Genomic DNA, 127,559 nt, shown 5'->3' on the forward strand with positions numbered 1-127,559 from the left:
CCTGTACCATAGAGAGGGAAGGTTAGAGGCCTTCATTGGGTTTTGAGGCTATTAGGCGGCGGGTCGAAAGGGATTTCGGTCCCGGTGTAAAAGGAGAAACGATTTACAGCTATTAGGCGGCTGATTGAAAGGGATTTCGGTCCCGGTGTAAAAGGAGAAACGATTTACAGCTATTAGGCGGTTGGTAAGATAAGAACAAAAGATGGGGAATAACTCTGCAAAGAACATAGAGTTACCCAAAGGAACAACACTTAAAGTTATCGGTGAAAGTGGAAAACACTGGAGAGCGTTTGCAGCGTGGCTAACGGAGTCACAAAGTGAGACAGGACGTAAGCGATTCAATTCAGAGGGAATCTTGAACCAACGGGGAAAAAAACACAAGATTAATGAGCCAGGAGAAGGGCTGTTTGTAGAGTTACCTATTTGGATGTATTTGTGAATACAATGTGGTGGGGAAGGTTGAGTTTTGTGTTAGACGTAAGTTGAGTTTTCCAACCTGGAACTTGTATGTGTGGAACAACTTGTATGTTTGTATGGAGATAATGATTGGTCGTCATCGTTAATGTGAAGACTTTGGACGAGGTGAATTGCGCACACCAAATCCGGAGGAAGGACGATGATGACCGATTCTGCACGTGTTGTTAATTCAGTGATGGGCAAATGTCATTTTGAGAGAGAGAGAGTGTGTGTGTGTGTGTGTGTGTGTGTGTGTGTGTGTGTGTGTGTGTGTGTGTGTGTGTGTGTGTGTGTGTGTGTGTGTGTGTGTGTGTGTGTGTGTGTGTGTGTGTGTGTGTGTGTGTGTGAACTCGATGGGGAATTGAATAATTAAAACCACTTCAGCAGACAGTTTGGGGATTATGTGTGAGAATTCCCTACAGTACTCGTGCTGTGTGTGGGATGTCAAATGGACCAACGTTCGGGTTTTCTCATGGTCCGATAAACTCTGTATGCTGTTTTGGCTTTGAACACTGTACGTGATACGTGATAAATGGATGGTCTCCACGGAGCATCATTTTGATTTCAAATTCAAATTCAGTTCTGTTTCCACTTTGCATGTTTCGTAAGGCTGATCGACGTTACGGGTTCGTTTTAACGTCAGTTTCAATTCTGGTTTCATTGTTGGGGTCAGTAAGCATGTTTTATACTTGATTTTCGTAAATCTGGGGGAAAAAACTGTTATTTTATGGGGTTTTGCGAGTCACGTGACGTGCCGTCGGATTTAACAGGCGCGCCGAAAGCACGAAATCGTCCCGTCGAAGGACAGCTTATCGTGAGGGTTTACGAGATGGATTAGCACATTTTACAAAGTTTGGGGACGCCCTTCATAGGATTCTGTAAAAATTCTGATTTAAAACGAACGTATTTGAGATGTCGTCAAATATTTGTTACGTGAGTTTGATCGTAAAAACCAACGCGCTGATAAGACGCATTGTTCATGCGAGTGCGTGATGACGTAATCACGCATGGGCCCAGCACGCTTTGATAAGCTTGAAAGTGCAATTAACACCCTGCTGTGAACGTGCCTGTGTGTCGAGCAATGTACGAGAATTTCTCGAGGCGGCTGATCTTGAAAATGGTGGACAAACTAGATTTTAAAGAGATAGCTTTGTGGTAAAATTAATTAATAAGGACATTAACGTTGACGTTTCAAAGGATCGCTCGATTTTTTGTTTCGAGGCGAGTGCACGCGCTATCGGAACAGGGAAGCGACAATGCTTTGAAACAAGGCTGTAATATATATGTTTGTTCCGGTTGTTGTTGTTGTTGATTGGGCTTCGTGACCGGAAGAGGAAAAGAGAAAAAAAAAAATAGAGACGCGGAAGAGGCGCAGGACCGAGGGATTTAGGATGGATGGAAAGGGGGATTTAAATGCTTTGAACAAGGAAGGGATTTTATTTAATGTGGGTTTATCTTTTAGCCGCGTCTCGCGTAGTGAACGCCGGCTCTAAGAGAGCTCCGCGTTGTTCTTATTATTCTTCTTCTTCTGGTGAAGACAAAACCTTTAGGACGTGGCTCTTGGACACATTTGTCCTTGTTTACATGTCAGACATCCAAGAACAAGGACGTTTGGTAGGCTACGCACTGATGAGGATAGCGGAGTTTTTGGGAAAAATTACGGGCGGAGCTCGTGCTGTTTGAACACGCAGCCATCGTGGGCCTTGACGAGGGAGCGTTTCGATTCTCTGCCTGTCGGGGTCGAGCTGTTTGTCTGGAAGCGGACAGAAAAGCATGTCTGTTGTCTTTATATGAGCCTCTATCTGTCAGGATAAATTCATTGGATTTGGGAAGCATAAGCGGAATTAAAGGGATGTTGAGGAACGGTTGCTTAGCAACGACATCGATCTGGAAGGAATGGAATTGGCTTTGCACTGCACTCACTGTCGACTACGATGAAACAGGGCAGGATTATGAATACGTGGCCAAAGCACATAGAGATTACACCGTCAAACGCTCTCTGATGACAACCAACCGATGGATCGGGAAGGAAGGAGCGGCGGTGGAGGTGAAACAAGCCGCCAGAGAGCGCGAACTAATGAAGCACAGAGAAGGACTAACACTGCACATCTCAATGGCAGTTAGTAACAGACAGAGTGCAGGGGAGTTAGGAAGAATGGTGAACAGATTGAGATGCGCCCCAGAACCACAAGATGGGGCAACGAACACCAGAACACTTTATAGGCCGTCAGACAAGGAGATGGATGGAAGGTATGCTTGCCTGATCAAAATCTACAGTAGTGTACAGTAAGGTCTTCGGCCTTCACATCCACTCACCACGCACCCAGAGCAACTTCCAGTCCTGCAAGCTCTAGTCATGGTGGGAGCCTCGTACGGAGGTATCATTTAAAAATAATCTTTTACACAAATACTTGTCATTATGTTGCAGTTGACTGCAGTGTTCAGTGCAGTGGCATGCTGTAAACCTTGTAGTAACGGAGACAGTGACAGAACCTTTGACGACACAACATGCAACTCCTGGTACTGACACTACTCCTTTGTGGGGGGGACCTATCACTAGGCAACACACAAACACACTCAAGCCAAAGAAACCGTATACACCTCCGTGGCAAAGGGGGACACGGAAATGAACCAGTACCAACCCCACGGCGACATAGGAGGGGGGAGCGGCTGGAGAAAGAATGGAAGCAGGTGAATACGCAAGGTTGGGGAAAACATACAACCAAGAACTAGATAAGGTAAAGATATTTTCAAAGGAACCTGGCAAGACCGCACCACTCATTTCCAGAGGGCTGACAACCATCCAGCCACAGCAGCTCATAGAACTGTCTTGCGTCCAAGCCGAGGAAACTTATGATTTGATAGAACGAAACGAGGAAATAAAATTGATTCGATGGTCTTCTGCTATGACAAAACCTGTTGGGGGGCGACGTCAGAAAATGCAGAAAAGACAGAAGTGGCTTGGCAGAACAAAACGCAAGACAAAACCCAGCGGGGTACTTTGCACAAATAGGATTCATATGGGGTCAACACGCATCTCCAATTATCCAAGTTCCATGGGCCCCTAAAGAACCCTTTTGGAGTATAGTTGTGAAATCTTGTGAAAATACAGTAATCTCCCGGAGAAGAACACATTTCACTTATAGGTGTTTTCACCTATAAGGCTTGAAGCTCTCACGAGCGATCGAGTGGAACGCAAGGAGGGTTACGCAGGGTGGAGATCTATATTTCATGACTGGGGAGACTGGTTACTGTGCCTGGTAGGGGCAGCAATCCTAATCATCATGGGAATCATTTTTAGAGTATTTCTGATCAAACGTCTCATTTCCATTTGTCTAAAGAAATGCTGTGAAGCCTCACCCCTCACCCAGGCCATCATAATAATTAACAGCGAACTCATGGAGGAAGACCCCGAGGACCTCTGTATGGGGCCACAACCAGACCCGACCCCCACCAGCTGAGGAGCCAACAAGGTGTTCTGGCGGAGGGGCGCCCTGGGGAAGACTCTTCCAGGTATTACTGATTACTCAACGAACTTTCAAGTGAAAAGGTAAGCCAAACATGGACTCACGCATCTCACTACACACGAAGATACAGGAAGTTGTAACAAGAAAGAAAGGAAATCTACAAGTAAAATGCTGATGGAGGTTTATGATAGATGTGGCAGTGTTTTGACTAGCATATGCATAATCGTGGAAAATGGACAATACCAGATAGTGAAGGCATGTATGGAAAATACTTGTATGACCCTTATATGTAAATATGCATCTCATGAGACTCTTTTGTCTTCTAGCGCAAGTTGAGAAAGGAGCTTACACCATGCCTTGAGCGCTCACAGAGCTGCTCACCCATTATTACATTTGCATATTGAAAATATTATTGTTGTAATTAGTGTCGAGTATAATTGCCCAAATAATAATGTTGCTGTTAATATTGTATAGACTTGTAGTGCCTTTAATATTGTGTGGACTTAACATCAAATTTGTATATGACAACTTAATGGGAGACTTGTGGCAGTGGGCAAGACAAAAGGCAACAGAAGCTAACCTGAACCACCGGCAGTTGGGGACTTCTCATTTGGGGAATGTTGATGGCTATCCACGGCATTCGCAAATCCCGTTTGGCAGGCACGGGGGGCTAGGGGTAGCTGCTACAGGAACCAAATAGGGATCCACTCGGTTGGTGAGTATCAGGTATGGCTGGGTATGGTCAAATATGACCAAGGAGGGAACTGTTATGATGATGATATGCTAGGTGGTCATATTTGAGCCATAGTTGAATAATCAATAGTCAATAGTTGTATATTAATCAGCTGTCAGGATTCAAACCTTGCTTTAAAATGTTGCTTTAAATGTATCATGCTGTTTTCACTATGTCTTTGATAACCCTTTATGGCTCTGCAGCTGCACAACAGCATGTCCTTGGGAAAACTGTGTATGCTGATATCCCACACATTCCTGTTCTTAGTCATCACCAGAGTTTCGCCTTTGCTATCAGCAGGTGCCAGTGTAGGGGTGTAGGAGTCTTAGAAAGTTATTAGTTTGCAAGATGAACTGTTGGGTTGCGAATCTGAGGATTGACTGATTCAACTTCCCTGAGGGCCCCTAGGGAGGGGGGAAATAAGCCCACTGCCGCATTTATTTCTTTATTTCTTTATCCCTTAGCACACACCTATAGTCCACACCCAGTTTTGCTTTTGTGTGATTATATATACAACTGTTTTGAAGTAAAAATCTCAATGTGGTCCGGGGGCACCTGACTGAAGGGCCTTTGGGCTGCATTCCGCATGCGTAGTGCCATCTTCTGAAATAAATCGTATCATTCGAGAACCCTCATTCGACTCTGTCATTACTCGGCCGGGTGAAGAGTCATAACATCCGTAGCCCCTGAAAGTCGGGGGAGGGGGGTTCATGACATTATAGATATGTGGTTTGTGTCATAAGACCATTCATATGAAACCAATTCCCCACACTCATACCAAGAACAAAAAAAAGTAGTGGCGGCGAAGGTATGCGCTCTATGAGTGCCCGTTCTAGTTTCCCAAAATTGATGTCCAGGATAGACCCATCTCCATGTCTGGTGGGATTCTAACTTTGATGCATTGGAGAAGGGTATAGAAGAGATCCCCTTTCTTATGGGATGGCCTTTTTCTCTTTACGACACAACATTCATGCACGCCAGTTAGCCGTTAGCCCAACGGAGGCTCCTCTACCCCTTTCCATCAGAACACATTGGCTTGGAGGTGGATGATTTATTTACACTTTGGACTTACAGGACATTTGATTAAGCACACCGCAGGCTTTTCCAGAGCTGTTATTCTAACAGTCAAATACAGCTATGGATTTACCTCACCCACCTATCTTTCATTGACATTCAACACCCACCTCTTTACTGATGTTGACGTCCACCTTTTTCCATCAACATTTGACGCCCTGTTTGGTCGCTTTGGGTGCTGGCTGGCTCTTGTTCGTGTCCGGCTGAACGAGGAAGGAATGATCAGTGACGAGCCGTGACGCGGCGGGTGAAATATTTTTTATACAATCTTAAAACGTCTCCAAAACATCCGATTTTTACCAGAATTTCGACAACCGAGTTTTAAGCGTCCGAAGCGATCGCAAAAACCGAAGACAAAATTAAAATTGAAGTTAAAATGAACTCGTAACATCGACCGAAGCAAAAATACTCCATTTCTCCACAGGAATTTACGGAATTATTTAATATTATTTTATAACAATGAAATTTTTAAAACAGCCGTAACTCGACGAATTGACACAAATTCCGCCGAACTTACCTCGATCTTCCAAACTCACGCTCCGTCAACAATACCTGTGGTAACTTTTCTCGAGTTATCGTGTTTTTGATGTTTGACCGATTTTGACCAAAATCGAATCAGCACTAGCCATCACCCTCCTGAATCACGTGGTGTAATTTGACATTGGTAGCTTCTTCCGTTCTCGAGTTATAACTTTTTTTTGGATGTATGACCTCACTGTGACCTTGATGTTTGACCGATTTTGACCAAAATCTAATCAGCACTAGCCATCACCCTCCTGAATCACGTGGTGTAATTTGACATTGGTAGCTTCTTCCGTTCTCGAGTTATCGTGCCGACAAACAAACAAACAAACACACAAACGGATGACGGAAGTCATCAATATACTTACGAAATCTAAAGATTTCGTAAGTAACAAGACAGACTGACACATGATAAAAAACAACAAACCCAAATGTAATACCTTCTCCTCTGGTGAGGGTACCTAGGTGCTATTCATCGACCATTTACTCCACGCAGTGTTGAGAAGGACTTGGTGTGAGCCAACTATTCTGGCGGCACATTTGTAATTGCATCTATCTACACTTCTGAGATAAATGTGTACAAATTATACTTTAAAAAGTCTGCTATCGAGTACGTCAATAAGCCTTTACAAAGTAGCTTTTATTCTCGTTCTCGAATGTCTTCATAACTCTCAAGGCTGATAGACGACTAGATTGCTGAGGTATAAATCGGGAGATCATTAAAACACCAGATGGTGGTTCTTCTTCCTTTTCTTCTTTTCTTCTTTTCTTCTTCTTCTCTTTTCTTCACCAGCTGAGCACAATAAAAGCTGAAGCGATTACAATGATTCTAATTTCTAACACGAGGAGTGATATTGTCTCTGGGCATTGGGCTTTGTTTAACTCACCATGTAAGTTTTGAGGGAGTGTGCATCATCCAAGTAATATGCGCGATATCAAATGGTCATGAAACGTGGTAAACTTTAAATTTCCTCCGTCGAACGGTTTTCCAATGTATGCTCTTCACAAATTGCAGACACGTACATGCAAAGACATAAAAATAAGACAAAAATCATGCATGCTACCACATCCCATATGTCTGGTCTCGAAAGAAAACTCATACAAGACCATACATATATAGTCAAGGCAAGACAAATATCCAATATCTTGGACCACTCTGAGGACAATGAGGAAGAGGAAGATGCCTCCCCCCCTACCCACCTACACCCCCAATCGACTCTTCACGTGACCATGACAAGCCATCCACCCTTGCGTATAGAATTCAGGTATGCCAGTCACCTTACTTGGAAACATTTTACAGTCACCACACTATCCGCACCATAATTGACAGTGGAACCACCAGAAACATGATACGCCTATCAACTGCCAAACGCTTGGAACTCCCTATGGAGAAGAGTTCCCAATCAGCACACCAGGCTGACTGCTCCTCTCCACTCACAGTACTCGGTGAAGTCACATTTGTCATGACCCGTGATGATCAGCTATTTACCTTCAAAGATTACGTCGGTGAGAACCGAGATGTTGATATCATGGCAGGAACGCCTTTCATGGAGCTGAATGACATTTCGGTTTGTCCAGATAAATGCCACATTATCCTCAAAGATGGATCTATTTACCAATACGGTTCAGCTGGCAGCTCTCTCACTCAACATACCATTTTCTGTGCCTATCTGCCATGTGCCTTTCCCCAAACCACAACTGTATGGCCCGGTGAATACATTGAACTGGAGCTCCCTGATAATTATGTCTGACTCCACATATGCCCCTGAACCTCGCCGTGACAATCGGCTTACCCTTCTCCAACCAAAATATGGCATTGCAACTCGATCAATGACCCTCAGATCGTTAGGTCCCATGAAAAGTTTTCCCAAATTCGTCCTGTCTTCGTTCCTTCAGACATCACTGTTGAGACACCTAACATTACACAACCCAACTCCAAGAAAGCAGCTCCAAACACATACTCTGCCAGTGTCTGCCTCGACGTCTTCTTCTTCTCCTCCTCTTTTATAAGGGGTGAGGTTCGATGGCACCACGCGTCTGCCCTGCCTTGACCATGATACTTCTCCACCTCCCTCTGTCCTCGGCCAACTCTCTCCACTCTCCAACCACTCCTGCCTTACGGATATCACTCCTCACAAATCCTCCCATCTCAACCATGGTCGACCTCTTTTCCTCCTTTCTTGCTCCCTCAATCTATCTGCTCTCTTTGCCATTCTCTTACTACATCCGCACCACGTGTCCAGCACATTTCAGCCAGAATTTCACCATTCTCCCTGTCAAACTCATCTGCACACCAATCTCTTCCCTCAGTTTATCCCACCCTCCTTCACTCCCACAATCATCCTGACCCAGTTGTTTTCGCAAACCTGCAGCCTCTGTTGTTGTCTCCATCGGTGCCACCGTCTCTAGACCGTAAACGTAAAGGACATCTGAACCTTCCCTTTCAATTTTCTTGATGTCTTTGTCTGTCATTACTCTCTCCACCTGACTCCACCCATTCTCATGCAGCTCAATCCTCCTCCGCACCTCTGCCTCGGACTTACCATCTCTGGTCACTGATCCAGATACTCAAACCTATTTCCCTACAGATATTAGACACACCATTCAGGCTCTTCTCTAAGTATGATAACATCCTTGACCCAAGGCCCAAAGCCCAAAAGTTATAATGGTGCTTCCGGTCCATTCCAATCTGTGGTTAACATGGGACCCATCCACTCCCCTCAACAAAAGGGTCGCCTGCCTTTATACTCGTGCAACAACCTCATAGAACTACAACATAAATTTTACAAGTTGGAGGACATGGGTATCTTCATTAAACAGGAAGACGTAAGAGTTAACGTCGAGTACCTCAATCCATCTTTCCTCATCAAGATGTCCTGTGGCGAATTCTGACTAGTCACAGCATTTGCCGATGTCAGTCATTATAGCAAACCACAGCCTTCCTTGATGCTTGATGTTGACTTGACTCTTCGACAAATTGGGAGGTGGAAGCACGTTATCACTACTGACCTGACAAATGCCTTTTGTCAAATTCCCGTCTCAAGAGTCAATGAAGTATTGTGGTGCTGCGACTCCTTTCTGTGGTGTTAGGGTCTTTGCTCAATTGGCCATGGGTACGCCGGGCTCTGAAACCGCACGATAAGAACTTGCACGTCACATACTTGGATACCTATTGTAGGAGGGTGTTGTAGCTAAACTTGTTGATGATCTCTACTGAGGTGGAGCAAGCCTAGAAGAGCCACTGGTCAACTAGAAATGACTGCTGGATGCGCTCTGAGCCAGCCGCTTAAATCTGTCAGCATCCAAGACTCATTGGCCCATATTCCATCACTATCCTAGGGTGGGTCTGGTGTCAAGGCACTTTTGCTGCCTGCCCCCCCCCCAATCGCATCCTTCGTTATCTCTGTGCGCCACTCCAGAAAGGTCTTCTGCCTTCGATCCTTTGTTGACGCTTACGAAGTCCGAGCTTGTATGATCTCAGGATGTTCAAGCTTACTGTCTCCACTAGATGATGCTGTTGCTGGCCACCCATCCCAAGAGAAAATTACTTGGACCTCCGACCTCATTGAAGCGTTCCACGCCACCCTGAAAGCCTTCTCTTCGAACCGAACCATTGCCCTTCCACACCCTGAAGACCGATTGTGAATTATCACTAACAGGTCTGTAAAGAAAAATGGAATAGGGGCCACCCCACCCTTTATGTTACTCATAGTGGGATCCAACGGCTTGTGGGCTTGGTCAGCACCACATTGAGGGGCCGCCAAATCACCTGGCTTCCCTGTGAAATTGAAGCACTCTCGATCGCCATTGCTACGAAGCACTTTGGACCATTCATCATCCAGTCCCTCCATAAAACTTGTACACATGGTCAGTACGCAAGTTTTTGAAAAGCTATGCCAAGGAGAGGTCTCCTGACTGATGATATGCTGAGGAGGTAACGACTGATTTATGATAAGAAGGTAGACACCTAGTCCTGGTGTCTCCACCTTCTTATCATCAGTCAGTCATTACCAGGCATCTGTCCGCCACTTGCATGCTCTGCTAATGTACTCATATATTTCGCCAACTGGAATGGCTCCATTGTGACAATCCCCACTGTCAAGTTTGTTCATTTGTTGAGCAGATGGAAAACTGTGTTGTCCGTCATTCCTCCATTCAAGACATCTTCACCGGTAAAAACAAGTTGCCTTTCACAAACCTTTCAGCCCAGTTAGCTCTGCAGTCTGAGTGCCCAGATTTACGCCAAATGCATGCCCATTTCAAACAAGATACCCGACCATCAAAGAATCTGACCAATATCAAATATATAAAAAGGTACTTTAATTCAGCCACCATATCAAAATATGAAATGATGGTTGTCCGATATCACGACCCCTTCCAACCTATCCATGAATGCATTGTTATTCCACGTCTGATCCGGGATGGCCTTATAACGGCTCTCCACATCAAGCTTGATGACCCATCTTGCCATAAGTTCAAACAAGAAATGCATCGCCATTTCTTTGCCCTCAATATGGATAAGTCCATCAACCATGTAATCACTAGTTGCCAACACTGTGCATCCCTGCTTCATGTACCCTCCCTCACTCGACTGATGATCCTCCTGAGGCAATTGGTGTGACTTTTGCAGATGTTTTAAAGCGTGAGCATCAGCTGATCCTTGTTTTGTGAGAGTGTGACCTCATACACCCGTAACTCCCTCTCGTTAACAACGAACTTCGTGACACCCTGCTTGATGCCGCACTCTGTCTTATCGCTGAACAAAAGCATGGATGGAATGCCGGCTTTCATCAAGATTGATCCCGCTCCCACATTCAAGTCTCTCACTGATGATAAGCTCCTGCAAGATCATCACATCTCCCTACAACTTGGTCTCACCAAAAATATCAACAAGAATCCTGTCGCCAAAAAAGCTGCACTGGAATTGGAAACTGGACTACTCCACCAAGACTCATTAAAAGATAGTCTCATCTCTCCAGCTTTCCATAGCTACTGCCCGATTAAACTCACACATCAGATCCTACGGTTTGTGTTCGGGGGAAAGGTGGACTCAATGTGACCAATTTACAAACCACTAGATCCCAATCCTGGAACAGAACCATATTAGAGAGCAGCATGCCCAACACACCAAGAATCTTCCTCATAGCGAAAAGTCTAAGTTACCATCAGGTACCCATCCTGCCATACTGACACTTGATGATGGAGACCTCGTATGTACTTACACTAGGATGGATCTAAATCTCGAGCATGCGATCATTTCCTGGTCGTGTCTGTGGATGAGAACTGGCGTGACAACCGAAAGTTTGCTGACTCAATTGACGTTCATATTACCATGTATGACAATCCGAGCGTTGCAAGGTACCAGTATGGGCTACACGTGTTAGCGTGCATCCACATAAAGGCTCCTGGAGGGATTATTCCTGCAATGAAGTTCTCCCTTCTCAGCCAAGGACCTCTGTGGTTCTGTTAGAGTGGTCATTGTGTTCTTGGTCAACTCCCTGACCAAGGTCCTTTTTGCCCAGGTGCATAGATGGCAAGTTTGAGGTGATGAAAAACGGGTTGGTAGGAATCAAAAGCAGGTTATTTTATTTTATTTTTACCAAACGTGGTAAAAACACTGTTTGAGATGTTGTCAGTGACACAAAATATACCAGAGTACCGAGATGGTCGTTTATTGACGAGGTGGTCTTGCAGAATTTGAGAACTCATCTCAAATGTTTACTCACCATTATAGTCAAAGTATAGACTCGTCTCAATGATCGTTGAGCATCAACGAGCACCAAACGAGCAGAGATTAATCAAACTGACATGGCCAGGACCTGATGGACGAGTGACTGTGCTCATGTGACTGTGCTCATGTGACTGTGCTCAGTATTGGATTCAGCACAGGCTTTCTTTACCTTTCTGACAAGATCTCTCGGTGGATCAAACTTATGACCTGGGATTTTGCAGGAGTTGGTTTTTCATGCGAGTTGAGCAGGTGACCGCATTTGACAAGCGCCCTCGGTAATCGATCTTGTTCTCGTGAACTTGAGAAGATACTTTCCTCTTCGGCATTACTGTGAGGCAGGACAAGTATGTTCTGAACTACTGCAAACAGAAGGAAAAATCGTAGCTCCCCGTCTGCCCTTATCAACGATGGTGTTGGCTTAACAGCGAAGGTGGCTTGCTTAAAATCTTTAAGTCTGGAGTTTGAACCCCTGTCATGCATTTAAATAACACCAAGTGGGTTTACTCAGCCTGTCATCCTTCCAAGGTCAGCAAAATAAGTACAACCTTGCTGGTAACAGGGGCACTGCATCAGCAGCACTATTGCGTTTCCAGAAATATGATGCAACCAGCAGGCACAGGATGAACACGAAATAACAACATAAACAATGTCATGCCACCAATTAACATTCCAAATTCAAAATGGAATAAAATGAAATGGGATACTGCACTCCAGCCAATGGAATAGGATTGGATACTGCACTGCACTCAAGCATGCAGGTCTGTAGGTCTTTGTTATAAGATCATATAATGTATCGTATTTAATTTTTTTATTACAGTTTGAATTTGGAAATTTATGGACACCTTGTATGAATGAAAACAATCTGTATTGAATCAAATCTTGCCATTTTAAATACTCGAAGTATACTGATAAATATCACCAAGAAGTGGAAGAGCGAATTGGAAAGCACAGATCCATTGATTCGTGGTGATGGCAATATGGTCGATGTAATCGGAAGTGAAGCGATACTGCATGCGGAATCCTGGAGGACGTCGACGTGGCCTTCAGCGAGCCGTTCGACTAGACACTAGAGTGAACCCTTGCATATTGACTACAGGTCGCTGCAGGTCTATCAGTCTGTGTGTCAATCCTTGCAAGTGGAATGGAAGTGAAACATTGCGTTGATCGTACTTTCCATCCAATACGGGTTTTGATCACATGAACACGGGTCTGCAGGTTTTCAGAAACAAAGCGGATCAAACCCGTAAAATGCGGGTCACTTGCCATCGATGCAGTTTCTGTTTGGTCAGACGGCCAGCTCGAGGAAGAGTCTGGGTAGTTCCATGTTCTTTCCCTTTCCTAATGATGGAGCTCACTGTGCTCTTGGGAACTTTCAACACTAGAAATTGTTTTATAACCTTCCCCAGATCTATGCTTCCTCACAATTCTATATCGGAGTTCTACAGACAATTCCTTGGACTTCATGGAAGAGTTTCTGCTCTGACATACACTGCAACTGTGGGACCTCGTATAGAAAGGTGTGTTTCTTTCAAAATTATGTCCAATCAATTGAATTGGCCACAGGTAGACTCCAATCAAGTTGTAGACACACCAAGGATGATCAAAGGAAATTGGATAACCTGAGCTCAATTTGGAGTGTCATAGCAAAGGGGTTGAATACTTAGACACAAGACATTTCAGCTTTTCTTTTAAAATTATTTTTGTAAAATTTCTCAAAAAAAAATCCACTGACATTATGGGGTATCGTGTATATCAGCGACAAAAAAAATCTCCATACAATTCATTTTAAATTTAGGCTGTAACACAACAAAGTGTGAAAACGTTGAGGCATGTGAACACTTTGTGAAAGCACTGTAACCTAGTTTGTGAGTTTAAATTAGGAAGATTCAGCATTCATTAGTTGTGAAGTTGTAACTAATGAACCATGGCAAATTATCCTGCAAAAACTTGATATCTACCATAATGGAATGGCCACTACATTCCACGAGGTAGCATTCAAATTGGTTCCAGCACATCTCTTATGACTGAATTACAGGTTCTTGCTCCCATTGTCTAAAACAGTTGATGGGTGTCAAAATGGTTTAGGTACCAAATGTGCCACGGGTTGTGGATCCAACAACTTATATGGCACTGCATTTGGATAGGGCAGTGCCGTAGAAGTTGGTACTAGAGAGTGGGGAAGGTGGAGCAAACATATTTTGTGCCATTGGTAATAATCCTCCGGTCTGCAGCAGGGATTGGTAAACCTCGTGCACTGTGGCATGTGTAATGGCAAAAATCGTAAGTTGTCTCCCCCTCCCTCTCGCAGGGTGGGTTTGGATCAATCACTGGACCCTGGGTACTACCGACACATATGCAAAATTTGCAGATCAGCCCAGCCCTATTTTTTTCCATGATTTTCAGATGTATACACATACAGAGAATTACTTTTTAATACAGTGGGATCTCATGTAGTACAAATATGCAAGAAAGTCAATTCTACAAGGTATTCTGAAACAATAGCACAAGTCATTGATATTGTTGTTGCAGACGCTGGTCTGTTCAGCTCATTGGGTTCAAGTCCAGCAGGTTGTGTAAAAACGACCACTGCTGCCAGCTAAGTCCACAGCCCTAAGCAAGTTCTCGGGCCTGTTTGGCACGTTACAATACTTGCCGGGACCACGGAATTAACCCAAGGAAGCACCTGCCGAGGCCGCTACGAAATGGCTTTCCAAACTTCAACTTACCTAAACCATCAAACGAGGCAGCCAGAACAAGGAGAATCCAAACCCGAGACAGGTATATTTATGAACAGAGCAAATATTTTGGGGAGGGGTTACATGAAGCAAAAACAATAAGAATGAATATTATAAATATAATGAATACAAATAAATAAACAAGAAAGCATCTGAAAATGCAAAGCCCATCCACATCCGCTTTGTACTCAAATTAAACTAGACAAAAACTAGTCAAAAAAAAATGTAACAAGGACAATAAGGAAATCCAACACAGGTGGAGGCCATTCAGCCATCATGCCTGTGCGAACACCACACCAACCCAAGATCATTTTAATTAATGAAAGGAAAAAAGAATTTGTATATATATATATATATATATATATATATATATATATATATATATATTTATATTTTTTATATATGAGATGTGCCAAGTTTCAAATATTTCCGATCAGCGGTTTCAGAGATATAATGTTTTAATTTATCGCGTTTAATCCAAGGTAGCTGCCCTACCACGTGACCTATGTCACAATTATCATTAAAATATCCTCCACCGGGGTTCGCTTTTACCCTGAAAATTTTGTCAATCAGTCAAAAGTGGTTGCCAAGAAAAAAAGGCTTAAAAAAGTAGAGCAAAAAAAAAAGCCCAAAAAGGGTCAAATAGTAATACAAAATAATAATAATAAGAAGAAAACGAAGAAGAAGAAGAAGAAGAAGAAGAACAACAACAACAACAACAACAATAATAATGATAATGAAAATTATTTTAACAAGTTAATTTGTCTTCTCTATATTCTCATTATAAAGCTTTGTTGAAATTTGATGACAAAAGCTGAAATGGTAAAAAAAAAGTTATGGTCTGGACAAACACACAAAAGTAATTGCAAAACCCCATCTTTCACTGTGTGGTGGGGGGGAGGAGGGGGCTAAAATAAAACCTGTTCACCCTTATTGAACCATGCCATCCTCAAAACTAAACCAGGTTGTTTTTTGTTTTAAGTGTCGTGTTTATCTCATATTGAGGTTGACAGCTTTGGTGTGCGTGTGTGGTTTATTATTGTGAACTAGCAAATACCACCCGTCGCTTCGCTAACGGGAATACTGAGAGGGGAGAAAAAAGTGGGGGGGGGGAGAGAGACAGGAGGAGAATGAGGATGGAGGGAGAGGGAGGAGGGGGTGGGGGAGCGAAGAGGGAGGGACAGTGAGGAGAGGTGGGGGAAGGGTAGACAGTGAGAGGTAGGAAAGGCAAATATGCGGTTGAGCGTTAATTATGATTCATACTGTCTCATCAAAATGCTTCTGCATAGAATAACAGTGAAGATGGAAACAAAACAATGTCTGAAATCCATTTTCTACCGGACATACTATAAATACGCCTGGACATGTCCGGAGACAAACTCCGTCTGGACACGCCCGGAGACAAACTCCATTCAGATATAAACACTGCCGGACACGTCCACACACACAGACAGAGAGAGAAAGATAGATAGATTGTGTGTGTAGGGGGGGGGGAGTTATCAAAGAGAAAATGTTATACTTTCAACACACACAAGTAGAGATAATTGTTATTTCGTAAGCCTGCCTTCTTGCTCTGTCTTGGAGGGAAATGCAGTGTATAGAACCGTTGGTGTACGGGCACATGCGTGTGACCGTTCGCACGCTTTATGGAAAATCAATCAGATTGCTCAGTGGGATACCTGAGGTAACTTTGCCTGGCATGACTATGGTCAACAAAGACCCAGATACGTTAAAATATCAATGATAATGATGAACCTTACACTTAACTTCAACCATCTCTCCCAAATGATTTGTAGGCCGAGGAAATATGGCGAGGAAGCGTTATCATGAGAGAGCTTGGGTGGTAGATGGTGCAACAAGGATAACCACCCCAAATGCTAGAGACCTTCCGAAATGTGAAGGTAACCTCAAGAGCAGCCACAGCTGTTGAAGAAAACCATGTGGCTTCACCAGAGAGAAAAATCTTGTTCAAGAGGTTTATGAATAAGATGAAGGGGTTGTGTGAAAATCGCAATCCCACAACAGACAAGTGTGGATGCAAATAAAATAAAGAAGAAGAAGAAGACCCTTTTTTGGCAGAAGGTAAATCCCTATAACCACCAATTGTGCAAACCTGAAGGGGATTGTCATTTTGGGGAAGCCCTCGTAGAGGGTTATTTAACATGTTAATTTGATGAAAGGTCACAAGTTTGGTTTGTAAGAGTTGGTTCAATCGCTTGATTTCTGCTAATCACAGAGCAAACTGTGCACAACAATGTTAACTTTAAAAAGCTTCCCTCTGTGTAACAGTGCTGATATTTGTTGTCATACGTTTCAGCGACGACAGCACAAAATGCAAATGCCCTAGAAAATTGAGCAGCTTCAGGAGCTTCAGCTTCAGAATGAAAAGCTCGTAAAGGACCTTAAAACAACCAGTGGAGCGGTGTTCTTAACAGAGCAGGACGTTGAGCAATATGGAAAGCATCGCCAGGAGCAGTGCAATGTGGTCCAGCAGGTGAGTATTTTGCAGCACTCTGATAAGACCTGAGTGATCTGAAAAGACTTTCCTTTTGCTCAGTATTCCGTGCCATATATGTGCATTACCAATTGATCATGCATGTCCTGTGTGTCAAGTGATTTTGACAGCTCCTGAGGAAGAATCAAAATGAGGAAGAGGTTTGTTATGAGAACGATTGCCTGCAGCAAAATGCAACTGAGGAAGACATAAAGCAGCACAATGAAAAGCTTGTGGCAATAAGGGGAATGGTTGACTGGCTGAAAAGGGGGCAACACAGAATCACTGAGGCAATCCAGCAGGTTAGTCCCTAATGACGATTTAAATCTGAATCAAATTGAAGATGTCCTTGTATACCAAGTTGAGATGCTTTATGATACAATATGGTAGTGGGAAATAATATAGCCTGTTAGTTTCTGTGGTCTCCTTTTTATTCCGTCTATTCCATCAATTCATTTTCAGGTCAAAGACTTCAAGAAGCTGTACCAAAAGCAGATTTCACGTGTTGAGCTCGAACTACATTTGAAGCAGGCTCTGCAGGCAAGCGAGGACGAGGGTGAGCTCGGAGAACCTTCTGATGAACATGATCGAGCCTGCAGGAAAACAGGATTGTCTGACTTCAGCAAGTGAATGAATGTTTTTACGATCTCGGGGGCGAGCAAACGTTCCGAGTGCAATCTCAATAATTTATAGAGTCCCCCGGACTCTGTATAGAATTGATTGATGAATTTTGTGTGGACAGTGGCGTGAAAACGGGAAAGCAGGGGGGGGGCGAAAAACACCTCAATGGATAGGTAATGAGCTGTAGTTGTGCATCTTGACACTGGTTTTTTGACAGACATGAAGATGCGAGGAAAAAACGGTATTTTTAATCACGCAAATATATTATATTGCAAGACGCCAACCATGATGACGCTGCTAAACATACCCTTATTTCTGTGTTCCCATAACGGCCTTTAACAACAAGAACGATAGCTTCATGGTCCAAGGGGACTCATATGTTCAAAAGAACATACCCTTATATTTTTGTACTTAGAATTAGCTTCATCTGTTTGTTGGATGTGATCACAGCACAGTTGTTTTATACTTCATTATTTTTGCAAACACGATTGCTCAGTAGATTTGCCTCATTGTGATTCTATCTCCTTAGAAAGTCTTTTGGACCATTGGCATGACAGTACATCATTCCCTTGGAAAGTTTATTGGGCATCTGTCATGACGCCGAGATCCCAGCTCGCGACTATCTTCTTTGCTGAGAGTTTCACCTCAACACGATGAAGCTTTTCAATAACAGTAGAAACTTAACACAATTTAACATTAGTAGGTTCAGTACTGGTCTCAGACGGTAGGTAAAATAACAAATACTTGTTCTACTAATGTGTTGCGTACTCAGGATGTGTTTTGTAGGTGATGCACCTAAAGAAAATTGGGCACTTGAAAGACAGGCAACACAATCATCTTAGGATGGAGGCTGAGAGGAGAGAATAACACAAGCTCTCATAAAGAGCAGGAGGAGAGTTACAGAGCACAAAGGCCCAAAAGGATGTTTGAAGTAGCAGGGCCTGCGGAGGAGACTGCAGCCACAAAAGAGCATAAAAAGACTCCCCACAACAAAAGAGAGAACGAAGTGCCACTCTTGAAAATTATTCTACTGCATCAGCAGACATTATCCTGGGCAAAGATGAATAATTAAAATAATCTGAGAATACGGTAAGTTACATATTCCTGCAATAACTGCATGGAGTGAGTATCCTGGTGCATCTCTTGAGACTCGGTTACAATGTGTGCTTTCTCTGACTGTGGTTGTCTACATACAGTTTCTACACGAAATAAACTCAAGCACCTGGGTTATTCACTACTTCTGTGAACAGCTGGCTTCAGTTACGAAGGATAAGAATGGAGCGGCACGTCAAAGAAAAAGTAAAAATGACCAATTGAAGCATATCTTGTGGTCCAGCAGGTGAGCACTTTTTTTAAGTCCCATTTTCGTTGGACCTGAATGATCAGAAAAGACACTCTCCTTTTGCCTTTTACTTCTGTGCTTTATATGTGCTGCACTCATGATCAAGTCCTGTTATTTGATTTTGACAGGGAGAGTACCTTCTGAAGAAGCAAGCTGAGTGAAAAAGTTTGTTACAACTCGAGCAAGATGCAACTCAGGAGGACCTGAGAAAGTACACCGAAGAGGTTTTGACATTGAGGGAGAAAACATGGAGAACATAAAAGACTAGCAAGATGACTCAGGCATTTCCCATTCCAGCAGATTCATTATTGATAGTATTTTGATTCAAAATCAGAATAAAACAAAACTTTCTTATATCCCAGGAGATTATGGTTTATGGTACTTGAAATGGGAGATAATGTGACATGTTCGCTTAGACTTTAGGGGAAATACACTGTCTCCTTTATTCTCTCTATTCCTTTGGTTAATTTTCAGATCATTGATGACGAGACAACTATGATAATCTCTGCTGTTAGAGATAATTGTTATCAGCTAACCCTAACAGCTGCGATGACCCCCGATGACATCTAATAGTATTGGAGAATGTTTTTAAAGGTTTGAGGGTAAATCCAATATGTTTGCAAAACCATGTGACCTGTGATGTCATAGGTGGGAATGTTTTGTTCCTCATGAATAGGCAGTCATCTGTAAGGTTTCATCTTGATCTGTTCAGCCGTTTCAGAGAAGATTTTAGAAGATTTTTTTTTAAATATGGCTGCCGAACCACGTGACCAATGACATGATCAATGTTTTTTTTTGTTGACAAATTTATCCCAAGATGACCCTGAAAAATTTTCATACTTATCAGATCTAGCATTCTACATGTGCAATCATGACGTCATAACAAAGGCACCTATGATATACAATAATCACATTTATTCCCCATCAGGAGTACTTGCCGCATGTCAAGTTTTAATTTTTTCCTTGGTGCGATTTCGAGATACAGAGATCCAAAGTTTTTCCTTTTTTCCCCAACATGGCTGCCACACCATGTGACCCATGACGTCATAATTATCATTAAAACATTCTGCATGAGTAGTCGCACCTGTGATGGAAATTTCGTATCAATTGGATGAGCGGTTGCAGAGAAAACCGAAAATTAGCATGGACAGATGTACGAACGGACGGACAACCCGAAAACATAATACCACCGGCGACTTCGTCATCTTCATAAAAAGATGGATATTGCAAATGGCTGGTTCACAAATTCCTGCTTTTAATCTGTTGATACAGTATATTTGATGTGATCACATTGGTTGTTGTATGGCACTTATTTTCTGTGAATAAATTAATGGACCAAATGGAAATTGTTGCTCATACTGGAGTAAATCATCTCATAAACATAAAAACAATTTTGTCTTCGTTGTGTTGTGAAACCTTGTGAAAAATCCCTTGGGAGCTATATACTGTAGTTATGATGTAATAGGAGGGTCGGGGGAGGAGGTGAGGGAGAGCTATGTTGAGAAATGGAAAATTAGGTTGAGGTCCAGAGAAAAGAGGGGAGTGTATGAGTGAAGAGAGAGTGAAAAAAATGTCGAGAGGAAGTAACATGTACAGATGTCGTCAAGAGAAAAGACCGGCGGAATTCAAGTATCCTGCAGCGTTCACCAGACACTCCCAGAGATCATGATGAAGAGGTGTCTTCGTTGGACCAGGGAGTGGCAGAGAGTCACAATGTGTGGTGGTTTGTGGGGCAGATAGAGGGGACATGTTGGTTGTGGTGGGATGGAGCAGATGTTGAAATTGCATAAGGGAGGGGGTGGTGTTGCCTCTCAATTCAGGGATGGGTACACTTCACAGATGCCAACCCTCCCGATTTCATCGGGAGGCTTCCGAAAATTCACCCAAACTCCCGCCCTTACGATCACTATCCTTATCCTCCCGAAATTTTGATATTTTTGCACTGTTACCTAATCAGAATGTACTAGTATGAGAATTGAATGAAAAGCATCGTCTGCTACGTATAGCATGTGGTAACTCCATAACGTTCGCTGCTACCAAATTGTACGTAAAAAATTGCAAATTCAAATGAGGAGCAGCGAAACATTGGGTCTGGATCTCGCTTATGCGATCATGCACTGAGATTTAGTGCATGCGGTATGTGTGCAATACAGTGCATGCGGTATGTATGCACAGTGTATATGCATGCGATACGCTCACTGCATGCAGCTGGGCCCCGTACCAGCCCGGCGGTCGCGACCACCGTGCGGTGTTTAACAGCCGCTAGAGTTCTACGAGTCGCGCTGCAGCTGTGGAACATCGACTTCGAAGTTACCGATGCTTCAAGCCCTCGATGTTGATTACGAAATGGCAGAAAAGAAGCTTACGAAGACCAAGAAATGGTCTCAGAAGTACAAGACCGAATACAGTCTCCAATACCCGTGTATTCGAAAGTCTGAAAGAGGAATTCATCATGCGTATTGTACAGTATGTAGCGTTGATATTTCAGTTGAGCACGGAGGTCGCGATGATATTCGGAAGCACGTTGGAAGCAAACGGCACACAGACATTGCAAAGGAGAGATCTTCGAGCACGAGTACCGGTACACTTCTGAATTATTTCACCAAACAAGGGACAAGCGAGGAAGAGGATGTTACCCGAGCGGAACTTCTCTTTAGTGGATTTATTGTGGAACATAACTTGCCCATATCAGTCTCAGATCATGCTGGACCTCTATTTCAAAAGATGTTTCCAGATTCAAAAGTTGCTTCAAAGTATGGATGTGCAAGAACAAAAACTTCAGCAATAATTGGTGAGTTGTCAAATGTTACTGCTTCATCTATTGCCGATATTGCTAGACTAGCTCCATTTAGCCTAGCTACAGACAGTAGCAATGACAGTGGTGAGGCCCAGCTATATCCTGTCCTGATTTCGTACTATGACAACAGTGCTGGGATTGTGAAGCAAGGTTTGCTAAGTTTGCCTGCGTGCAAACAAGATTCCACTGGAGAAAACATTTTCAAACTGCTTGATCATGAGTTCAGTGACAGGAAAATTCCGTGGGGAAATTGTGTTTCCTTTTGTGCTGATAATGCCTCTGTCATGGTGGGCAAGCACAAAGGAGTCGCTGCTTATATCCACAAACAAAATCCAGAGTGCTACATCATGGGATGCCCTTGCCATATGATGCACAATACGGCCAAGAAGGCGGCTCAGGCCTTACCCATTGAATTAGATGACTTTCTCATCGATATTTACTACTACTTGGACAAAAGTAGTAAACGCGTCAAAGGAGTGAAAGCACTGCAAGAACTCTGTGATGCCCCGACACACAAGATTCTGAAGCATGTCGCAACAAGGTGGCTGTCCCTTGGTCAGTGCCTAGACAGGCTGATTGAACAGTGGGAGCCACTTCGCTTCTTCTTCAAAGAAGAAGTACGAAGAAAAATGCAACCAACTGTAGCCAAGACTCTAACAACGAGCAAGAAGGACGGCACTGTATCTACTGCCAGTACTGGCACTGCAGGATCAAGCACTAGTGGAGCAGCATTCACCACTACCACTGCAGTATCTGCTGCGAAGAAGACAGCAGGGACAGCACCAAAACCAATGCTGAGAGCAGGTAGCATCACCGGCCCTTCATCACGTTCATCTACAAAGCAGATCCCTTCAGAGTCGAGAAAGACTGTGATAGTCCCATCTACAGGCAAAGAAGGACCCAAGTTAAGTTCTGCTTTTGCCAAATCACTTGATAGAAGCTCAGCAAAACCTTCGAATCAGAGGTCTTCTTCCTTGGCTGCACCTACCTCAAGCTCTCTCCTCAAACGTAAAATTGGATCTGGTACTACGAGTCTGACCTCTTCTGCTGGCAGTAAACGCAAGTGTGATCGCCCTGCGGCGAAGTGTACTACGAGTTCTACAACTAAAAGCGCATCTTCCTCAAACACTGTGCAGGAATCTAGAGAAAAACGTGTCAACAGGATGTTCTTGTCTCCACAAACAAAACTCTATTGTTTCTTCCTTCAATATGCTAACAAGCTTTTTGAGAAGGGGAATCTTCTGCTCCAAAGAGACGAACCCTGTATTCATCTCCTGCACGGAGAATTGAATGGTCTTCTGAAAGATATCTTCGTACGGTTTTTGAAACCATCGGTGTCATCGGTTGTTCTGGTAAATGTACCTTTCTCTGACAGAAATCATCGGAAGAATGATGAGGACCTCATGATTGGGAACGATGCCAAACTGTATATAAGGGAACAAAGGAGTCTCAAGAAATCCACCTTCACTCTGAGTGAGTCAGACATCCAAGGTTTCTTCAGTGCAGTTCGCTCATATTATGTGAAAGCCTGCAATTACATCTTCAAAACCTGGCCGCTAGATGATGAATTAGCCAAGCATGCTCAGGTGCTGGATGTTAAGCTACACCAAGAAGTGGGGTTTGACTGTGTGGAGTTTTTCATCAAGAAATTCCCCTGTCTGTTCAGTGCCGGTGATAGTGACATAGACAGTCTTGAGAGTGAATTCGCTCACTCGTGAAGTGAGAGTGAAAAACTAGCTCATAGCACCCCTTGCTACCAGAGAGAATACAGCAAAGACATAATCAGAAGGGCTAAAAGAGCCACACAGCTGTCACTCAGCAAAGCTGCCATGGAAAAAGCAAGCAGCAGTAGTACCAGCCAGTAAGGTAAGAAAAATATTGCTTCTTTTGTGCTTTTTGTTAATCTTTGATTGTCCCCTAACTTACTAATATTAACATACATGTAACATTAAAAAGTGCACAATTTTCCCCTTTTTTTGTTCAAAAAGTGGGAATTCTTAACATGTTAAATGCTCCAAAATAGGGCTCAGAGGGCACGAGAGAGCGTCTTGAACCCCAGAGCTTCCAGGGCCCTAAGGCGGGCCCTGGACCCCGCCGCAAGGGTCGAGCGCTCCGCGCTCGAGATGTGCGCTTCGCGCACATTATTTGGTGTCGGTTGCAAATCCTCCCTAATTCTGATTTCCAAAAGTTGGCATCTCTGACACTTCTACCTATTCTAAGGTAATATCCTCCCCCCCCCCCGCCCTACATACTTAACAATATTAAGGATATGAGCGTAATGATGAGCAGTTAGTTGTACGTTTCAAATGTCATCGGGGTGGAGGATTGGGTGGTCATCGTAACATGGGTGAGAAGGATGTTGAGCTGCAGAGGTGATGAATTGAGTGCCTTTCATATTTAGGTGGATTGTATGTTTGTGATGAGGGAGAAAGAAAGGGTGAGGGTGGGGTTGTTGAATTCTGCCATACATTACAAGGTGACCACTTTTTAAGAACAGATGGAATTCCAAGGACTCGTAGAGTCTAATTAGCACAGCAATGAACTTGAGAAGGATTCATCTGCAAGCATTAGCTGGTAGATGTTAACTATCCCATGGTGTCTTTCATAAAGAGTAGGTGAGTTATCGCTAGCACCATGGCCTTATTTCAAATTCTGGTACCTTCAGTCAAACGTTGGGCCTGGCCAGGCAATTCGTGAAAGACTAACAAAATCATTCTTCTGCCGAACCCACACGGTCGGAATAATTGTGGCAATCACATTACAGTATTAGTAATAGGAGCAATATAATGTGGAGCTGGCAAGATGACCGAGAGGTACACACACTCACCTCTGAGTTGTCTAGCCTGGGTTTGAATCTCAGTCCAGCGATATAAATGTTATCCAGTCCCTACGATGGACATTGAATTGAGTGTGCCATCTGCCGGCATTAATTGGTGGACGTGAAAGATCTCACGGTGTCCTTCGCAAACAGTTGGCGAGCTATCACTGGCACCCTGGCCAACTTACAAATTCCAATCCTGACTTCCTGAGCCAGAGTGGCGACCCAACCAGGGTTGGAGCCGAGTAACTGCGTTTGCAACACCAACCCTCTGCATAGAGTTTGGTACATGATGATTAATATAGTTTGAAACAAACATCCAAACGCTAATTCCAAAACATGTCTCCCATATTTACACACTGCCTTGTTAAAGATCACAAACATAGAAGGAACATTTATGAGGTGCTTAGTTACACAAAACTACTAAGTCTCCAGGATTTTAGCATATGAGGTTGATGAAATGCTTGTGTACCCAAAGATAGAATTACCATGGAAGGCCAGGCCAATCAGGTGCAGCCCAATCTGGTGGTTCTGTTTCAAACTGCCAGTCTGGGCCACGGTAGCACAGGGCATGTAGATACATCATGAGCTGCCGAGGGCTAGGATCTGGCCTGTGAATATGACACTCTGTACATAACGGATCAAGCTTCTTCCCCAGCTCAGCAGAAATGGTGCACGATTCCCTGGATTGTGAGAGGTCTGCTTCAATAACGGCATTCTTTTTGCATTTTATGATGGAAGGTGTCGTTATACCACCACCCTCCCCAAAGCTCTTTTCCTCTAAACCCTTAGCCCATTTTGTATTGCTTTGACGACCATGCAGCTTAAGATTCCCTTCTTGAAACAGGATTCTTGCTGGAGGATCAGGCATCGTCTCTGAAAGCTCCTGCAAGATCTTCTGAAGGGAAGGAACTGGCACTCGGTGCCAAATATTTGAGCTATACAGTTCGTCACCAAGGATTGGATATCCCAGGTGCAATAGGTGCACACGGAGCTGATGGGTTCGTCCAGTGATGGGCCGGCACAAAAGCAGACTCGAATCGCTGATCGAATCATAGCGGAGGCTCCGGAACACTGAAGAACAAGGTTTGCCATGTGCCACGTCCACATGGCATACGCCGAGCCGGCACACGGCCTTGGAGATGGGCACGTCACATTCCACATCTCCCTTCGGAAACTGGCCAGACACGCGACACAGGTACTCCTTCTGCACCTGATGCAGGGTGTAGAAAATTTGTCAGACACTAAATAAGGCTATATGTTTGCAAAAATCGACAATTTTCTAAAACATCATTGCAGTCTCCTGTAGTTATTCTCCAACATGATCTATCTTCCCATTAATAGCAAAAAACTAGTGGCTGCGACACTTAATCATTGCATAAAGATGCTTACCTCAGTTTTATCAAACCCTGGAAGATGTATACTTTTGGGTGAATTCATCAAATTATCAGTGATAACAGCCATATGTAGTTATTGTAATTTAACAGCCTTTATAAATGTGCATGAAACAGACTACTGAAGTAAATTATAACAACAGTGTCAATTTAAAGTATGTCAACACTTTGTGTGTCCATCCTTTGCCTTCTTGATTGCCATCACTCTTTTACCTATGCTTCCTGTATACAACTGAAGCACTCTCACTGGAACATTATGCAAAATATCCTGCAATGTATTCCACAGTTCTAGTTCTGTAAGGTTAGTTGGGTTCCTCATGTTCTTCTCTATTTCCAGGTAATCAAATATGGCCTTGAAGGGACTCATGCCTAGACTCTGGGGTGGCCATTCTAACAATTGGAGCACAATAGCTGTAACCTTGTTGCCAGCTTCAACTTTTTCAGCAAGTTCAGAAAGTTCTCGTACTCTTTTGTTGTGTCGCGGCACACTCCTTTCTCCCTGGTACGTTTCCAAGTATTTTCCCTTCTTTTCGAAGCCTTGGGAGTCATTTCAGGAAACGATCCTTATCTTGCACACACGATACATGTTTGGCTTCCCCGATGACCCCCTGTTTTAGGGGTTTCTGTGCATGCACACCGATATTCTGGGGTAAATTACATCATTTTGAAAGTCGAGTATGAGAGTGGCACCAATCAACGTAACACTTGGCTGATTTGACGGTCCCACCGGCACAGTATTGGAGTGGAAAGACTCATTTGACCCAGGATTGCAGACCCAGCTGGACGTAATGCTCGCGTTGGTGATCCACCAGGATTGCTCAAAGCGACTAGAACGAACCCTCGAGGCTACAATATTCGTTTCGACATTCTAATAATAATCAGTGTGCGCCTCACTGCAGAGGAATAGGCATCTTTGACCATGTCTGCTTTCTTCAGGAGTGAGGACGGTGGGGAATGTTGGGTGATGTTGCATTAGGGGTTGTGGGAGGATGGGTGAATGGTGGAGGGGGGATGGGTGGGTAGTGCTGGTGTGGATGGTGGGGGAGGTCAGCCAAATTTTTCCGCGTTGTTGTTCTTCTTCTTCTGGTGAAGACAAAACCTTTAGGACTCGGCTCTTTTATACAGAGGATCCGGATCTCCTTAAATACTAAACACCTGTACACATCCTCGCATTGAGGGTGCCTTTTGAGAGCGTCTATCATCAACTTTTAAATATATTCGGACATTTGCTTTTAAGTTTCGAAAAGTTCACGTTACTATTTAAAGATTATTCCATTTAATGTTTTGTAATTTCGTAAATACACGATTTTCTCGTCATGAACGAGGAGCCGCCATGACGGGTCTCGCTATTGGCTCCATCAAGGCACGTGACGAAATATCGGAAGTTGTTGTTGTTATTGCCTTTATGACGCAGCTCTTGGACACATTTGTCCTTGTATTTTTTCATTCTCATGAGTGTCTCCCTCTCTCTCTCTCATTGGTCCGCGACGTCACTTGTGGAAAATGCTAAGTCATTCTGAAGGAACTTTCAACGCAGCCCCCCCCCTCGCTCCTCCTTTCACACACCCAAGGGCACGACGAGTCTTCAGCCCCTCGCTGCGTACGCCAAACGCCCACTGTACAGTTCTGCACTGTACCACGCCGACGAGAAGTGCCGTCCCACAGGCCACGAACACCAAGCGTCATGAACATACATGTGAGAATGGACATAGTTCCATGCAGTGAGGGTAATCTGATCGGCCCGATGGATTAATGACCGAACGGCCACGGGGTTAAAGGTCAGGCTGATGGGGGTGAAGGATGGATCGTCAAAAGGAACGGATGAGGAGGAGGAGGAACAACAACAACACAGCTGAGCAACGCATGACTCCCCAACCCCGACCAACCTTTTGACGAGGGACCAAGGACTATCTCTACGAAGACTATTGAAATGACTGATCCTCGGGTCACCTACCTGTCCATGTATGCTCTCCACCTGGGGTAAGTATTCCAAAACCATAACAATATGTACAGGTATTCAGTTAAAATATATATCGTGTAATACTACCTTAGCACCAGGTGTTGTTACCATACAAAGACCCAATTGCAATACTGTACCGCACCCAGTCCTCTGGCGAGGGAAAACAAACAGTGACATAAAATTTGCTCAACAAAGTGTTTAAAGTGTCCGAACGTCCACCTGAGGTTACCTGTCTTTGCCCAAAGTGTCTTGCGAGTCGATTTGCCTCGTGCTTACTCCCGGTCATCACCACAAGACCAGAGGCAAGGCGGTCGATCCTGTGGCAACAAAGGAGACCGGGCAACCCCAACTCACTGGCGCTCAGCAGCAGCAGCGTGTTGTGGTAGTAGCGTCCGACCGGGTGCACCGGAATCGACGCTGGCTTGTCCAAGGCGACCAAGTCTCCAACTTGAGACACCAGTCTCGGGGACCGCGTCAAGACCGGTGGTTCATGGAAATGAGCCACAAAAGAAATGGTGTCGCCGAGATGCAGAGGCGTTGTTAGTTTTGCGTCTCGACGACGCATCCTCCCGTCAGACACGACCAGCCGACCATCTGCGAGCGACGACTCGTAGGTCTCCATGGTTTCACCGTAAAATTCCTCCCTGAGAATGTCCCCGAGTGAGCGGCCGACCCAACGCTCGCGACACTTTTTCGAAAGCTCTTTGTAATAAGGGTCCAGTTTGCGAAGACCATCGTGGAGTCGATAGCGAGCCTCGGTGATGCGTGGCGGCCCGTGGTCGTGATCATGGTCGTCGGCCACGGACTCGGACACCTCAGCACTCGACGTTTGTCTCTCCCGCCTTTTCCGAGCACACAACCTCCTCCTGGTCGGTGAAATCACAGAGGTCTTTGTCACCGGCACCGTCGGTTCAAGGTCCTCATGGACGTCCATTCCCGCTCTCGCGGAACACGACGCGCACGTGGCCGATGAGTCGTGAGTCATTCGTGACCATGTGAGTCATTCGTGACCAGGTGAGTCGTTCGTAACTAGGTGAGCAAGAAATGATATTAACGAACTCCGTGTTGAAGGTGCGTCGCTCAACATGGTCTTGATAGTTGTTCTCAACAATTAAATAATGCTATGTTAAAAACTGTTCTCTGTTTACAAATCTATTTTTTGTTACCGGTTAGTTTAGATCAGGAGTAATACAAACGCAACACTTGTCAGTTTGTAAAAAAAAAAAAAAAAAAAATTGAAAAAAAAAAATTGAAAAAAAAAAAATTGAAAAAAAAAAAACGACTTCCGGTGTCGGAGCTGTTTTGTTTGTGAAGGAATGAATATTTATTTAATACTACGATTTTGAACTGTTTTACATTTTGTAATCATCTAATTACCTAAAAAAAAATGTTTTGATTTATCAACACAAAACGACCTTTCGGTCCCCAAAACGACGGGTGGACGCAACTTTGGGTTACTTCCGGATAGCGACGATCGCCGCCATTTTTGCGCGGTGAAAATCCCCAGCAACAATTTGAACGCCGTTGCTTTTTTTTAAGAAGAAGAAGAAGAAGATGAAGATGAAGAAGAAGAAGAAGAAGAAGAAGGAAAATATCGTTTATTGTCATATGACGACAACGTACGGTAAAATTTGACGTAGCACGTGGCACGGTGTGTACAACGGGCTTGAGAGTCACGTGTCCAAACAACACTGGAATACTGCAATATAGCTTGGTCGCCTTTTTACAAGAAAGATGAAGATTGCCTCGAGAAGGTACAAGCAAACTTTGAGAATAAATGAGCATGTGAGGTGAAAGTAAACCTGAAGAGTTTCTCAAGTTGTGTAAGAAACCAGACAAAAACAAAGAGGGGAATTTATCATTTATGGCAGCAGGATGGTCTCCTTCACAGAGAGTCATCAACACAAAGCACAGACACTCAATATTTTTTTTGCTAGTGTGTTTACAGTTGAGCACTTGTCGTCCAGGACCATACGTGGAAAATAGGGACCATACGTGTGTACTAAATGAAATGGAGTTTACGGAGGAGAAAATAGGGAAATACTTGTTGAAATTAGACATCAATACATCACCTGGCCCTGATGGATTGCATTTACGAGTATTCAGAGACATATCAGGAAATATGTAAACCTCTTAGAATCATCTTTGGTAAGCTTTTGAAAGAGGGAGAGGTACTAGAGTGCTGGAAGCAAGTCAATGTGGTGCCCATCCAGAAAACTATCATCCAGTAAGTTTGATGTCTTTGGAAGGCAAACTGATGGAGAAGATCATCAGAGTTGCACTTGTGAGCCATCGAGATCGAAGTGATCTTCCAAGTGATGAACAGCATGGATTCAGGAGTGGTCGGTCAGTGGTCAGCTCCTTAAATTGATTAAATCATGTTTGTCAGGGCACTCACACAGGGTTGTAGTAAATGGAATTGCAGCGACTTCTGTTCCAGTGACAAGTGGTATACCACAGGGCAGCGTACTAGGTCCGACACTGTTCATCATCTTCATAAATTGTCTTCCTGAATCGGTTCAGTCCAGCTTAATGTTGTTCGCAGACAATATTAAATTGTATAGAGTGGTGCATAGAGATGCAGATGCAGTTACACTACAGAATGATATTGATGAGGCCATGAACAGGTCAAGATGCTGGAAGCTTCCCTTTAATGAAGCAAAATGTAAAGTTATTAGCCTCCATTGGACTTAGTCCGAAACGGGAGCTGATGGATTTAGTATTGATTTTCGTGTCCGTGCGTCCGCAACCATATCTCTGGAAGGTATGGACCGATTTTATTCATACTTGGCAAAAATATAACACATGATGGTGTACATATGCACGTCATTTCACTCCCCCCCCCCCCGAGTTCGGATCCAAGATGGCGAACTGGCGGCCATTTTAGTTACAAAAAAACCCCAATGTTAAACACGTCCTCAAAGATTTCTCGGACATGTATTTACCGATGTTGTTAAAACTAGGCATACAGATAAAGAATAATGGCTTGCATAAACACGTCATTTTTTTTTTTGAGATCAGTTCTAAAATGGCCGACGGGCGGATATTTTTGGTTCACAAAAAAATATAAGTGACCACTATATTCGTTATTGTTGTGTGTCTGTCTGTCTGTCTGTCTGTCTGTCTGTCTGTCCCAAGCATAGCTCCGTGGGTTTTGATCCGATCCTGATGAAATTTTGGTGGGAGGTTTATATCATGATCTCGTTGTGTTTTCCTGAAAATGGGCATGGTGCGCCCATTATGGGCAGAGCCACGCCCAAAAAATATGTTTTTGGGGGTAGCCGGTTTCAATTTGCATCTTCTCCTAGTGGTTTTGTCAAATCTGACAGGGGTTTCGTTATTTGGTTAGCCCAATGGCACCTGCATAGCCCCACAGAGCTCGATTTTTCATTTTCGTCCCAAGGTCAAGGTCACAAGGTCACGAACTTAGAAAATTGCGATTTTGACGTAAAAAAAAAAGTTCTTCTCAGAGGGGTTTGTCGAATCAGGCAGGGGTTTCAGTATTTGGTTAGCCCAGTGGCACCTGCATAGCCCCACAGAGCTTGATTTTTCATTTTCGTCCCAAGGTCAAGGCCACAAGGTCACGAACTTAGAAAATTGCGAATTGTGTTTTTAGGGGGTAGCCGATTTCAATTTGCATCTTCTCCAAGGGGTTTTTTTTCGAATCTGGCCGGGGTTTCGGTATTAGGTTAGCCCAATGGCACCTGCATAGCCCCACGCAGCTCGATTTTTTTTCATTTTCGTCCCAAGGTCAAGGTCACAAGGTCACGAACTTAGAAAATTGCGATTTTGACATAAAAATCCATCTTCTCCGAGGGGGTTGTCGAATCTGGCAGGGGTTTCAGTATTTGGTTAGCCCAATGGCACCTGCATAGCCCCACGGAGCTTGATTTTTCATTTTAGCCCCAAGGTCAAGGTCACAAGGTCACGAAGTTAGAAAATTGCGATTTTGACATAAAAATCCATCTTCTCCGAGGGGGTTGTCGAATCTGGCCGGGGTTTCGGTATTAGGTTAGCCCAATGGCACCTGCATAGCCCCACGGAGCTCGATTTTTCATTTTAGTCCCAAGGTCAAGTTCACAAGGTCATGTACTGTACTTAGAAAATTTCGAATTTTGACAAAAATCAGACGACCGCCCAAACTTTGAGGGCTAGGATGACAATATTTTTTATGCATAATCTTGAGGTCATTCCCCACCTAAAGTCTTAAAACCATTTTGCTCTATCTTGAACACCTCGCCCGTGGCGATCCTTCAAGTTTGTTTTTACGCTGATTTCATCAAAGTATAGATAATCCGAGGAGTGTGAAATGCCATATAGCCTATATGACGTTATATTGTTCCTGGAATGTTCCAGAGGAAGTTTTGCACCAAAGGTCATAATCCTTGACCTTTGACCTTTAAAGTTCACAAAGGTCAAATTTTCAAAGTTGTGGGAATCGAACCGGGTTTTTCGACCTTCTTCGACGAACTAACTCCATTAAGCTATAGCACGTATCCTGTTTCCTTATTTTAATGTCCAAAACATTGTTTTGGGACCTTTCAAGGTTATATGCAAAGGTCAAATTTTGAAAGTTGTTGAACGAAACCAGGTTTTCGACATTTTGCAGCTAATAACCTGTCACTCGTACCACATCATGTTGATCATCTATCGATAATTCCAGCAATGTGTGTGTGTGTGTGTGTGTGTGTGTGTGTGTGTGTGTGTGTGTGTGTGTGTGTGTGTGTGTGTGTGTGTGTGTGTGTGTGTGTGTGTGTGTGTGTGTGTGTGTGTGTGTGTGTGACCGCTGTTTCTCGATAACCACTGGTCCGATCTAATTGAAACTTGCCAGATATATTGCTGGGGACCTGAGTATGTGCCTTATAAAGGATTGATATTAATCGGACAAGTGCTTCCCAAGTTATGGCCATTTATTTACCAACCGATGACAAGAACCGTTGCTGCGGCCATTTTTTATCAACCAGTGACAGGAAGCGTTGCTGCGTAGCCGTGGTCGATAGGGAGGAGAAACTCAGCAGCGTTCGCCATTACGGGTTTTTTCTCTTCTCTTCTCTTCTCTTCTCTTCTCTTCTCTTCTCTTCTCTTCTCTTCTCTTCTCTTCTCTTCTCTTCTCTTCTCTTCTCTTCGTGTTTTTCCTTGTGAAAAGGCAAAATACATTGGCACTAATTGAATAATTGGCCATTAAAAGCCTCTGTATTTTTGCCCTGGACGAGGAAACAAAGAAGAAGCGCCGTTTCCTCAGCGATGTTGTTTATGAAGAGGTGCTAACGAGATAAAGCTGTGTACAATGTACATGGAGATGATTTTTATTATTATTTATTTATTGAAGAAAAATTGTTCCAAAAATAATTTATCAAAAAAAGTGCACAACTTCTTTTTGTTTCCAATTGTCAAAACGCTGTGGCCTTTGGAAGTGTTCAGGAATTCAGCTCCACTCAACATGCTTGCCAACGAAATACATCTCAATTTGGTGGTAAAAACGATTCACAACGACGGGTTTCCTTACTCATTGCTCTGCAGTCTGCATTCAACCCCTTCATTTGTCATCTCATTGACCTCATTTCATCTATCTTTTATTCCAGCAATCTGTGTGTGTGTGTGTGTGTGTGTGTGTGTGTGTGTGTGTGTGTGTGTGTGTGTGTGTGTGTGTGTGTGTGTGTGTCTGTGACCGCTGTTTCCTGACAACCACTAGTCCGTTCTAATTAAAACTTGCCAGCTATATTGCTGGGGACCTGAGGATGTGCCTTTTCAAGATTTGATATTAATCGGACAAGTGCTTCCTAAGTTATGGCCATTTATTTACCAACCAATGACAGGACACGTGCTGCGTAGGTGTGGCCGATGCGCCATTTAGTTACCAATCACAGGACACGTTGCTGCGTGGGCGTGGCTGCGTAGGCCGGTGCACGGCCGGCCGACGATGACGTCACGTGCCGTGCTGGTTACGATGGGGATCGATCGGTGCCTTAGTTTCCGTGGGGTAGGAGTGCCAATGGTAAATGGCAGCGAATGTCATGGCAAGCAAAGACAGGGTGGTAAACTTGATTTTAATTAACTCTGTGTGTGTAAGTATCACAGCAGTTGTTACTCCAATGCAAGCGATAATTCGTGGAATGATGTGAACATTCCGTACGGGCACGCACTACTTTTGGATAGTGATGACATACTGTATTCTAAGAATTTCTCGATTTCTTATCCGCATTTATAGATAAACACAATGCCCCAATCCTGTCGTCGTTTATGAGAGCAAAGGAATGGCCTGTGTGGTTGTTTGAAAGTTTTTTTTTTTTTTGCATGTACGGCCACGCACATATGGGCACGCGAGAGCGAAGGAATGGCCTGTGTGGTTGTTGTTTCTGGCACGCGGTTTGAAAGTTTTTTTAATTTTTTTGTATGTATGGCCACGCACGTATGGGCACACACGTATGGCCATGCACGTACGGACACGCACGTACGGCCACGCACGTACGGCCACGCACGTACGGCCACGCACATACGGCCACGCACATACGGCCACGCGAGAGCGAAGGAACGGCCTGTGTGGTTGTTTCTGGCAAGCGGTTTTAAAGTATATATATATATATATATATATATATATATATATATATATATATATATATATATATATATATATTTTGCACATACAGCCATGCACGTATGGGCACGTGAAAGTGGAGGATCGGCTTGTGTGGTTGTTGTTTCTGGCACGCGGTTTGAGGTTTTTTTTGCGGGGGGGGGGGGGAGGGTTTGCACGTACGGCCACGCATCTCCAGGCATGCACTAGTTTTCATAACTTGGTCAAACATTATCACATTGTCTCATCCTTGACTTCTGAAACAATCTACATCATCAAATACCGTTCGTGAACCATTGTCGTCTTCAGAATTTGTCTTACTTAAATGTGTACCCAACCATTTCTCAGACATGTATGGTCCGATTTTGTTCAAACTTGGCACAAGCACAGTACATGATGGCATACACGTGTGCCTCACTTAATTTTGTAACCTGATCAAAGATGGCCAACTGGTAGACTGGCGGCCATTTTAGATGTAAAAAAACCTGGTATCGAACATGTCCTCAACAATTTCTCAGACATGCATTTACCAATCTTGTTCAATCTTGGCACACAGATAATGAATGATGACTTACATATGCACGTCATCTTCTTTTTTTGATATCAGATCCAAGATGGCGAATTGGCGGCCATTTTAGTTTTTTAAAACCCCGATGTTGAACATGTCCTCAACCGTTTCTCGGACATGCATTTACCGATGTTGTTCAAACTTGGCACACATAAAAAGAATGATGGCTTACATATGCACGTCATTTTTATTTTTCAAGATCAGATCCAAGATGGCCGACTGGTGGCCATTTGCTTACTTCAATGTTTCCCCAATCATTTCTCAGGCATGCATGGTCTGATTTTGTTCAAGCTTCGCACAAGCACAGTATATGATGGCATACAAGTACACCTCACTTTATTTTGTGATCTGATCAATGATGGTCGACTGGTAGACTGGCGGCCATTTTAGTTATACATAATTATGGGCTTGCCCTTTATATCCATATAGCAAAATTACTAAAACAACAGGGGCTATGACATTTTATGTCTTTTTAACTTGGTCATTATGGAAGAAGGAATTAGGAGTTTGCATACACCATGGGTAAGGGGAGTGAAAGCAGAGAAATCAAGTCAGTAAGGGAGAAGGACTTAGGGGTGCTCTTTGATTCAAGTTATCTTTGAGTTGCCATTTTGCAGATGCTGCTTGGAAAGCCAGACTGGAGGCTAGGAATCATCAGGAGATCTTTTTTGTCATTGTATTTAAAAAGGGCTTGTGTTATGAAACAAATCCATTGTGCAACTAACACTGCAGTACTGCAACATAGTTTACTCACGCTTTTACATGAAAGATGATGATTGCCTTGAGAATGTCCAACAAAGAGCTATTAGACTGTTACCAGAACTTCACAAACTACAATATCTAGAATCTAGATAGATTGAAGGTAGTCGGTCTCACCATTCTTGCATATAGGCGAAGTAGAACATAAAGGTGATTCAAATTGGTAAACTTTTCAGAGGATTGGATAATGTGGACGATAATATGTTTTTCACACTAGAGGAGTCGACCAGGACAAGAGCGTATTCACTCAAGCTGAAGAAGTTTCCTTTTAAGACGAAAATCACAGATTGTGCCTTTTCTGTCCATTGTATAAATAATTGCAATTCGCTTCCTCATCATGTGATTGAGTCTGGCACAATAAATCGGTTTATATCTGCGCTTGAGAAGCAATGGTTCGACCACCCCTTGAGGTTTAACCCCTATATTAGAGTTTAAGAAAGTGTTAAGAGGGGCACTTAAGCTACGCTTTACGTCTCAAAATGTAATAAACCCAGTAAATGTGATAATTGAAGGTTTTTGTATGTCATTTCAGTCTTAGCTCGAGTTGTGAAGGTTGACGAGTGTGAAAATATGGAAGGGTCACCAAACATTCGTCATCGTCAATGAGGATTAGGTCCATTTCCGTGACATCAGGATGACGTATAATATATTTTTTGCTTTTCATCACGGTTAGTTTGAAATCTCAGATTCACCACAATATGCTTGAAATCCTCCGTGGCCACAAGGCGGCATCCATGAACCACGCTCAGTTTATGCACCACTTTTACAGACAGAATCAGCTACAAATGGTGTCCACGTGAGGGGGTATTTTTTGTTACCTTGGCAGAAGCATTCTCATTTAGGGAGTCTTTTAGGCAGTTTGGGGTTGGAGAATGGGAGCAATTACCATGGATCATCACCAAAAAGGAACTGGTATTTCACATATTAGGTTTTCACGGGAGAGGGGTGGTTGGTCATGGGACTATGGGAGTGATCTGAAATCCATGTGACCCCTGTGGTGTGCAGTGGTCACATTGATTTCACCAAGTTCACGTTTTCCAGTCTTGCACAGCACTCTTTGTACCTTGATGACTTCATCAGCAGAACAAAACGGTTTTGAGCGTACTGATGTAAATAGCTATCTATTTATTATGTACGCAAATATGACAGGAATATTTCCAGACACACCTTCACTCGCACCCTGTCCCCAAAATCTACCACCAAATCTATACTATAAAGAGAGCCCTGTGTATCTATGTCTGTGTGTCACCGTTTTTCTCATCGCTAAACGGATCTTCATCAAACTTCCAGAGGTTTATCAGTGAATGCCAGGGAGTGTTTTACGCAAAAAAAAAATTGAAAAATCGTCAAAAAAAGTTCGATTTTTAAACATTTTTTTGGAGGGGGAGGAGGGGGGGTGGTGTTCATTGCTTTATGGTGTCAAAACCTTTTTGATTAACGACAGTTCTATTCAAGTACACATACGTATAAATAAATACAAAACAATCACCAGACATTTAAATACGAATAAACGTCTTCTGGAACGGGTCGAAGATGGCAGGTATATCTTCGTTTTCATCCTTAACGGCACCATATTCATAGATCGGGGGCAAACTTAAACCAGAAACATCAAATACACTTTCACGATCAATACCCCCTCTGCAGAACCTGATAAATTAATATAATGAACACACAAGAGGTATAAGTGTAAACGATGAATACACAAAACTTTGTCATAAAAAACCCCAAATATTAACATTAACATGAATATATATAAACAAGAAAATAAACATCAAGTAACAATGTAAAAACATAGAGGGATAAGATCTCAAAAAAACAACCAAATAAGGTAGGAGTGACACCACATTAAGATTCCACAATACGACACAACAATCCTCCTCTGGTTTAGCATCACGATATCCTTTGACATTTTTTTCTCGCCTGTTCGAAGAACAGAGAGCTATAGCGATACCCCCGGCGTGAGCGTCAGCGTGAGCGTGAAAATGTTAAAGTTTTTGGTGCAAGTTATTTCCTTTCTAATATTTTTATCTGCCACACTATTTTTTACTGATTACAATATACAAATACAGATATTGCTTTAAAATTATTTGGATCAGACTTCATTGCATTGCTTTATAAAAAAATATTATTAGACTTGTCTTTTAGCCAGAGTTATTGTCAAAGCCACACAATACTCACCTATTTATACATTTATCGTTTTTAAAAGACTCGTCTAATAATTAATATTTTTTATAAAGCATTGCAGTGAAGTCTGACACAAATAATTTTAAAGCAATATATGTATTTGTATTTTGTAATCAGTAACAAGAGTGCAAGTGAGCACAATATATGCCCAAACAAGAAGGTATATACAGAATTGTGCTACTACATGGAAAACACATGGCAACCACTTTAGATGACAAATGTATGTTGCGACACACTGTCTCCACAGTCTGGGGTTGCTACAGCTACAAATGCTGTAACACTGCAGTAACACTATAGGAATATGCTATTCCTTTGAATTCTAATGTGATTATATGACAGGATTATATGATTATATGACAATGGCAACATTGTGTATTTTCATATCGTATCTATGTACCAGATATGAAACGTGAAAGTTGAAAACTTTGGGAGTTAGAGTGTGGACAGGAACGGATGGAAAACAGCATCCTGGTTGCCATGGCAACCACTTTAGATGACGAACGTATGCCGTGACACACTGTCTCCACAGTCTGTACCTATGTACCAAATATAAGGGTATGTTCTTTTGAACATACGAGTCCCCTAAGACCATGAAGCTATCGTTCTTGTTGTTAAAGGCCGTTATGGGAACACAGAAAAAAGGGGCGAAAGGTTTAAACGTGTATTAAACAAGCAGCGTCATCATGGTTGGTGTCTCGCAATATAATATATTAGCGCGATTAAAAATACCGTTTTTTTCCTCGCATCTTCATGTCTCAAAAAACCAGTGTCAAGGTGCACAACTACAGCTCATAACCTATCCATTGAGGTGTTTTTCGCCCCCCCCCCTGCTTTCCCGTTTTCACGCCACTGTCCACACAAAATTCATCAATCAATTGTATACAGAGTCCGGGGGACTCAAATATGAAACGTGAAAGTTGAAAACTTTGGGAGTTAGAGTGCGGACAGGAACGGATGGACGGACGGACAGACGGACGGCCGGTATCACATAATACGCCCCGATATATCTATCAGGCGTATAAAAAATAGTGTGGTAGATAAAAACATTAGAAAGGAAAAAATAACTTGCACCAAAAACTTTAACATTTTCACGCTGACACTGACGCCGGGGGTATCGCTATAGCTCTCTGTTCTTTGAACAGGCGAGCTAAAAACGATAAATGTATAAACAGGCGAGCATTGGGTGGCTTTGACACCAAATCTCTGGTTACTTTTGTTGTGGGATTGTGATGGATGAAGAATAACAACGAAGATGGATTGTGATGGATGTCATTCTTCATTGTTATTCCTCTTATTCATTCTTCTTAATTTGTTCTTCCTCACCCATCGCAATCCCACAACAAAAGTAAAATGTCAAAATATATCGTGAGGCTAAACCAGAAGAGGATTATTGTGTCGTATTGTGGCATCATCATGCGATGTCCTTCTTCTTCTTCTTAATCTTCATCCATCACAATCCCACAACAAAAGTAGAATGTCGAAAGATGTCTGATGGTAATCCATGCGAGGAATGTGGTATCATATTGTAGTGTCATAATGTTGTGTCATTCCTACCTTGTTTGGTTGTTGTTTTTTTTGAGATTTCATCCATGATTTTGCAATTTTTTTTGTCTTTTTTTCTCGTTTCTGCAATTTTTTAAAGTAATAAAATGCTTCATGTTTTCTATATTTTGGTGTGGATTACATCCATGGATGTTATTAAATTTGGCTTTTAGTACATTCTACCTCCCACCCCCCTCTCCCATCCCTCACCCTCCTCAATCATGGCTTTTGGTTCAGTCCATTATATGGATTACCATGAATGCGAAATGATGTGATTATCATTTTAAAAATACTAATAATAAAATGCTTCATGTTTTAAGTATTTTGTTGTTTTGTTATGGATTAAATCCATCTATTCTGAAATTGTTTTAATATTTGTTTCAGTTGATTTGGGGCTTGGTTTGGATATGTATCGCTTTTGGAATGGTACTGTTCATCATCCTCCGTCCCACGATCCTGGCCTGGTTTGGTTGAGTTCACATTTACCTTCGATTTATTGTAGTAATAAAACAATTAATGTTGTGTATTTTTAAATTTTGGGTTCCATGCACTAGCCCAGAGACAAAGCAACTTCCTCATTGTGGAATCACCATCATAGGTTCAACAGTTATTGAGGTCGGTTGGGCTACAGTTTTATATTGTTTTGAGAGGGGAAGAAGTACATATTGACGTTTTAGCGATCTCCTGATGTGGTCCTTTAGCGATGTATTCTGGCATCTTTTAAGTCTTGGTAATTCAGAAAATGCTCGAGAATAAAAGGTATGGCTTTTAAATGCTTATGACTTCACTCTATAGTCGTTTATAAGCATATCATTGTGTACACATTTGAATGGGTGGCCATTTTTCCCCATATCATCAGTCTATACAGAGTATGATCGTACTCCATGATATACAAAATGTACCAGGTTAGATGATGATGATTGGGGGGGGGGTGGGTAACGGGACTCTGTGACCACCCTGGAGAGTGCAGTACATTTCTCTATGTGCGAAGTTGATTTTGCAATCTCTTGGTTTCTGGTGTCATGGTCATGGCCACAATTGACAGTTGCAATTCCACAGGGTTTCCACAAATCTCATGGGATTGTGAGTTGGACAGGTGACCGTGACGGGCCATTTTTAGCTCGCCTGTTCGAAGAACAGAGAGCTATAGCGATACCCCCGGCGTGAGCGTCAGCGTCAGCGTGAGCATGAAAATGTTAAAGTTTTTGTGCAAGTTATTTCCTTTCTAATGTTTTTATCTACCACACTGTTTTTTACTGATTACAATATACAAATACATATATTGCTTTAAAATTATTTGGATCAGACTTCACTGCAATGCTTTATTAATAATATTATTAGACTTGTCTTTTGAAAACGATAAATGTATAAACAGGCGAGCATTGGGTGGCTTTGACTCCACTCTGGTTAAATCGCTCTATAGCACCAAAGTCTGTGTATCTATGTGAAAGGTAATACAAAATAACACCTGACCCCATTCCTTAGTGGGTGTCGGGAAGTGTTTTAGGTCCCCACATTAAAAAAAAATAGACCTGGCAACGTCGGGTACCCCAGGTTGTGCTCCATAAATTATAATCAAATAAACCCACCTTTTCTCTTTATTAACTAACTTGTAATGAATAATTTCAGATCAATCCCCCATGCCACCTCCCCATTCTGCCTCCCATAGTTTCATGACCAACCACCCCCCTTCCATGACAAACTTAGGCTAATATATGAAATACCAGTTCCAGTTGGGAATGTTTTTGCTCTTCGTGCAAAGAGCAATAAGTCACATTCATGTCTCATTTCGTACACCATGTGGTCGACCGGGGCGGGGGGGCGGGGGAGGAGGTGTGGGGGAGGACATCCACAACTGATCAGCACTTTGGCTCTGGCTCCATCTATTACGTTGCTACTCGTTCTGTTTGAAGGAAGCAGCCAGAGTAAAAGGACATCTCGGGTTTATAAATGTGATACATGAGAAAGCAAAAAGCCTCTTGGCCCAGAGCGCCTGTGTTGTACTCGTGCGTCCAAAATTATTTGATATTACCAATTAACATCTACACGAATTCCCGGAGCTACAGATTTTTTTCCAGGTCAAGAAGGAAGTTCGGGGTTAAACCCCACAAGGCACGACCTTCTCACGGCCACACACCAAGAGTTTGATCCTCCATCGCTGATGTTTCCCCGGGGTAATGCCGACCTGACACGCAGTTTGGCCCTGGGATAATAAAATAGAACTTAAACTGCACATGTACGAGCAACAATCGCTTTCTTAGTGCCATTAAACAAACATCATTTGTGTAAAGGGTCTAAGGTTTCCCTTCCTGTTGTTACAAAATGGAATTGTATTTTAAGTGCTGCGGTTTCTCCCAAATGACTTGCTTGAAACGCGTCTCCATGTAGTACAGCACACATGCACCAAATTAAGGGCGTAAAGTAAGTGATCACAGATAGATCGCAGTCGATCATGAGAAACTCCACCAAACAACAACGACGACAACATCGTGAAATCATGTGGGTGCCTCGTGGACCAATTAAATCCCGCTGGTTGCATCATCACCGAGGGCAGGAATTTGTTCAGGATCCCGACCACATTGACCTACTCTTTACGAATGTTCCCCCCCTTTGACGATATTATGTCATTTGTGAATGCGCAGTTTACGGGCAGCCGGCTTAATGTGTCCAGCAACGACCCAACCAACTCCATGACGCGACGACGTGCCTGCAAAGCACGAAGATGAGTCTCGCTCATGACAAAATGACGATTCAGGCTCCACGAACTCGAGTGCAAAGAGATAGCGCTTCCATGTACGAAACCCTCTCACGTGGCGTGCCGCACTCCGTTCAACATCTGCTTGCAATTTCGCTCCCGATACACATCTCTCACTAATGGCAGGCGAGTCTGACCGTTGGGTTTGTCGATTCTTATCAGTGGACCCTGAAGGCCACGGAGGCTCTGAACCTGCTGTTTGTATGGCCCTCCGGGATGCTATCATAGTATCATGTCTGGTGTGGCCAACGTGCATGGGATTTCCGATGATGGTCATTCCAAGCTAAGATCGGTGTTGGAATGGTCACAAACTTCTGGTACCTGGGAATTTGTAAAAAAAATTCCTATAGTCTTATTGTTCTTTAACGGCCACAATTATTTGCATGTCCTTGTGGGGTTCACCAGAGGAAGCTTGGCCCAAGTTTTTCACGAACCGGCTGGCCAGGCCTGTCGTTCGACTGTGGTTATGGCAGGAATTTGGAATTTGTTTATGGTGTGGGCGATAGCTCGCCTACTCTTCACAAAGGGAATCGTGGGAGCTTTAACATCCACCAACTAAAATCAAGCCTGGTGTTCTCTTAACAGGGTGGCTGGCTTAAGATCTTAGATCAAGACCTGAGGGTCTTGAGTTCGATCCCCTGCCTGTTGTTGAATTAACACTAGGTGGGTTGACTTCCCCTGTCATCCTTCCGAAATCGGCGAAATGAGGACCCGCTTACTGGTAATAGGGGAACTGCATCAGCGACACAGCTGCACCCCCTCCCCAGAAAATTATGCAACCAGCAGCGAGAGACTTCACACGATAGCTCCCAACGAAAACCAACAGAGGAGAACACATTGTTTAACGTCCATGCGAGGGATGGCACACACATTGATAAATCAACCTGCAAAACACCAGGATGACAGTTTATAGCTGGGTCGGGATTCGAACCCAGGCTAGACAGCTTACAGGCGAGTGTGCGTACCTCAATACGAGACCATCCCACCGTTTAATGACGGTATTGTGAAGGATTCTCCCTTTCTCGAACTACAGACGTCAATGATTACACGCCCTGCTTTTCATGATCTAATACAGTAGGTACTCAAACGTAACATAAAACGATTCTCCTTTCTAAACCCTCCCCACCCCTCTCCACCCACCTCCACCCCTCCACCCCCTGTACCCCTCCACCCCCTGTACCACCCACCACGTATGCACAGCCAAATCGCCTTCATCCGTGTGTACATAATAGATAGACGGTACCTCTCAGAGTGTATATTTAATAAGGACAGGAGAAGAGAGTGGGGAATTGTGGTGCTGAAAACCAGCAGAAAGGGTGAGACCTTTGATGGTTGCACCGAGGTCGACATTATTCATTGCACGAGAGGAGACGAAAATGGGAGACTGATGTAAGTACGCGACGGAGTCGTGAGAAACGCAACAATGGAAACGGGAAGGGAAAGGGCGAGAATAACGTCGTTTGGATTATTATTTAACAAACTCCAGGAAAGGTGTGATGACACATTCCTCCTGAAATACACTCCACGCTACTCATCCACCATGTTATAAATCTCTGTTGAGAGCTGCTCAAACATCCACCCCAGCAGGTGAGAAAGCAAAAGTTTCACAGAATGGATTGGTGAGCATATCTGCACCTGCTCCCTCTGTTTTCCCCACTCTTTTGCTTCAGCAGGAGTTAGATGTGGACTGTGGTGGCCTCTCAGCTGTTGGAACCCCCCCCCTCCTTCCTCCCTCGCCCTCATGGAGAGCCGGCTGGCTGGCTTCCTCCCAAGAGGTAATGCATAAATAAAGTCGGCGAGCTGCGCTTGAACTTGTAAGCAGTTCATATCATCCTGCTGGTCCTCGTGGATGTCGAGTTAGTAGTTTGTCCCTAAATTGGTTATTAATTCGAGAGGGTGGGTCCATTCGGGATTGACAATGGAGTTGAGATGAAGACCACCATGCATATACAACCTACTCGAGAGCTCGCGTTGAATGATAGGATAACAATGAGTTTGAATCACAATGGATGTTTATAAAGGTTCCTTCATTGCACCCTTTTCGAATGGCCTTTGGAGTTCGCTCATGGTGTCTCTTCTGAAAAAACTGGACAACCGGGAAATGTTATTATTATTATTATTATTATGATATATTATTCCTTGGTATGTAGCACAATGTTGTGGGGAAGCACAACAACAAGCACAACAATCCAATTGGCTGGCTGGGGGCGTGGCTGTGCCACTGATGCAGTATCTGCTGTAGGTTAACGCAGGAATTTGTAATTTGTTCATGGTGCCAGAGATAACTTGCCTACTCTTCACAAAAGACTCCGTGGGGTCATGAACGTCCACCAATGAATGCTGACATCTATCTTGGTCAGGATTCGAACCCAAGGTAGACAGCTTGGAGATCCTGGCAGCCCGAGGAAATGTTGGCACCCCGAGACATTTGCCTGGCTACGTCACAATGCTTCGCAGCATTGTCATAATTCTGTCTGTGTAAGATGAGTGACAGATAATGCTTGTCCTGTTTGTGAGATAATTAAATCCCGTGCCTTCGTAATGTACGCACTGAACTCCAACTGTCGTCATGTTGCTGTACATAGGCAGAGTTCAGAAAGTACGTTTTGAAAGCTGTCTTATCTTGTGTAATTAATCACTGCACATGAAAGATGTTTTGCATAGTTATCCACGAAGATTGCTCCTTCTCCAGTCACGTTTTCCAAGTCTGTGAGGCCGCTCTGAAATCACCCTGGCTCAAAAGATCTGTGATCGCTCTCTCCCCCCCCCCCAATTTTTTGGGCTCTTCCTGTGGGCTTTCAAGGGGATTAAACCAAATGGAACGAGATGCAAATGTTTTGCAGAATCCACCAAAACAGTGTGCTTCTTCTTGTGCTGTTGATGCACAGTTCTTCCTGCAATCATGCTTCAGTCGAGTCACATGACCCAAGTACTCAGTCCAAACCCGGAGAATCAGACCCAGTGACCCAGGGACAGGTCTTTGTACCTGAATAGTTGTGTTAAGGGTGGATTACAGTTTGAGTTCTGAAGGTTGGCTTAAGATCGCAGGGTCTTAACTTTGAGCCCCTGTCAGCCGTTGAGTTAACACAAGGTGTTGAACAATTAACATCTATCCACCTGTTTTGGGGGGAGACTCAGCCTGTCGTCCTTCTGAGCTTGGTGAAATGAGTACCAATATCTTGGTGATCGAGGGCACTGCATCAGCAGCAGAGCTGTGCCTCCAGAAAATGAAGCAACCAGCAAGATGCAGGTTTGAATAGAGGCATCAAAATCTGTCAAGGCAAACAAGCTTGGAATAGGCCTTCTTGTGCTAATCTTCGCGGCAATTTTGAAATCGCTTTCTCTGCAACACAAAAGCGTTTTTTTTTTTTCTCCACCGAAAGAATCGATGAACAAAATTAGGAGCTGAACATACAGGATTTAGATTAGAGGGATTTGAATGAGACTGGCTGAAGGGGGGGGGAAAGGCAATGATTCATGGCTTGTCATTTGTCAAGCAAAAAGAACAGTTTGTGCTTTGGAAGGTCACTATGCAAAGTTTGGCTTGAGAACAGTGTGTTCTGTCACAGTACAGCCTCGCCTGTGATGGTCTTTCTGGAGTGGACAAAGAATTTTGGCGTTTGTGTCGAAGGTGCTTCAAAATAAGTGACCGTTCTTCCATGCGGTGAATTCGTTCAGCCAGAGACAATGCTGTACATTCTTAATTTGTTGTGAGAATTCCAAGAAAGAACTTGAATCTTGTGCTAATTTTCCAATAAATCGTTTTGTTTCATCTCAAACAGAATCATAATCCAAAATCATTTTTTCCACTTCCAAGAAAGGTAATGAATCTTTAAGCAGACTCGGTGGTTTTCTTGATTGCGGCGTTCGTTATTTAGACCACAACTACTGGGTCCTGAAACCTCAATTAGCAATGGCTTCTTTGTACCCTCGCCGAAAGGGGAGGGCATTGCATTTAGGTCCGTTTGTCTGTCTGTCTGTTTGTTTGTCCGCACAGTACTTTAATGTTTTTCTCAGCAACCGCTTGTCGGATTGAGACGAAATTTTCAACATCGGAGCGACTACTCATGTAGAATGTTTTATTCATAATTATAATGTCATAGGTCACGTGGTGTGGAAGTCTTATTGGAAAAACGGGAAAACTTTCGACCTCCGTATCTCTGAAACCGCACCAAGGACAAAAATTGATGACGTCATCGGTCACGTTTCGACATGAAACTTCACAATTATGATCGAGTGACGATGGTAAATACATGTTTTCAATTTCAACCTGGTCTCGCACATGGTCGGACACATGGTCTCACAGCCAGAATGATTTAATTTTTTGATCTGGGTTATTTTTTAATCTTTTTTTTTTTGTTTGAATAAGGCTCACTTGGCTATGCCTGGATGGGTTTGAGGGTAGAGGAGTAGCAGCTGAAACAGAAATCCTCTCCAGGTTCCTCCTGATGACTCCATCTTTGCTTTTTGCTTGTTAATTTTGGAACACACCAAGCCACAAATGCCACACAAAGGTCCTGGTGAGGGTCTGTCTGCAATCTCTGATTGCTATTTTTATTGTTTCGTTTGTGTATCTCAGTGCTATGTCCGATTGCAGTGCTTTATTTTCTGTGTTAAGGCTGGATGGGATCATCAGGTCGTATGTGAACATTACGTCCTTGTTTGAAATTTTTGATTTTGGTTCATGTTTCCATGAGTTTTCTGGGACTGGGATATTGAAATTTCTGCAGATGTGCCAGTGGATTTACTCTTTATATCTTGTTGTGCCGTTGTGTGTACAGCTGTTCTGACATGAGTATTTTTTACATCCCGATAGGAGGTGGCTGGTGCTTTCTATTTCTATCTTGCAGAATCTACACTTGTCCGAATGACTCAGTCGCACCATTTTCTTAAAGCCGTTGGTACAGTATCCTTTATCTTGGGCATTTAATTATTGTGGTTCGTTCCCCATCCAAATTGAGCTGACCTCTTCTTAGCTATTCCAGTGAACCTTCTTTATCTACCCTCAACCTGTCCAACTCTAATTTGAATTTTCCTGCTCTTTTGTCTTTCTCCAAATTGTCGCTATATATTGTGTATTTGGAAAGACCCCGGGAGCTACATCCAACACATAAAAGAACCCTGGAGTTTAGATATTTCCAGAGTAATTCTGTGCCATTAAGTTACCCATCCCCTAATATCAGGGACAGGGAGATACATTGTGATTGTAGTTAGAACCTTCATCATTGTTCTCTTCCTTATTCCCAAACCTTCATTCTCCAACTCCGTATTCAAACCTCATTCTCAAATGCTCATTTATCGACACCCTTACTCGAACCTCCATTCTCATGTGTCATTCTCAAACAGAATTCTCAAACGACTTCACCTCACCAGTATGTCAGCCAAATAATCGCCATTCCGGAACTGCAATTGTCATAACTTTCACCGTTCCGACATCACAGTCATCGCAGATCAAGCATAGCGCTTCCGAAAGCGCCCCGACCCTGCACTCCAGTAACAAATCTGAGTGGTTGTATCGTGGCATGCCTCAGCCAATCAGTGTCGGTTGCCAAAAGCGGACGTGATTGGAGACACCGTGCAGGGACAATAAAAACCCTTGACAGAGTAGTTTACAGGAGTTTATGTGCAGATTGGGTGCAGTTCAGTTCAGGAGAAGAAAGCGGTCCAAGTACTACAGTGCAGAGAAGGGCTGCACTGAGTGCTGAGTCAGATCCTGAGGGAGTTCGCATCCTGAGGGGAGGAGACCTGACCAGGTTAACTGGGCTTCCGGAGCGCCGGGCGGAAAGAGTGGGCGCCAAGCAGAGAACAAAACTCTTCCAAGTAGAATGCAAAAGGTGCAAGGCAGTACACTTCCCAAAGTGCCAAGCAGGATAGGAGCTCCTATCAGAAAGCAAAGTACTCCAAGCAGAAGGCAAGGCACGAAACGAGGGGTGAGGCACTTCCAAGCAGAGGAACCAAGCCGGGTACTTCCCAAAGCACCAAGCAGAATGGGCGCTGACCAAGCTGTAGTAGAACTGACTTCTCACATGTCTTTCTCACACGTCTTTCTCGCATGTACACACACACACACACACACACACACACACACACACACACACACACACACACACACACACACACACACACACACACACACCATATACCCTTGCATCTACGAGCACATACACCCCATTGGCTCACACTGTTGTGGAGTATCAATGGTCAACTCGAGTCGAAATAGTTATTTTCAGAGCTAAGCATGGCACGATACCACATGATAGCATACCTACCACCTACATCTCTCACTCACCTGAATCGCCACCTCGTTGGGACCCATGTGGGCCAAGCCTGCTCACGTACAGTTGAGGAAGGGTCGCCAACACGCCCCGACTTCTTTCTCTTTCTGCCCCCTTTTCTGTTTAATTCCCCTGGATGAATGTGGTGCCTGTCTGTCTTTCATTTCAAGGCTGATTGTAGAAGGGGCTTGTGTGATCAGGGGCTAAGACTGTTTCTTATGTGACACTGCAATCGCTTGTAAATACATGCCTTTCGTTAATGCAAGATTTGTTGTTTCCAAACCTGCTCGGTGTCTATTTTCCTCCATTGGTTAGATGCAGTATGTCAAAAGTAGATGGGAGGTTTATCCCACTGATTTGCTGCACTGGTCTAGCCGACGTCCCACCTATGGTTGTGCTTCACCATACGTAATTAATAGACAAAGGTGGGGCATCACAAAGGTGGGGGATAGCGAGCATGGTTCACTATCTGGGATAATTAAATTACCAGTAAGGTAACCCGAGATTTGGTGTGGGGACCCTTCCAGATTTCATCACCTCAGATAGCGTCCGTGGTTGTTTAGCAACCCGTCGGATCCCGTAGTTATCTGTGGCTCATTGGCTTCAGGGTCAAAGTTCCGAGAGAGGGCACTCTTGATCCGGTGACATACCCGTAACAATATATCTGTGGATATTTTCCTTTATCATCTTTTTTATCATCATCAAGTACCTCGCCCCATGTCTTTATTTTTTTCATCTTTTTTTTCAATCGATGTGGCTATATTTACCTTTGCCACCGAAGATGGATGGAGGTTATGTTTTCATTCATGTTTGTCTGTCTGTCTGTTTGTTATGACTAAATTTTAACATTTTCATCACATGTCAGTCTGTCTCATTTGCTATGACAAAAAATATCATTTGCTTAACGGCGAAGCGGAACCTGTGAGCACACGGCCACGGTCTTGTTATGGGCACTGGTCACCCATGTCGAATTAGTCCTTCAACAGACATGCCAATTCCAACAGCGATCACGACCACTTGAACTCACCCCAAAACCAAGTCGATTTAATCATGAATTGTACGTGGGGGCAGGAATACAAGTAAGCAATAATACAATGAATGGCAATAAATGGTAATTATAACCCCTTACCCTCGACCGAATACACGCGCACGATAAATCAATGAACATGCGGAGAGTCGATAAATTATGATGTCTTAACTTTCCTAGTTATATCACGTGAGAAAGACATGAACGAGAGAGAGAGAAGACGATAAAATACCTGGCTGTGCCTGGTAAGACACAGTAGGAACCGCTGAGGAGCAACCCAATCACGTTCTTGCTGCAGGCAAACGATCTCTGAGCCGCATGCCGGCGCGAAAGGAGAAGAGTGGGCATCGTTGGAAGAGTGGGTCATGGCATAGTACGGCAGCCAGTACAGACTCCAAGCGGCAACTCCAGAGATCGGCTTCGGACATCTGCTCTGTGCCCTTCTCTGTGTGCACTCATTCGCCTACACTCACCACCATGACATACTTCATCCCTCCCCTCTCAGCCGCTATTGGCCCAAGAGCCCCGTTTGATGGGCCAGAGGACTCCTCACCCCCACCCACCGACCTGTCACACGGACCTTTCCTTGGGCAGAATGTATCACGACTTTGCTGCCTGAACTGACTGTTAAAGGCCTGGCGTTATCCCCAAAAAGAGCGTAAAAGGCAGATTACAAAGGTAAGAATATTAAATAGGTGTTTGAAGGGATGGCGGTTTTTAGACACATATTAGGAAGGGTGAACGGTGTCTCTTTATACATAAAATGACGCATATTTGATATCATGACTACACCTCACATTTAGCCTGGTGTTGGCTTCGTGGTTAGGGTGGCGGCTTGGGATCCCAGGGTCCTGAGTTCAAGCCCCGTCGGCCACTGAATTAATACACCAGGGGGTTGACTCAGCCTGTCATCCTTCCGAGGTCGGCCAAATGAGTACCAGTTCCAGTGTGTGTACTGGTAGAGGGGCACTGCATCAGCGACACAGTCGCGCTTCAAGAAATGATAGCTACCCCGGAAGCTAAGCTGCCATATGACCACCACCACCACCACCACCACCTCACATTTATTCCATTACGTTCACTATAGGAAATAACTGAACTATTCCATGCTATATTAACCCCGAGAAGTTATTTCCACAATAATATGTTTGTGAAGTACATTTTCTTTTGATTAAACCCGTCAGCGAAGCAATGGGAGGCACGTGTAGTAGAGATAAATTACATGAACATCATAATTAACCTCCCCTCTAATTGATGTCACACGTCGATATAAACATAACAACATTTGTCATTCCAGAGGTCACCAGCCAGAATCATTTTTATTACCTCCACCACCGAGGATGAAGGACGTTATGTTTTCACCCCTTTATCTGTTTGTCTATTTGTTTGTTTAGGCCCTGTCACACCTTGACGATTTAGCCAGCGTATGCCGACGTATGAAAAATTTGTCTAAAACGCTGGCACACGTCGAATACGTTATGTGTAAGTTTTGTATACGTTAAGAGCACGCTGGCATACGTCGTAGTACGCTGGCACACGTCGTAGTTCGCCGAGCTCGTCGACAAATTTTAACATGCTGAAAATTTTTCGACGTATGCCAGCGTATGACTTACACATTCCACATACGCTGGCCATAAGTTGTAGGCACGTTACGCGATCGTTGACACACGTCGACACACGTTACTTGTAAGTTACTCATAAGTCGAAACACGTCGAGGTAATGTTTAGCGTCAGTGTTCCAGACTCCATGGTTTTTTTTTTCTTCTTCTTTTTCGGCATGACGGTGATGTTGACACTTCGATTTCTAGTGCGGTTATAATATAATATAATTAATAGGCTGCCGCTCAACGATTTAAATCATAACCGCACTAGAAATCGAAGTGTCAACATCACCGTCATACCGAAGAAAAAAACCCCAAAAAAAACCATGGAGTCTGGAATACTGACGGGTTCCTCCTGTGTGAACCCCATTTTTATATACCAATTCCCCTAAACGCTGCCAATACGCCATTATACGGTAGCTGTAAGTTAGTAACACGTTCAGTAAGTTCTGTGGTCGTCCGGAAGACGTCAAATACATCTACATACGTCAATATACGTTGGAGATACGTTACACATTGGTTCAAAGCACGTTACTCATAGGTTAGAAATAAGTTTCGGGTACGGTAAACATTACCTCGACGTGTTTCGACTTATGAGTAACTTACAAGTAACGTGTGTCAACGATCGCATAACGTGCCTACAACTTATGGCCAGCGTATGCAGAACGTGTGTGTCATACGCTGCCATACGTCAAAAAATTTTCAGCATGCTTAAAATTTGTCGACGTACTCTGCGTACTACGATGTATGCCAGCGTGCTTCAGCATGCTCTTAACGTATACAAAACTTACCCATAACGTATTCGACGTGTGCCAGCGTATTCGGCAATTTTTTCATACGTCGGCATACGCTGGCTAAAACGTCAAGGTGTGACAGCGGCTTGACACTTCGATGTCTCGTGCGGTTATGACGAATCGTCAAGCCGCAGCCTTTTAATAGGCTACGCCACATGATTGTCGGCGATACGCTGCCGCGCTATGCATAAGTTAGACTATCGTTGGGCATAGGCTGTGAACGCCGACAACACGCTAAGCATTCGTTGGTATAAGTTATCTATGTTATCGAAACGTTCTGTGTACGTTACTAATACGTTATGCATACGTCCAACTCGTTATGAATATGCCCAAAACTGGAAAAAAATATCAATAGTTCAGCGTACGCCAACGTTTTACATACATTTTGATACGTTGCCATACGCTGGCTAAAACGTCAAGGTGTAACAGGGCCTTTAATTGCCGGAATCCTTCGGATTTTGGCAATTATGTTGGTCGGTTGTGTGTGTCATTCTGTGTGTCTGTCTGTTTGTGTGTTTGTTTACCCTGTAGCAGCCACACCGTTTCAGCGATCATGACCAAACTGGGTACAGACGTCGGCCATGGTCCAACTTAGACACTTGTCGTTTTTGGTGAATCTAGGTCAAAGGTCAAGGTCAAGGTCACCGAAAAACCGAAATTCTTATTTTCGCAATAACGTCCGCTAAAATGGTCGTATCGACTTTAAACCAAATACAAAATGTGCATCTTCCAATTCTGCATCCAAACATATGTCTCATTGGGGTGTCACACCAACACCCTTCTTCGCGGTCGGGGGTCGAATGTCGGGGGGAGGGGGGTCAGGTCAAAACTTTCAAATTGTGATAAAAACGCCATTTCAAGTCCGATTGACTTCCAAGTTATGATCATGACCAAACTAAGTGCTATAACTCATTAAACAGAAGCACTATCGACTTATAAGAACCGAATTGATTTCCAGGTTTTTGTTTTTTCAGAGATCATGAAGATATGACAAAGTTATTCCGGCAATTCCTTGCTCAACGAGTAATTTCATTTGTTTGTTTGTGTGCAGGATATCTCAAAAAGTTGTGGACGGATCCGAATGAAACTTGGTGGATCCGTTGGGTGTGTCGCAAGGACGAATCGATTCGATTTTGGTGAATATGGATCTGAATACAAGAGTTATTTAATTTTTAAAGTGATTCTTCACCATTGAGAGATCGGGCCAAAAATAATATAGCATGATATTTCAAAAATGTATTTGGCCCGATATGTTCTTGTGGATCAGGCATTGCGTGGCGGAGGTATGCGCTCTACCGAGCACCCTTCCAGTTCATGGCTGTTTTGTCAGACGGCCTTGTGGTCAAGGAGAACGGGAGTTGGTTATGAATCGTTACAAAAGACACATGGACAGCAACGAAGAAGGCTCGAGTCAAACAGTTTATGGAACAAAAGGACGAGGAGGGAATGGCAGGAAACTTCATGGAAGTGATGATGGGAAAACACCTGGCTGCCTTATGCACCTGTTCAGACGTGAATCATAAGGCAACAGGAAGCTGACTGCCTGCATTGTTCACTTTTGAAGGGCAAGGGCTGCGTATAGCCGAAGTGAGAATGCCACGTGCAAAGACCAACAGGAAGTTCGTCTCGACTGTCGTCGGGACCTTGTGGCAGGTGGATTTCATTGGCAGGCCTTCATTGAAATGCCAGGCCTGGTTTTATGCAGCCTTGGCCTACTCGTAGCTGCAACGGCTCTCAAACATGGCTTTCACGTCTACAAGTTGAGGGAAAATAATTTTACAACAAATTGCAATTAACGGCTTAGGCGGGAATCTATTTATTACGTACGCACGTGGTGGGGCACCACATTCTGGAAACTGGGAATGAGAAATCAAATGAAAGGGGGACAGCAACAGAGCAAAAGGGGGGGGGAGGTGTGGAAGTTGTGGGGAGAAAGATAAAAGGGATTGGGATAAATGGGAGTAAAGTGAAAGGAAAGGACCGTGTTGGAGGGGCCCATTCTCGATTTCCTCGATTTATCTGCTTGTTGTACAAGTTTATCTCAACCTTGATTGTGTCAGGTTCTCGTTTGCTTCGGTGTTGATAAAATAATTAATGTGAACGCACACATAAAAATGCTTGGAGGGCTGTTTCTCCACAACAAAAAAATATAAAACACCCGATGGTATTCATGGGACACTTACCCCAAGCGGGGTTGAGAACTATTCTGGCGGCAAATTTGTAATTGCATCGATCTCGGCTTCTGAGGTAAATGTGTACAAATTATACTTTAAAAATTCTGCTATGGAGTACGTCCATAAGCCTTTACAAAGTCGCTTTTATTCTCGTCCTCGAGTGTTTTCATAACTCTCAAGGGTGTTTAAGACGCCAGAATAGATCGCTGAGGTATAAATCAAGATAATTAATTAAAACGCCAAACTGTACTTCTTCTTATTCTTATTCTTCTTCTTCTTCTTCTACTTCTTCTACTTCTTCAACTACTTCTTCCTCTACTTCTTCTGCTTCTTCTTATACTTCTTCTTCTTCGTTTTTTCACCAGCTGAGCACAATGTCGGCTGAAGCGATTTCAACGATTCTAATTTCGAGCGGTTTTTGATGTCCATTCAATATGTGTGGTGAAGTTTAAATTTCCTCCGTTGAACGGTTTCCAATGTACACTCTGAACAAAATGTGGACACGTACGTACATGACCAATTACTTAACCGCGCTTTTCGCTTCACGAGTGCGGCCTAATAAAGGGGTGGGGGGGTTGCAATGACAAGCTCATGCTACAATTGTGTCATTAATTAACACTCTAAACATCTTATGGGGAATATATTTGGGGGTCGGACGGCAAGAGAACATTTTGGGTGGAAATTTTACACAAACCAGGTCTCCAGGCCTGAAATTTGGCTAGAGGTTCCCTTCCCTTCGTGTGCTGCCTTTTTGGCTGCTGGTTGCGTCATCGGTTAGGGGCGCGGCTATGCCGCTGATGCAGTGCCCCTATTACCAGTAAGTACACGGGTACTCATTTCGCCGACCACGGAAGGATGACAGGCTGAGTCAACCCCGCGGTGTTAATTCATCGGTTACCAGAACTCTGGGATCCCAAGCCACCACCCGAACCGCCAAGCTGACTGAAGGTGATTTGAGAAGGTTTTAAAATCGGTCAGAGTGCCGGCGATAACTCGCCTACTCTTCACTAAAAACCACCGCAGGATCTTTTTAAAGTCCACAAGCCAATGCTAGCAGACGGGACGCCCGGCTTAATGTCGAGCTGAAGCACGTGCACCTTCTTGAGAAGCACCAACCGACTGTTTATAAAAGTCGGGTCGGGAATCGAATCGAGCTAACAAATCTCAGGAATAAGGGTTTACGGCTGCAACATACCGTCAGGTTTTGCACAGAGTAAACGAAGCAGAATTATATTACGTATACACCTCCCAAAATCCTTCCTCTATTTCCTCATTTTGTTATTTCATTTTTTTTTTTTGTGAGGTAGAAGGGATATATCAAGAGTAAGAGAAGCACGTGGTCACGTCAGGCAGACAAATGAACACGGGAGAGTCGAATCGAGCACCCTGAGGGTTTGTTTTTGGAAAGCTGGGCAACATAGCGGGTGGGCGGTTCGAACCCCATATTGTTTGGACTTTGGAGGGATCAGTGGGGATGAAACTTGCGTTGGGATAAAGACGGGCTCCTTGCTCGTTTAGCAAAGCGGTAGATAATGTTCTAATGAGGCGGCTGGAGAGCGGCGTGTGTGGCAATTTCTGGCCCTGAGGACCGGACTTTTCACTTTTACGTGACGGGTCACTTTGGTCCTGCCCCGTTGACCCGGATCTCTGCACTTTGCGGAGTTTAGAGAGCAGCAGATCCGCAAAATGTTGCAGATAAGCTTCCACCGCCGAGCATCAGTCGTTCCACGTCCACCAACAGGCAGTGTTTATGCGACAGAGCTGGTTATTAACACACACACACACACACACACACACACACACACACACACACACACACACACACACACACACACACACACACACACACACACACACACACACACACACATATATATATATATATATATATATATATATATATATATATATATATATACATACATACAGGGGCTGCAAAAGTAGGTATACAGTAATGATATACTGGTATACTCCTGACTGTATACCTACTTTTGCAGCCCCCTGTATGTATGTATGTATGTATATATATATATATATATATATATATATATATATATATATATATATATATATATATATGCACTTGAATGATAAATGCCAATGAAAGAGCTGTTGTGTGTAACATGGTGCTCACTTCTCGTGAATCCGTTTTGGAAGGTTATTCACTTCAAACTGAGAAGCTGACGACGGTCAGAGAGGGAGGCGAGGGGGTGCCGGGGTCGATGCCCTTCGATTCCAGGCAAAAGATCAATGGGAAGAGGAGGAGGAGGGCAAGGGTTCAAAGGTGAACAGGCACAACGCTGACCCCCGTGCAGAAGGCAATCCCCATCGCGGTGCCCGGCTAACCCCCTCCGTTACCCCCTCCTCTCCCCCATCCCACAGCAGGAACATGGGACAGGCAGCTGAGTCAATACGTAAGCAAAGAGTTCCATTCCCGCGAGTCCTTTTCACCCACAGTTGTTCCATGCCACCCATTGTTTGCTCCCTCTGCATTGCCATTCATCCGCGGTACGTGTCCATTCACCATCGCCTCAAATCCTTTCGTTTTAATCGGAAACTTTATCCCTCTGTCTCCATCTTCATTCCCTCGATATTGCTCTCAAATCACCTTCACTCGACGCCATCAATGCCCCGTTCTCACGATCCATGATGCAGTATGGTCAGGGCCGGATTTTCCAATAGACAACATAGGCCATTGGCCTCGGGCTCCCCAGTAACTGGGGGCCCATCGGGACTTGTGAGTTCTCTGATCGGCCAAGGAGTAGGCTAGTAGGCCCTATAATAAAATGTTCCTCACCATCCCCATCACAAACTGTCAATGAGAGAGGTCTTTCTCTACTCTATCTCGGGTGAAGAATCACCTGAGATCAACTTTGGGACAAACCACATTAAACTCGCTTTCATTACTATACATTGAATCTGACCTCCTACAATCCCTTGACACAAACAGTATCATTGACAAATTTGCCATCGAAAAAGCAGGAAAATGTCATTTTGAATTACACATAGTTGTGCTTGCAAAAATTCTTATGCTTCAGTTTCATTGTATTTTTCCATTATTCCGATGTGTAAGATGTACATGATATGGAACTTCATTTACTTTGATGTACTTTGATGTACTTGATATGGAACTAATTTGATAAAAAATTATTGATGTGTTAAATTATGTTGTAATTCCTTTTTTTAACATTAGAATATTACGAGATTTATATATATATATATATATATATATATATATATATATATATATATATATATATATATATATATATATATATATATATATATATATATATATATATATATATATATATATATATATATATATATCCTGGTGTGTTGGCGCAGTGGTTAGGGCAGTAGCTTGGGATCCAAAATGTCCTGAGTTCAAGCCCCGTTGGGCCACTGAATTAATACACCAAGAGGTTGACTCAGCCTGTCATCCTTCCGAGGTCGGCGAAATGAGTACCAGTGTACTGGGCCGGTGTATACCCCGGTTAAAATAGGTGTACCATATCCCTGTGTCGTAAGAGGCGACCAGGGTTGCGTCAGGATGGGCATCCGGCGTAAAACATGTGCCAAATCACTATGCGGATCATACGGATGATCCGCTGTGGCGACCCCTAACGGGAGCAGCCGAAAGAAGAAGAATATATATATATATATATATATATATATATATATATATATATATATATATATATATATATATATATATATATATAATATTTGGGGGGGGGTCACTGATAAGGTTTGGCCTAGGGCCCACAAGCAAGTAAATCCATCCCTGAGTATGGTACCTTCCACCTCCCATTCCCATCATCCTCTCCTTCGCCCTTAATATCACCTTTCATTCCTTCAATCCATATTCATCAGAGAGACCCCAAGCCTCATCTTACATCGTGTGGCTTCGGCAACGAGACGAGCTCAAATTATGTGTCGAGATTCCAGACCATTCGTCGTTCTCCTCGAACACCATACTGCAACAGCGTGTTTTACCGCGTGGTCGAAGGACATCTGTGATCTATGTATTCCATACGCATAGACACTGGGGAGGTGGGGGAATGGGGGGGGGGTACATACAGCACGTGCCAATCCCAATTAATACTTAACGCTGTATTTTCTCAAATCATTTGGGAACCTTCATTTCGACATATTTAAGTTGTCTTTATTTAAATACACGAGAAGCCCCCGCTCCCTCGGGAAGCTGCAAGGGGAATCGTGTTATTTGTCCCCTCCTGGTTTAACTGGAGACTATCGAGGTTTTCTTTCTGTCTGTCTGTCCGTCCGTCTGTCAATCTCACCTGCGGTTTTTCCCCTTTTTCCCCCCATACATTTTGAACATATTCAACTGAAACTTGGTACATTAGTGGGGCAACTTAGCTAAATATAGCATAACAATTGTGCATTTTGTGAGGAAAGCACCATATTTGGCAGACGAGTAGCCCAACATATAATGAACAGATTTGGATATTGGGCCATCTCAAATTCAGCCGCTGATGGCTGTGGCAGCCATTTTCCACTGCTATCAAAAATTTGAGATGGCCCAATATTCAAATCTGTTCATAATATGATAGGCTACTAGTGTGCCAAATTTGGTGCTTTCCTCAAAAAAATGCACAATTGTTATGCTAAGTTGCCCCACGACATGGCTTTATTATGATAAGTTACAGCGCAAGTTCAAGTTTCAGGGCCTTTCGTCAATTTTTCACAGTTATGTCCTTTCTGGACTGAGAAAATATCACATCGGTTGGGGACATGAATTGCAAAGCAATTCTTGCTCTTGTTAGCTTTATGATTATTAATACCACAGCAAAGTACCCATTCTACGGGCGATCTTGTTCCCAACGTGACGCATCCCTTTATTTGGGTGGTGTAAAGGCAACAGATCGCTGCCTTGATCGCTCCCAAAAATATAATTTACCCGGGTTACGTATATGAAGCGAAAACACACGTACTGCTTATATGCATATATTATAATTGTGGTTATATCGTTCAGATAATTCCCATTGCACCCAACCTCCCCCCAAAATAATAACATGGCAAGATGAGGAAAAAAAAAAAAGAATTTTGCCAAACTTGATGGAATCAAACGAAACTTGCACATGCACAACTTCAGGTTACCCTCATTAATTCTTGAAAGTTTCAGCTTCCTCGGTCAAATCCTCTCAGAGTAGATCATACATACATAGACTTGCTCCATCATCTATCTGTAATTCCAGCAGTCTGTGTGTGTGTGTGTGTGTGTGTGTGTGTGTGTGTGTGTGTGTGTGTGTGTGTGTGTGTGTGTGTGTGTGTGTGTGTGTGTGTGTGTGTGTGTGTGTGTGTGTGTGTGTGTGTGTGTGTGAGACCGCTGTTTCTCGACAACCACTGGTCCGATCTAATTGAAACTTGCCAGGTATATTGCTGGGGACCTGAGGATGTGCCTTTTCAAGGTTTGATATTAATCGGACAAGTGCTTCCCAAGTTATGGCCATTTATTTACCAAACCAATGACAAGACACGTTGTTGCGTGGGCGTGGCCGATGGGGAAGGGAAGCTCAGCCGCGTTCCCCATTACTGGTTACAACGTACGGGCTTCCGGAGAGTGATGACTTCGTGTATTCTAATAATTTCTCGATTTATTATGCGCATTTATAGATAAACACAATGCCACAAGTTATGATCGTTTTCATATGAGACGGTGCATAAATTTCGGTAACATCAGAGTGCTGGTATGCTCCAAACCAGGAAGTAATTTTTTTTTCTCTCTTCTCTTCTCTTTTTGTTTTTCCTTGCAATGACATTGCGAAAAGGCAAAATACGTTGGCGCTAATTGAATAATTGGCCATTAAAACCTAAATTGCGAATCATCGTAACTGTGATATGCGAACTTCCGCGCCACGCACGTACGGGCACGCGAGAGCGAAGAAAAGGCCTGTGTGGTTGTTGTTTGTTGCTCGTGGTTGGAATATTTATTTATTTATTTATTTTTTTACAGCCACGTACTAGTCTATCTATAATTCCAGCAATCTGTGTGTGTGTGTGTGTGTCTGTCTGTTTGTGACATCATATAAAATGGAGAAGAATTGTGACGCCCCCTCTCTGTCTGTCTGTCTGTCTGCCTGTCTGTCTGCGACCGCCATTTTTCTATGACCGCCGGTCCGATCTCATTGAAACTTGCCAGGAATATTGCCGGGGACCCGCGGATGTGCCTTTTCGAGGTTTGATATCGATCGAACGAGCGGTTCCCAAGTTGCGGCCATTTTACTGCTTTTTCAGTGTTGAAAAGGTGTATACATGGCAGTTGAAGGTGTCGTTCCACCTTCTCACCTTATCATGCCAATTTTTTCCCAAATTATTAATAACCGGACAATCAGCGGTCCGATCGGATTGAAATTTGCCAGGAATATTGCCGGGGACCCGCGGATGTGCCTTTTCGAGGTTTGATATCGATCGGACGAGCGATTCCCAAGTTACGGCCATTTATCTGTCGACCAATGACAAGACATGGTGCTATGTCATCACGAATGACGTCACAATTCATGTTTATTCATTTATTTATTATTTATTTACTTTTTTTGCACGATTGATGGTCCGGTCTGATTGAAACTTGCCAGGAATATTGCTGGGGACCTGAGGATGTGCCTTTTCAAGGTTTGATATTAATCGGATAAGCAATTCCCAAGTTACGGCCATTTATCTGTCGACCAATGACAAGACATGGTGCTATGTCATCACGAATGACGTCACAATTAATGTTTATTTATGTATTTATTTTTGCACGAATGACAGTCCGATCTGATTGAAACTTGCCAGGAATATTGCTGGGGACCCGCGGATGTGCCTTTTCGAGGTTTGATATTAATCGGACGAGCGGTTCCCAAGTTACGGCCATTTATCTGTCGACCAATATCTGCGAGAGAGGAGACGGGAGAGGGGGCGAAGAGAGGGGGGGAGAAAGAGGGGGGAGAGAGGGGGGAATAGAGGAGGGGTGAGAATAGTGGGTGAGAGAGGGGGTGGAGAGGGGGAGAGAGAGTGGGGGCAAGAGAGAGGGGCGAGAGAGGAGGGGGGAGAGAGGAGGGGGGAGAGAGGAGGGGGAGCGAGGGGGGCGAGAGAGAGGGGGCGTCACAATTCTTCTTCATTTCATATGATGTCACAATTGACCCTGGGGACCTGAATATGTTTCCCAGGTGTTTCCCAAGTTATGGCCATTTATGATATGGTTGGTCCGATCTAATTGAAATAATGCCCCAATCCAGTCATCGTTTACGCACCTACGGGCCCGCCCCTGCGGGCCCGCCCCTACGGGCCCGTACTAGTCTATCTATAATTCCAGCCATCTCTGTGTGTGTGCCTGTGTGTATGCGACCGCTGTTTCTCGACAACCACTGGTCCGATCTCATTGAAACTTGCCAGGTATATTGCTGGGGCCCTGTGGATGTGCCTTTTCAAGGTTTGATATTAATCGGACAAGTGCTTCTCAAGTTATGAAAGATATCAGATATCAAAGATATCAGATTTCTCAAATCATTTGGGAACCTTCATTTCGACACATATTTAAGTTGCCTTTATTTAAATACACGAGAAGCCCCCGCTCCCTCGGGGAGCTGCAAGGGGAATCGTGTTGTTTGTCCCCTACTGGTTTAACCGGAGACTATCGAGGTTTTCTTTCTGTCTGTCTGTCCGTCCGTCTGTCAATCTCACCTGCGGGTTTTCCCCTTTTTCCCCCATACATTTTGAACATATTCAACTGAAACGTGGTACATGGCTTTATTATGATAAGTTACAGCGCAAGTTCAAGTTTCAGGGCCTTTCGTCAATTTTTCACAGTTATGTCCTTTCTGGACTGAGAAAATATCACATCGGTTGGGGACATGAATATCTTCCCAAGATATCAGAAATTTTTCGGAGAGATGCCCCCCGTCTAAGTTGCAAGTCACCAAAGGAGCATGTTACAACTTATAGTGGAACCAATATGTGTCATCAACTATGATTGGGATGAGTCTGGGCACAATATTGGCTGTAAACTGACAAGCCTGGGTATGTCTATGTACGTCATGATTTGGTTGCATTTTACGACCTTGAACGTTGGCCAAAAACATCTCGAACAAAAAATACTACCCCTCCAGTTTTTTGATATGTTATAGTAGACAGTATGAACTTTCATTTTCATGCAAGGCCAGGTCAAGGTCACGAGGTCTTCAAGGTCAAGGACAAAGTCAAATGTCAGGTCAACAAATAATCCACCCCTCACTTAACTAGATCGATGAACCGATGCTGGATTTGCATTCTATGGACAATTACATTTCCAACGACACAAAAATAATCGAGATAGGGCAAGGGGTTGATGAGATATGAGGATTTGAATTATGGTGGAAACGCAACATTAGTCGAAAAGGTCAAAAGTTCTCAAGGTCATATCTCGTCAACCCCTAGTCCGATTTAGCTAAAATTTTGTATGTGCACATAGACTATCATATGCAACATATAAGCTAAAAATTAGCCAAACCTGAGGGGGTCGGGTTTCATATTTTTTTCTGGCTGATTTGAGGTGGAATGACCCACGAAGGAAAACAGCGACTGCCGGAGCGACTGAAGTTGGGTGTTGCTAGAAACAACGATTTATCTATATTTTTCTGAAATTGAAATGAAAGTAATTGAGAAGGCACTTTCTTCCACATTAAGTGTACTTGCGTGTCATTATATGTATAGTTTGTACATTTTCTGTCAATGTAAGTGATTTTGAATTTAAAAAATGCTAATTAAAAAAACAAAAATTTTGATTCCCCCCCCCCCCCTTAAAATTGAGATAGCATAAAAACTTGACCTGATTGAGCGAAATTAGATACATTTCTGAATTCAGCATGTAAAAAACATATAAGGACCGTTGAGAAAACCGAGACCTCTGAAAATAATATTTCAAATGCAGCGCAGTGTAATTTAAGCTTTAGCGCGTATCCTGTTTCCTTATTTTAATGTCCACAACATTGTTTTGTGACCTTTAAAGGTTATGCAAAGGTCAAATTTTGATAGTTGTTGAACGAAACCGGGTTTTCGACATTTTGCAGCTAATAACCTGTCACTCGTACCACATCATGTTGATCATTTTTATAACTTGGTCAAACATTATCACATTGTCTTATCCTTGACTTCTGAAACAATCTACATCATCAAATACCGCTCGTGAACCATTGTCGTCTTCAGACTTGTCTGTATAATCTATCTATAATTCCAGGTGTGTGTGTGTGTGTGTGTGTGTGTGTGTGTGTGTGTGTGTGTGTGTGTGTGTGTGTGTGTGTGTGTGTGTGTGTGTGTGTGTGTTTGTGTGTGTGTGTGTGACCGCTGTTTCTCGACAACCACTAGTCCTATCTAATTGAAACTTGCCAGCTATATTGCTGGGGACCTGAGTATGTGCCTTTTCAAGGTTTGATATTAATCAGACAAATGCTTCCAAAGTTATGGCCATATATTTACCAAACCAATGACAAGACACGTTGCTGCGGCCATTTATTTACCAAACCAATGACAAGACACTTTTCTGCGGCCATTTATTTACCAAACCAATGACAAGACACGTTGCTGCGGCCATTTATTTACCAAACCAATGACAAGACACGTTGCTGTGGCCATTTATTTACCAAACCAATGACAAGACACGTTGCTGCGTAGGCGTGGCTGATGGGGATCGGTGTCTAAGTTACCGTGGCGTAGGAGTGGCAATGGTCAATGGAAGCAAATGTCATGGCAAGCAAAGACAGGGAGGTAAACTTTATTTAAATTTGGATTTTAATTAACTCTGTGTGTGTAAGTATCACAGCAGTTGTTACTTCAATGCAAGCGATAATTCGTGGAATGATGTGAACATTCCGTACGGGCACGCACCACTTCCGGATAGTGAGGACTTACTGTATTCTAATAATTTCTCGATTTCTTATCTGCATTTATAGATAAACACAATGCCCCAATCCAGTTGTCGTTTATGAGAGCGAAGGAACGGACTGTGTGGTTGTTTGAAAGTTATTTTTTATTTTTTTTTGGTTTACATGTATGGCCACGCACGTACGGGCACGCAAGAGCGAAGGAACGGCCTGAATGGTTGTTTGAAAGTTTTTTTATTTTATTTTTGTTTCTATTTGGTTGGCACGTACGGCCACGCACGTGTGGCACACGAGAGCGAAGGAACGGCCTGTGTGTTTGTTTCTGACACGCGGTTTGAAAGTTTTTTTTGTTTCTTTGTTTTTTGCACGTGCGGCCACGCACATACAGCCACGCACATACGGCCATGCACGTACGCGCACGTACTAGTATGTATAATATGTATAACTCCATATCCATATGTGTGTGTGAGTGTGTAATATGTAGAATATTGGTTCACGAGCACCAATCAGAGTGACCACTATATTCATTATGTCTGTGTGTCTGTCTGTCTGTCTGTCTGTCTGTGTGTCTGTCTGTCCAGAGCATAACTCCGTGGACTTTGATCCGATCTTGATAAAACTTGGTTATGTGTTCGATATCAATGTCTAGTTGTGTTTTCCTGGATGAGGGCGTGGCTCCGCCAATTGTGGGTGGAGCCACGCCCAAAAATAGCCATTTTTAGGGGGTAGTCGGATTAAAAATTTATCTTCTCCGAGGGAATTGACTGAATGGAATGGGTTCTTCAGTGTTTGAATAGCAAAATGAATTATTTAAAACTTGTCGTCCGATTTTTTTATTTTCATCCCAAGGTCAAGGTCACAAGGTCAAAACTTAGAAAATTGCGAATTTTGACATGAAAATCATACGACTGCCCAAACTTTGAGAGCTAGGATGACAATATTTTTTATGCATAATCTTGAGGTCATTCCCCACCTAAAGTCTTGAAACCATTTTGCTCTATCTCGAACACCTTACCTGTGGCGCCCCCTTCAAGTTTGTTTTTACACTGATTTCATCAAAGTATGGATAATCCGAGGAGTGCGAAATGCCACATAGCCTATATGACATTATGGTATGGACAAAACGTGTCCATGCCATATATTGTTATATTGTTCCTGGAATGTTCCAGAGGAAGTTTTGCACCAAAGGTCATAATCCTTGACCTTTGACCTTTAAAGGCCACAAAGGTCAAATTTTCAAAGTTGTGGGAATCGAACCAGGTTTTTGACCTTCTTCGACGAACTAACTCCAATAAGCTATAGCACGTATTCTGTTTTCTTATTTTAATGTCCCCAACATTGTTTTGTGACCTTTAAAGGTTATGCAAAGGTAAAATTTCGAAAGTTGTTGAACGAAACTGGGTTTTCGACATTTTGCAGCTAATAACCCATCACCCGTACCACATCATGTTGATCATTTTAATAATTTGGTCAAAAATTATCACATTGTCTTTTCCTTGACTTCTGAAACAATCTACATCGTAAAATACCGCTCGTGAACCATTTTCGTCTTCAAACTTGTTTTTATAATTACACATCATTTTTTGTTTATATAATATATATAATAATATATGTATAATCATGCATAATCAGTGCATATATATATATATATATATATATATATATATATATATATATATATATATATATATATATTATTCTTCCACAACATTATTAGCCCACTTCAAGTGGGTTAGCTGACACAGATACTGCTCCACCATTTGGTTCGATCATGTACCCATTCTATCCACACCTTTCTCCTTCATGTCCTCTTACACACAATCACTCCATCTCCTCTTTGGTCTGCTATGCTATTTCTCTCCAGGTGGTATCATTGTCATCATCCTTCTCCCTACATACTCCCCATCCATTTTCATCTCCTGTCCATACCATCTCAATCTACTTTCCTCTACCTTCTTAGATGCTTCAACCACCTTCACAGTTCCTCTAATGTATTCGTTCCTCACATGGTGTTCTTGCATTACACTACACAACCATCTCAGCATCTTCATCTCAGTCATATCTAATCTTTGCTCAAACTTTATCATCGGCCATGTCTCCATGCCATACAACAGCGCCGGCCTCACTTCCATTCTGTACATTCAAAAAACAGAAATGGGCTTAATGCAGAGCCTTGATGTACCTCGATTTCCACCATGAAACTATTCGTCACTCCAACACTGCTTCTCACTTGTGTGGAGCACCTGTTGTACATATCCTGGATCAGCTTCACATACTTCTCTGGCATGGATCACTCTCTTTCTCTCTCTCAAACAGTTCCACCACTCTTGGAATGGAATCCTATCATCGGCTTTTTCCAAATCAATAAACACCAAATGTAGATCCTCTGTCCTCTATACTTCTCAACCATCTGTCTAAGGGTAAAAATCGTGTCCACAGTGCTCCTACCTGGAATAAATCCAAATTGCTCTTCTCCGACCATCACTTGCTCCCTCAATCTTCTCTCAACAATTATTTCCCAGATCTTCATTGTGTGAGGCATCAGTTTGATGCCTCTGTCGTTGTTGCACATTTGCACATCTCCTTCATGCTTGTAAATCAGGATGAATATACTTTCTCTGCACTCATTCGGCATTATTTCTTCTTCATAAATATTCCTGAACAGGTGTAGTAAGAGGTCAACACCCTCTTCAGCCAACACCTTCCACACTTCAACAGGTATCCTATCTGGCCCAACTGCCCTACCATTCATCATAGTGGCTTATGCTCTCGATCCCTACCTCCTCTTTCTGGATGGTTCTTCTTATCCCTTAGTTTGCAGCAGGTTCTACTCTCTGAATTATTGGGTTCTCCTCATTGAGCAGTATCTCAAAGGATGTTTTCCACCTCTTCTTTATCTCCAAATCATCTCTCAACACCGTGTTGTCCTCATTTTTGATCAGTCCTATCTTGGATATATCTTTGGATGCACTGTCTTTGGCTTTTGCAATTCTTAAGATGTCCCTCCTCTGTATCCAAATCATCATTTATCATTTCTGCAAGCTTGTGTCTTTGCCTTTCCACCACTTTCTTTACTTTCATATTTGCTATCCTAAACTCATCTCGACTTTGTTGGTCATTGACCTTGTCCCACTTAGTTTTCACTTCCTTTTTCTCCAGAATTGCCTCCTGTACTTCCCTGACCCACCACCAGGTCTCTCCTTATCACCTTTTCACTTACCTTTAGTCATACCGAAAAATCTCTTTTCCAGCCTTCCTGATCTCGTTTGAAATCTTCTCCCACCCAGACCTCCCTTTTCATACTTCCTCTGCTCTCATCTCTCTCAAGACTCCTTCAGCAAACGCTTCCCTGTACTCCTTGTTTCCCACTTTCCACTACTTCACCTTTGGTGTTCGTTGTTGCTTACATCGTTTCACTCCTTTTGATGTGTGTGTGTGTGTGTGTGTGTGTGTGTGTGTGTGTGTGTGTGTGTGTGTGTGTGTGTGTGTGTGTGTGTGTGTGTGTGTGTGTGTGTGTGTGTGTGTGTACGTGTGTGTGTCCACACGTGGTTACTGGTCCACCTGAAATGCCTTGTATAGTCAAATGCCAAAACGTGTAAGTGAGCACCAGGGTCGACAAATTGATCGTTCCACACTATTAAAGGAAAGCAGAATCAGGTGAGAGACCCAAATGAAGACCAGGAAGAAGGGAATGCTGGGGAAGAAAAACAAATAATACTTTCTTTCTTTTTTCAGTTTGTGGTGCTAACCAGTATCAGGTTGGGCTTCTAACCATGCTTATTGTGTCAACTCGATAAGATATGGAGAGCGGATTTTCCAGCAGCTTCCACCTGTGCAGCGTACCTCCCCTTTCACCCCCTTATTTCCCAAGGCACCTCACCTGGGTAGTTGTGGTGTGGCTGACATATCGTCGACCGAGAATTAACAGGGTCTATCTGACATTTCATTCAAATTTAGAAGAAGTCCATGTAGAAGGGCAACAGAGGAAACTAAGTAAGATTATTTTATGTAACCTTTATATGTACCTGTTATGTAGCACACGATATGAAAATAAAATGTTATGAGATAGCGGCAATTCCACTTTGAATTTTTGATTTCATTTTTCTCAAACTTTAAAAAAGTGTAGTTGGACCCTGTTAATTCTCGGTCGACGATATCTGTCTCCGGGTATTTCAGAGGAGGGCGATTCATTCGCTGGCTTGCCCCCCAAGTGGACACCGTATTATGTTGACGCCTCAAAATGTTGTTCATTCCACATCCCGAGCTGACTTCATCGGATCATTGTTACTGTACATATAAAACACGAGTTTCCTTACAAGGAATCTCAACGCAGGAGAACCATTAGGGCCATAAATCCTGTGTAATGGTTGCCAACCTATTGTTGTTTTCCATCTATCCTTTTTGACTGCTGAGTGTCAAGGAAGCAGCATGAACCATTTTTAAAGTCTTTGATATGACTCGGCCACCGTGGTTCGAACTACCGGCCTCCCAGACTCAGAGTGGACAATCTAACCATTACACTGGTCACCAGGCCTGATTGTTCCCTGACTTGTGGACCTTTTTCATTCGTCCCTACCGGATGATGATGATGCCTTATTTGTTGTGAATTGCTGTGGTTCTCTTTAATCCTCATCTGTCTTCTCCTCTCTCCTCCTCCAGTTACATTTCCTTTCTGCTTTGCGCTCCTTTCTGCCTCAATATATTTGTTTTAAGTTCTCGTGTCGGTCAATGTTACTCGCAGTTTCCTGTGGGCTCTATTCACGCAGTCCATTCGTTTTGTTGTTTGTTTGGTTCTCATCGAGCGCACGATTAATTTAATTAATTGGGGGTTCTCCGAGCGAGATACTCACGATAGTCCAAGACACATACCAGCGTTAAAAAAAAAATTCAATAGATAACTACCCATCATCAGGAAATTGTTTTTTTCCAATTATAAATACTCATTTGTTAAGAAAACAAGTTTCTTGGACTCGTTCCGAGCACTTCTTGAACGCTGCACGTTCTTTAAATAATAGATAGTTGATTGTCCATATGGTAGTTGTGTTATAAAATGTAAAAAGAAGGGCTCTCCAAACCTAAACATTGTTTCCTCTGCCACCAAAGATGGACGGATGTTGTTTTCACCCCTGTCTGTCTGTTTGTCTGTATATTTGTCTGTGAGCAGGATATCTCAAAAAGTTGAGGACGAATTCAGCCGAAACTTGGTGAACAGGTTGGGCATGTGACAAGGATGAATTGATTCGATGTTGGTGAAGATCCCAATCCGGATCCGGATACGATAATTAATTGATATGACAATATGACAAAACTTGGTGGATGAGTCGGATCGATGACGAGAACAAGCCGATTCGATTTTGGTTCAGGTCCAGAATCCGATCCGGCCTCTAGGTGGGATACAAAATGTAAACTGTTTAGCCTGGCGTAGGTACGCACTCCACCGAGTGTCGCTCTACGGTCGTTTTTATATTGAATAGACTTTTCTATGGATTTCTATCAGTAAGACATGGACTACAAGGATATACAAAGAACTTTGGCTACCATGGCTGCATTACACCAACACAAGATAAAGACCACACAAGTACAGGATTAATTGGAGAGCAGGAAACCTTAGAGGTACACGTACTCACAATTGAGCTGTCCAACCAGGGTTTAAATCCCGACCCACCTCTTCACTGCCCCCCCTGATGCTTCGCAGGGTGACAGTTTATAGCCTGGTGGCAGATGAGTCCTCTGGCTTTAGGTCCACCTGATGGATGACATACAAATGTGCGTGTGTGCGTAGCCCATCGGAATGGACCTGTCTGCCAGCACTCATCATTGGTGGACGTTAAAGATCTCACGGAGTCTTTTACAAAGAGTAGGTGAGTTATTGCCAGTCACCCTGAACAAATTACACATTCCTGCCACCTGCAGTCGAAGATCAAACATGGCCAGTCAGTTGGTGAAAAATTTAGGCCAAAACGTTTCCAGGCTGACCAGGCAAGAAAGTGGTAACATAATTGGGGCCTTTAAAGAGAGAATAGTAGGAGACTATAGGATTTATACAAGAGATTTATGCAAGCCTTCTTTCTCTACTATTTTATGAAGATAATTATGGCTTTTTCACGATGCCAATGATGCCTTCTTGGTGTTCATGAATCATTTCCAGGTCTGTGTTTCTGATCCCCAATTATGGCGTTAAACGCTGTTTTACGTTTCTTTGTACTTGTTAGGAGTAAAAAAAAAAGCTTAATATAAAGATCAGATCACGAACCATGCTTGACACAGGGCATCGGGGTGGCCGAAGCAGTTTCTATGGCTCGGATTACAATCCTGGACGGGTCGCCACTCCGACAGAGGAAGTCAAGGCAGGAATTTGTAATTTGTTCATGGTGCCGGCAATAGCTCGCATACTCTTCGCAAAGGACACGTGGGCAGTGTGACCACTCCTCATTTTCATAAATGCCAGGGTGAGCCAATGAAAAAAGCCAAGAATTCACAAGGTTTCGGAAAAGCGATGATAATAGAAAACCTATACGCCAAGAAAACCTAGAGAAAACCAAGACGCCAAGGTGAACAACGAATAGCCAAGATCTTGTGAAAAAGCCAAGGAGTGGTCACACTGCACGTGGGATAGTTAACATCCACCAACTAATGCCGGCAGGCAGGATGTCCAGTTTAACGGCCAACCGAGGGACTCATCCTGCCTGTGAAACATTGAGGATTCATCCTGCCTGTGAAACACCGGGATGACAGTTTATAGCTGGGTTGGGATTCGAACCCAGGCTAGCCAACTTCGAAGCGTACCTCTCGGCCATCCTGCCAATCTTTAAAAAAGGTGAAACTTTTTTTTTGTCCAGCATAATTACCTGTGTCATTGTAATCATAGATGTCTCCCAATTTGCTGGGTGACTAAACAGTGTACAGTAGATTGGTATTATTTTTATCTTGTAGTTTGGTGGGAACAGCACCACGGCTTTAGCTCGCCATAGATGGCCGCACATGGTTTTGCTTTTTGGTGTAAGGTAATCTGCAACACACGAAAACCATGTGAGCCCAAGTGTTAACCTTGGCAGGTTTGCATTAATATAGCCAACTTTGACTGTCTGTTGAAGGGACATTACGACTGGCAGCGTAGCTTGCCCATCTTTGAGCTGTCTCTGTCTGGCTTAGATTTCCGACCATTGCGTTATACTGTATCTATACCAGCTGTCCAGTCTGCACTGTGGAGCGACGAAGGCATTAAGCTGGCCGTCTTGTCTTCAGTATGGACGATGAAGATTCACAAGTAAAATTTGCAAAAACAGATATCTGGACTCCTTATCAACCTGGCAAAGTTCCCTGTATATGGATTGCTAGTGTAGGGTTGAGCAATCTGCATTATGAAGACCTTTCCTGGCATATAGGCTGTAACCACTGCAGCAGCCTCACGAGGAAACATAACATTCGATGAAGGCATTCGTTCAAAGCAGTAATCTATCAGATTGGTGTTAATAAAAACTTTTAGCGAATCGATGTGACCATGGCATATCCTCTCTTTTAGTCGGTGGTCAGTGATACTGGTTTATAAAGTCCTCGCAGTTTCAGGAGATGTGATGGGAAAGGGGGTGGGATCGAGAGAGTGGTTTGGGGATTAATGCTCTAGTTTATGAGTTAATTTGTTTTGAAAATAAGAGGGAAACAGGATAGCAGAGAGGGAGATAAAGACAGTTTTCATGTGCATGGGAAAGTTCAGACAATAACGGGAGTGGAGGAAAAATAAACATCAGAGATCCATCCCTCCAGGTCACGATCGAGGATCGATCTCTGATTAGAGTGTCCGAGGATTTGTTCCAATTCACACGATGTTTAAGGATCCGGCTATGTATGTACAACGACCTAGGTTTCGGACGTTACGTACATCGGTCATCAGTTCCACTCTGATCACATTTCCTGTGATCAGAGTGGAGCGACCATGGTGCACCACCTGTACAAAGGAGCCCAGTTGACTAATGGAGATAAATTCAAGATCTGCAGCTTCCAATCTTCCATGGAATTCAAACAGTTCATTTATTGTTTCATCGCCTTCAAATTTCACCCGTAATATGTATCGGTCATGCGGCCATATTTGAAGATGTTATTTAGATGTCCCATTTAAAAAAAAAACAATTGTTCAATTGAATAAACGAGAGAGTTCATAGAATACCTTACCCCACGCACTCTTGAGAAACAAGGACATTGGCGGGGTCGTGATGGCGTTAAATGCCGTGATACTTTGTCCAAGTGTTGAAGGGGTTTGAAAGTACTAAAAAGGCGATTTGTGTTCTACAGTGTTCAAATTTATAATTCAATTGAAATAAAAATAGAGATTTTTGAAAGTTGTAGAAAAAATTGCATTAGTTCTTCATGCCTGTTGTTTGTGTCCTTTATGACATTGTTAAAAACAGTAAGTTTCCTGTTTGTAATGATTTTCAATTTTGTTTCACTGCCAGACAGGCAGACAGAGTAAAAAAAAATTATCTCACTCATCCCTGTGCATGCGCGATTGGGACGAATTCAGAGCAAAAGTCGGTAAAACGGCAGGTTCGTTTCAATTAATTTTCGAAATATAATATTCAATTCAAATGAAGTTGTTCCTCGATCATAAACTGCCATTTGTGGATGGACAGACAGACAGACAGACAAAGTTAACCAATTGCTTAATCCTGCTTTTGCGTCGCATGCGCTGCGTAAAAATATGATTTATGCAAATGACGGTTATCTTGCAGCTCGGTCTCTTTACCACACACAAAAAAATCTTTGCATTACAAATATCTGCCCTTTTCACCCTGTCGTTGTACCATCGGTTACCATCCATCTGATTGGAAATCCACCAACATCAGACTGCACTACACAGCAAATGTGCTAAAATGGATCCCCTTAAATACAGACCTTTCAGCTTACTTGCAATCATCAACAAGGTCATGGAATCCATCTATGCTGCTGATATGAAATCCTTCCTTTTCTCCAACAATCTCATCTCAGATCACCAATTTGGTCTCAGATGAGGTCACTCCATCTTGGACATGCTGCTTTTACTCACCCAACAATGGATGGAGCCCCTCAATGTCATACATGAGATCAGGGCTGTCTCTCTGGACATATCTTGTGCTTTCGATCCAGTCTGGCATCCTGCATTACTCTCCAAACTCTCTGGCTGTGGCATCCAAGGCCAACTACACACACAGCTTCCTGCCTTGCTCTACTATCGTCGCCAATGGGTGGCACTCAACGGAATCCTTTCATCTCCTCTACCTGTCAAGGCTGGAGTGCCCCAAGGGAGTGTTTTGGGCCCAGTCCTATTCCTGATCTTCATCAACGATCTCTCTGATTCTCTGCAAAATCCTTTTTATCGATTTGCTGATGACTCAACTCTCTACCTTGACATCCCTCCTCCTTCAGTCAGGCGCAGCCTCTTCCTTCTCTTCAGACCTTAAAATAAATCATAAGCTGGTCAAACACTTGCAATATGTCTTTCATTCCTGAAAAATCTCACACTCTCACTACATCTCTCTGAAAGGACGATCTGGCAACCCCTCCCACCCCATCTACTCTCTTAACAATTCTCTTGATGAAGTTCAGTCATTCAAACTCCTGGGTCTCACTGTCAGCCATCGATCTTTCATGGAGAAACCACATTTCAAAGTTGGCCTTGAAAGCCAGCCGCCGACTGGGCATCCTCTGTCATACAATGTCCTTCCTAGGCACACCTGAACTATCTACTTCCAAGGCCTTCATTCGCACCTTGATGGAGTTACTGCTCTTCTTTCTAAGTTGGCAACCCTGCCTCACATCTTACTCAGCTTGATGCTGCAAAGAAACCAAGGCCTTGAAGATTATTGCAATGTCCCACGATGAAGCCGAGTCTATGGGTCTATCACTGTGCCATCACAGATATGTCGGTGTACTCGCTGTCTTCTCCCGCTGACTTTCTGGTATTGCATCCTCTGCTTTTTCCATTCTTTGTCCTCCCCCTTCCCCCCTTACAGGTTTCTGCAGTGCTCACATGGTCCACCATCAACTTCGTTCTGGTGAAACTACGTAAATCCAGGATCACTACTCACCTCCACTCATTTGTTCCTCTTTTTTCCTGCATGTGGAATCAACTTCCACATCCTCTTCAATCTCATTCTTCCCTCCAGGTCTTCAAGACAGCTGTTCAAGGTCTTCAAGACAAGACAGACACACCTCCACTCTGTTACTTACTTTTCCCGGAGGAGGTGGAATAATCTTACTGAGGCTTTTCTGTACCACTCTTCCCTCCAAGACTTCAACGAGGTGCACCACCATCTCCAGTCATCCCCCATCCATACCCACAAACCTTTTTTCTATTCGCATTAACCCTTGCTCGACCAACACTTACTTGCAGGTTGCATGGTTGTCTCTGTCTCTCTGTCTCTGTCTCTGTCTCTCTCTGTCTGTCTGTCTCTCTCTCTGTCTGTCTGTCTCTCTGTCTCTCTCTGTCTGTCTCTCTCTCTCTCTCTCTCTCTCTCTCTCTCTCTCTCTCTCTCTCTCTCTCTCTCTCTCTCTCTCTCTCTCTCTCTCTCTCTCTCTCTCTCTCTCTCTCTCTCTCTCTCTCTCTCTCTCTCTCTCTCTCTCTCTCTCTCTCTCTCTCTCTCTCTCTCTCTCTCTCTCTCTCTCTCTCTCTCTCTCTCTCTCTCTCTCTCTCTCTCTCTCTCTCTCTCTCTCTCTCTCTCTCTCTCTCTCTCTCTCTCTCTCTCTCTCTCTCTCTCTCTCTCTCTCTCTCTCTCTCTCTCTCTCTCTCTCTCTCTCTCTCTCTCTCTCTCTCTCTCTCTCTCTCTCTCTCTCTCTCTCTCTCTCTCTCTCTCTCTCTCTCTCTCTCTCTCTCTCTCTCTCTCTCTCTCTCTCTCTCTCTCTCTCTCTCTCTCTCTCTCTCTCTCTCTCTCTGTGTCTGTCTGTCTCTCTCTCTCTCTCTCTCTCTCTCTCTCTCTCTCTCTCTCTCTCTCTCTCTCTCTCTCTCTCTCTCTCTCTCTCTCTCTCTCTCTCTCTCTCTCTCTCTCTCTCTCTCTCTCTCTCTCTCTCTCTCTCTCTCTCTCTCTCTCTCTCTCTCTCTCTCTCTCTCTCTCTCTCTCTCTCTCTCTCTGTCTGCCTGTCTGTCTCTCTCTCTGTCTGTCTCTGTCTGCCTGTCTGTCTCTCTCTCTGTCTCTCTCTGTCTCTCTCTCTCTGTCTCCCTCTCTCTCTCTCCCCTTTCATTATTTAATTAATCATTCCCTTGCTCATTGAATCCATGGCACCATCTGACCTGCTGGCATTTTATACTCCCCTTCATCTTGCTCTTCTGTGAGCTTTGGTCTAGTAGACACACACGCACACACACACCTCGTGGCTCATGACCTGGGTTTTCGTTCAGAGGTCAACCCGAGCACGCTCTGTGATGCCATTTCCATGGCAAATTGGTTGTTTTCTGAAGCTGTTCACCTGCTTGCTCCAGCAACACCTACACTTTTGTGCACGTTACACTTCACACAGATGAGAATATGAGTACAAGAATAAAGGAGGAACCATTTTTTCAATTTCACGGACAAGTCTACTCACCGTTATTCCCAGTGGAATAAAAGGATTGTCAACATCCAATGGATTATTTCGCCGTACAGTACTTCCAATTAATCTCCACCTGTCCTTACAGCCCTTTGTCCCACTGAGCTTTACCAGGTCGTGCACGTCCAGTAACTGTAACCGATTCCTTGTTTCCCTTCCCAAGTCCAAACCCGATATACTCACCTGACACCTCCACTCTGCCATTCCCCCTTTTCCCCTCGTTTGTGGAAGCGTTTCCTTGAATCCGTACTTTCGTGCTCTTCCCGCCAGTTTTTCAAGACAGTGATCTATCATAATGTAATTCCTATCTGCGACATCTATCCGTTGATCATTTCTGTCCTCACTACAACTCTGTCCCTCTTTACTAATCGACTCTTTGCAGCTCATTCATTCTCACTGATGTTGCTTGCGTGGGTCCTCGATTGTTCAGCTCTTTCATGGTCTTCAAACCCCAAATAAATATTATGCCGGAGCCGTGGGTGGTATCGGGTCCAACAATGACATTCATTCTTACGACTCTCTACCATACCACTATGTTAACGGCCCCAATTATTCCCACCTTCTTGTGGGGTCGACCGACGAAAGTATTTGGCCCAAGTCTTTCACGAACCGGTTGATCAGGCTTGACGTTCGACTGAAGGCGATTTGAGCAGGACTTTGCACTTTGTTAAGGGTTCCGGTGACAGGTCGCCTGCTCTTCGCTGGAGACACCGTGAGATCTTTAACGTCCACCAAGCAATGCTGGCAGACGGGACAGTCGGCTTAACGTCCGCCTGAGTGACGGCACACACATTGATGCACCTACCTGCCCAAGACGCACCAATCCTGGCAGTCTATAATCGGGGTGGGAATCAAACCCAGACTAAACTGTTCAAAGGTAAGTGCACTCGCTACCTTGTACCATCCTGTCTGACCAATGAGATTCATTGGTCGATCAGGCCTGTCATGAAGACCAGGTCGCGGTCTTGACATCTGATGTTTGAAAAGAAAAGATCACGTTCAGACGTCCACATACCCTCGCTCATGAACACGCGCATGAAACATCAGCTCATGATGTGTGGATTAAGTGACTTGTGGACATTTAATAAGAGAAAGGACAAATGAGACCAAAGTGGGAGAAGTTTCATTTGAAAATGTTGGTCCAAACCTAGTGGACAATAACAAACGTCCCATTTTTTCGTCAACTGCAGCGGTCATGCTTCACGGTCGTCGGTCCTTTCAAACACAGCGTCGTCCACCAGGGAGGCGGACGCGTGCAAGGCGCAGCCAAATGAGGGAACATATTGATGGCATGCAGAAGAGAGCGAGATGTGCAGGAGGCGGTCCGGCTCGGGTCAGGCCCAATGCACGGCTCTGTGGTTCTGACGTGCCCGCGGCCGGACGCGCTCCGGGGGCTGAGCCAATAGCCCCACCGTGCGCCACCAGGGACCTACGGGCGCTTTAAGGCCCGCGAGGCGCTCTGATCGACCCACAAGCAAAACCTGCAGCACATTCGGCGGAGGAGGAGGAGAAGGAACGAGGGTCGCGATCAAGGACAAAGGAATTGCGTGCAAAGCCGCGGCTGCGATTGAGCGATTCGCAGGGCGGGCTCTGGCGTGACCACTCGAGCGGTGGATCATTTTCCGACATGCGAAGCTGCGCGAGGAAGTGGCTCTTTTTGCGGTAGTGAACGCTGAGGAAGCCTGACGGCGCAAGAGGCTCGGGGGCGCTGAGCGCGATGCGCTGCCCTCACGCTGCGCTGTGCGCATTGAGCGCGATTCGCCTTCTGCTCGCCGCCGCCACCGAGGTAGGCGACCAACTTTTTGGGATTGGAGGGAAGAGGGAGGATGGGGTTTTTATTTGGGGGGGGGAGGTTAAATGACCCTGCCTTCCAAATGCTCAGTTTTACAGAGGCTCCGTGCAGCCTCCAGCTGTGACGATGACGATTCAGCTTTCTACGACTTCCGAGCTCAACGCTCGTCCTCTATTTTAGCGCCAAACCGCAAAGTGGAATGGACACGCGAGCGGGTCGCGCCACGTGGTTTATTTTCCCACGCGCGCGGAGCTGCCATCCCGTCGTGGTGTTTCTTCTGACAGCACGAGGCGACGCACGGTGCTCGTGCTGCGGCTGGAGGTCGCCTCGATGTTGGTGTAGTTTAGGTGGGGTGGTGAGGGTCGCGGGGGGGGGGATTTGCCGGATGCTGCTGCGGTCTGCAGGCGGCGCCGCGTGTCTGAGCTGAGCCACCCCACCTCGTCTCCTCAATCTCCTCCACTGCCTTGGCAACGGAAAACGCCGCTCGCTGTGAGGAGAGTTAAAGCGCGCGGGCTTTTCTTGTAACTCCGTGTTCCACATGTTCCACGTCGAGCTCAGGGAATGCGCGTGCCTGACGTTTATCCAGCAAACTACCGTTTCGTGTTCTTGGAACGCATATCTGCACTTTTGTGTCAAATTTACGTCACCGTTTAAAAGTGACGTAACTTTTGAAGTGTCGTCATAACTTTGAGGCAATTGCACTGTCCTTTGAGAACGGAAACGTCACTATCAAAATGCTTATCTCTGATCGTGTGTATGAGTAGATGGGTACTTTGACAGGATGTGTGGATATTAAACGTATTTATTATTGAGCTGTCTCGCCTGGGTTCGATTCCCCCACTTGAATAAACCAACTGTGAAATTGGTGTTTCACAGGGAGGTGTGTCGTCCCTCTCCATTGGATGGATGTTAACTTGGGTGGCCCGTCTGTTGGCATAATATTTGGTGGAGGTTAAATATCTCACGGTGTCTTCCTCAATGAGTATGCGAGTTATCGCCGGCAACCTCTCTGCCACCCCAGCATCCCACCCCCTCTCTGCCACCCCAGGGTCCCAACCACTCTGCTTCCCCAGCGTCCCACTCCATCTATACTTCCCAAACATCCCGCCCCCTCTCTGCCACCCCAGTGTCCCAACCACTCTGCTTCCCCAGCGTCCCACTCCATCTATACTTCCCAAACATCCCGCCCCCTCTCTGCTTCCCCAGCGTCCCAACCACTCTGCTTCCCCAGCGTCCCACTCCATCTATACTTCCCAAACATCCCGCCCTCTTTCTCCTTCACCAGCATCCCACCCCCTCTCTGCTTCCCCAATGTCCCGCCCCTTCGCTGCTTCCCCAGCGTCCCACCACCTCTCTTTCTCCGCAGTATCCCACCTCTCGCTACCTCCCCAGCGTCCTGCCCCTCCCTGTTTCCCCAGTCCCGCCCCCTCTCTGCATCCCCAGCGTCCCACTCCATATATGCTTCCCCAGCATACCACCCCTCTCTGCTTCCCCAGCATCCCACCCTCTCTGCTTCCCCAGTGTCCTGCCCCCTCTCTGCCTCCCCAGCATCCCACTCTATATACTCTCTGCTTCCCCAGCATCCCTTCCCCTCTCTGCTTCCCCAGCATCCCTTCCCCTCTCTGCTTCCACAGCATCCTGCTCCCTTTCTCCTTTTCCAGCGTCCTGCCCCATCTCTGCTTCATCAGCATTCCAGCCCCTACATGCTCACCCCACACCCCATTCCCCATCCTCTCGCCTCCCCCACCCCACACTCCCCACCTCCCCTTCCCTCCCCTGTTTCCTACTCCCTGCCAACAGTGCCTCTTCCCCATTCCTAACTCTATGGACTTCCAACATTTGAGGTCTTCGCGCCATATTTGATAGATCTCGCAATCCAAGCTGCCACTGGTAAACCTGATATTATCTGCCAAACAGAATCCTTCCTCCCACAGGATGACCCCAATTCCTCTGTGTCTCTTTTCTGGTTCTGGTTGGACTGATCTAAACCCCATTCAAGTGGCAGAGTTGTAGTTTATGTTGAGAACTCTCCTGACAAGGTGGAGAGCTTGCTTTCAAACCTCGAGTCAGATTCTGCAACCGGTCCAGACGGCATCAGCCCACGTGTCCTCAAAGCCTGCTCTTCTGCTCTTGCTCACCCTCTCTCTGTTCTATTCACCCTCTCATTTGCCCAAGGTCATCTGCCATCTGCTTGGAAATCTGCTAACCACTGCCCTGCATAAAAAGGTGCAAAAACAGATCCCTGCAACTACAGACCAATCAGCCTTCTCCCAATCATCAGCAAGGTGATGGAATCCATCATCGCTTCAGACATGAAATCCTTCCTCTTCTCCAATGGCTTGATTTCCAATCATCAATTTGGTTTCAGACCAGGTCACTCTACCCTGGATATGCTGCTTCTGCTCTCCCATCAATGGATGGAGGTCCTCAATGCCAGACAGGAAATCCGAGCCGTATCCCTGGACATATCACGTGCTTTTGACACAGTCTGGCACCCTGCCCTACTCACCAAACTCTCTTCCCATGGTATTCAAGGCCATCTCCACTCATGGCTTGCAGACTTCCTCTCCTGTCGCAGTCAACGTGTGGCCCTAAATGGAGTTCTTTCATCCCCTCTTCCTGTGCAGGCTGGAGTTCCTCAAGGTAGCGTTCTGGGTCCTGTTCTTTTTCTGGTTTTCATCAATAATCTCTCGGACTCTCTGGAAAATCCTCTATTTCTCTTTGCCGACGACTCCACCCTCTGCCGTACCATCTGTCATCCCTCAGACCGGCAAGCAGCAGCTTCTTCGCTCACTGCAGATCTGGATAAAATCACAAACTGGTCCAACACGTGGAACATGTCTTTCAATCCAGACAAATCTCACACTCTCACTATGTCTCTTCTAAAGGACCGTTTAGAAACCCCCCCCATCCACTTTCTCAACAATCCTCTGGAAGAAGTCTTTTCTTTCAAGCTTCTGGGTCTCACTATCTGCCATGACCTTTCCTGGGAAAGTCACATTTCCAACCTCGCCTCAAAAGCCAGTCGCCGACTGGGAATCCTCCGTCGTGCAAAGTCCTTCCTCGGCCCTCTTGAGCTCCTGACCACTTACAAAGCTTTTGTCCGTAGCCTGATGGAGTACTGCTCTCCCCTCTGGGGTGGTGCTCCTGCCTCTCACCTTTCTCGGCTTCACGCTGTGGAAACCAGGGCATTTAAGATCATCGGCATATCCCGCAATGAAGCTGAGTCTTTGGGCCTCTCACTCAATCACCGCAGGTTGGTCGGTGGTCTTTCTGTCTTCTACCGACTCCTCTCCAGCCGACTCCCTGCTCTCTCTGCGATTTGTCCCCACCACATTTCCACAGGGCGCTCAAGGTCCGCCAACAACCCCCTTCTGGTAAAACTACCAAAATCACGAATCACTGCTCATCTTCACTCTTTCATTCCTCTTTTTTCCCGCTTTTGGAATAAACTTCCTCACTCTATTCTTTCCCATTCTTCCCTCCAGGCTTTCAAAACAGCTGTTCACCACCACCTCTTATCTTCCCCCATCCAAATCCTCGATCTTTTCTACCCCCGATAATCCACCCAAGCCCACTTCCTTCAATTCGCCTGCTTTCCTTCCTGAAAGACCCTGTAATGTCCATCTTCTCTTCGCCATGTTCCCCGTCCCATCCCCATCCCTCTCCCTTCCACAGTTCACCTAATGTGTCTGTTCCCCCACTGTTTTGTCCCTTCCACTCCCGCCCCTCTTGTCTCATGCCTCCTTGCTGTGAGTTGTGTGTTAGCTCTCATACGAGCCTCGACCAAGGTATACAAAAAAAAAAACAAAAAAAAAAACTCGATTTCCCCCTGTATGTGTACTACCCCTATCCCTCTTAATGCCCAAGAGTACCTTTGGCTGCATTTTCCCCTCCACAACCACCTCTTGTTTGTGTGTTCCTCCTTACAGGGACAACTCTATTTACATCACACTCTCTGCCAAAATGGACCATCTTCTAACCACCCATCCAAACTCTCTCCCTCTTCCTCATATGGAGTGATTTCAACTGTCCCAATGCCAATTGGCTGGTGTTGGTACCTCTTCAACCAGCCATGGCTTTTGCAGGAAAGGACTTCTGTGACTCCATGGGCCTGACCCAATCAGTGAACTTATCAACCCGGATTTCTCCAAATGGCAAATCCTCCCTTCTGGACTTGATAATGACATATTCTCCTACTAATGTCTCCTGTTCCTCTTCTACTCCAATAGTTTCATCTGATCATGTGCTTGTGAGAGTCAACATCTCTTTGGCTATTGTCAGAGAACTTCCTCAACACCATAGAGTTTGGCAGTTCACTCAAGTGGACTGGCAGGGACAGCAAGCTGCCCTCTTATGTAAAGACCGGTCCTTCATTTTCATCTCCTGATATCAATGCTGCCTGGAAATCCTTCCACCTAATACATATTGCTTTCCCTTATGTATGGATTGTTACCATCTCATCTGCAGTTATCATGCCTATCCTTTCACTCCTGATATACTTCAAACAACTTACTTTCTCTTCCTGGAAGGTAAATCCTCAGATCTCCACAAAGCCCACAAAAAGTGTGTAGCGACTCTCAAGAAAACCAGAAAACAACATTTGGCCAACCTCAAGGCTGAACTCTCAAACCTGCTTCCTTCTTCAAAGATCTGATGGCAACTTGTCAAGTCAGTCTCTGGAGTATTCTCCCCTCCATCCATTCCCTCATTTCAAATGGCACTCCAGCTGACTCAGCTCGTGAGAAAGCCGAATGCCTCAATTCTGTGCTTGCTTCCAAATTTTGTGTACCCAACCCCTCACTCTCAGTAGCCATCCTTCCCTGTTGTAGCCAACTGCTCCTGGATACTGTCTTTCACACTTGAGAATGTGGAGAGGTTTCTGGCAAACTTTGACTCCGATTCTGTGACAGAATCAGATGGCATCAGTGCATGTGACCTAAAAACCTGCTCTGCTGCTCTTGCTCATCCTCTGTCTGCTCTGTTCAAGCCAATCATTCTCTACGGGTCAATTTCCATCTGCCTGGAAGTTAGCCAACATCACTGCAATACACAAACATGGGGCAAAAATGGATTATCTTAACTACAGGCCGATTAGCTTGCCTTTAATTATAAGCAAGGTCGTGGAATCTATCCTTGCAGTTGAGGTCACATCCTTTCTTTTCTCTAATGGTCTGATCTGAGATCATCAGTTTGGTTTCAGACCTGGTCATTCTACCCTGGACATGCTGCTTCGACTCTCCCAATAATGGATGGAAGCCCTCAATATCAGACTTGAGATCAGGGCCTTCTCTGTGGACATATCTCGAGCATTTGATACAGTCTGGCATCCTGCCTTACTCTCCAAACTGTCTACTTGTGGCATCCAAGGCGAACTCCTCTCATCGATCACTGACTTCCAACACTCCCGTATTCAGCGTGTAGGTCTTAACGGGATCCTCTCATCTTCTCTCCCTGACAAGGCTGGAGTGCCCCAAGGCAGTGTCTCTGGCCCAGTGTTCCTCATCTTCATCAACTATCTTTTTGATTCCTTGGAAATTCTTGCTTATCTCTTTGCTGATGATTCCACCCTCGGCCACATCATCTCTCATCCTTTAGACAAGCAGGCAACAGCTTCCCTCTCTGTAGTCCCTCTCTGCAATCTGGCAAACCCTCCCATCTACTTCCTAAGGAAACCACTTGAAAAGGTTGTCACTCAAACTTTTGGGCCTCATCATCCTATCTTTTGCAGACCACATTACCAAGGTGGCATGCAAAGCCAGCTGCTGACAGGACATCCTTTATCATGCAAAGTCTTTCTTTGGCCAATCTGAATTTTTACAATGTACAAGGGTTGAATGCATATCTTGATGGAGTACTTCTCTCCCCTTTAGGCTGATGTCTCTGCCTCACACCTTGCCCTTCTTGATGCCATGGAAAGTGAGGCTCTCAAAATCATTGGGATCTCCCATGACAAAGCTGAGTGACTCGGCTTGTTACTCTCACATCGCAGACTGGTTGGTGGCCTCTCTGTATTGTATTCTCCCACCTCCTTTTTGGTCTTGCACCCTCTGCCCTCTCTTGGCTCCTCCCAGGAATCTGCAGGACATGTACAGTCTGCGAATAACAATAACCCTCTTCCTGTTAAATGCCCAAAATCCAGACTCTCTGCTCATATCCACTCATTTGTTCCTCTCTTCTCTCACCTGTGGAACCAACTTCCCTCATCTGTTCAGTCCCATTCTTCCCTCCAGGGCTTCAACACAGCTATTCACCACTACCTCATGTCATCTCTCACCCATACTCATGATCTCTTCTACCCAAACTGACCCCATTCCCATGCAATCCCCTTTTCCAGGTTAATGTGATTTCCCCACTCTCTCCCTCACCTCTTTTCATTTGTTAGTTGTTGGTTGGTTCGTTCCTTTTATGTTTCATCCCCACTTTCCCTTCCTCTTCTTGCTGTGTTTCATTCAGCTTGTGTGCAGCTTGTTCACCCTCTTGTGTCCTTCTCCCCCTCCCATACATCCCACTCTCAGAAGTGAGTCAATGCATTCTCACCTTGACTCTGGTTTCCCCCTTTCCGTTTTGTTCCTTCCCATTCTGCTCTAGCTCTTCCACGAGCTCTAGTTCCATTTGTCTGTCGGTGTTTGAGATTGTTCCTCCACTCTCTTTGCTCATTGTGTAAACGTCATGCAGGTGGGAAGTAGCATGGAGGGAACGCCACGCCCAGGAGAGGGAACATCACACCCAGGGGAAGGAACTCCACGCCCTGGAAGCAGCCATGCAGGTGCAGGTGAGCATGTGAAGCAGATACTGTATATCCAAGAACACCAGGACATAATAGTGTTGTGAGAAATATAAATTGATGAAAGCTATTTTATAGAACAGATTCGTTTGCGAGTGGGAGATGGTGACCTTAAAGAGGAAGTGACCCCTCACCCCTCCATCCGCAGGGAATTATCATTGACCACCACCACCACCCGAAAGGTTGCTGTTTGTGCATTGATTGGTGTCTTCCCTGTGTTGCACTTGCAGGAAATGGATGGCAGTTTCGCGCCACCGTCCGCTCGCACCCTTTTGTCCACCCCATATAAATACACAATTAGCTCACCCTTTTAGGTTAGGCACCTCTTGGGGTGGTGGTGGGAGGGTAGTAGGGGTGGGGTGGTGGTAGTGAGGGTGGTGGTAGTGGGGGTGGTGGTGATGGGGTAGTGGGGGTGGTGGTGGGGGGTAGTGGTGGGGGTAGTGGTGGTCGTGGGAGCAGGAGCGTTTGACCCAGACCAGTCGGACAGATACGAAGTTGCGGTGTTTGCACGTGCAGGGTGCTGCGATTGAAGGTCTTTGACGGCTGTTTGGAGCATTGTTGGCTCAGCAGGTGGTGCTGTTTTATTTCATTATTTTGATCATTCGCTGTCCAGTTTTGTGTCATCCCAAGGAGCAAGTCACGGATGAAGTACAAACTATAATCGAACCAACGTTGAAGGTTGATCATTGGGACATAATGGGGCCGCTGCGGCGGTTATGGTCCAGGGAACGGCCACCTTTGATTATTATCTTTATTTGATGAGAGGAAAATTCTTACAGAGTTCAATCATTTAGCTAAGTTGTCTTCTCTACCCACAGCTTGTCGAACACATTACGGGTTAGTAAACTGTTCTTTCTCTGCAATAGCTCTGTTATTGCCCAACCCAATATACTGACGACTTAATACAGTACATACAACGCTTAAGTTCATAGCTCTCTACATGGTACTAAACGAGAACATGACACTGACATCAAGCGTTGACAAAAATGCCCAATTCGGATTTGAACAAATGGCTTCACGTTGACCAATATTTTCTTCCAGCCGTACCATTTCAAGAAGTCTGGAGACGAAGCTACTGTCGCACCCTCGAGGTATTGGTGCGGGTGTCACGTGAGGTGCCGAATGCTGCGAGAAAGGTCACCTTCCGACCAGCTTGTGTTCCTCTCCTACGTTGTGCCGGTTGTTGCAATGACCAGACCTACGAGTGTGTCCCCACGTCATTCTTCAATACCACCATGCAGGTACTCATTGGTCACCCTGAAGCACTTACAAAGATCTCAGCAGGTGAGACAGTCAGCCAGTCTGTTTTCAGATTGGATGCTGTCCCTCCACCTCATCATCCGTATGTTCCATTTCCATGCTTTCTCTTTTCTTCTCTGTCTTTCATCCCTTTCTTCCCAAACTTTCCCCACTCTCTTTTCTCTCCCATCCTCCCATCTATATCCACATTTTCACCCATATCCTACCTAATTTCTGATGCATCATGAAGCATGCTGTCATATTTTAATGGGACATTAAGTCACGTCACACTTGTGTGATTGTAAATTATTTTCTGCTGTCTGCACCAAGAACAATAATTTAGACCAGATGAAGAGTATGTATGCTAAGTAAACAATGGATGGACAAAATACAATAAGGATGTGTTGGTGAGTATAATATTCAAGTGATTATTTATGTATACAAAGGCTGTGCTCGTAGAAGAGTGAGGTGACAGAGGGGAGAAGGCAACGTACTGACAGTAGGGCAGTAGGACAACATGTGGAGGCAATATTCAAAGAGACGAACAAGATGAAGAGGGAAAGGAACGTAGTAACCTGCAAATAGAAGGGGAGGGTTAATGAGGACAAAAAACATCATGGTAAGGACGGAGGATGTCCTGAGTCGATGGTGAACTGCCACCTTGAAACCCCTGAGGGAGGAGTAGGATTGAATAGACTGAGGACAGTTACACAAGCGGTTTTACCATATTACACGATCAATTACCAAGTTATCCTGCAATTTCTTGATACAAGGATGCATAAAGTAATTAGGACGACATTCGGTAGAGCGCATTCCTCCACTCGGCTGAACAGTTTACCTTTTGTATCACACTGATAGGTCGGATCTGAATGCGGTCCTCAATCAAAGTCTAATCGGCTTGTTCTTGTCACCCACCCAATTCATCCACCTAGTTTTGTTATAAAAGGTCCACAACTTTTTGAGATATCATGCTATATATCGTTTTTTGGCTCCGCCTCTCAATTGTGAAGAATCACTGAGAAAATTCTTGGATCGGGATCCAGATCTTCACCAAAATTTAATGAATTTTTCCTTGTCACACACCCAACATGTCCACCATGTTTTGTCCGAATCCGTCAGTAACTTGTTGAGATATCCTGCTCACAGACAGACAGACAAACAGGGGTGAAAACATATCCTCCGTTCACCTTCAGTGGCAGGGGTAATTAAAATGAAAAAAGAGATCTTTTGGTCGATCATACCCATGTTGCATCCACATTATAATTACACAGTATAATCTTACATTTTTTGCTTAATTTGCATCTTATTTACATCATCCATAACCCGTTATATATAATTTGCTTTGGTTTTTAGTTTTTGTATTCAAAACCAAGACTCGTGGAAGAACGAGGTGACAGAAGTTAAAAAGGCAATGTGGTGATGGGTAGGGCAGTGGGATTACAGTTGCACAGTTGGTAACAGCAAGGGAAGGGAGGGAGAGAGGGAGATGGAGATGGAGATGGAGATGGAGATGGAGATATATCCTGCCTGGGTAGAGATGGGGGTGATATTAGATGGTGGTGCACTGCTTGCTTGAAGCTTGTGGCACCATGCCTTTGAGGAAGGAGTCGTATAAGGATGGAAGAGTGCAATTGAACTGTCTCTGGAATGCAGTTCCACAAATGGGATAAAAGAGGAACAAAGGAATGGAGGTTCGGAGTCAGCCTGTATTTTGTGAGTTTAATCAGGAGGGGGTCACTGGAAGAACACGAGCATTTTGGAGGAGCTGGAGAGGGTCGGAGGGCTGAGAGAGCATAGGGAACTAGACCAGAGGTAGAAAAAATAAAAATCGGGCTACTGACTTCCGTCTGCGTCGGCCTCATCATGGGAGATTCCAATAATGTTGAAAGCTTTAAATTCCACAGAATCCAAGAGAGACAGATGTGATCCTGGAGTGCCAGCCAATCGGGGAGAGCTGTTCTCCATTGAGCAACAGCCAAAGGCCTTGTAGGATGTGAGTTCTGAATTTTTCAAGCATTGAGTTTGGGCAACAAAGGATGCCTATTCTGCAGTTTGCTTTGGAGGTTAGCTCTGCGATGTGATCGGCCCCAGGAGAGGTAAATAATTGATCGGATTGGAATTAAGCTTCCTGGTCTACAGTTGATAAGGATCTGTTTTTGCACCCTTTTTGTGGATGTGAGGTTTGCTGCCTTCAGACTAGAGGCACCCAATGAGGAGGGGATTGAGAGTAAGCAATGTGGCACCATGCCTTTGAGGAAGGAGTCTGGTTGGAGATTTCAGCATAGCCATTTGCAAGATCATGTTTTCTGCTTTTTCTACTTGACACACTTGTTGCATGCCTTGCAGAGTAACCTAAAGTTGTCCTTCGTGGGGTTAGTCTTCCATGTGAAGAAAGCAAGTTCTTTAAATGCAACAGCCTCACCATGGGATTCAGTGTACCGGAGGATGGATATGATAGCTGCAGATGTGATAAACCAACACATGAGAGAGCGAGAGAGAAAGAGAGAGAATCGGCTTTTGTGGAAGTATTCCCAAGAGGAATCAATATCAGATGCTATGGAAATGGTAGCCTAATCCTTTTTTGAGATATCAGATTATAGTCCCTGCCAGTTGGCTCATGCGAACAGCCATATTCTGTTTGCACTGTTCTTAAGTTTACTCGCTTAAACTAAATACCAAGAGATTTATGGATTTTAACAAGAACATGCTAAGGGCAGAGGAGGAACATGATTGGTTAGATGGAAAGTTAGTCTTTGTCAGGAGGGAGGGAGGATGTACCAGTTGCAAACATCTGGGTTGGGAAGTTTTCAGCTTAGATCAGAGCCACAGAATCGCAGAAGGCCTTTGTTGCAATGCCACGGCTAGTTGTTGCAGAGCTAACATCCTGCCAACTGGAATGGTTGTAGTTGAAGTCACCGCAGAGGAGGAAATTTACAGACGAAAAGCTGGTTGGGATGGATGCTTCTTCTTTGATCCATGTTCGCAGAAATTGAATTGTATATCGAGTCATCGTCGTCGTCGGGTGGACAGTCGGCCACACATACAAATATTAGATTGTGTGGAGAGGTTTACATAGCCAGAGGTATTCCAATTGGCTAGGAGGTGTTAGTGGGGACAATTAATTGTGGATAATGGATTCATTTTACATAGATGGCAACATTGCTTTACTAAAAAGGAGGAGGGGGGGACCTCAGACATGCAATTTCTGAATCTGCAGCAGTAACCTGAATGGAGAGGTCGGTAATATCAGACCAGAGATCTGGAATATATGTGAACCACACTTTTAGGGAGTAGGGAGGGGTGGAAGAGAAGATTAGGGGCTTAAGGGCTCATGGGGCAAGGAGATGGTGCGAGATACTGAATTGAAGGGCGTTATGGCCACGAGTTGGCACTTGCTGCAGACGAGTTGTCTCTTCTGAATACCAAGTTCTACCAAACAAAGACTGACATCACAACCAGATTGAAGGGATGGGTCTGCCAGTTGTAGGATGGAAACAAAGGAGAAAGAACAAAGGAAAATAGCACTGCAGCATTGCAACCCAACCGTGTTACTTTCCTTTCTTCACAGGGCATGAGGCACACTTTTACGAGCCAAAAAGTAAGGGAACCAAATGTGGTAAGAAGAAGCTGTCAGGCATGAGGCATATTGGAAGGTATAGAAAAAGGATAAGTATTTTAACATGTCATTTATAACTGGCTTTGGCTCTAATGTATTGGCAAACTTTTATAAAGACTATTGTATGCACCGAGAGGCCTAATCTTGTTTGAAAGGTTCCATAAAAGCCTTTGTGATCACATTATTGCAGAAGCATCTGCTGAGATTTCTCATTGTCGCATTTTGTTCTCCACAACACAATATCCCTGCTTGGAAAGCACAACAACACAATATCCCTGCTTGTAAAGCACAACACAACATCCCTGCTTGTAAAGCACCACAACACGCTATCCCTGCTTGTAAAGCACCACAACACGCTATCCCTGCTTGTAAAGCACCACAACACGCTATCCCTGCTTGTAAAGCACCACAACACAATATCCCTGCTTGTAGAGCACCACAACACAACATCCCTGCTTGTAAAGCACCACAATGGAATATCCCTGCTTTTAAATCACCACAACACACTATTCCTGCTTGTAAAGCATCACAACACACTATCCCTGCTTGTAAATCACCACAACACACTATCCCTGCTTGTAAAGCACCACAACACACTATCCCTGCTTGTAAATCACCACAACACACTATCCCTGCTTGTAAAGCACCACAACATCCCTGCTTGTAAAGCACCACAATGGAATATCCCTGCTTGTAAAGCACCACAACATCACCACAATGCAGTGGTTTTGATCTCGTTTGAAGTGTGAGAGATTGACCCTTAGACCCAATAAGTTTTTGTTTATGAGATGAAAACTTCGAACCGTCGAAGCCTGTGAATTCATAACATTTAGAACTGACTACGTCGATGGTACAAATACAGGCCATTGAAAATCGAAACATACCAGAACAAACATGTATTCTAAGCTCCTTAATTGTGACCTCAAACCACCTAAGGTGGACAGAGGTTACGGTTTCACCCGTATTTGTTTGTTTGTTTGTCTGTGAGCAGAACATCTCAAAAAGTTATGGACGAATTCAGACAAAACTTGGTGGGCAGGTTGGGTGCATGACAAGGACGAATTGATTCAATTTTCATGAAGATCCGAATCCAGATACAATAATTTTTAAGTGATTCTTCACAATTGAGAGACTGTGCCAAAAACGATATGTAGCACGATATCTCAAAAAAGTTATGGACAGATTGGGACAAAATTTGGTGGATGAGTTGGATAGGTGACAAGAACAAGCGGATTACATTTTGGTTCAGGTCTGGATTCAGAGCCGGCCTATCAGCGGGACACAAAATATAAACTTCAGCCTGGTGGAGGTATGTACTCTAACGAATGCCGTTCTGGTTCAATGGTGTACCATGTTCGACATCACGTGATGAGGAAATGCTTTTCTCATTAATGAGAAGTTTTTTCACTATTTAATAAACATTTAGGACTCCAATGTAATTTGCTTCTTTTTGTTAGCTTCGACCTTTTGCTGCTAAATCTTAATAAAGGCAAACAACGTTGATTTCAAAGCAGTACATGTTGAAACAGTAGCTTCATCACAATCTCGTTTGTAAATTTATTTGATGTACTAGCAAAGAACCTGTCCTTATGGACTGGTTGATTCCCCTGTAATTGTTATACTATTTTCGTATGACCTGTAATACTCCTTCCCACCGGGAGCGGCACTATATCATTTATATTTATATCAGGGGAATTGGGATCCTCCCTCAACCATGAACCCCTGGGACTGATTTTTTTGTTTGTTTGTTTGTTTGTTTTATAGCCTGAAACCTTCCCATGTGCACCCCGAGTATAACCATCAGTTGTCAACTCATTTTGTCCAGCGGTTCAGGAGTGCATTGAAGTCAAACAAAATGGCCATAGTTACAGCAGCATTGTCAAGTGGAGTTGATTTCATAAGATGGTAAATGCATTCCAGAAATATTTGGGACCATTCTTCCTTCATGGGAGTCAGTGCAGAATATTTGTGATTAGAATTTATGGTAAGTGTGAATCATATCCTGATTTGAAGTGCACTTCGGTCTAACTTCCGCCAAACAGGTCGTGATTTCTCCATTCTGGAGGTCGAGCTATGTAAGGCACGAATTCCGTGTCCAACACATGGCACTCAATCGGTGTTCCTGTAATTGTTTTTCTTCTTCATCTTTTTTTCATATTCAGCACATGGCTGCTGGTAACATCATTTGCTTGAGAGCACGATTGTACCGCTGATGTCATGCCCTCTGTATGTTAAAACAGAAATTTGGAGTTTGTTCTGGGTTTCAGAGATAGCTCTCTGACTCTTCGTGAAGGACACCATAAAATTAAACATGCACCAGCTCCTGCTGGCAGAGAGGATACCCGGTTTAACATCCATCCCACAGGCAGCACACGCATTGATGTATTTCCCACTATGCCTGCAAATGACTCGTTCTCAAGTCTGCGGTTGTCATCATTGGGATTTGATTGCCAAGGGAGAGCGTGATGATGTATCATGGCTCAGCCTCAGTGCCAGTGTGGCCAACATGCGAAGGTGTCAAAGCATAACACTTCCCAAACATGACTCGATCACTTTGATATAACTAGAACAGCACTTGATAGAGTGCATAGTCTCACCTCTCGTGTTCCTTCTGAACAAAAATACCATCGTTGACTAAAGACGCGACTCTTATGACCCACTGCTATTATGGCCCATATATCCATATTATCGATGTCACATACTATTTTGTCACATACATTGCCATTATCCTTTGCTTTATTGATTATAGCTAATTTATTAGGATATTTTACAACCAATTTTGTGCACATTAAGGCTAAATTGTGTCAATGAAGATTAATCTGGAAAAAAAATTTCAACCTAAACTCCACATGGCTAGTCAGTCGATATGTACGAAGTTTCACATCGATCTGTTAAGCGGCTCTGGAGAAGAAGATTTTTTACTTTCTTATTTTCAATCCAATATGGCTTCCAGACCATGTGACTGATAATGTCAAAAATTTATTTCTTCTCTCACCTCTGGTCATAGATTTCGGATATATGAAGTTTCAGATTTTTCAGATAAGGATTTAGATTCAATCAATATGGATGGAACACCACTTCACCGATGATGTCATTATTATCAACCTATATGAGGAGTTGATGACATGTGCCAAGTTTCAATTTTTTTCGTTGAGCAGTTTTGGAGATGTCCATTTTTTACCCCTTGAATCGAATATGGTTACCACACCATGTGACCTATGATGTCAGAGTTATTGATTAAAAAAATCCACAGGGCGTCCCTTCTATGTTTAATAGTTTTTCATCGTTCGGACAAGCAGATGAAGAGAAAATATTATTTAAACCGAAACCACACACACTGGCGGCATGATTGCTGCCTCCCTCTCACCTGGGATAAGGACTGACGGCCACGCCAAATACATCAGTTTCAAAGGCAATGATGACTGAGCCAAAAACGGCAGCTTCAATGGGACGAGATGCACATGAGGTGCCCCGTATCATCCCATTAGACATGTGCTTGTGACGCAGCTTTGCGGGACTTGTTGACCCTGTGCAGCTGAGGCAGAAGACCTGAGCTTTGGCGAATTCCCTCTTGCAAAGATCTGACCATTGTAGATGAGAGAGACAGAGTTTTGTGGGATTGAGGACCACGTCAAATACGACTTCGATGGGAGTGAAAATCGAGGCGAGCACAGCAGCTTTGGTGAGGCTGATGGCTGTGCATGTTGCGCATGGAGCCACGCTGATCGACGTGCATTTGGGACACGACCTGGCTTTGCAGCTTGTTTGGTTTTGCCGAGCTCTGCCGACTCACTTTTTGCCAAGTTCTGCCCGCATGGAACTGAGTTCTTTGGGATCCAAGACCATGCCAAATACAATAACTTCGATGAGAGTGAGAAACGAGACGGGGGCGGCAGCTTTGATGGGGAAAAGGGTCGTTTGGGGGCGCCCAGAGTTGTGCCAATCAATATGCATTTGGGACGTAGCCTAGCACCCTGGCCTTGCCTTGCAGCTTGTTGGGCTTTGCCGACTCTCCCATCAAGGACGGACAAGACCAAGAAGGAAGAGACTGAGACCAGGCGTACGCCGGAGGAGGCCACATGGGAGGTCGCACAGATCTTGATCGTCACCACTTCGGGGGACAGAGAGGGAAACAGAGCATGGATATGGAGACGGCTTGGTCAATGAGTCGTGGTTCCTTTCTGCAGTGAAGATGGATGCTCCTGTACCGGGGAAGGCTCTATTAAGTCTTAGAGACTTGCGAGTGGAGATGTGGCAACGGCGCCGAGTGCGCGCGCACGCACACACACACACACACACACACACACACACACACACAAACACACACACACACACACACACGCACACGCACACGCACACGCACACGCACACGCACACACTAATGGTCATATATACACGTATTATACATATTATATACACATATTGATATGTGATCGTACACATTATATACAGTACACACGCTAACAGAGATGGATACTTTGAGACCTTTCTAGGTCTCCGTTCCACTTCCTGAAACCCACCCACATGTGGAGATACGTAACAGACAACAGCAGCAACTTGCGCACACACACACACCCACACACACCCACACACACCCACACACACCCACACACACAGTTGTTCCAATGCATTAGTCTCGCAACCCCTTCAGGGCAAGACTAAATGTATGCAGAATGTTTGTTTTTTTCGATATGGGTGAAATCCATGTTATTTTTCTCATATCATTCATAAACTACCTGCTTGGACTACATTCATGGATATTCATAACTACATTCATGGATATTCATAACTACATTCATGGATGCTGGCTGGCATCCTCATTCTGAAATGTCCAATCCTTATGTGGAAAATGTTTATCTGGTGTCACGCAATCTTGCAACCAAATGAGAGGACATAAACCATACACCAGCTAGCTGAACATTACCGATAATTTGTATCCCACCTGTAGCGTTTAAAGTATCTGGTACCATTCTTTCAGGGAAATCGGTGTATTTGGGTCGAAGAAGATGGTAGTTGTGACCAATGTCTCATGATTCATGAGGTTGCCATCATTTATTCCACTGTGAAATGGGATTTCGTTGTACTGAATATTTCTCTTACATCAGCTTAGATTCCAATCCACACGTGCCAGACACGTGCTAAATGTACAGACGTGCCAATTGGCGGATTTCAGCTTCTTCGCTCTCAAAGTTGAGTTATTTATATAGTTGAATGATGCAACTCTTTCCCCCTCGCTGTTGCTATCATAGCAACCAGATCTTCATGAGGTTGGCTTAGCATGAGAATGGTCATTTTAACAATGACAATGCATGTGAAGCCAACCCTATAAAGATTTTGTAATCCCATTCCGAGTCGTCTGTGATCTCATAATATTTCATCCTTTTATTCTTTAAATGTGTCCGCATGTACTTAATTGTTTTCTGCTTTTTTCCTTCTCATCCCACTGGCATCTCTGCCAGCGATGGTGTTCACTTGACCAGTGGAGGAAGTTTTTAGTTGTTTGAATTCAGGAGCTTTCCATTTTTATCACCTGGCCACCTTTCTCTGGCAAACATTCCGACTGCATTAGATGAGTTTAAGGAATTGAGGAACGAGTGAAATAATTTGTTGCATAACAGTTCACTTCTGTCCTGATACAAAAGTTTAGGGTCTCGTCATCCAACGATGAATGGCCATTTTATGAAGTACTTTGTCTCATTGCTTTTCATTGATATATCACACTCTACCCTTTATCTCTTTATACTTTTTAATATCATTATTTTGCTTTTGCTACTTGATTAATTTCCTAGGATTTATTCAAATTGCTGCATCTCAGCAGCACATGTTCACCTGATCAAAATCTAGGCAACTAGAAAGGCCAAATTGTAAAAAAAATCAAATTACTCTGGAAGAAAGGAGGGGCTGTCATTGAACTTGGTGCTGAAATAAGAGATATCGAGGTATTACATCTACATCATCGTTGTTTCTGTGACCGAGCTTTTGGTGAACACGAGGCAAAGAGCTCGGCATGTTTGCTTGACCGACGAGGCTTCTTCTGCACATTTGTGCAGGTGTCCATCTTCCCACAGGTGATGCGGATCAGGCCCTTGCACGAGCATCACCTTCAGGAAATGACGTTTGTACAACACGGGATGTGCGAGTGCAGGTGAGGAAACACGTTTTGTGAGTACCTGGAAATTGTCCGGTTACGGTTCTCGTCTGTACGGGTGATTCGGATCAATGTTGCATTTTTGGCGTTTCGTTGCTAGGGTTGAGTTTTCCATCTTCTGTATGCTTTGTAGTTTGCAAAGAGAATTCTTGCCACATGATAAATATTATCATTCAAAAACAAAACAACAAAAACCTGGAAGTCCCTTTGGTAGGCCATCTCCACTGTGCATTGGGGTGTTTTTTTAATATATTTTGAATCGGATTGTGCTTCCATGTGTGAATTGAGGGAATGCAGAAGGCATGACCAAAGAATGAAAACAAAATTCTGCAATATATGAGGAACGCCTGTTATTGACAATCTTGCAAAATAAGCTACCGCCACTGGACGCATTTATGGCCATCTTCACCCATCTATCATATCTCCACAGTCCGTTTGCTGCTTAGACATTGCATCATAGCCTGTTCACAGCAAACTACAGTTTAAAAGGAAAACAGCAAAAATTGAAAACACTTGTTGTGTTTTGTGTTCTTTGTTTATTTATTTATTTATTTATTTATTACATAACCACGCTGAACAAAAACAAATACAGCTGGTCTGTATTGAAATTTAGCAATAATGCATTTGAGATTGAAGTCCTGAAACATATATATATATATATATATATATATATATATATATATATATATATATATATATATATATTTTTTTTTTTGACCGTTTTTACAGCCATTTTTCCCTGCTGTGCAGGGGTTGGGCTTTTTCTTGAGGCAATGTTTTATGGCCGGATGCCCTTCCTGATGCCAACCCTGGTCGCCTCTTACGACACACAGGGATATGGTACAGGATGACATGATGTACTCGGAAGGATGACAAGCTGAGTCAACCCCCTGGTGTTAATTCAGCAGCCAACGGGGCTTGAACTCAGGACCCTGGGATCCCAAGCCACCACCCTAACCACTAAGCCAACACCAGGCTTATATATATATATATATATATATATATATATATATATATATATATATATATATATATATATATATATATATATATATATATATATATACATACATATATATATATATATATATATATATATATATATATATATATATATATATATATATATATATATATATATAAATATATATATATATATATATATAAATATATATATATATATATATATATATATATATATATATATATATATATATATATATATATATATATATATATATAGTAGTCTAGAGTAGGTATTTTTCTACGTACACAAATTTTCCAGGAATTTTGAACAGGTCCAAAACCTTCTTCCCTTCGGTACATACGTTAGAAATGGACGGTCGCTTGTCAGACACTCCACATTCCAAATTGTAGGTTGTATATCTATAGGTGCAAGAATATGTCAATTAGCGTCATTGCAGTTTGTAAATGCCCTAAGTTATCCTAATTATTTAGCTGTTGGACTATGAGGCGCCATCATGCGCCAGTACTTTCTGGCGTTCCCTCAATGCAATGGGCAGCTACAGCATAGCGTGTCAAAGATCACGAGAGTGTAAACAAGAAGATAAGATATATGTGGACTGGTTTACTGCGAAAGGAATGTGAGGCCGGGATGCTTCAAGAGGCGCGGACAGGCCAGAGAGAATCCCAACACAGCAAGCAGTCGGAAAGGGGTGGGGAGGGGTGGTTGGGAGAGTTCTGAGAGCACATGGTGAGGTCCAGCACCAAACGGTGAGAATTTTGGACCTTGTCTTTTAAAAAAAAAAGTTTTACTTTAGAAAAACGGTGGGAATTGCAGCAGCCTTTAATGCCTACGAATATTCTAAATTGCAGGTGAACATCAAATTTCCACGCATGGTGGCGCTATGAGTATTCTGTAGATCGGTGTTCCAAACTCTTGGGTTGATGGTTTCAGTTCTCGTGGACAGAAATTCTTGCCATATGACCCTTATAACCTACCTTTTTGGGATAGATCTCATAATTCGTAAAGCTTCCAATGATCTCTTTTGATTCCACCGAGGTGGGCCGTACACTGAGACAGTAACGCCAACATGCTGCAAGGGATTTGTAAAATTTCTCAATTCCCTTTTTTTTTTCTCCTTTCTCGGTAGTTTCCCATTTTCTTTTTTCCTTTGTTCTGTTGTGGCCTGGTCCATTCTATGTTCCAGCTCATCCATGAGCCTTGACTTTGTATACAAAATAAATAAATCAGAGCTGATTTATGGATGCCTTGCATCGAGGTTTCCGTTCAAACATGTAAGCTTCCAACCATCAAACAAATCGTTAATAAATAATTAACGTTATACATGCTGTGACTTAACGTAAATATCCATCACGTGGGCTTTGTCCAGTCTGGTTTGCAGTTTGATTGTATTTATAGTCCAATTTCATTGTATTCACTAGATTTGAGATTTTTGAAAACTCAAAGTTGGGGATTTCTCCTGCGCTAGTACCTTTGCGACTTTTAATATTTTATCCTGGATCTTTTTAAAATTTAGTCATGGGGAGGTGTGGGTGGCACTTTGTTCAATAGTCAGCATTTTTAGCACCCATGCCTGACCTGCGCATTCTACGATGTACAATGTGCAGGTCCAGTCCAATTACTCGATCCCGACTGCTTTGTTCTTGTCATATTGTATGGGATCGGTATCTGTGCTCTCGTTTTAATGAGCATAAACATGATTGGTACATATCACTGAGTGTACATTTCCATATGTCTTGAACTTTCAACAAATCAATCCCCTGAAACATTATCTAATCACCCGTCAAAATATTCTTTTGTTGACTCTTTGATGTCCTTTTATAGTTGAATACAGTTCAGGAAAATCAAAGAAGAGAAAGTCCAAACTTAGGATTTTGTGGGACACCTTAAAATTATATACAAACATATTTCTAACCACTCACTGACAGACTCACTGTGATTAAGGTTTAGTATTTCTAGGTGGGGTTGAAAGCTGAAATTTTGCATTCTCAAAGCCACAGTTGCAGAAAAATTCACAAACCTGTGTGTAATCGAAAATATCTGGAAATAAAAGTTATCCGGTGGCATTCTCCCTAGGCGAGGATAGGATTGGAGCTTGGACTGCACATTATTAAAGAGCTCATTCTGCTCACTCATTCTTCATTTAATTGATTTATTTATCTGCTTGCAGAATGCTGGCAAAATCCACGAGTGTATCCATCCATCCATTGGGACCATACTCTGTACAGAGCGTTGGTGCTGCCGAAGCAGTCTCCTTGGCTATTGGACACAATCCTGAACGGGTTGCCACTCCCACACAGTATACCAGCAAGCTGGTGCTCATTTTGCCGACCTTGGAAGGATGACAGGCAGAGTCAACCCCACCTGGTATTAATTCAACAGACGTGTGGGATTTGAACTCAGGATCCTCAGATCCCAAGCCCACCACCATAACCATTAAGCCAACACCAGGCAAACTAGTGTATGCATGTATGTTATGTTTGCATGTATGTTATGCATGTATACATAAGATACACCTATGCATGTATATGTATATCCATACATCCATCAGGACCAGACTCTGTGCAGAGCATCAGTGCTGGCCAAGCAGTCTCTGAGGCAATTGGGCACAATCCTGAATGGGTCACCACTCCGCCACAGGATGCTTGAATGGCTCAATCATCCCAGCAATCTGGTACTCATTTTGCCAACCGCAGAAGGATAACAGGCTGAATGAACCCCACCTGGAATGGCTGAGAGGGATTTGAACTCAGAACCCGAGGATCCCAAGTCCACCACCCTAACCATTAAGCCAACACCAGGCATAATGTGTTTAAGAAAATGATTAATTAAGTTCTCCGACCTGGTCGAATGCTGTGACGACATCATGACTGTGGTCCCAGAAGGCCCTCTCGTAGTGCAAAGATGCCAATATCAAGTGCTGTCACCAAGCAGATGAAAAGCAAAACTACTGACTCGTTTCACCCTTATTGGTGCTCATCAGGGCAACACATCGCTGGTCCATCCATTTTGCCACTTCGAAGCCTTACAGCTTTTATATGGCTTAATGATACACCTCTAACTGTGAATGGTGGGGATGCCAGATTGATACAACTATTGCTGTACTATCTGGAACCAACAAGTAACATCTGCCACGTGGATAAGTGTCATCTGTCTTGCGTACACATGGACTAACAAGTATCATCTGTCTTCAGCCCCCCGAAAGGCTGTCTTCCACCCCACCAAATGTTGTTGTCACATCATTGTAATGGTATCGTCATGATGTTCGTCCTCATCGGAGAACTTGATCTTCATTGAACGCCAGACCGCTAAAGATAATGGTGATGCCTCCTGGTTGTTAATGGTGTGGCGGAAGACGTGTCCATGTGGCAGATGGCACTTGGTCATTCCAGATCGTGCAGCAATAGCTGTATTATGTAACTCGATTTGTTATCCTCAACAATCAGTCATGGGTATATCACTAACCCATTTAAAAAAAAAAAAAAATATATATATATATATATATATATATATATATATATATATATATATATATATATATATATATATATGTAGATATATACTCTACCGGTCAAAAGTTTTAGAACACCCGCATTTTTCAGTTTTTACTGAAATTTAAGCAGTTCAAATTCAGTGAATAACCTGAAATGGAATAAAGCTAAGCGGTAAACTGCCAGAGGTTAAAAAAAAAGAGTTTAGGTTCCCAAAAACTGAAAAATAATGTAAATTTCAGAGTTGTTAAGAAGGCCCTTTTCAGGGAACAAGTAATGGGTTAGCAACTGCAGCTGTTCTGCAGCAATGGAAGTAAATTAAGCCTTGAAAGTTGATGCAAACAATTCCTCCAGGTGTCCCAACTTTTGTTGATTAGTTACAAACCCTCTGGCTGTATAAAAGCAGTGTTGGAACAGACTGTGTTGCTACAACCTCTGAAGCATTATTTGGACAATATTGCACTGCAGGAAGTAGTATATTGCTATCATAATGGCGAGAAAAAGACAATCAACAAAGAAAGACAGACAGACCATTACAACCCTTAAAAGTGTCGGTCTTTCCTTTGGAGAAATTGCAAAGATAGCCAAGGGGGTCAGTCAGTACAGTTTCCTACACCATCAAAAGGCACTTGGAAACTGGAGGAAACTCTGACAGGAAGAGGTCTGGCAGACCCAAAGCCACAACACAATCAGAAGACAAGTTTCTGAGAGTCAACAGCTTGCGTGATAGGCGGCTCACAGGACAGCAGCTTCAAGCACAGCTTAACACTGGTCGAAGTAAGGAAGTTTCAGTTTCAACTGTGAAGAGAAGACTTCGAGCTGCAGGTTTGACAGGTCGAGTGGCAGGAAGAAAGCCATTGCAAAGATGCCAAAATAAGAAAAAGAGGCTTGTCTGCGCCATGAAGCACCGCCAGAGGACTACTAAAAACTGGAGGAATGTCTTCTGGACCGATGAATCAAAATTTGAAATCTTTGGTTCAACACGCAAGGTTTTTGTTGGATCTAGAGTTGGCGACTTGCACAGAGTGACTGGCACCCTGAACCAAAAGGGCTACCACAGCATTTTGCAGCGCCATGCAATACCCTCTGGTCTTCGCCTAGTTGGTCAGGGGTTCATCCTACAGCAAAATAACGACCCAAAACATACCTCCAGGCTATGTCAGAACTACCTTAGAAGAAAAGAGCAAGATGGTAGGCTGCAAATCATGGAATGGCCAGCACAGTCTCCAGACTTAAACCCCATCGAGCTGGTTTGGGATGAACTGGACAGAATGGTGAAAGCAAAACAAACCTACAAGTGCATCACATTTGTGGGAACTTCTGCAACAGTGTTGGGAAGAACTTTCCAAACAATATTTGATTTCCATTGTCAAAAGAATACCACAAGTATGTTCGACTGTTACATTTGCAAAAGGTGGCTACTTTGAAGAGTCAAAAATTTGAATTTTGTTCAACAAAACGATTCCATGATTTCTTTTTTATCTGCAATTGTTTATTTGTTCTATGCTTTAATTTCAGAGTACATTGAAACATTAAACTGCTTAAATTTCAGTAAAAACCTGAAAAATGGGGGTGTTCTAAAACTTTTGACCCATGGAGTATATACTGTATATATATATATATATATATATATATATATATATATATATATATATATATATATATATATATATATATATATATATATATATATATATATATATATATATATATATATATATGTATGTATATATATATATATATATATATATATATATATATATATATGTATGTATATATACATATGTATATATATATATATATATATATATATATATATATATATATATATATATATATATTATAGTTATAGTATATTCAGTTATATATCTATATTAATATTTTGGCACGCCCCTTTTTTTGTTCCACCATCAGATTTTTGTTACTGCATGAAATGAAACAAGCTTTGACATATATAGTAATGATATTATTGTCTTCCTTAAGAGGCCCCTCAAAAATTCATTTTGATGATTATGGTAGTTAAACAGTTCAAAAACTCCATTTGCAAAATGGGAGGAATTATTGCACAAAAATGAAATAAAAATGTTTCCCATTTTTTAGAGGACCACGAAGATAAGTTTGGCTTATAGAATCACGCTCCATTTGGGGAGAAAACAGTTGAGTTCATACCTGACAAATTTGCACTTTCCATGTGCCGTCGTTTTTTCACAAAACCATGACTTTCTGACTAAGTACAAAGTATTTCTTTGCTTTTTTATACATGGTTGCCGTTTTGAAATTTTCATCGACCGTAACCCGCTGCCCAGCCGGACCAACTGCCAACAAAGTATCGCCCGGTCAGTTACGGTTAAACCCAAAATCATGATCATCGTTTTAGTGTGGAGGTGAGTACTGACAGTGTACTTGGGTCTTTTCGTGGTGGGTGCGGGATTGAGCACGTGCACATAAAAATCTGGCAACCCAACTTGAATTGAACAACAATGGCCGCTTGATCCTTGAAATTTGAACCGACAGAAATAGAAATAGCCTTCGAGCCTTCAGAGCTTCAGTGAGCCTTGAGTCTACCGCTCCGTAAAAGTACTTCTTCAACCGTCTCACAAGTAAGAGTTCGATCGTGATGGCAGATGCCAATAATAACAAGGAATATGAAGACTCCTCAAGTCACTCCTCTGATGAAAATTCTGTTGCAAGCATCCCCCCCAAGTCCAAGCCCTAGCCTTGATCCTAACAGTGATCTTGAACATACTCATAAATCAATGCATAAAAATGATAGAATATATTGTTTAAAATACATTCATGCTATCTGTCTTTTACCATATGTTACCAGTGACGCCCTTTGAAGACTGGCACCTTTACATATATATATATATATATATATATATATATATATATATATATATATATATATATATATATATATATATATATATATATATATATATACATATATATATACATATATATTTATATATATATATATATATATATATATATATATATATATATATATATATATATGGTATAACATGGGTACACTGTAAATGAATGTTTTTGACAATTTTTTTTTGTATTTATTTTTAAATAGAAGTAAACAAATCAAAAGCACATCAAACGTAACATTACACAATAAGAGATATATAAATTGATAACACAACAAAATATTCCACGTTACTGGTAATATGTACTGTGATACATGTTAATATAACAATAATTTAAACATTTTTAGACTTTCAGGGAATTCTAAAAAAGGAGCGTCTTTTCAAACTATTGATTTTAACAACGTACTTTGTATTAATGTCTAATACTGTATGTCAAGAAATATTTATTTGGAGAGATAAACCCTCCACTTTAATTAGTCATCGTTTTAATGCACAGTATATTCCTCATTCATTTTTCAATTAACAAGTAAAACTTTTGTGGCTGGTATTGTTTTTTTTAATGGCCTATTAAAATTCTTACATATTCTGGTTGAAGACGACCATCACATTGATCTGTACATTGTGCACACAAACATGATGTCAGTGGAAGTCAAAGTTAAGTTGTTATGGAAAAATAAAACATGGCTGTGAAACGAGTGGGCACATTGGCAACAACGCGAGTCTGCAAATAATTACAGACAAGTGGACATTGGCATAAATGGCTTTGATACCATGTTTGACCACCGGTAGCTGAAATTCATGCTTGTGCATGTCTTCACATCGACCAAATCGGACGATTCATCTCTCATTGCTGGATGTACTACCATTCATAGATCGACCTGTACTGCTTTCAGTTGATCCAGAGACTGTACATGGACTTGGTGACCACAAAGATGCATTTCTAGGATGTTCCCCAAAAATATTCACTCTGCTTTCATTCCAGATATTGTGCAGGCCATGAATGAGGTTGTGATCCTAACGTGCAGCATTGACAACATGCACATGATGTGAACGAGTGTCGCCATCCATAAAGTTGAAGTTGAGACCATTCTATTGGGCTGCAAGGGTGACTATAGACATAAGAATCTCATCTGCATTTGACACCTGTTAAAGCACCCCTCTGAATGATGACAAGATTAGTTCTTCAGTCAACTTGAATGCCATACCATCAGACTACTCCCAAAAAATTGATCATGCTGCCTAATGGCAAAGCTAGAAAGGCACTCGGGAGAGTGCATCATACCTCTGCCAGGCTGAACAGTTTATGTTTTGTATCTCACTGATAGACCGGATCTGCATCCGGATCAAAATCTAATCGGCTTGTTCTTGTCACCTAACCAACTCATCCACCAAGTTTTGTCATAACTCGACCCTATCCCTCAATGGTGAAGAATCACTTACAAAATAAAAAAATTATCGTATCTAGATTCAGATTCGGATCTTCACCAAAATAGAATCAATTTGTCCTTGTCACACACCTAACATGCCCACCAAGTTTCATCCGAATTGGTCTATACGTTTTTGAGACATGTTGTACTGTATATCGTTTTTAGCCCGATCACTAAATGGTGAAAAATCACTTTAAAATTCTCGGATCTGAATCTGGAGTAGGATCTTCACGAAAATTGAATCAGTTCTTCCTTGTCGAACACCCAACCTGTCCACCAAGTTTCGTCCGAATCTGTCCACAACTGTTTTGAAATATCCTGCCGACAGAGAGGGGTGAAAATCCTCCGTCCTTAGGTGGCATCCTCCGTCCGTCCTGAGGTGGCCACCTTAGGTGGCGGAGTTGATTAGCAAATTGTTTCCCACCTCCTCTCAATTATCCTGATTGTACATGTTGAAACCGGCAGATTCTAGACTTGGCCATTAAAAGATCATGGTTACAATGGTTCACCCTCCAGTGATGTTGGCTTGTCAATAGGATGGGGATGCTGTCAATGATGGGGGTGTTCGTGGGAGGCGCAACAGTGGTCGTTTATATTTCATACCACTCACCCAAAGCCTACTACAAACTGTCTGAGTTCATATTTGATGGTTGGTTGCTCTTTGCTGGTCATTCTGGAATGATCATGATATTAAAATTAAAAGGGGCTCCTTTTAGCAAGAAGGGTGACAATATAAAGATCCTTACAAGGAGTTGTAACTCTTCTGTGACCTGAACAAAGTCTCTCCATGAACCATCCAGTCTGACGGCATCTGGTCAACGCCATAGAAATTACATGCCTGAGATGATCATTGTACTGGGCAGCTACAGCAGTTGAAGTCATCCCCCCTTCGAATCATTCCGATGGCTTGAGCCAACTCATTTTGAATTAAGGACACATATCCATTCCTAAATTGTCTTGGACCTCATGAGTTGCCAATTTCTCGAGGGTTATCGACCTGGTTTGTGCGCACACATGTACACAGAGGAGACGTGATTTACACATAAATTTCCATGAACCTTGGTTTAGGTAACTGTAACGTACACTATGTACATGTTGCAATTCAATTATCCTGATTGGGTTTCTTTGTTCAATAGCCATGCTTTGCCTGCACATTAAGGAATATATTTCTCAACTATGAATGCATAGTTTATTTCACAATTCAAAAGTTGGTGCTTCATTGTTTTTTTTGTGAGGAATATATCTATATATTCTGACCTTGCATGCATCAGATGGATCAGCCACTGAGTTACTCCAGGCCATAGATAGGACTGTCCTGAGTGGGTTGGTGAATTAATGTAAGAGGTTCATGGTAGTTGAGAAATTGTATATGGCTTCGACTCGAGGAGTGCAAGACCAGAGTGTTGAAAGGAGAATCTGGAAGAGTTGACAAAGTGGCCTTGTCAAAGTGATGGAGGGTAGTGAGACTTCCTTGAGGTTAATGCCATGTTGTCTTATGTTATCTTATCCTGATCAGCTGAAAGCAGTGCAGCTTCTTTGGGTTGAGAAACATTTTGAACTAGAAACTTCATAGAATACGTTGCCCTGCAGTGTGTTGAAGTATATACCTCAATTGAAATAAAAGAATGATTTTAAAGTTAATTTTTTTTAAACCTCAGGAGGTTTAGTGCCATTGAAGCAGTCTTATACACTACCTTATTTAACATGTCTAAGAACTGCAAAACTGGAGGTTCTTGGAAGTGCAAAGAAGGCGATTTGTGTTCTCCAGTGTTCAAGTAGTATATAATTCAATTTAAATAAAATAATTATTCAAAAAGTCATATAAACAAGGACAAATGTGTCCAAGATCCGCGTCCTAAAGGCAATAACAACAACTTCCGATATTTCGTCACGTGCCTTGATGGAGCCAATAGCGAGACCCGTCATGGAGGCTCCTGTTCATGATGAGAAAATCGTGTATTTACGAAATTACAACACATTAAATGGAATAATCTTTAAATAGTAACGTGAACTTTTAGAAACTTTAAAGCAAATGTCCGAATATATTTAAAAGTTGATGATAGACGCTCTCAAAAGGCACCGTCAATGCGAGGATGTGTACAGGTGTTTAGTATTTAAGGAGATCCGGATCCTCTGTATAAAAGAGCCGAGTCCTAAAGGTTTTGTCTTCACCAGAAGAAGAAGAAGAAGAAGAAGAAGAAGAAGAAGAAGAAGAACAAGAAGAACAAGAAGAAGAACAACAATGCAGAGCTCTCTTAGAGCCAGCGTTCGCTACGCGAGACACGGCTAAAAATTAATTCCGGAAGTTTATGGTCGTTTTACCGCCGATGATGCAGTGTCTACTACACCACCATTTCTAATACGTGAGATTGGTTTTTCGTGCCTGTTGTTTGTGCCCTTTATGACATCCTTAAAAACAGCAAGTTTCCTTTGTGTCATGATTTTCAATTTGTTTGATTGCCAGACAGGCAGACAGTGTAAAAACAAAAATTATCTCACTACTCTGTGTGCGTGCGTAACCAGGACGAATTCAGAGACAAAGTGCTGTAAAACGGCTGGTTTGTTTTCCAATTCATGTTCAAAATATGACATTCCATTTAAATAAGTTGTTATTCCTCGATCATAAACTGATGTTTGTGGACGGATGGATGGACAGACACATACCAGTGCTTGAACCCCACTTTTCGCTTTGCATGCATGGGGTAATGATGAGACATATGGCTGGTTCAAATATTTAATCTGGATTTTCCTTTATCCTCAAAATATTTACATTTTGGATTGGCCTGTTTTCTGTTTCCGTCTGAACTGCCAACTCGTGAAACTGGGAACCTGAGGTTCAATTCCCATATACAATTTGATTTGTCCGTTGTCTACTAATGTTCTTATAATTCATGTTAATGTACACCGATGTCTAATAATTCCTTTCTCGTTGGAATTTATTGCAAGCTCCTTCATGAGCCTTACATCAATGTCAAAAAAGTCCAGATCAAATTTGAACCACCTTCATATGTGGTGTTTATCGTTGAGGTAGAGATTCATGAATATAGAACATATTCCAAAATACTGATGTGTGAGAAACTGGCCTTCACAGGGAAAAGGAGAATATATATGTATTATATATATATATATATATATATATATATATATATATATATATATATATATATATATATATATATATATGGAATGTTGCCCAGAGCACTGGTACGGTTCACTAGATGACATATTTTCCTCTCTTGCTATGCGAATTGGCCAGAGATAATGCCAGAAGTGTCAGCCTTACTTTTCTTCCCATGGCAGGTAGCATCCCTTGTCGACTTTGATTACAGATTCATAATGTCCCCAAATAAACAACTTGTTTGAAAGATCTTGGCGGAAACACTGGTTCAGCAGAGCAGGATTTGAGGTGTGGTACTGTGCTGTGGAGTAATACCAAGATGAGAGTCGAGTTAATCTGTCAAAACGTTATTAAAACCACCTGCTTTAAGAATGTTCTCATGTTTCATTTCGTTTCATCTTCTAATCCAGTAAAACGTTGCTGTACAGACTTTTTGAATGCATTGTTTGTTCTGTAAGGGTGTTGTTCGTGGATCACTGTATTGCTTCTTGTTTAAGCATTTCTCCCAAAACCCTTCTTGTCATTGCAGACAAAAAGAGATCGTAAACAAAACGTAAGAACACTTCACACCTGCTCTCTTGAAATTTGATTGAGATAGTAGTCCTGCTGTGTTTTCTGAAAACCTCTTGTGGAAGCACATAGATCTTACCAAAGAATGAAGTGGATTAAAAACAAATCAAGCTTATTGTACGGTGAATGTAGAAGGAAAATCTAGAACGGCACTTGGTAGAGCACATACCTCCGTCAGGCTGAACAGTTTACGTTTTGTATCCCACTGATGGGCCGCATCTGTATCCGACCTGAACCACAATCAAATCGGCTTGTTCTTGTTACCTCCCCAACCTGCCCTCCAAAGTTGACCTGAATCCGTCCACAACTTTTTGAGATATCCTGCTCACAGATAGACGAACAGATAGACAAACATGGGTGAAAACGTAACCTCTGTCCACCTTCAGTGGCAGAGGGACCAAAAAAGAAGAGAAAAACAAAGAAAGAAAAGGTAAGAAGTCAGGTTCAAGGGTAGTTTCAGATCTGATACCCCACATTCTCAGCAACCATAGCTCACAGGTTAACATATCTCTACTTCTCCCAAAGCAGACTGCTTTGCAGCAGTGCTACTGTCTTTTAAACTTCCTGAGTCTTTTGGAATATGCTTCTTCGAAGCCATGATTATTGAACAACTAGTTGAATCCATCATTTTGATTGAACCTTCGATTAAAACAAACAAAAAAATCATCCTTTCATCCAAACCAGCTCATAATAATCACATCAGTCTTCTGGAATTTTCATTGAAGCATTGCATAACAGATTTCAACTTCCCTGTACCTTCCATTGAGAAAAATGCCTGTAATGTCAAATAGGTGATGGATGAAACACTTTACAATGCCCAATCTTGTTATTCTTTGATATGCAATGCATGGACAGTATCATTCGCTGAGGTCGAAGCTGTGCCGCTGTTGCAGTGGCTCCTGTCGGTTAGAGCAGGAATTTGGGATTTGTTCAGGGTGCCAATGATAGCTCAAAACACCACAGGATATTTAACGTCCTCCAAATAATGCCAGCAGATGGACACCCAATTTAACGTCCGTCTGAGTGGTGGCACACACGTTGAATCTCCCTGTTTGCGAAACACCAGGGTGACAGTTTATAGCTGCGCCCAGATTCACACCCAGGCTTGACAGCTTAGAGGTGAGTGTGCGTACCTCTAGGTCTCGGTTCGTCTGCTAGCCCATAATGCCCAATGTTGCTTCATTGAAGAGCGGTCATCCTTTGAGGGGATATTAAATATGCTTGTTTTCGAGCACTAGTGTATGGATGTTTATTATCTGGTAACTATCATCAAAAGTAAATACCGTGTGCTTGTGCTTTGAGCATGTACAAAATTCAACTTTTTTTTTTTTTTTTTACTGCAAGAGCAAATTCAAACCACTCAGTGTATTCTTTGTGAAGACTGCTGCAACAGCATATCAACTGTCTACTTTTAGGTTTGTCATATATTCTAACTGTATGGTTTAAGGAGTCTCCAATTCCACTAATTTGTGTTTTTATTCAAATGCCTGAAGATTATTTCATATGGAGTATCTCAACACCTGTGTGATGGAGAACTGTTTTTGCCAATATGAAGGTACAGTACTAACAATTGATGTGCATACAATCCAAAATCAAAAACTTTTCCCTTTTCAAAATCGTCAATTCCAATATCAGAAAGAAAGTTCTCCAGCAAAACCCTTGCCAAAAGCTTGGTGTTTACTTAAAGGGCAGGTTGCGGGTCACCAAACATGTTCTGAAAATTTATCAATATGATTATAGGTGTATTAAATTGTTTGATGCAAACTATTGTGGTTGCCTAACTATTGGGAGAGTTAATGAAATTTAACTCCGAAGTTGTTATTTCTCGAGGCTGTTGAAAAAAACAGCCGCATGCCCATATACGGATGGTGACGTCATGTTCTCCAAAACAAAGCGAACACTCACTCGCTCATTGAAGAAGTGTCCAGTTCAGCGGGCCGTTCTTTCGCTTTTTTTGAGCTTGCAACTGTCTATATTATCCTTTTTTATTTTGAATTATTGTAGAACAAAGTTATTTCGATATTTGTACATCATGCCTCGTACGTGTGTCGTCATGTTTTGCGAAAATGGCTGGAAAATGGGTAATCACTCCCACCGATTCCCGAAGGAATCAAACATTCACCGGCAGTGGATAAGATTTGTACAAACCAAACGGGCGAATTTCTGCCAAAGAAAACGGGTAAAGAGGACCCTTTGGATAGACTTGTCATTTGTGGTGACCATTTCACAGTCGAGGATTACGAAGGCATAAACAAATCTGATCACCACTCTGTGAATACGAGTTGTTGGTTCACAAGTTCTCCAGATACTGCTCTGTCACAGAATCAATTGTTGAGTTTAAGTGAGAAAAACCTTGAAATGTATTGTTAAAGAGTACATGGAAAAACACACAAATAAACTTTCTGAAAAACACAAGCATGAAAAAATTTCTCAACAAATCAACTTATTGTTGATTAAATTACTTTTTTTTAATAACATCAGCAAATTGGGCTATTTCATTTCAATTGTAAAAAATTGATGAATGTTCCACTTTTTTTTCTAAATTTGGTAGAATATTTCCCAATGAGGCAAAACATGTTTTGGTATTTATATACCACAACAGTCTCTTGAAAGTTGGGGTTTGTTCTTACTGTTCACTTTCACTGGGGTCAAGCTCAGCTGTCAGAAAGACTTCAACGCCAAGGCTACGGTGTATAATATATTGGGGTCCATTATTGATTCATTCTATTTCTGACTCTTGAGTGACTAGAGGGTTAAAAATTATTATATCAAGTCAGAGACAAATCAAACTTTGCATTATTTTATGCATCGAACAAGAAAATGAAAATCTACAAACCAATCTGTCTGGTGGAGTCTGTCAGTGTGAACTGCCGGGCAGTCAGTCCTGCCACTTGTACACTAAATAGGCCGTTTTCTGGCACTTGTAAGTGGCTCAAATTTATATGGCTCAGGGCCAGAAACTCCATAGTATAAATTCCCATCATCCTCCGACTCGTCCTCGGCAATATCGGAATGAAAACACTCAATTTCATCACCGCTGAAATCACTCTCTGATTCGCATCTCGCCGTTGTTCACACGCTGTTTCCGAATGTTCACAAAGTTTTCGGAGAACGTGACGTCATAGCATCTTCGGTAAATTCCGGTCTGTTTTTCGATCACTGACAAAGGTTTTGACTTAGAAGTTAATTTTAGCATATTTTGAGTTTCAAATGTAAGAAAACAATTGCACAACGATTATTAATGTGATTACAACCTTCGAATCACGCAAAGTCATCAGCGACCCAAAACCTGCTCTTTAACGGTTAAGGTGGCTGGCTTAAGATCTTAGGGTCTTGAGTTTGAGCCCCTGTCAGGCCGTTAAATAACACCAGGTGGGTTGACTCAGCCCAACATCCTACCGAGGTCGGCAAAATGATGGCCAGCTTGCTGGTATCCTGTGTCAGAGTGGCGACCCGTCCAGGATTGTGCCCAATAGCAGGAGATGGCTTCGGCAGCACCAATGCTCTGCACAGAGTATGGTCCCAATGGATGGATGGATGGGTTGACTCAGCCTGTCATCCTTCCGAGGTTGGCAAAATGAATACCAGCTTACTGGGAACAGGGGGCACTGCATCAGCAACAGCTGCGCTCCCAGCAATGATGAAACCAGCAGCCACAGGCTGCGTATGAAATGATTGAATGACCCTTGCCAAAAAACAGCTGCTTTGGCAGCACCAACACTGTCAAGAGTTTGGTACATTTGATTATGATATCTATATCGATGAAAATTAACTGTATTTTGTACAATATGACTATTACTTTTTTAATGTATAAGAAAATGCTATAAACATGGCTGGCAAGTTGACGTTTTTTTCCACATGGTGGTAAATTACTTAATCTCACATTCCTGAACTGTTATACCTTTGGTAATCAGCTAGGATTCACATACCATTAGCCTGATAACCATGCTGTTCTACCTCTCATTATCTCTTCTTTCCAACCCACCTTATCGCCATTGCTTCTCCATGAAGAAATCAACACCGAGCTCTCTGGTCATTGTATCTTTCCCCACAGGCCTGAAAAGAGACCGAGAAGAAGGAAAGGACAGAAACGAATGAGGTCCAAAGAAAAAGTCCAAAGCGAAGCGATAAAGTCGTAAGTTTTGCACAATTCAAGACCACAAAGAAGTTGCCTTTTGTTTGAGATACCTCTCACAATTTACATTAATCTCTGTCGCATTCGCAAACACTGCTCAAAGAATTCCAGCTCCAATTAGCTTCTCATGTGGGGGTTTCAAAAACGTTCTCCAAACCTCTACTGGCATAATTTATGTGAATGACGTCAGCATCTCTTAGCAGTAAGGGTCGGAGTTTCACCTTTTGACTGATTCATCCTTCCTGGCTGCAACCTCTCCTAACTGGTGATCAGCAGGGCAGAGACAATGCATTTGTGTGGCAGACGACGCTTGTTGCTAACAGGTCATGCAGCATTTGCTGTTATGGGACTCCATCTGTGGCGTCATCAAGTTAGGGGGTTCGATATAGTATATGTGTGTATGTGTGTATGTGTGTATGTGTGTATGTGTGTATGTGTGTATGTGTGTATGTGTGTATGTGTGTATGTGTGTATGTGTGTATGTGTGTATGTGTGTATGTGTATGTATGTGTATGTATGTGTATGTATGTATATGTATGTATATATATATATATATATATATATATATATATATATATATATATATATATATATATATAATATGTATATATTATGTATATGAGGCACCGTGAGGAAGAGTGATGTAAGGGCCACATCGGCCATTTTGGAGTTAATGCCATATTGCACTATTTTAACCCTTCCCCTATCATCCGAGCCTATCATCATCATATCATTAAAAAATGTAGCTTTCATCACTTCTCCTAGCCGGGCCTCATATGTATATATGTATGTGTATAAGTATATATGTATGTGTGTTTGTATATATGTATATATATATATATATATATATATATATATATATATATATATATATATATATATATATATATATATATATATACATACTATACAAAAAGTGATGGGAAAAGAAAGCATAAGTATCCAGCCCCAGTGACGGGAAAGGTTTAACTTAATCCATCAATTTAAATAATATTTCATGGACTGTAAAAAGGTCAATTGTGTTGCACTCTTGGTTTCGCTCAGAACCAAAGCTCAGAGCAACTTATACTGTCCACTGCAAAATGGTAGTGCATCATGAGGTGGCAGAGGTGAGATTTATCTCAAAAGAGGGCACAATATCCTGGTTACAAAATAATATTTGGCATCAACATTACTCATGCCTGTTCTCCCATCATTTCAAAATTTAATGTTGAGATTTTCAATGCAGCATAAGGTCCAAAGACCAAAGAAGGAATCTTTCCTCCCCCCCCCCCACAAAATCCTCCCTCCCCTCTCCTCCCCACTTCCCTCTCTCCCCCACTCCCCTCTCCATCCCACACTCCCTCCCTCTCCCCTCTTTCCATCCCTCCCCCTCTACATGTCCATGCTCTATCGTTTTTAAACGGCTTCAATTTCCTTTTCAGGATTTTTTTTCCTTTTCAAGACAGGACACCCAGTTTAACGTCCATCGTAGGAACGACATCGTAGGAACATTGATGATTCACCCAACCTGTGAAACATCGACCTGGATAACATTTTATAGCTGGGCCCAGATTCAAACCCAGGCTGAACAGCTTAGAAGCAATGGAGGTCATCCTGTCAGAGGTCGTATGTTAACGCACTGTTAATAAACAAACTGCAATTCCATGTCATATTTATACATTTAAAATGTATAATAAAATTCGAACCTGAATCCAACAAGATCATCGCTACTGGACATTTCACATGTATAATACACACACACACACACACACACACACACACACACACACACACACACACACACACACACACACACACACACACACACACACGTAATCATCTGATCGTAAGTTGGACAACTTGGTGTTGTTGTACCTCTTCAAGTATTGAGGTTTTACTTTTTTTTACAAAACTTTACTTGTTCCCTTTGTTGGGGTGGGGGGGGGGGCGTTTGCAGGAGTACCTTTTTTCCTTGAGCTAAGAATTGTTGTTTTCTTGTGATTTGCATCATTTACTATTTTCTTGTGTCTGCCAAGTGGAGCCTTTTGATGTCCATGTTTGTGTAATAGACTGGAGCTCTGTTTGCACCTCTGCATCTGTCAAACATGACAATGCGCCTTGTTGTGTCATTTCTTGAAGAGGTTCATCCGATGATTTCTTTGTTAAGACGCCTGGAGTCTCAAGTTCACCTTATTGTCCATTCTATCATAAAAACAGGAAACAGATTGCAGTCCTGATGAACTTTTGGAATTATCTTTTGCTGTTGTGGTAACTAATTAGGCTCCCATGCAACAACCTGGTGCAGGCTTGGTCGAGTTAAGCATCACCATCTGGAAAGATTGCCACGTTTCCAGACAAGTTGCAGTTTCTCGAATCCTTTCATTGTTGAATGCATAATTAAATAATACCCTAGCTTGTAATGTGTGTCACTTGCATGCGTGACCATGTGATTTGCCATGCAATGTTCGCTGATAATTTGCACATTTTGGAGGAAGAGTTTGTGGTCATTTTGGTCATGGCGGGATATCTCCTTTCCATTCCCTCTTTGAAATATAGAATATTTTGCGATTAACCTTTTTTATCGAATACAAATCTATTGCATCGATTTTCCATGGGGGGGGGGAATGGGTGGTTGATGATGGGGAGGTTGAAGTTGGAAGAGCAGAGGGCCTATCACCAGTTCAGATGCACCCCAGTGATGATGCAAACAACAGGGCAGATTCATAACTGCATTCCAGGCAAGTTACATCTCAGAACTCACAACACTTTGGATGGGAACAAAAAGCCGGCTGTCCATGTGTATTTGGTATGTGGACAGTATAATTCCCATGAGGACGATTGAAAAGAGTAGGCTATTGTGTGCTGGTACCTCAGTTCAATTCACTGCTTGCGGTTAGCTGTGGAATTGGAACTGTCTGCTGTATTTGGAGATCTTGGAACATGAATGGGGGCAGACACAGAATGGGTGGAATTACTTTTACTTGTTTTTTAAATGCCTTGTGATTGTGATATTTATAGCAAGGTTGGAATAGCCAAAAGTCCGTCACATTGTTGCCAATTAAATGCAGCACATCTACAAGTTGGCTTACAAAGCAGACACTATTAATACACATAATCTAGGCTGAGGAAGGAACAATAGGATAGAGGATAATGGCAAGTTAACCTTCCGAAAACGGCAGAAGGGAACAGGTGGATATTTGACGGACGTACAAACGTGGCCTGCAATAAAAGACAATGTACAGAAGGTTAGCGGGAGTGTAAAAGATCATGAGTAATGGAAGACATGAGTTGGTGGTAATCTGCACTCTTGCAGTTGTGGATGGAGGTACGTAGTTGGACAGACTGCCCAGGGAGCTGATTCTAGAGGTTTGAAAAGGTGTGTGTATGTGGGTGAGCAGGTCAACAGGTGAACAACAAGCCTAAACTTTGAAAGGTTAACAAAGACACAACTTAGACAGCCTATCTTCAGAAACCTTCGGCCTTTGAAAGTACAAATAAGGCCTAGTGCAATAAAATAATCCTCTTTCTGACTCATACATCTCATACACCTTTAAATTCAATCCAAATGCATAATTAGTATCGTCCAACGATTTAAAGATTATTTGGTGTTCTATTTTCTACTGAGATCCATCTGGCCTTGGACTTCCATTTCCTCATACCACTGACCACTATGCAGGCTTTCGGTGGAGGGAGGGTAACAAGATGGCCTTGAAGTATGCACACTCGCCTCTCAGCCATCCAGCCTGGGTTTGAATCTCGGCCGAGCTTCAAACTGTTATCCTGGTGTCTCACAGGCAGGGTGATTCATCAATGTGTGTGCTGTCCCTCGGATGGATGTTAAACTAGGCTTCCCATTTGCCAGCATTATTTAGTGGACGTTAACGATCACACAGTGTGCTTCGCGAAGAGTATGTGTGCTATCGCCGGCACCCATAACATATTCCAAATTCCTGGCCCCACCAGTGGCATTGCATCAGTGGCATAGCTGTACCCTCAGCCATTGATGCCACTCATGGCTTTTTGGAATTACCATTTCTAAGTTGTGGAAATTGAAAAACTCTGTGCCGAATCATCTTCCCGACTGCAATCTTCAAAGCTTTGGGTCATCACAATTTGATGCTGTTCTTTCTACCTCGCACGATCCCAGTGATCTTTTCTACGCTCATAAATGTATATGCGACACAAATTAAACTATACACACACGTTCCATGTTCAGCGATATTCCCATGTTCAGCGATATTCCCATGTTCAGCCATTGCGTCCGACCATGTGACATGAACACAGTATGACACCTTTAAAATTATAGTTTGGTGAAAGATTTGATTTAACTTTTCATGTGATCCAGAAAGGAATTGGTCAGTTATGATCGAAGGTCTATTAACATTGAAACTATTGCTTAAAAGATTGCTTTTTGTTTTAGACATTTTGGCCGTACATCTGTGAGTTGGGATGATGGCTCATGGGGCAAGGCCAACAATTGTGAACACTTACAAAGCACTCTCATTTCCAAGTTGAAAACTGTATGCTAAGTACTTTTGACCAGGACTTTCAACCAGGGTGCAATTACTCGTTTTATTCAGGTGAGATCAGGGCAGGTTGAAAGTGACCCAGTCTCTGAGATCAATCGCATTCCTTTATATCAATTCATGTCGTTATCCATTCACCAATCGGTGTATCGTGCTTTCATTATGTGGACATAGTATGGTAAAGATTGCTGGCAATATCCCAGGCATCACTAAATACACGTAATCGACTCAGTCACCGCCCGAGGTTTCATCGCAACATGCAAATATTATGCAAGAACAAACATTTATTCTGACAAAACGATCTAATCGATTAGTTATGCCTATCTTTCTCATATCCTGCTATTTTTAATTGATTCTTACTCTGAACGTCGACGCGTTTCTCAATTTATTCTCACAATCTGACTCAGTAAAAGGATATTCATACATCTTATTCATTCCATTTAATTATTCATTCTTGGAGTGCACTATCCTGGTTTTGATGGCACCATGGCAGATAACTGTTTCCAAGGTGTGCTTCTCTTTCTTATGTCCAAGTTCCAAACATTTATCAGTTCTTTTTTTACTATTCTGCTCTAGTTAGTTTTTTGCTCACCTGGACCTTAGTGTGGTTAGCTGATGCCATTTGAGCAATGTCCGTAGGTCAGTGATGAAGTGTAAACACTTCGGTCATTATCGCTTGAACCAAACACGTAATTTTGATGAACTTGACCACAATCTTCATCGCTCATGTTATTCATGGCATAAAAAAAAATCAGTGTCGAGGGGGGATCTGTGGCGGGGGAGGGGGGACAGGGTTTGAGCCCCACACAATAGGTATTTGCCCTCTTCTCTGAAACTACACAGAATATATTAATGATACTTCACCACAACCTTCATCACCCGTGATGTACCAAAGTTTGTTCACGGCATTAAAAATAATCAGGGTCGAAGGGGGTTTGCGTGCGGTTTGACACACACCAAAATAGGTATTTGCTCTCTTCTCTAAAACTACACACACAATTTTGATGAAACATGACCACAACCTTCGTCACTCGTGATGTACCAAAATTTGTTCACAGCATAACAAAAATCAGGCTGTAAGGGAGTTTAAAGGGGGTTTGAGTGACTGTTGCTCCTGATCCAGGTGAGCTTCAGGATCCGCAGTCCAATTTTTCTCTTTTTTTTTTTCTTGATGCTAGAAGTCTTAAAAGTTTATTATTACCCCATGCACGCAAAGTGATTTTTAGGGTTAAGCAATTAGTTCATGTCTCTCTGTCCAACCGTCTACAAACGTCAGTTTATGATTGAGGAACCGCTTATTTCAATTGAATATTATATTTTTAACATGAATCGGAAAACAAACCTGCAGTTTAGCAGTACTTTGGCTCTGAATTTGTCCAGATTGCACATACACAGAGGAGGAAGATAATATTTTTAGTCTGGCAATCAAATAGTACTGAAAATCATTCTGAACAGGAAACGTACTGTTTTCAAGGATGTCGTAAAAGACACAAACAACAGGCATGGATAACTAATGTAATGTGTTAGATAGGGTGATATAATAGACACTGCGTAAAACAGCTGTTAAACTTCTGGTATTAACTTTTTTATAAGACCTTTACGATCTTTATTATCCCCGCGCTTTTTGAAAAAAAACAGGGGGATATTGTAATCGGCTCTGTCTGTCTGTCCGTTTGTCCGTCACGCTATCTCCTCCTAAATAGATGAGCAGAAATTCACCAAACTTGGTAGTTATAATCACTACATGGCAAGAAGGGATGAGAGCAGTGTCATTTTGGTCCTGCCCCCCCCCCCCTGTGGTAGGGTCAAAAGGTCAAATCCCAGAAATTACGGGTACATTTTAATTTGGCACATGAAATTATGGGCACATTTTAATTTTGCACATTAAATTACGGGAACATTTTAAAATGTTTTTTTATGAAGCTTTAAAAAAATTTAAAAAATCAACATTGGGGAACACATGAAATATGTAATGATTTTTTTGAATTTGACTCCCCCCCATAATTTGACTTTTGAATTTGACTTTTGAATTTGACTGAATTTGACTTTTGAATTGATGCCCCTGGAGTGGGGACCTCAGGTTTACCGGTCAAAATGGGAAAAGAAAATTTAACTCAAAATTTGATATTTGGTTATTCCTTGTGGAACTTTATGCTTCATCGACTTTGCTCTAGTTTTATTTGAATTGAATTATATAATTGAACACTGCAGAACACAAGTCATCATATTGTCACTATCAAGAACCTCCAGTTTTGGAGTACTTGGACATGTACAATAAGATGGTATATAAGACTGCTTCAATAGCACAAAACTTCCAGAATGTTTTTTAAATGAACTTTAAAATAATTTTACTTCGATTGAAGTATATATTTGAACACTGCGTGGGGTAACGTGTTGTATGAACTCTCTAGTTTTTATTATGTTATGAATTCAACCTGTTTTTTGCTTTTATATTAGTATGATTGCTTTTACATTAGTTGAATAAGATGTACATGAAGAGACATTGACATCGGTGCCTTAATCATCAATAAGATGAAATGTACGACATTCATTTGGCTGTTGTTGAAATCTGATGATAACTTCCCCATTGATTGCTGGTGGTACTGCAGTTAATAAGTTGAAACCCCGATAATGGAGTGGTATTTAGTTGATGAATTGTTCACTTTTAATGAAGTTTTACATTGTGTTGGCATATCCATTAAATACTAATGCCCTTTTAATTAATGTAAAGTACACCACTATCTGCAAATATCATCATCCTAATCCTGCATGTTGTACACAGTACAGTATATGTAGAAGCTCCTCTATGAGCATATCATTTTAAAAACCTGAAACAAAAGACAAAGTTGGACAGGTTACAAGTGTGTAACCAACGAGTCCGACTCCTACTGCAGTGTAAGTCCCGTGACTTACATTGTAAGTCCCGTGACATTACTGTACAGTTGAAAGTGCTTGCGCGTGCAGGACGTGTGCGCCTTGCACCCAACGGAAGAGACATCTCTTCAGGCAAGACCCTCACACGTGCCATTGCTGGTGTCGCCTGTCAGAGGAGCGCTGCTTGCTTCGCAGTCAGATCCTCAACAGTCATACCTGCAGGTGGGCTCAAAGGGACATCCTGAACATACACATCATCCTTTCATATAAAAAAATGTATCTGATCATTAGATGGTACTTGCTGAAATACCCAGCAAGCATTACCTGGGGAAATTCAATTAAATACGTATTTAAATATTTCCTGCACGACAAATTGGGGAATGTTGGCCATATGGTTTTGTATGGATTACCAATCTTGGGTGTTGCAAATGCGCTTGGACCACTTTCCCTTCTTTTAACTTCTTTGTATTATTTTAATTTTTTTTAATACAACAGATCATGACAACCTCAACATACGATCTTCACCAAACATATTACTCGATCGCTCCTGGGAAAATCCCAGGGATTGTATAAGAACATAACCAATTCTGGCAACTCCTGCCACCTTCAGTTGTATGTCAAGCCTGCCCAGTTGGTCCATGAAAGATTTGGGCCAAACCCTTTGTCCAACAGATCCTACAAGAAGGTGGGAATTATTGGAGCTGTTAAAGGAGGAGTGGAGGACCTCAATGGGCACTCTTGGACATGGATGTCCTTGATGTGTGAGCAGATTCAGTTGGAGGGATTTTTGGTACCAAGTTGCGCTGGAGGAATTAAGAGTTCTATAACGTGTGGAATGATGTCACATGTAGATCAACCCAAGCAGTACAAGCAGAGTTCCCCCTCCATCAGGCTGATGAATGAGCCACCTGGGTTTTCAATCACCATTTCAATACTGTGACGTAATAATTTGCCTGGCTTCTCAGAAGCTCAGAATCGACACCAAATGGCTTCAGGCAGGCTTGATCCCACCACGTTGTGGGCTGCAAGTTCACAATCCTCACTACGAAGCCAACATTGGCTAAAGTTCGAACAGAAAATTGTTAACTCCTCTTTCCTGAAACCCATTTGCTTGAATTATATGCTTGTGAATGTATTCATTATATTCCTAACATTTATTTCAGTTACACCTGAGGTCCCTTTGTCCTTCCTAACAGGTGTGAAAGACCAAGAAGGTAAAAAAGAGGATGTGTACAGCCTTATAGGAGCTGGAACCAAGCAGGTGGTGAGACAAAACCGCCTCTTTAGACCCTGTGTGGGTGGACTCGTGGTGTCGACAAAAACAGACCGCTGGTGTGGTATTTGGAAAAGAGAAAAAAACAAACAAATGAGGGACCAATGGATTATTCCTTTTCCCAAGCTGGGACTGAAATACAGATTGATGGTGGTTCTGTGACTTCATCATGAGAGTTTCTTCAATGAGGACTATGTGCATTGACGTAGACATCATGGAAACTGAAGAGCAATTGAGAAACACAACATACAGGGAATATACTCTTTTTGAACATTAAAGAAACTTACTTGATAACTCTGGAGTGTTTGGAATGGAAAGGCAGAAAGTTTGTTTTAGTTTGTCTCCTGCAGCCACGTGTCTTCACGGACTTGAGTTGAAGAGAGCATCTGAACAACATCGACATCACTTGTAAAAGAAAATAGTTTTTGATCTTTTTAATACATGTTGGAATAAAAAGACAACATTTGCACTTACAGACTTTACATCGTTCTGTGCGTTTCTCAACAGAATGGTTGTATCCCAGCCCAGACCGTGTTTTGCCACGCCAAATGGCTGGTCCTGGTCTATTGCGGTGATGCGAAACGGAGCTTTACGTCACTGGTGTATAATAACAGGGAATTACAGGTTACGTAAAGTTGTCAATGACATGCTCACACCCATAATCAACGGAGAGTAATCTTACGTCATGGGATTACAGAGACCGTTGTATTGGCATTGAATCAGCAATAAGCAGGTAAAGCCCAGAGAGTTTCTTGGTGTTGGAATTGTCATGATAACGTCATTAACAATAACATGTACGTCAGAGGAACTCGATCACATGGAGCTTTTTAAGAGATTTGAAATGAAAGATGATGCATTACAATATAAAAAAATAAAAAAAGAACCTGATGTATTTAAAATTCTTCCTGTAAATATACACATAGAGTATATATAGTCGTCGTAGTCGTAGTACCAGGGGTACCCGGCATTTCCCAGTATAGTTTTTGTGGGGACCTTAAACACTTTCCGACACCCACTAAGGAATGGGGTCTGGGATGATTTAATATTACCTTTCACATAAATACAAAGGCTTAGGCACTATAGAGCAATTACAAAAAATAATAAATCCAAAAAAACCCATTCTTTTTCAAAAATTTCAATTTCTTTTTACCTAAAACACTCTCCGGCACTCACTGAAGAATCTCTGAAGGTTTGACGAAGATCCTTTCACTGATCTCTGAGAAAAATGGTGACACACACACAACCGGCTCTTTTATTGTATATACTAGCAAATACAACCCGTCGCTTCGCTGATGGGAATATTGAGGGGAGGAGGTTTGGGGGAGCGAATAAGTGGGGGGAGGGGTGGGAGGAATGGTCCCCTTATGCCAGCATGAGTACAAGATTGAACGACATTGGCTACGTTAAAACGGCACATTCAAATGGGCCATACTAAACAATGCCTGGACACTGCTCAGAGACATCCGTGGAGGGTGGAGGGGCTTTAGGAGGAGGTAAGTGAAGGAAGGGGAAGGTAGGGAAGGGTGCTTTCCTTCATTCATGAAAAAAACCCACGCCAGTGTTCATGCATTTTTTAAATTTCCACACATGTGATAACCTCTAGATCTCTTAACCTGAGATGAATTGTGCAATTGATCAGAGCAGCAGTTCCAACTGCTAAAAGTAAAACGGCTTTCATTTGTTCATTTCGCACATTCTTTGACACCCATTCCTCTCCGTGACCTCTGGAGAGGAAGGCGAGGCAGCGAGAGGGGAGAGGAGGCAGTGAGAGGGGAGGGGAGGGAAGGCGAGGAAGCAAGAAGGGGGGAGGGGAGGCAGCATATGGGCAAGCAAAGAAAGCATGAGGGAAGAGTAGGAAGCATACCAGGGCATTCCCGGGGTGATAAAACGTGTCCAAACGGCAACGTTTTCTTTTTAACCACCGTGTTCTATATAACAACGGGCGGAAACTTTCTTCCTCCTTCGTCTTCTTCTTCACTTATAATAATGTGAGTCTCATATCAATTCGATTCAGAAAATGCTGATTATACACCGCCTTTTAAAACATCAAAAAGCAGGTCACTCTATTTGCAACACAGGTGAGAAAAGCATATGAAAAAGCATCTGATATTTCAATAATTTATTCGCATGATTTTTAAAGGGTGAAAGTTAATTTTTCTTCGCTTTTTTAATTTTTTTAGCAGTTATGCAAAGATTTCTAATTCCATCAGCGAGGCGATGGGTCTTACTTCTGGGGGCTTTTAAACTAACAACCAAGCAGCTTGGTGAGAGCTCGCCAAATGGCTTAAGTACTCAAGCAAGCACTCCAATGGAGCAGCTGGCTTGGCAAGCGGTTACCAATCACCGATAGGTCATATAAACCCATGCACCCATAAACACCCAAGCAATGTCCGAATTGGACAAATTTTTTCGCAGTCGGAACTCCTGCCGAAGTCAATAAAGAAGTTTAAATTTGGAAATTTGGCTGAGGTTAAAGTATTCCAGAGCTTATGGCATGTGCTGAAATTAAATAAATCCACGAACGCTGGTGTCTCTGGGCGTTTATAAGCATTGCAATGTATCCAACGATTTGCAGGCATTCGATGATATAAGTGAGGAAAGTGAAAAAAAGCTTTACTGCTGTTCAGGATTCCAAGTAAGTTTTACCATCAGCTTCTTCTTCAAAGTCTCACCTTTAATTTTGGGATCGTGTTTGGGGCATTACAGGTGTGATTTCAGTGCAATGTCTCGGCGATTTTCGAAGTACTGTATAACATACTAACGATGGAATTGTGGGGAAGAAACAAATGTAAGGAGAACACAAGGAAGGAGCGTTAGGTGGTTTGGAGGTTGTGAGTGGGTAGACATAACAGCAACGAATATAGATAAGTTTCAGTGATTCGTCTACTTTCATCTTCCATCAACACAGTCCATTATCAGGAATTAAAATGTCATCAAAGAGGATCACATGAGCCGGAGTGTTCGGGACGAAGCAACGCGTGCATCATTCTTAACAGATTCCATCAAATACTTTCCTCTTCTTCCGATTCGTACATGTGCAAACAGTTTATTCTCTTCTGCCAATATCACATGTGTCTGCAGTGAAACATTTCCCCCAAAATGTTGTAACTCATGATTATAAATTGCTCTACAATTGCTGTCACCGATACAGTGATTTGGGACAGCTGAGGCATTTAAACCCAAAAAGGAAAAAAACCAGCAGAATCCTCAGGCCAGATATATCATGCCTGCAAACAATTGTCTTGCACATAATAGATTACATTTCTCCAGAGATAAGTTTATATGGGCTCTGTTTGCGTAGTATTTTTATTTGAGAGATCCACCTGTTCTAAATCACGGTGTCTTTCACCCCGATCGAGGAACTTCCATCTCCACGATGAAGCTGCGACACTTTTCCTGAATTACAGTTGTTTGGTCCCCCCGCTATCCTTTAGCTGGACAGCTCCAAAGAGTAAGCGTACATCCTTTTTGAGCCTTTGGGGTATGATATGGAATGGGTGCGGACAGGTGGCCCTCATTTTCTGGCAGATGGCAGGCATTATCCAATGGTTGGTGTGGCAGTGTGTGGGAGATTTTGTTTTGGTCAAACTAGCCACAGAACCGTTTCCGTTTTGAAAGGTTTTTCATATTTGAAAGGTTTCATATCTGATAGGTAGTGGCAGCAGAAAGAGGATACAGGCTAAAGTAAGAATTAGACAGGTACCCGAATGTATTGGAGATAGAGTGGTACAGGAATTGGTGCAACTATGATTTCTCGGTAGCTTGGTCTGACTTCCAAATTTACCACTAGTTAGTATAGTTGGAGTGTTAGTGAACCTACTTGAAATGACAAATGCCGTTTATGTTCATCATTTAATCACCCTTATTTTTTGTTTTTGCCTGATTATTTAACATGTTTACCAGGTTACCACCGTTGGTATGACAACAAATTATTGAATAAATACAATTGAGCATTTTATGGTTCATGTCTATCAGGTGTTACACAAACATAAACAGTGTTTTAATATTAATTGTCTTTGTAAAATCAGTCAGATGTGGTTGATTTGCCCCAATGCTTTTTTTTTCTCCAAGATCTGTCGGAATCTTTATGCTTCTCACATCATCTTCAGTTGTACGTGTGCTGATAGAAACCGTACTGCCTGCATCCAAAATTTTGAAATAGTCTTGCTGTACTTGAGAGGGTATGGAGTTGACAGCCAAGGTAGGTGGTGGTGGCTCGACCTGACCAGGGGCAGTTGTAAAATCCTGTTGTTAATCATATGCTGTAGGTTGAACAGCCACTCTCGCAAAAAAACTTCTGAAAGTTCATTTTAGCTTTTCTTTGGATATGTTTTTAGTGTGGAAGAAAAGACGTCTGAGACATTCTGATTCCGAGTAAATTATTTAATTCAAGGGCCTAGTCCTTCTTCCAGGAAACCCTGTACCAGAAATCCACCGATAAACCAGAGCTCCAAAATCCAAGGTAAAATTCTTCCTCGACAGTACCCCCCCGCCCCCCACCTCCTAGTGTGTTAATTAAATGGAAGGTACAACAAAATAGATAATGTTGTGGAATAAGATATGTAGACTGTCCAAGTAAATATAAAAGTCACAGCAAAGAGAAATGGTCAACAGCAAAATGTGCTTTCATAAATTTCTTGCTAGGAAGAGTACATGACGCCCAGAGCAAGCAGTATACGTTGGTGAGGGTATTGTAGTAGGTGTCGACACGTTCGTTAGTGGGCGGGTCGGCTCTGGTGCTGCATCAAGAAAAGATGGCTTCAAGCGATCTATGGAGACCATATCATGATCACCGTTAATATCGAGTATGAAGGTTTTTTTTCTGAGTGTTATAGAACTTTGTGAGGTCCATCATAAGGTTGCTGCAAGGGGTGCCAGACAGTGTCATGCTGCACGAATACGTGGGTGCACGTAGAACATTCCTCGGGAATAAAAACCGGGCGTGATGAAGGTGTACGTGTTGGTGTCACCGGCGTGACTTTGTCCAGAAACCCTTGCAGAAACATTATGACAGACCTTACAAAGTTCTACAATACTCCGAGAAGACCTTTATACTCAGCCCTGCATGGCTGCACGAAGTTGGTTGGCATAGTTGGTGGTGTCGAGAAAGGTTTCATCGGACGCTGAAAATAATTCTCCTGGGAGACGAAGGTGGTGCACCATGCACTAGCCCTGCAGTGGAGCATCCAAGGATGTATTTTAAAGCAGCTCGTGTACCAAGCAGGACCAGAGGTATGACGTCCGTCCAGTGTGTGGAGTTGTCATGCACTTTCAGGGAAGACTTGAGCTGGTACCTCGCCAAATGTAAGCGAATTGGCTGCAGACTGTAAACAGTGGATCTCCATGTCCTTCCATTGTGCTTTTGTAGATGCATTAAGATCGGTGGCCAGTGTGTTGGTAGAAGACAACGCCTATACCTCGATGTGTGAGAGTGCGTTAGCCACCGAGTTCACAATTACTTTGATGTGCCGGATGTCGGTGGTTAATTGTGAGATATAACCGAGTTGGTGAACTGCGCAAGGACAGTGAAAGTCCGAATGGGTGGATGGAGTGAAAGTTAAAGGTTTGTGGACAGTCAGGGTGGAGAATTGTCTTCCCTCTAAGAAGTGGCAGAAGTGCTTCATGGCGAGGTATACAGTGAGCAATTTCCGATTGAAGACGCTGTACTTGTGCTCTGTTGCTTTCAGCATTTTAGAGAAGGCCAGTGGATGCAAGTCGACATCGATGAACTCGTAAAGGGCTGCACACACCGCAACCTCATACGTGTCGACCATCGGACATGTTGACGCCTCTGGCTTCTGCTGAATCAGGATTGAGGATGTGGCCAGTGAGTCTTTGATAGTGTGGAAGGCTGACAAGGCTGACTCCGACCATCGGAACACTTCAGGGTGATTACCACGTGTGAATAACTCATTCAGTGACTGCAGTGTTGTGGCTGGAAAAAAATTCGATGGTAAAAGTTGATGAGGCCCAAAAACTCTCAGTTTGCATTAAGATGACGGTCACAGGAAATCCCGAATAATCTGTTACTTCTCCTCGAGCGGATGGACGCCTGAGCGGTTAACACAGTGGCCGAGGAAATTCAACTCCGGAACGCCGAACATGCACTTTGTGAGAATCAGAGCGATGCTGAAGTCCTGCAGACGGGTGAGGCAGAGGGTGAATTTGTCCTTTCAGCGCTATATGGCGGCGCAATACTCACCTCTGCCCCGTGTCGACAAGAAAATGAAATCCGCAAATATGATCCACAAGGAAGAGAAGGCAACTGATGTATGGCACAGGCGAACTCATCACCATAATAGTTGTGGGCCTCATTGTTTCCCTGCAGCCGGTACGAGCATGGTGCTCCACAATGATGAGCATTAACACCTCACCGAAGGTCACAAGGTACCAACACCAACGTGAGTGTTCACGGAAGGTGAAGGTGAACGGTAGCTTGAGGTACGGTGTTTCTCTCTGTCCCTACAAGGTGTACACGAAGATGGGCATGACTGGTGTTGCAGAAAATGGAGTTACACATTTGCTTATTTTGGGCCGCCATTTGAAATTGTGGCTGTGCGACATGCTGTGGAGGAGGTGTCACATGAGCCACCGTCAGTGTAATGGTGTCAATGAGATGATCAGCCAGATCCACAGCGGTGGGTCGTGCCAGCTCCGCATTAGCTGCAAGTATCCAGTGAATGTGTGGTGGTAAAAGTTGCAAGAGCAACTCACGAAGGAGCGACCGGTCGAAGGTGGCATTGCAGTTTCACCGAGAAGCTGCTGCATATGACGCAGTAGTTGCGTGGGTCTTCAATCTCCTAAATCCTCAGCTGTAAGAAGTTGCTCAAAGCGGCAGTGCTCAAGAGAGGGTTGTGCGCTTTATGAGTGCGGTCTCCAAAATAGTGCATGGGTTGTTCGTTGA

General features: G+C 43.0%; 2 protein-coding genes and 1 long non-coding RNA gene across 19 annotated transcripts; 2 read left to right on the top strand and 1 right to left on the bottom strand.

Moving 5' to 3' along the window:
* The first annotated feature begins 6,453 nt into the window (after positions 1-6,453).
* Positions 6,454-20,865, top strand: LOC147011719 (uncharacterized). Of its 9 annotated transcripts, XR_015051648.1 has the most exons (7): positions 6,463-13,500; positions 16,515-16,800; positions 17,036-17,212; positions 17,332-17,514; positions 17,675-17,838; positions 19,030-19,172; positions 19,304-20,865. It is a non-coding gene; the product is annotated as an uncharacterized LOC147011719 (long non-coding RNA). The 9 variants fall into 9 exon arrangements; XR_015051655.1 differs by having other exon boundaries at positions 6,456-13,500; positions 17,036-17,514; positions 17,675-17,768; XR_015051646.1 differs by having other exon boundaries at positions 6,462-13,500; positions 17,036-17,514.
* Positions 20,866-23,298: 2,433 nt separating this feature from the next.
* On the bottom strand, positions 23,299-29,129 carry LOC147011720 (pseudouridylate synthase RPUSD2-like). Its single transcript, XM_085856930.1, has 2 exons — positions 28,374-29,129; positions 23,299-26,003 (listed from the first exon to the last, which is right to left on the bottom strand). Exons 1-2 carry the CDS (start codon positions 29,127-29,129, stop codon positions 25,275-25,277), a joined length of 1,485 nt encoding a protein of 494 aa, XP_085713056.1. The 3' UTR covers positions 23,299-25,274.
* Positions 29,052-121,132, top strand: LOC147011721 (vascular endothelial growth factor A-like). 9 transcript variants are annotated; one of them, XM_085856946.1, is made up of 9 exons: positions 77,126-77,599; positions 83,479-83,601; positions 84,284-84,380; positions 85,434-85,633; positions 95,298-95,392; positions 107,825-107,848; positions 111,920-112,000; positions 119,473-119,604; positions 120,579-121,132. In XM_085856946.1, exons 3-9 carry the CDS (start codon positions 84,296-84,298, stop codon positions 120,598-120,600), a joined length of 639 nt encoding a protein of 212 aa, XP_085713072.1. In that variant the 5' UTR covers positions 77,126-77,599; positions 83,479-83,601; positions 84,284-84,295; the 3' UTR covers positions 120,601-121,132. The 9 variants fall into 9 exon arrangements, with proteins under 9 accessions (XP_085713073.1, XP_085713075.1, XP_085713074.1 ...); XM_085856947.1 differs by lacking the exons at positions 77,126-77,599; positions 83,479-83,601 and adding an exon at positions 29,052-29,158; XM_085856943.1 differs by lacking the exon at positions 83,479-83,601 and having other exon boundaries at positions 77,123-77,599; positions 95,316-95,392.
* The last annotated feature ends 6,427 nt before the right edge of the window (positions 121,133-127,559 follow it).

This window comes from Eptatretus burgeri, chromosome 15 (assembly GCF_056783735.1).
Source record: "Eptatretus burgeri isolate ZD-2024b chromosome 15, Ebu_testis_v1, whole genome shotgun sequence".
NCBI lineage: Eukaryota > Metazoa > Chordata > Myxini > Myxiniformes > Myxinidae > Eptatretus > Eptatretus burgeri.

What these genes read in the sequence shown, in the direction of transcription:
- LOC147011721 (XM_085856940.1), top strand. Translation starts at nt 77,531, where the DNA reads ATGCGCTGCCCTCACGCTGCGCTGTGCGCATTGAGCGCGATTCGCCTT. An exon ending in AAAGAGATCGTAAACAAAAC is followed by an intron (nt 107,849 to 111,919) that starts GTAAGAACACTT and finishes CTTTCCCCACAG; the next exon opens with GCCTGAAAAGAGACCGAGAA. An exon ending in CTCAACAGTCATACCTGCAG is followed by an intron (nt 119,605 to 120,578) that starts GTGGGCTCAAAG and finishes CCTTCCTAACAG; the next exon opens with GTGTGAAAGACCAAGAAGGT.
- LOC147011720 (XM_085856930.1), bottom strand. Translation starts at nt 29,129, where the DNA reads ATGACTCACGACTCATCGGCCACGTGCGCGTCGTGTTCCGCGAGAGCG. An exon ending in GACACTTTGGGCAAAGACAG is followed by an intron (nt 26,004 to 28,373) that starts GTAACCTCAGGT and finishes ACCCTGCATCAG; the next exon opens with GTGCAGAAGGAGTACCTGTG.